This window comes from Panthera pardus, unplaced genomic scaffold, assembly GCF_024362965.1.
Source record: "Panthera pardus isolate Hobbes unplaced genomic scaffold, ASM2436296v1 HiC_scaffold_13, whole genome shotgun sequence".
Taxonomy (NCBI): Eukaryota; Metazoa; Chordata; class Mammalia; order Carnivora; family Felidae; genus Panthera; species Panthera pardus.
This window is the reverse complement of record NW_026526688.1, coordinates 71,729,882-71,838,321: the sequence shown is the minus strand read 5'-3', so window position 1 is coordinate 71,838,321 and position 108,440 is coordinate 71,729,882. Positions and strand designations below refer to the sequence as shown.

Here is a 108,440-nt window from a genome sequence, read left to right as displayed (position 1 = left end):
ACCACATTTTAAGGGTTCAGTAGCCACATGTGGCTAATGGCTCCTGCACTGGTGGTGTGGGTCTGGGTGATCACTGCGGAGTGACTGGCCAAGAGACAGTGGAGTTCAAGGTCCTCAGGGGAGGAGGAGAGTTCAGGGAACTAAATGGTGAAGCTGTTGGCAGGATCATCTATACATATATTGAAAATTTCAAAAAGCTAACAAAGGGGAACTTTTGAGGAGAATGACAGACAATAACCAGGTAGGAAAAGTCAATGAGAAACAAGGAGGATGGTGCAAGAGTCAGCAGGTAGTAGCAACAGTGAAGAGTAATGGAGTTTTTAGGGAAAGAATAGTCTGAAAACAAGTAAGTAGGATTTCTGTCCCTTCCCATGGTACAAGGGCTGGAGGGAGAAGAAATAGCATATGGCAAATGGATTGTATTTAGAGCCATGGGAATGAGATCTTTGGGAGTCAGTATCTTTATAGGAGGTTTTCAGGGGAGTGAAAATAATAGGTTAAGCAAGAAACAACTGGTTTGCTTACAGCTCTTAGGATATGAATGTGTCTTTGCTGGCTTTGAGGAATTGTGTAATGGGCATTTTTGTATACATACTTACATTTTTCAGCAGAGGTAAGAAACCTTTGCCTAAATTTATAATATTAAAAACAATGATTTTTTCTGGACAGGGGAGAATTCAGGGAGTATAAAACTCAAGTTAATGATTGGTTATTTCTGGGAGGTGGACCTCTAGGAACTTTCATTTTTGACTTGGTCCCTTTTTATATTAACATGTTGTTACAACATGTATATTTTTGTTTGAATCAAAATAATCAAAGACCTATTCTCTCCGTGAGGTCCTTTAATTTGATGTAACCTCTTTCCTGAAAAAAAAAAAAAGGTTTTGAAAAGAATAGCTAAGTGAATATGATTGGGGTGTGGATGTGTGTGTATGTTAAATACCTCGTTAGATAAAAATACAAAGAACAACCAAGTGATCAAGAGTCAATAATGAAGGAAACCAGAATATGTCACCCCAAAATATACTTCTTTGACTTGAAAGTGATTTTAAGCTGAAGACAATTAAGAGGCAGTACATGCAGAAAAGACTCCCCCCCCCTTTCTGCTTAAAGGCAGGAAATGAATTCTCGTTTTACTGGAAATGGACTTTTATCAGCCCAGAGTAATTTGCAAACAAACCTTATTAACCTAACCTTTATCTTTCTAGTTACTTCTTCACCATACCCTTTTGTCCAAACCCCTTGGTCCTGTTATATATTTATTTATTTACTTATTGTCCAAAAGGTATAAAAGCTTCCTGTTCTGATCACTTTGGGTCTTCATTCTCTTATGAATGTACATGTACTTGAACAAATTCAATAAGATGTGTATCTTTTGTTCTCGTTAATCTGCCTTTGTCAGTTTAATTTTCAGACACAGCCAGGGACCCTAAGAGGGTTGAGGAAAACTTTGTCCTCCCTTACTATGACAATTCATGTGTCCTCTGTATACGAAGCAAATCCCAACCTTCAGCAGGACACACATGTTTCTCAGAAAAGACACCAAGTCAGACAGCTAAAAGAAAGCTGGAATGACATCTATTGACATAAGTGTATTTGCAGAACTGCTGAGAAATTGCCATTGATGTGTGAAATGGATTGAACAATCAATGACGGAGCACTGGTTCTTTATCTTCTGTTAAATAACATCTGTCCCTTGGTTGGTGGCAGCAGCTATGGTTTTCAGAGCCCGTGGCTTCTTTACAATTGTCTTTTTAGACTGGGGTGACCAAAAAGTTTTGCTGAAAATAAGCCACAATCCACTCAAGTCAGAATGATGACTTTAAAAAAAAAAAAAAAAAGTTTAAAAGTTACCATTATTTTTGTTTTTATAGAATTCCTTCCTCTTACATGTTGTGATTATCCTATTTGCTATTTTTTTGGTTCATCAGGTTGTTTATACTTTGTCAACCAGTTTGGACAAATATCAAGATAATAAACTCATTTAGGTGACAGAATTACTTGATTTTCGGAAGGCAGCATAAAAATAGAAAGAGCAGTGGACTGACTGTGTCTCCCCCCAAATCATATGTTGAAATCCTAACCCTCAAAGTGATGCTGGTAGGAATTGGGCCTTTGGGAGGCGATGAGGTTAGAGGAGCCTTCCAGCATGGGTAGAATGGGATTAGTGCTTTATTAAGGAGATCCGACAAAGCTCCCTAGTCCTTTCAGTCGTGTAAGGACCAGTGAGGAAACAAGCTCTCTCCAGACACTGGATCTGCCAACTCAATGACCCTAGAATTCTTAGCCTTCAGAATTATGAGAAATAAATATTTATTACTTACAAGCTACCCAGTTTATGATATTTTTGTTACAGAAGCCCAAGTGGACTAAGATAGTATTTGACATAGGATTTGAGATTTGTAATGTGAACTCTATTTGTTGTCTGTGCAGCCATGAGAGGTCACTCGAATTCTCCAAGGTAACTTTTCTGCATCTGTATAATCAGTATAGTATCATCTCACAAAGTTGTCACAAGAATTACATGAGATAACATGTCTGCTACAGGGTAAACTCAACACATGTTAGCAGTCATTGTTCTGGATTAGCCCATATTGTCAGTTAGGAATGACTTGGACAAGTTTTTTTGGTTGAAAGATTGACAATAATTTTAATTTCAAGGATACATTCCTAATTTTTACATAGAAAAAATATCACACTTATTTCAGTCCTCAAAGGCATTTGCAGTCTATAGTCTTTTATTTGTCTTGTAGTATCATTAAAAAAAACCTTCTGTATAATCAAATCAATCATGTAATATCATTAAATCAAACTCATATAACTTTGTAGTGTCTACCATGAGTAAGAAAAGTTATTGTGTTCTCTGGAGGATATAAAGCCTATTCTTTCTTTCTTTATTTTTAAGTTCATTTATTTATTTTGAGAGAGAGAGAGAGCACACATGTGCGCACATGAGCTGGGGAGTGTCAGAGAGGGAGAGAGAGAGGATCTCAAGCAGGCTGTCAGCACAGAGCCAGACTTGGGTTCAAACTCACGAACGGTGAGATCATGACCTGAGCTGAAAGTAAGAGTCAGGTGCTTAATCGACTGAGCTACACAGGCGCCCTTAAACCTGTTCTTTAAAGGCAGAGACAAAGCAAACATGTGTCAGATGTGTTTTCATAAACAATAGACTTTCTGAAATCAGAGGAATTCGATCTCACTGTGGGTAGATGGTGTTCTGAGATAGTCTGATAAAGGAAGGATTTCAAACAAATCTTCCAAGAATTAAGGAAAGCATTGGGAGATTATTCATTTAATTTTACACCCCATGAAAACATTTTGTAAGGTTGTGTTTATTACATACTGCAGAGGGGAGACTGCACACAAAGAACTTGGTTTCCCTCTTCCACTAACATGAGAGACTCTTACTTCTCCAGGGAAAACTCCAGCTCCACTTCTCACCCCGGCCTCTGGATGAAAATTAGCACACTCGGTCACCAATCACTGGTTATATAATCACAGTGCTTCTCCTTGTCTTTCATTTATTTTTACCACGTTGGACACAAAACAACGTCAAATCACCAGCTGAAATGTCAAGATTTTGATGAGAGGGACACTATATTTAGGATTTTCAGTACAGGATTTTCCAGATTTTATTCTATATAATACTAGTTCTTTGATAAATTTCTGTGGATTTTAAAAGAAGAATCACCTAAATTTGTGATTTACCATGCACTTTGGGAATTTTATTTTATTTATTTATTTTTTCCTTTTTTTATTATATGAAATTTATTGTGGGAATTTTAAAGGTTTTAAGAGGATTTGCAGGGCCTACTCCTGCTTGTGTACAGGTAGCATTTGATGATAGAAATCTTTATTTCCATTATTCCTATGAAATCAATGAGAAGTTTTGTTCCAGGCCATCCCCCACCAAAGTGATGAGTTACAACTGAAGTGTGCAAATAAACAAACCTTCATTTGCAATTTAGGCACATCATAATCCTCAATAGAATATTTATTGATTGAGATTAGTGCCATCCACCATCACCTTCATCCATATTCTAGGTAATCTCCTTATAATAGAATAAAGGAAACTTGTCTTTGTCTCATTATCAGAACTGTTTGTAGATTTCCTCAATTACTGATTTATCTTTATTTTAATAAGACTGTGACTCAAGTACTTATGTAATCTCCTTCTTCATATTGGCTACTGGAACAGCCAAATTTTGGCCCATCTTTAAAAACTGCCTGGATTCTTCCAGCTTGCATTATAATAATCTCATTTCTGGCTGAATCCTATTTTCTTACATTCATTTTCCTCTAGACCATTTCTCTTTATGTGCCTAGTTGTAGGTGCATTTTTTTCATGTTCATTGAATATATATCGTAAATTTCCTTAGTCTTTTTTTTCCTTTTGGAACAAGGGGAGTATAAACAAATATATAACTATATTTTACAAACTACTTGCATATGTTTTGTTTCATCAACTCAGTCTCCTTTTAGAGAAGCAATGTAATATAGGAGAATGATCATTGCATCCTTGGAGCCAGGACAGATGGCTTTGTCTCAATTCTGTCTTTACTAGTTGTTGCAGTTAGTTAATATTTTGAAATTCTCTGGGCTTTCCTTTTCTCAGTTGGTTAGAAATAGATAGCCTAGGTTAAAGACTTCAAGCCAATTGCTTTGGGCTGGAAGGCACAATAGAACTCCTGTTCCTGCTGTAGAATAGAAAAAGGTAGAATGACATGGGGTTAACTTCTGTCAGATGTGGGTTGGAAACAGGGCTGGTCTAAGATATGTGGGTAGCTAGAGTAGGCTAATTTTTTTTGCCATTTAAATAAATATGTCTTATGGATCTGTTCTCATTTGTTGTTTTTGTTTGTTTGTAAAGAACACACTTTGATTTAACCAGAATTACTTTTAAAAACAGATTCACACAATAATTCTCCTCCAATATCTGTACTGGAACAGATAATTTGAAAAAACGTCAACAAATGGCATCGTCATTATCTTTTATCTTTTAAATTCGAAAATAGCATACCAAAATGCTGAGCAACTATATATTGAAAATAAGTTATTCATTTCCACTAAACAGAATATTTTTGCATTATTTAGTTTCAGAATTTTAGCTCACATTTTGTCACACTCGTGGCAAGAATGTTCAACTACAAAAGGTCAGGGCTAATGAGAAGTCTGTGTTGCCTCTCTTAGCCTTGAGGATGCTTTCTATGTAGTCAAGAGAAAACTCTGGTTATATTTCACCCACAAGAAAAGAAGCTATGCATTCATGTTTGCATTCAAGTCATCACCCATTACCCAGTACATTTGTAACTCTCTCAGGCAAATGAGAGTAGAATACAGGCGAGCTTAAAAGATAGATGACATTTAATACTAAGCAAAACCCGGATATGATCGCCGTGTTCTGTTGGAACAGATGTGTCACAATTGTATGAATAGACAAAAGTGCTGGCAGAATTGAGCGTCACATGTCCCTGTCATTAGAGGCAAGCAAAACTCAGAAAGACCTGCATTGAAACAAGTGCAGTCACACTCTGGCTGGTCACACAGTAGTAACAGAACATTAAGTTGGATTTATGAATTTGAATTTATTGGATATACAGTTTTATTTGTATGCTTTTATAAATTTTCCCTGACGTTTAAATTCTATGCAAGATGTAAACATCCTTATAGCTGATATTATGTTTACCTAGATCTGAGTCTGGCCTACTCTTTTTTGCCATTTGGACCTAGTTAGTGTCACCCTTTCATAGGGGCCTTTCCTTATCAATCAGACCTTCCCACTCCATTATTCTCTGTCTCATGACTCTATTTTATTTTATGCATAGCCCTTATCGTGATCTAAAATTATCATTCTATTTCTTACTTTGTCTTAATTTTTATTGTCATTTTCCTCTCATTATAGGTATTAGCTTCATGAAAGAATGGATATTTTTCGTCCTGTTCATCATTTTAATCCTAAGGCTTAGAACACTGCCTATCATAGTCATCAGACTCAATATTCTGACTGAATGATACTTTTAGTACAAACTTAAATAACCTTATAATAAATGTAATTTAAATCATCACTCAAGATTGTTTGTATTTTGGTACACTATTTCAAAGGAATCTCTGTTATTGGACAGATGATGAGAATAGGTAACTTTTAACTTCTAAACCTTAGGTTATATTTATCATACCTAGGACATTATGAAATAGAATGTAAAAAATACTAAGCACTTGTTTCTACATCAGAGATATGAGTCTTTGGGTATCCTATTGATAGTTTATCTTATTAACTTTGGATATATTTCTTTCAATTTGGCCATTTAAATAGACCCAAGCCTTGAGGCAAATTTGGAACTAGACTTATTCTTTCACCAATGCCTTACTTCCTGGAGCAACTAGTAAATCTGTCATAAAGATCAGATTCTGGATGTTGTCATTTTATCACATCATTAAATAAAAGTTTAAATCAAAGTCAAATAAATAAATCATTACTGTGAAAAAAATGACTTCTTTATTGCATAAGATAATTAAAGGTATTCTTAGATTTACAGTAATGCAGAACATGGAACTTAATCTTTGATTAAGAAGAGAATCAGTAAAAGTATATAGAAAGGAAAAACTCAGATTACTTTTGGTCACCAAGTGCATGGGGGTTTTCCCCCTTCAAGCAATCTCTCTCTCTCTCTCTCTCTCTCTCTCTCTCTGCCCCTAGTTATTGCAACCACTGAAGACTTTAAAATCCCACCTGGACATCAGGTGAGAACAGGACAAAGGGTGGACAGAAAATTACACCACAGATCAAACAGATTGGAGGCTAGTGAGCAGACTGTGGTTACTCATGTTTTCACCAGGCATTGGCTACAGAAAAGATAAGTGGCCCTCACAGGCAGGGTCTCTGCCCTAGAGTAACAGGGTGCAGAGGCCACCATGAGCTCCCAGCTAAAAAACATGGGAGGGACAAGAAGAAAAGGCACTTCCAAGGAAGGAAAAAGAAAGCTGGACACCAGCTGGGTCTCCTAAAGGTTGACTCAATTCAACACTATCTACCTGGAGATAGTGTCAGATCCAACAGGTTAGGGGCTCAGTCTCACAAGACTGCCTTCACTCCACTTCAGATGTCAATCACAAGTAGGAGGTCCCCAGGTTCCCCACAACTTTTGTCCAATTTGGCTACAAATAGGAGGTCCCCGTGACCCTCTCCTTGCCTTCAGTTAATTTACTATACAGTGGCTCAAAGAAGTCAGGGAAACGTTTACTAAGGTTGGCCTTTTATTAAAGAACATGATAAAGGTATAGATGAGAAGCCAGATGAAAAGGTACATGGGGTAAGATATTTGGGGAAGGGTGCCGAGCTTCTGTGCCCTCTCTGAGTGTGCTACTCTCCCCACATTTCCACCAGTTCCCCAACTCGGAACCTCTCTTAACCTCATACTACTAGGATTTTTATGGAGACTCTCACATAGACATGATCAATCATTAACTCCATTTTCAGACTTTCTCCCTTCTCAGAAGAATGGGGGGCAGGACTGAAAATTCCAAGCTTCTAATCATAACTTGCTCTTTCTGGTGACCATCGCTCATCCGGGAACCATCCAAAACCTTACCCAGAGTGGCCTCAATAGAACGAAAGACTTCCTTCTCACACAGGAAATTACAAAGTTTTTAAGAGTGGTATCAGGAACCAGGGTCAAAGACCAAATATAAGAACCAGAAATGTTCCTAGTTCTCTTATCACTTAGGAAATCACAAGGGTTTCAAAACTCTGTGCCGGGGACCAGGGGCAAGGGCCAATATGTATTTTCTCTTATTGTCACAATGTGTTATTAAAGTCTAACAGTTGGGAGTTACAAGGCAGCTTCTGTGGGAGAAAGAGAAAAGACTTCAGAGAGAGCGACCTCCATTTGTATTCTGGCTCTGTCAGTTACCAGCATCTGTGGTCACAGTTCTTAGATGACTAAATCCATGAACCTATAGAACAACTCTAGCATAAGGCCTGGCATATAGAGGTTACAAAAACATAGTTCTTTTCTCTTATCCTTTATTGAATTTTCTCCATCCATTTGTGCAAAGAATTTCACAAAATTGGCCAATTATTGGGGAATGATCGATCTAATCTCGACCTCATGAGAATTCAAAAGGTACAGAAGATAGTTAGCTGCACCTGAACAACTTTTACTGAGAAGGTGCTTAGCAAACTGTTGACTTACTGACCTGCCTGTATGCAAAGATTAAGTAGAAATACGCAACACACAGTACCTACAGTTTCACAATTTTATTTTATTATTTTTAAAAAAAAATTTTAAAGATTTTTTTAAAGTTTATTTATTTTTGAGAGAGAGAATGAGAGAGAGAGAAAGAGAATGTGGGAAAGGCAGAGAGAGAAAGGGAGAGAGAGAGAGAATCCCAAGCAGGCTCCCCACAGTCAGTGCAGAGCCCAACGTGGGGCTTGAACCCGTGAATCGTGAGATCATCACCTAAGTTGAAACCAAGTGTCAGACACTTAACCGACTGAGCCACCCAGGCACCCTGAAGCTTCAGAATTTTAAAACAAAGCTCATTGACTGCCTTCATCGGTTATCCAGGTTTTTTCCTTCTCATGTTTCTCAATATTGTCAATAAGCCACTCTTCTGTTTGATACCTGAACTTTTAAATTCATCTTTGACTCTGCTGAAAGAAGGGTGATGAAAAGATGACATTCACTTTCGTCAAGAAGTTGTTGTGTCTCTGCTTACCCGGCTTCATACAAAAGATTCAAGGGGGAGAAACACACAGTACTCCTTGTCTAGAGGCAATAAAGCCTAGTGAGCAAGTCAGGGAGAAAACCCAGGGATAATAATTACATGTGATAAATGCTAAGAATTTAAATATAAAAATTTGTTGTTGAACCACTGGAAAGGAAGTAATTACTGTTACCTAGGGTATCATAGAGGGAAGTGCTATTTGAAATGTGTTTTTTTATTTTATTTTATTCAAAAAATTTTTTTTAACATTTATCTATTTTTGAGACAGAGAGAGACAGAGAATGAATGGGGGAGGGTCAGAGTGAGAGGGAGACACAGAATCCAAGGCAGGCTCCAGGCTCTGAGCTGTCAGCACACAGCCTGATGTGGGGCTCGAACTTGCGGACTGTGAGATCATGACCTGAGCTGAAGTCAGATGCTTAACCGACTGGGCCACCCAGACACCCCTGAAATGTGTTTTAAAGAATGAGTAAGAGTTCAGTAGGTGGAGGGACAGGGAGATTATTCTAAGCAATGAGAAGTTAGAAGATTCTCAGAACTTAGTGTCTATGCTTTGGATTTATTATAAGATGTTTGGGTGGAAAGTGAGAAGGAATGAAATCTGAAAATTACATAATCTAAGAGTGTGAAGTCTTCGGTTCTCTCTTAATAAATTAGGGCATTATGTCAATTCTGTTGAATGTTTAAAGATATAAGTTTATTCCAGGGGCTCCTGGGTGGTTCAGTTGGATAAGCGACCAACTTCAGTTTAGGTCATGATCTCACGGTTCATGAGTTCAAGCCCTTTGCGTGTCAGGCTCTGTGCTGACAGCCCAAAGCCTGGAGCCTGTTTTGGATTCTGTGTCTCCTTCTCTCTCTGCCCCTCCCCTGCATACACTCTGTCTCACTCTGTCTCTCAAAAATAAATAAATGTAGAAAAAAATGTCTTTAATATATGTTTATTCTAGTAGCATCAGAATTTTCTTCCCTCTTCCTTTTCAAAGAACAGACTTGTCTATTTGAGCATTTTGCAAATTTTCCTGACTCAAAACCCCCTTTAATAGTATTTTTAAAGATGGTTTTAAGTATTACTTTAGTAATAATAAGATGAACCATATGAAATTGCTGGTTTTTAGCCGTTTGGACTTACCAAAATAAAAATTTCAGATGATCCAAACTGTATATTGGGCTATATGAAGATTTTTCATCATTTCATTGATTTTATTTGGTTAGTTATAAAATGTGTTCTTTTTTTAAAAAAAATCTTTAACTTTTATTTTTGAGACAGAGAGAGACAGAGCATGAACGGGGGAGGGTCAGAGAGAGAGGGAGACACAGAATCTGAAACAGGCTCCAGGCTCTGAGCTGTCAGCACAGAGCCCGATGTGGGGCTCTAACTCACAGACCGCCAGATCATGACCTGAGCCTAAGTTGGATGCTGAACCAACTGAGCCACCCAGGCGCCCCTAACATGTGTTCTTAATACTTTCAAAACTTATTTATGGAGATTATAGCATAGTGCTTCTGTACAATTCATCCTATTCAGATAATTTTAAAATGAATTCTCATTTATAAATAGTACACTAATCTAAAAATATTCTATAAAATTTTATAATAAAAAGCATGACTTTTTGGCAAATTTCAAACGGCAATATATCAAATTTGACCTGGGGGACGAAATAAATGTTAAAATGTCAATTGGAGTTTTACCACAAATTATATCATCAATAGTGGACAAAAGCAGTTTTTAAAACCTTGTGTTTGAAAATACTACATCTTACATTTGAAATATCAATGGAATTATTTTTCTAATATTCATGGTTTTCAAAAAATAAGGAAAATATGAAAGTACAATATGAGTTTGTCTGTAAGCATTTCTCCACAAAGATCACATTCCATAGACCAGGAAAACAAAAATGTCACCTGGTGCCTGGCTCCTTTCTGATCCTTTTTTGCTGTGTGAGACTCAACAGTTTTCTTACCTACAAAATGGCTTAGAGTCACCTTACATAAATATATCTCCCAATATATATTTTTTTCTCCTTTTAAACTAGTCATCCTAAATCCACACAGGGGAAGACATAATCTCTTAATTGATCCTTAATTAACATCACAAGTACCCCTTCCCTTGAAATAGGTGTCCTAGTAGTTTCTTGTCTGCCTTTCCTTGGGTCTGTCATAATAAGCAAATATTAGTTATGGATGGCTGTTCCTGAGTTTTATGAGATTGACTTTGAAAAGCTTCTATTGTATAACTAAGTTTAAATGCTGGCTAAGGAGTTTTAATTTTCCTCAGACTGCCAACTATGAGAATCAATCAAAGCATTAACAACAACAACAAAGCAACATCAACAACAATTGACTACATGATACAATAAAAGGGAATTCATTCTGTCTGACCAAATGAAAGACTTCTTGAATGGCTGCTATGTTCACAGAACCTTCTTTGCTTAGCAAGGAAAAATATTTTGAAAAACCAAAAAGTAACTGTTCAGTTCTTAAATGTATTAGATCTCATGATGAGTTAGGGGATCTATATATATTAATTAGGCTTTCTCCAAAGCAGAGCCTGAGACAGGGACTTGAGCAGAAGGAACTTATTTGGGAGACATTCCCATGAATAATAATGACAGAGCAGGAGTGTGAGACAGGAAGGGAAAGAAGAAAAGCCAAAGGATTCATTTGTGAGGTCAATGCCCTAAGTTACTGGGATTCCTCCAGGATAGTTGGAGAAGGGTGCAGAGTGCCTTCAGAATTATCTTCTGCAAAATGAGATGCTGGAGCATTTATCCATAAGAACTCGCTTCTTGGTTTAGTGTTTCTATGTCTACCACAATCTTTAACTGTTGACAAAGAAAAATGTGAACAGTTGGGTACAGGGCAGGGCTAGTTCTAAGCTATGAGGATTATGGGAAAGAATAAAATAGAACATTCTATAATGGGTTAACAGGTTCATATAGCCTTTTATTTGGAAACCAATACGGTGATGACTGAAGAAATAAGAAAATTCCTATTCACTTTCTAAATTTTGCCCAACACCAGATCCTGCTAATTCTTGCCTCTGTTTCATCTCACAAGCTCACTTCTCTATATCCTATCCTTTAAAATCACAAGGGAAGAACGAGAGATGTGGGTTTTGGTTTTAGTAGTCTTAATTGTTTTTAATATTTTTTATGACATATGTAAGGAAAAAAGTCATCTTATCTCTCAAGTTTTAGGTATTTTTACTCCTAAAACAGGTTAGATGGTTTCTAGAGTCTGTTTTAGGCCCAGAATTGGTCATGACTCATGTCTTCTAAGCATGCTTATCAGTCAATATTACCTTTAACGTATCCCTTCTGTAATTAATGTGTACAACAGAATTATATGCATATGGGTGTATAATGAGATTAGAAGTTATTACAAATCCTTGCCTTGTACCAGTAGGTTCTGTAGTTACCTGCTATAGTGCCTGAGGATGTCATCGCCAAATTTGATTCTTTGAGTTGAAGTGTATTTCTGGGAGATCTGTGTAAAATATCTGTACATAAAATATCTTGGGGCAGCAAAGACTATATTGGTCATAGAGGTTTTACATCTGATCATGAAGAAAGATTTCTCAATCTGAGGTAAACATCACATTGAGAAATTGGTTTCCAAGTGGCAACATTTTATATCTATCTATCTATCCATCTATCTATCTATCTATCTATCTATATATCTATGTATACAACCAGTCATATATTTTATAACAGTTTTGATTGCAAAAATTAAAGGGAATATATGTATTTGAGGCATTGTCGGTTACTTTCCTGGCTGAAGGAAACAAGCTTTTCTTAGATTAATTTATAATTTCCCTGATGCACTAAATTCAAATCCTTGAGTAATTGGTGCCTGGGTTGCTAAGGTTAACCACTGAATTGACACTACTTAGAAAACCCAAGTGGAATCCTATTTAAAAAAGAAAAAAGAAAAAAGAAAACAGTGTTGCTTCAAAAACATCTACTTTTTTCTAATTTGTAGTGAAAAGAACATCTCCTTATTTCTTTCACTAGTATGTTCACCTTTAAGGGAAGAACGCTTCTCAATCCAAAAGACTTACAGAGAGTAGAATAAATAATTTACCTATATTCTTTGTAAACACATACCAAGTTGTACAACCATGTGTTGAAAGGGAAGTTATTAAATATTTTCTGCTTCCAAACACCATGGGCAGGGCACTAAGAAAGGGCGCTCTGCCTCTTTCGCAGACAACCCCTCCCCACTGTGTGAGCAATGCCAGAGTCACCTGTAAAAACCCAAAGGGAATAGGAGGTTTTTAGGGTATGGTTTCACCGATTTCCCAGTTCTCTTTATGGCGTGGCATGTTCATGCTGTTTCTCTTTCTGTAAGGCTGCATTAAACATTATAATTTATTATAGTCATAAAAATCAAGATTTCAGGGTGGATTGGGACCTTCAGAATTCTGATGAGTATTGAACCACTTCCATTTGGTAGCTGATCATGTATGGAAGTTAAATCACTTTTTCCCATGGCACACAATTCATCAGTGGCAGAGCCAAGACTAAAAATGACATATCTGACGTCTAATTATTTTGGTGAATTTGACATCAGATGACCATTCTGAGGGTTAAATACATGGGAAATGCTGGCTGTATATGTAGTTCTTAACATGTAGCAGTGGTGTAGCAAGAACAGGGTGATGGAGTTTCTACCCTGGCTCAATAGTTTTTAAAGCCATAGTTTAGAACTTGGACAAATAAATAATGTTTTCTGGGAAAAACATTTTATCACCGACATTGTCTCAAATTGTGGGCACTTTATTACTGTTTTTACATGGTCTATAAAGTACCCTAGTGTGGATGACTCCCAGTGTCCTACAAATGCTATGCTACAGGTAAGCAGTAAATTAACAATGTCCGTTTAAGTTCCAATACAATACAACAAACGACCCAACTGCTGGTAACTTTCAGATGAGATTCAGGCCAGAAGCCCAGGGAACACGAGACAGAAATGAGGTTTGAGCATGTACCCTGCCTTTGTCATATAATGAATTTCGTCTCCCAGAGACACCCAAGTTCAGCTTTTGGCTTAGCACTTGTAAGAATATAGAAATATGAGACTGGGAGAATAAATAACTTGTTTTTTACAAGCTCATTATATTATATATCCTAAAATGTAATGCCAAATGTTTTATTGGAATAGAGTAATTAAATGTCTTTTAAAAAAATAGCCTCCATTGCTTTATTTAATGTTTGTTATTTTGGATATAAAAGCAGAACTTAGCTAGTCAAATGACCTGGTTTGGCAGAATATTCACTTTTTTTAGCAAACAAACTGGCCCCCACACAGACCCACACTAAAGTTTACAGAGTTCAGCTTCTGTACCAGTTGAAACTAGAGCCTACCTAAGAGCACAGAGAGAAAACTGATTGGCTGATGCAGGGCGAGGAGGATATATAAAAGGCCTCTGTGGAACATCTGGGAAGGTCAGTGATATCACCTGTTCAGAGTCAAACCTTGGAGCTTCTCAGACGGTACATTTTCACCATGAGTGGGTGCCCATTTTTAGGAAACAACTTTGGGTGAGTATTTACCTCTATTTTAAGTATGGTTAGGCACTTAGAAATGCCAAGTAAGAACGCTTCAATTTCTGAATTTCAAATGCATTGAAAATTGTCGCCCATATTCTCTTGTTAGAAAATCAACTTTAAAAACAGTAGGAGAATTTTGACTACTCATATTGTTAGTTATTACGCTATCTCAAGATCTCCTGTTTTCTCCTCACTTATTTAATCTGTAGATGTGCTTTTAAAAAATTGTCCATAGAAGGCAGTGAAGACGACAAATCACAAACCGGTGTGAATAGAGCCAGCAAAGGAGGACTTATCTACGGAAGCTACCTGCATGTAAGTGGGAGAGCCCTTACAGTGTTCAGCCTCCATTGTTGGGTGCTAAATTCCACAAAGTGACATTTTCATGTTTTGGGATTTTTTGTGTTTTTCTTCTCTCAGTCACCAAAAAGTTTTCTGGACCTAATGATATCCCTTTTCATGGAATGTACGCCTTTTCAGCTTTTTAAAGAGTAATTCAAGAGACTCATATGTGAAAATTCACCTCTCTGGCAGAGATACAATAGAAGCAGAGGACATTATCTTGAGCAGAAGAGTGTAAATGATAAGATAAAGTGTAGATAACTGGCAGGCATTTCACAACTTGTGTAAATAAGACATAGTCACTAAATCCCAGCCTAGGTAATTGCGAATGTATCCAGAAAAATTTATTTATTAAATCCTTTATCATAAAGTAGAAATGTTGAAGGTACATGTTTTCTTGAAATCGTTAGTAAATGAAAGAGGGATATTACAAATGAGGTCTTTGGCAATAAGTCTGGGGTCAATTTACAGCGTGTTTGTCTTATATATATATATATATTTTTAATAGACTTTATTGACAGATTGGTTTCCATACAATACCCAGTGCTCATCCCAACAAGTGCCCTCCTCAATGCCCATCACCCACTTTTCCCTCCATATTTTTTAAGAAGTGAAATATTTAGACCCTGTGATGCTTTCATTGATGGGTTGCTGAGGATGAGCTGATAAAGAATGTTAAGATCTTCTTAGAATAGGCTCTTTAGGGAACAAAAGAGTGGAAGACGAACAGTGAGCTCAGCAAGTGACCAAATTTTTATCATACTCATTTCAAGAGGCAGAGGGATATGATTTCTCAGTGAGTGTAATGGTATTTTTTATGATAGAATCCTACCAAATATAGTTTCTTCTGTAGAGAATAAAAATCATAAATTTAACTCATTCTTTATAAGACTCATGCACTGTTGAAAAAATAGATTGCTTCCTGAGAATTTGGGAACTGGGGAATTTTTTTTCAGTATCGTATTCTACTTTTTTTTAAAAAAATTTTTTTAACGTTTATTTATTTTTGAGACAGAGAGAGAGAGAGCATGAACAGAGGAGGGTCAGAGAAAGAGGGAGACACAGAATCTGAAACAGGCTCCAGGCTCTGAGCTGTCAGCACAGAGCCCGACGCGGGGCTTGAACTCCCGGACCGCGAGATCATGACCTGAGCCGAAGTCGGACGCTTAACTGACTGAGCCACCCAGGCGCCCCTACTTTTTTTTTTAATGTTTACTTAATTTTGAATGAGAGAGAGTGAAAGAGAAAGAGAGAACGCAAGTGGGGGAGGGGCAGAAGGAAGGGGACAGAGGATTTGAAGGACTCACCCTGACAGTAGTTTCAGTGCAGCAAGCACAATGTGGGGCTTGAACTCATGAACCCACGAGATCATGACCTGAGCCAAAGTTGGATGCTCAACTGACTGAGCCACCCAGGAGCCCCTTGTATTCTACTTATTAAAATTAATAAAAAAAAACAAGTTTTACAATTTCAAAATTAATCCTTCTTTTTTAAAATCTTTTTTAGCCTTATTGAAATATAACTGATGTATAACATTGTGTAAATTTGAATTATATAACATGTTAATTTGACACACATATATTGCAAAATGATTACCATCATAGCACTAGCTAACATCTGCATGGCGTCACATAATTACCATTTCTCTTTGTGGTGAGGACATTTAGGACCTACTCTCTTAGCAACAGTTTATTAACTATAATCCCCATGCTATATATTAGATCCCCATGATTTATCCATCTTATGGAAGTTTATACAAAATTGGTCTTTCTATTTTTTGTTTAAAGTTGGAAAAGGTTTTGAACGCACAAGAACTTCAAAGTGAAATAAAAGGAAATAAAATCCATGATGAACATCTTTTTATCATAACTCATCAAGGTAAGTTGAACAAAAGGTTGGACAGTAACTATTCCACAGGCATTTCCCAACAACAATGAGGAAACCTACAATTCTTTTAACTATAAGATGGCTAAAGACTAAAAAATCACTTCTGTTAGAAATCCTTGAGAATATTTTACTGCCAGGTAAATTCTCATAAGGCATCCTTCTAGGGTTTATAACCGTCTTCTTTATGTTTTTTTTTTACTGTTATTTGGATCAGGGAGGACTTTCTCTTTTTCCTAAATCCAAGGAAACTTTCTGTCTCTTGTAATTCACAAAAAAATTGCAAGCTAACAAGTTACTATTTTTCAACTTGGAACTTTAAAAAAACTATTTTCAAGAAATAGATCACTGAAATGTATTGTGACTTTACATAATCGTATATAAATCTGGTACTAAATGTAAATGTTAAATATGCCTAAAATGTATGTTTATTCTCTCCAGACTTCTTACCTCTGGGCAGTGGCTTTTAACATAGGAATCCATGACTTTGGGAGTTTAGAAAGTCCCTGAACTCTTAAAATTGTGTTCAAAATTTCATGAATATGTATCTTAAAGAGGTCCATGACCCCAGAATATTAAAATTTACTCTAAGATTGTTGGTGTCATAATATTGTCGAATGTCGTCTGACCATGACCAACGACTCATGGTAGCCGGTGCCCCATTTCTAACCATGCTTCTTTTTCCTACCAGTTCTTTGTATCTTTTCCTCAAATGGTTGTTTAACTGGCTGGTTAAAATGAGCAAGTCCTCAGAATGAAAAAATAAAGATGGAAAATAAGTGGCTTGATATGTTGTTACTTCTCCTGTTTTCACGTTTACATTTTTATTGGTGACTTAGGCCAAGACAAAATCAGTAGAAGAGGAATTGTGGCAGGGTAGCACAAATTTGGGGACAGAAAATTGTTTAGAATCCCACCTCTACCATTATAAATTGTGTGACTTTGGTCAGGTGTCTTGACCAATGATTCTACTTCTCTGTCTATAAAATGGAGAGAATGACTTTGTCTTCTTGTTCATAGAGTTCTTGTGAAGACGAAATGAGTTAATGTGCCTTGAGCCCTTAGCCCAAGGTATGGCACATAATAAGCATCCAAAAAATGGAAGTATCATTATTTGATAGGGAGACTTTCCTTCCATCCTTCAGCTACAACATGTGGTCAGTGGGTCACAGAACAAGCCACACAAAATAAAACTTGAAAAAAAGATACAGAAACCGATTAATAAACATTTGATTTGTTCTTTGTCCAAATATGAAAATTAAATCCCTGAAGGTCACCTTAAATATAATTTAAAATTATAATTTGATTCCTGTAATTAGTACAGAAACGTACCCTTTACCCAAACAATAGCACCGAATAGAATGCACTAGGAATCTCTAGGATTATTGATATTCTATACTCATGTAACAACTACACTGGCTATTTAATTCATTTATTATGAAAATAATTAGCCATGGTTTATCTTATGCCAAACCCTGTCCTAGGTACTGAGGGGAGCAGAGGAGTATAATGAAGTTTTAGACCATTCATGAGCTTGTGCTCCCATAATATTCTAAGCCTCTATAAACCAAAATTTTGTCATATTCATTAGGTTAGTGGCCATTAATGTCTCAGTTTATAGATGGAGCTGAGTATCACTGCTTTTCCACACACCTTCAGCATCTGAACAGGAAGTTAGAATTAGATTGTGTGTTATATATTAAAAGACCTAGACAACATATTTGTTGAGAGAAATCAAAATAATAATAATGAATATGAAGCTTGCAGATAAAGTGACTGGCATATTAAAACATCGAAAAAAGAAGGCTATGATAACATTATGACTGATACGCATTTTTAGCATAAAATAAGTCTGTATTGGCATTTATTATTTTTAAATGACATTTAATTTTATTTTTTTTTAATTTTTTTTTTTTAACGTTTATTTATTTTTGAGACAGAGAGAGACAGAGCATGAACGGGGAAGGGTCAGAGAGAGGGAGACACAGAATCTGAAACAGGCTCCAGGCTCTGAGCTGTCAGCACAGAGCCCGACGCCAGGCTTGAACTCACGGACCGCGAGATCATGACCTGAGCCGAAGTCGGCCGCTTAACCGACTGAGCCACCCAGGCGCCCCAACATTTTATTTCTTTTTCAATGTGTTAGCCATATCTTTCATGCGATTCTGGTCAAGAAGTGTCCCATAACTTTTCAATTGACAATGATTTTTCTCGTTGCAGCTTATGAACTCTGGTTTAAGCAAATCCTCTGGGAATTAGATTCTGTCCGAGAGATCTTTCAGAACGGCCATGTGAGTTATTATATCACAATATTAGATTTATATATATATATTTTTGGAGAATGTAGAAAACTACTGTTAATTAGAAAAACTGAATACTAACGAGGGAATTATTACTTAGCAGAAACATTTAAAAAACTTTTCTGAGTGGACACGAATGTAGTGATACTTTCCCCATGCCATTGCTGCCTTCCAGCTACACATGGCTCTAAGGGTCCTTTCAAATTTCAGTTTCAGGCCCCTTGTTTAGAACTTGATTTTTTTTCCCCCTTGAAGAAAGTTGTTATGTATGATGGCAGATTGCCAATATAGCTAATATAGATCCTTTAGTTAAAAGGTATCAGGATTGTATTTCTTTTCTTTTCTTTTTTTAATGTTTATATTTGAGAGAGAGAGAGAGACAGAGGGAGAGAGAGAGAGAAAGCATGAGCAAGGGAAGGAGGGCAGAGAGAGAGGGAGACACAGAATCCAAAGTAGGCTCTAGGCTCTCTGAGCTGTCAGCACAGACAGCGATGTGGGGCCTGAACTCACAAACTGTGAGATCATGACCTGAGCCAAAGTCAGACGCTTAACCGACTGAGCCACCCAGGTGCCCCTCAGGATTGTATTTGTAATGAATATTTGCTGTAGGAAGATAGGAACAATGATGAGGAAGTGAAACAGTAAGAAAGGAAGAGGCACGAAGAGAGTAGTAGAAGAAAGAAAAAGAGAAAAGAGAAGAGGAAGAAGGGAATACAGAGGGAAAGCCTGGAGAGGCTCAAGAGTGGGAGGAGAGCAGAGCAGAGCTGAAGGGCACTTCTCCACCTCCAAGCCTGCCTCTTGCTCCCACACACCTTCCCCAAGCAGCACACAGCCTGAGGTCCTTGCCTTTGAGCCCCCGCTCCTAGAGAACTCTGCACAGACAGTACTCTTCTTACACATATGTATACAATTCCCATTTATGTTAATGACAACTTCTGGGCCCTCAGTAAAGAGCAGATTTGTCAAGGTGTTGCTTAACCCTAACACAGAAGTGTCCATGTTTCTTTGACCTGTATTTCTAGAAACAAACTAAGAGAGAAATTTACCTTGAAATCATTGGACATTGGGTTCCAAAATTGACTTCTCACTTGCTTCCGTATAATTTTCTATTTTATTTTAAAAAAAATTTTTTTTTAACGTTTATTTATTTTTCAGACAGAGAGACACAGCATGAACGGGGGAGGGGCAGAGAGAGAGGGAAACACAGAATCGGAAGCAGGCTCCAGGCTCTGAGCCATCAGCCCAGAGCCCGACGCGAGGCTCGAACCCGCGGACCGCGAGATCGTGACCTGAGCCGCAGTCGGACGCTTAACCGACTGAGCCACCCAGGCGCCCCTAATTTTCTATTTTAAAGAAAGACTAATGGGAGTGCCTGGGTGGCTCAGTCGGTTGAGCGTCTGACTTCGGCTCAGGTCACAATCTCATGGTTTGTGGGTTCAAGCCCCACGTTGGGCTCTGTGCTGACAGCTCAGAGCCTGGAGTCTGCTTAGGAATCTTTGTCTCCATCTCTCTTTTCATCTCCCCCACTCACAGTCTATCTCTCTCTGTGTCTCAAAAATAAATAAACGTTGAAAAAAAAAAGACTACTGATTCCAATTTTGCACACAATCTTTGCACACAACTTATAGTTGCTATTCATATTCAATATATATGGATGGCAAATGTTAATTCCAGTGTTCCTCTTTAAAATAGAGAGAAAGTTAATAGGAATGCACTGTGGTTTGTAGTCTATCTTGTATCTTCTAGAAATCAGAACCGATTACTCGATGTTTCATTTCTTAACTCTCAGGTTAGGGATGAAAGGAACATGCTTAAGGTTGTTACTCGAATGCACCGAGTGGCAGTGATCCTTAAGCTACTGGTGCAGCAATTTTCTGTTCTGGAAACGATGACAGCCTTGGACTTCAATGATTTCAGGTGTGTACATGTGGCTTTGTAATAATGCAGCGCGGTTTACCTTTCCATTCCAGTGGGGTAAGAAGAGAACATGTGTGCCATGTGCTGTGTGAGTAAGGAGCCCGTCCTCCTGACCCTGCGTCACTATAAACATGCGGGGATCTTAATCTCAAAGCATTTGAGAAGTTATTAAAAATAATTCATCACTCACTTTTACATATGGGCACAATATTATGATCGCTTAATTTCAATTCATTTTTTGTGCCCTGTTTTTATCTCAAAAGAACGTTACACTTGATCTTAGCCAAAAGGCCAAGAAGCCACTGCAATGAATTTTAGACAACTTATCAAAATAGCTAACGTGGCTGATACAATACATACAACTAAATTAAAAAGAAATTAAAAACTAAAAATAAAAGAGAAACAAGAGTTGATGGGATGCCTGTCAGCAAAACTGTCAGTTTAAGTTATGAATTGAACTATAAATGTTAGCTCTGCATTTCCAGGCGGCCAAAGCCATATTTATACTTTTTAAAAGGCTTTTTTCATGCCAAAATTTGAGAAGAGATTTTCTTTAAGAGTACCAGGTGAATTTAATGATGTAATAGGCTGTCTCCAACATGTGTGACAGTCAGGGGTTTAAAAATCCCTTGTGGTGGATTTAAAAATTTGAAGTCTTACAACCAATTAGATGAAGGAAGCTTAGAAGGATGGAAGAGTTTGGGTGGTTGTGGGGTGGGAGTAAAAACATTTTTTGATTGCCTGTTTTGTGTGAGGCAATATCTCATTTGTTTTACTGGTAGGATCTTGTTGGCATACTTAATACTAGGTAGTGAGATCAATAATAACATCCAAGAATATAAATTTTAAGAGGGATTATATTTATAAAGAATCTTTCAGCGCTATAGAATAAAAATATTGTTCAATGTACACCTGTCTTTACCTTAGGAAACAAATTGGTACACAAACACATAAACATATATGTATCTATACGTGTGTGTGTTTTATATATATATATATATATATATGTTTATATACATATAAAACACACACACATATATGCCATTTCCCAAACGATATAAACATGCCATCTTTAAATTGATTAACTGACAGCAACAGTGATGTTTAGGTAGCTCAGTTTTCTTTCTTTGGGAAGATCAAACCCCAGGTCCAACTCTAGGCAGTTATGTGTTCTCGGTGATGTCCAAGAGAGTAAAACTAATGATCTCTCACAACAGAAGAAAGCATTACAGTGATTTATAATGTCAACTCCTGTCATCTTTCTTTTCTCTTCCCTTCCTCCTTTTATTCTCAAAGAGAGTACTTATCTCCAGCCTCAGGCTTCCAGAGTTTGCAATTCCGACTGTTAGAAAACAAGATAGGTGTTCTTCAGAGTTTGAGGGTCCCTTACAACAGAAGACATTATCGTGATAACTTCAGAGGAGAAGATAATGAACTGCTACTTAAATCCGAGCAGGAAAAAACACTACTTCAACTAGTGGAGGTACATGCTCAAATACTGTCTCTAAAGTCTCACTCCCCACATCTTGTTAATTGCGCTTCTGCTACATCGAAGTTTTAAAACTCAAAGGTTTTGTCACATTCATGGTAAATAAGAACAGAAAGACTTTAAAGGAATGCTTCAACTCAAGTAATTGAAATATTTAAACTATTAAGAACTCCCTTGAGAATTTCAGAAATATTTATATAACAACTCTATGTTAATATTTAATCACCTTCTTATCTTATAAAACAATTCCTTTAAACAACCCTGCTAAACAACATTTAACTAGCTGATTTTAACACCGAGTGTAGTTAATTATTCAGTGAGCTTTATTCTCTAAAATATTCCATTATTGAAAAGTTCCACAAGTTGTGTGTTTTTCTCAATTAAACTAAATTACTAAGAGTATAATCTTCAGAATTTGTTCCTTTCATATCTTAATTCCCCATGGGTCTATAAAAGGTCTTGAGGGATTACTGTTTTTTCACAAGTAAATTATTAAATAAAGATTATATGGTCTTGATTTCCTTCACAAGGGTTTTTCCTTTGCAAATTAAAAATTTCTTTTAGTGACTTATATTTTGCACACTGATCCCCTGGGTATTGTAAATGTGGACTTAGGTTAATATAGTATATATAACTCCAAATAACAGCTCATAAAGATACGGAGGGAAAGAGTCACAAAGTTAATTTCAAAACCAAAAATAGGTCAGATGAGAATCCATAGGTGCACAAATTTTGTTTCATTTCTACATTAAAAAGTCTTGTATATGTAAAAAAAAAAAAAAAAAGGCTTGTGGACTCTTAAAATAACTGAGTGTTTAGTTGATTTCAGATTTCAAAGTTGCCTAGATACCATGCTCCTACATTTAGAAGAGATCATATGATATGCATGTCATAATTCCTTCATATCCTAAGACATAAGGTATTTTGAGAATAAACCAGAAGACTTCATTAAAACAACATTTAGATATGTTCATAGACTTATAGAACAAAATTGGAATTTCTGTAATAACACATTTCTTAATAAATACAGAGTAAATATTATTAATATAATTGCTTTAAAGATTAAGAAATGAAATGTAATAAATTGCTATTCATTAAATGAATAAATTTAAGGGAAAGAGAAATATTTATATACAAAAAAACTTATGACATATTTCCTATTTCAAGTTCATAATTGTTAAGTACAATGTATTTTATATATTTGAAATTTTATAATATATTTACTTAAAAAAAAATAATACTTCAGGCGTGGCTGGAAAGAACACCAGGTTTAGAGCCACATGGATTTAACTTCTGGGGAAAGCTTGAAAACAACATTCTCAAGGGCCTGGAAGAAGAATTCACAAGAATTCAGGTATTTATGATGCCATAAGTAAATATATTTACTACAGATGAAGTATTGAAAATTTTATTTAACAAATCCCTAATTTTCTTTTAAACGTTCATTTTTCTTATATTCTTTTTCTTTCACAAATGCATCTACACAAAATATACTACATGGTTGATTTTATTTTATTTATGTACAATAGAAATTAAAGTAATAAGTTCATTCTGGGAAAGATTTTGTGTTTGATAAATATATAAGATTAATAGACCTTTTTTATTTCTATCAAAAATTTCATATCATGACCAATTCTAGACAGAAGTAGGCTCACAAAAGACTGGTCAACCAAAGATATCTTGGGTCCTTCTTAACTGCTGTCAGTTACAAATTTCTTTCACTTGAGAAAGATACTGTTGATTCCTCATTTCCCTCAAGCTACAGCCCCTCTGCCACCGTCCTCTCTTCATTACTAAATTTCTTGAAAGAATTATTTCAATTCTATGTCTGGAGAGGCTGTATCTGGAGAAGCTATATCAGGTAGCGCTTACAGCAGGGACGCTGAAATCTCATTGTATGGGTTCAAGTCCCACCTTCACCTCTTAATAACTGTAACATTGAACTTCTTCTGTTACTTAACCTCCCTTTGCATCACTTTCACTAATGGTAAAACAGAAAATAAGAGTATCTACCTAGTAAAACAGAAAATAAGAGTATCTACTTTGTAGAGTTATTATGAGCATTTATTAGATTAATATTGGTAAGGTATTTAGAACAGTAGTTAGCATAATTATTTCTTTTTCTTTCGTCTAATCCTCAACCCAGACCAGTCTATCTTCTTGTCCCATCATTCACAGATGGCCTCTAGGTATGTAAATTCAATGGCCATTTTTAATTTACTTGATCTCCTAGTGGCATTCAATAATAATGACTACTTATTCTTACTTGAATATTTTTTCCCCCTTGGATTTGGTACATAACATTCAGTCTTCCTTTAATTCTATGGCCCTATTGTCTTGATTTGTTTCCTTTATTGGCTCATTTTTCTTTCTCAGACCTGTGGGTGGTGGGATTTCACAATGCATTGGCTTAGACCCCTGTATTCCCTCTACTCTTTCCCTAGATGAACTCATTTATACCCACTGTTTCAATAGTTACTACTATGCCAATAACTCCCAAACATTTATCTCCAGCATTGATATCTCCTTTCATTTCAAATTACATATTTGACACCTTACTTTATAATTTCCTCCTAGTCCTCTCAAAAACATAATGATAAAACCAAACTTAAAAACAATTTTCTCTTCCTTCCTCTCTCATGTCAACTTAGTCTTCTACAAGTTGAAGAAGTTGTTCTCTTATAAACCATCTTGTTTGTCCAGTCTGAAATGTACAATTGATCTTTGGTACCTCCCTCTTGCTCAATCACTTCTTCAAGTTATCACCAAATCCTACCAATTTTACCTTCTAAATAGCTCTCAGATATCTCCATTGAATGTACCACCACCAATCAAGTGCAAACTGCTATTAATTTTCACCTGGTCTTACAATATTCTCTCAACTATTCTACACTTCTCCCCAGTATGACTCCATCCCAATCTATTCTCCATACTGCAGTTGAAACAATCTTCTCAAAGGGCAGAACTGATCACATTTTGCTTTTGCATGAAACCTATGTCTCCCTATTGTTTTTAAAATGAAGATAAACGTCTTTAACATAGTCTTCAAGGTGTTTTCTGATCTCATGTTGTCCAACCATACTGAATTTCCTTAAGTTGAATTTAGTTCTTTGAATTTACCACCATTTCACAGTCTTTTTATATGTTTTTCTCTGGGCTTGGAATATTCGTCCGCAGGTGACTCCTTCCCATTCTGCAGGTTGTGGCTCAAGGAAAACTCCTTCAGAAAGATCTCCCCTGACCTCCTCATTACTATAATTAATCATGGCCTTATGCTTCTCCTGTATGCTACTATCAATGTTTGCAATGTAATGCCCAGGTGACTATTTGTGTGTCTTATTCCCATCAGATAATATGCGCATGAGATCAGGGAACTCAATTTTTTAAGTGTATTTATTTATTTTGAGAGAGAGAGAGAGAGAAGAGAGAGAAGGTGAGGGGCAAAGAGAGAGAGGGAGAGAAAGACAATCCCAAGCAGACTCCTCACTGTCAGCACAGAGCCCAATGCAGGGCTCAAATGCACTATTGTAATATCACGACCTGAACTAAAACCAAGAGTCAGACACTTAACCAACTGAGCCACCCAAGCGCCCAAGGAACTCAATTTTTACTCACCTTATCTCTATCACCTTAGCATGACATTTACTAAATAAATGAATAATTAACTGACAATCATGTGCCTACAAGTTCTTACCACATGAGCCATCATTCAGACAAATGGAAAATAATTGAGTTAACTAATTTTTGTGTCCGCTCAATTAATTGAGTTGTAAGTAAAGCATTTGTTGGAGGCAGAAGAGTAAGAATTTCCTGAAATGAATCAATAGATATCAAATGAACAAATATCTGAGGGTGAAAAGTATCTAAGAAATTATATTTATAAAATACTGAGTATAGAATATTAATAGAGCTAATAGTTTTTCTGACTGGAAATTCTTAACTTTTCTTTTATTTCCTTTCCTGTGATAAAAAACTGTTGTCTAAAATTAGATCATTACCGACTACTCGTAGTTACTTCCGGTTTTGCCCAATCTGAGTCCATTTCTCATGATATTGATGAAAATCTCTCATGAGGTTAACAAATCACGTAAACTTAAATAAAAGGATAGAACCAGTGAGTGTCAAGAAGACCCATGTCATAATTTGTTGTGATATTAGATGTTAGGATAAGTTTTCCAAGTATACCCTTTCTGCTCCTGGTGAGTCTATTTCTCACAAAAGATGTTTTCCAAAATAAGAATCTATGATCTCTCTTGGGAATATTAATGCAATATTTCTCCTAAAGGCTAAGGAAGAATCGGAGGAAAAGGAGGAACAAATGGCTGAATTTCAGAAACAAAAAGAGGTGTTACTCTCCTTATTTGATGAGAAACGTCATGAACATCTCCTCAGTAAAGGTATTTTATTCTAAGGATCCTTTTCCCGGAATGTATGACTGTGAGCTCAAAATATCAAACCTCATGTGGGGGAAATAAAATGAAAATTTTTATTGCACTTACAGAAACAAGAACTGGGTTCATTTTATCTGTTACAACCTTATGAATAAGTTCACATGCTCAGTTCATCTTAAAGACTTTAGTCAGAAGCTTTCGTAATATGCATCAGCCGCCGCTGGATACCAAGAGAAATTGCATATGAGTTTGCAATTAGTTCACAGCCTAATAGGGATGGAAATGAAGACAATCGGTGTAATTGTAAACAGTACAGTAGCAGCAGGAGACCAAAAGAATAACTATTGTGAGGGCTGGGGTGGCTTGCCAGAGGAAAGAAGTTTCCCAAGCAGACCAGGGAAAGCACATATTTAGCCCCTCTGGCATAATTAACATTGGGCTATTATTTTCTGAAACCAATTGACCAGTATAATCAATACTTTCATTATATAACTCTTTTATATGTTTAGAATTTTTGTGTTCATTTGTATTTGGACCTTTTATTATAAAGTACTTATAAGCCTTACAAGTTATAAACTTATATAAGTGAAGTGTTATATATATATATACCTATATATATATATATATATATATGTATATATATATATATAGGCAGAATAGAAGTAAATATTAATTTTTATAACATTAGTATAAGGCATACGAGTATATGAAATTAGTATGAAATTCTGCAAACTTCAATGTTGTTAGGCCCAGTTTTCTATAAAACCTCTGTAAAGAATAGCAAAATTTTGTTTTTCTGCCGATAGAGCAAAGCCTTTTATTAGAGCACACATATAAGATTTTGTTTTATGTTTTACTTTACTTTTGAGAGAGAGAGAGAGAGAGAGAGAAAGACAGAGTGGGAACGAGGGAGGGGCAGAGAGAGAGAGAGGGAGGCACAGAATCCGAAGCAGGCTTCAGGCTCTGAGCTGTCAGCGCAGAGCCAGATGTGGGACTGAAACTCACCAGCAGCGAGATCATGACTGAGCTGAAGTCAGATGCTTAACCAACTGAGCCACCCAGGCACCCCTATGAGATTTTATATAATGGTTGTACTCCTTGAAGCTGAGTGATTTTAAGTAATCTAAGTGATTTTAAGTGAATCAGAAAATTACTTTCAAATGAACCTCAGAATGAATCTTATTTAACTTTTTTAAAAGTAAGTCATTTTACGATTTGACTTGAAAAATAGATTTATTTTATCATGGAAGTTAAGTGTTTTCTGTATCAAGTTTTCCTAATATGATATTTAAAGGTTTTGAAAATTTAAAGTGCATATATATTACATATATATTTAAAGTGTATATATGTATAATATGTATAACATATGTATTTAAAGTATGTATATATATATGTTTGCTTTTTAAAATCTAAGGAATAAAAAATTTAAATAAAACTTTACATTTAAAACTTAATTATTTAAGGTGATGACCAAAATTAATATGACTGACCTAAATTTCTCATTAAATTAAAACTTGCTATGTATCTTACAGGTGAAAGAAGACTGTCATACAGAGCACTTCAGGGGGCCTTGATGATATATTTTTACAGGTAAAAGCAAATTAGAAGAGTAGAAGCAGAAATTGAGGAGTGGATACAGATAACACAAAAAGTATAAAGCTTATTTTTTCAGCAGTCAATTCAATATGTAGCTATGCCATTTATTTCTATTTTCTTCACATGTTCTGTATGTTTTTTATTGTAAATGTTGTTAATAAATATTTAGAGCATAAAAAAAAAAAGTATAAAGCTTAGGTGCCTGGGTGGCTCAGTTGGTTAAGCATCTGACTTCGGCTCAGGTCATGATCTTGTGGTTTGTAAGTTCAAGTCTTAAGCCTGCTTCAGATTCTGTGTCTCCCTCTCTCTGTCCCTCTCCCACTCACACTCTGTCTCTTTCCCTCTCTCAAAAATAAATAAACATTAAAGCATAGAGCTTATAAATTGCAATCATAGTTTTAAAAAGTCATTTAGTTTGGGGTAAAACTTAGAAAATAATTGTGAAACTTCACTAGTTTTTTCTTTTAGATAGTATGAGTATAATTTTATCCCTATAGTGGGCAGAAATATACATATATACACACACTAGTTAATTAAACATCTTTGTAATTAAATTCCACAATACATCATATGACGTTAAGTGTCCTAAAAAGCCAAAGTGTAATCTACCTCAGAAACTCGGTCATAAAATGTGTCCCATCATTACACAAGGTTGTGGAGTTATTCCTATCTTATGAAATTAAAAAAACAAGTGGGTAAAGTGAAAACACCTTTATAAATTGTTCTCTTTATCCTGCAATTTCAAGTAAAATTGTCTTCACTGTCTGAAGTGTTTGAGGTTTCCCTTAAATGTCCACCTACTCCCATAACATGTGTATAAAGGCCTCATCTTCATGTGTCATAACTTAAATGTGTCAGAACAATGGAGAACACACTAGCAAACATTAAAAACAGCAACAAAAGTAAAATCTCTGTTTACTGGGCCTCTTACTTGTATTTATTTGATTTTTTTAATCTTCTTAAATTCATTTCTTCAGAAATATCAATAAAATCCTTGACTCTTTTCCTAAATTCCTACTAAATCTGTGCCACTCAAGTTCACGCCTTGGAAGCAGAAAATGTACTGAGATTTGTTGAATGATTAGAAGAAAGGACAAAACATATAGATTAGAGGAAATAAAGGGCAGTTTTTGTTTTTGTGTTTTGATATCTTTGCCCAGAAGAAGTTTTTGAGTGGTATTAGCTGGTGAATCTGAGATAGTGTATATTTACCGTTTAATAAGAATCAATGTTAGCTGTGACTCTGACTGGTTACTTCATGTACATTATATGGAATATTCTAGACTCTTTACACAAATGCTGTAAGATGAGCAGTAGTATCTTCATTTTTGAGATGAAGAAACTAAGACTGAGACAGTAATCCAGAGCTGCTACAGCTCTTAAGAGGCAAAGTTCACATTTGTTTCTGGGGCCAACAGATTAGAAAACTCCTGCCCCTCTGAACACCCTGGATTTGCTTCAATAGACTTATTATTTCTCCTTTAGGGAAGAGCCTAGATTCCAGGTCCCTTTTCAGTTGCTGACTTCTCTCATGGACATAGACGCACTCATGACCAAATGGAGATGTAAGTCTGCCCACACCTCCCAACACTATCACCCAGCCTCGATAATCCTTTTCCCCATCCTGTTTCTTTACTCCTTTTCTCTGTCTGCTCCTGTTCCCACTATCTTTTCTTTCCTCCTTTGTGTGGGAATGAGGTTTGTTGTTTTTTTTTTTAATCAGCCCGAGTTCTTTCTTTCTTTCTTTCTTTCTTTCTTTCTTTCTTTCTTTCTTTCTTTCATCAGCCCAATTACTCTCTTCCAGGGCCATTTACCTGGTACACAGAGCAGGCACAACACCTAGGGCCCAGAGTACCTTTAGGGGCCCATGAAAATGTATTATTTAATAATCAGAAGAAAAAGTTAACTATAGGTTAAAAGAAGTGTCTTAATATATAACCACAACTTATTCAGCTTTAAGCCAACACAATTTTAAAATATAATTTTATACACATGCACATATATACATATGTATATGTTCATATATATAGGCATATGTGCATGTGTGTATATATACGTATATATGTACATATGTACGTATATATACACACATATATACATATATGCATATACATATATACATATATACATATATATGTACACATACATATATACATATATGTATACATACATACATACATATATGTATACATATACATATATACATATATATACACATATATACATATATACACACATATACATATATATGTATACATATATATACATATATATATATATATATATATACACACACATATATATGTGTGTGTATGTGTGTGTGTGCGTGTGTGTGTATTTCATGGAAGAAGGGACCCATGCGTGAAGACAAAAGTGGCAAGAGCTCCTGAAAGTCATAATGCGGCCCTAAGCTTCCCTATTGTGTTCGCAGGCTAAACATAATGATGGATGGAGTCATATGCATGTAACCTGAACCAAGTGGGGTGCCAGGCAACCTACAGGTTTCATCTGGCTCTCACACGTAAACCTTCCATATGGCTAAGTGATGATAAGGTGTGAACCTTTTCTCAGAAGCAGTAATCATTACCAGCCCCTTGTTTTTAGACCATTGTGGAACTAAAGGCAGAAAAATATCCATGGAGTTAATTTGTGTGTTTGCCTAGATAACCACGTGTGCATGGTGCACAGAATGCTGGGCAGCAAAGCTGGCACTGGTGGGTCCTCTGGTTATCAGTATCTGCGCTCAACAGTCAGGTAAGATGGGGAAATTCACCTGCTTTTCTTGGTGGAAGTCACTGATTTTTTGTTTCTTCGCATACATGTGCATTACCTAGGAAATGTGATTTATACTTGCTCCCATCTGAACCGCTGACAACACATTCATGCTGGCTAGATTAAGGTATTCCTATTAGAGAGGTCGTTGTAAAAATCCTTAGTCCTGGAAGTTCATCCTGAGATGAGATGGGGCAAGGTACCAGTGGCTGCATGACCTGTGAAGATATGAGGGAGTTCATCCACATAGGAATATTTTCAACTCATTCTGGCCCAAGTTTGGACTAGACTCAAACACTTATCATTCATTCCACTAATGTCCTCGTGCCCAGGTGAATGACACAGTGAAAAAATAGTTTGTTCCCTGGTATGACTATTTTCTAAAAACTATTTCCATCTACTCCAGAGAGTGCCCAGAGAGTATTTACAAGAAAAGGGGTCAATATTTATTTAGCACTTAAAACATGCTAGAGAGATTTCTAGGACATCTGTGTTCTTAACTCACTTAATGTTCACAATATTATAGATGGATATAGAGATAGACATATATGAAAACAGGGAAACTTGCAAAGCTCTTTGGGAAAGGAGAATCAGCTCCAGAATAAATAGATATTCACATTTAGTCCCCAAAATTCTTTATATTGTACATGGCTTTCATCCCTATTCATCCCTATCCCAATTTCAGATTGACAAGTTATAAAACATGCATGTTCAATTTTTCATCATTTTTATAAATTTTCACTTTCCCTAGGAATAAACTCTAGACTAAAAGATTTATAAGATTCATAGGTTTGAATTTTCACAGTCCTTACAATACCTTCTCTTTCCCTGGGGATACATTCTCTAAGCATGAAACAGAACATGATTGCCTGTAGGACATGAACCCCCACATCAGTGGGTGGTGGGAATAATTAACACAACTAGCATTTCTAGCGTGTCATGATCTCATTATGTCTTTACAAAAGCCCAGTCAGAGGAAGGGATTGTAGTTTTTATTTTACAGAGTTAGGGACCAAGACGCTGAGGTTTAGACAACTTGTCCAAGATCACACGAGTTGCAAGTGACAGAGCAGAACTTGAACTCTAGTTTGACCTCAAAGGCAAATGCTCTTCTGCTATAAAACTGCAACAGTTAGGGGCGCCTGAGTGGCTCAGTCGGTTGAGTGTCCGACTTTAGCTCAGGTCACGATCTCGCGCTCCGTGAGTTCAAGCCCCGGGTCGGGCTCTGGGCTGATGGCTCAGAGCCTGGAGCCTGCTTCCGATTCTGTGTCTCCCTCTCTCTCTGCCCCTCCCCCGTTCATGCTCTGTCTCTCTCTGTCTCAAAAATAAATAAACGTTAAAAAAAACAAAAATTAAAAAAAAAATTAAAAAAAAAGTCAGTATTAAAAAAAAAAAAGCTGCAACAGTTAAAACGTTTGACACACACAAGAGCTATTATAAATGTTAAAACCACATTTATAGACATTTATTATGAATCTAAGATGGTACTTCAATTTATTAATCCATTCATGTCAGTTACTTGACAGCTATTTGGCAGGTGGAAAATATTTTCTGATGAACAACTAAGAATTTTGTATGTTTTCATTTTTTAAAATTTTGCATACCCTCCTTTAAAAGTCAGACACAAGAACACACCCTTATCTTTATGAAGGTAGCATGACAATCATAAGACTAGGTTTTAATCTGAACCAACTTGGTCAGGATCAACGAAACATGTAATACTGTTTTATGGCATGAACTTTGGATATGGAATGAAAATAAGGCCATCTTAATGATTATACTCCTTAATTATATATATGTATATGTTTATATAATACATAAAATGTAATTTATAATATATAAACATAATATTAAATACTAATTATGGCAAAAATCATGAAATTTTTTTGTTGAAAAACTTTAAACATGTCAATGAATCTACATCTGTATATTTGTGTTTTTCCAGTGACAGGTACAAGGTATTTGTAGATTTATTTAATCTTTCAACATATCTGGTTCCCCGACACTGGATACCGAAGATGAACCCAATTATTCATAAATTCCTTTACACGGCTGAATATTGTGACAGCTCTTACTTCAGCAGTGATGAATCAGATTAAACTCATCTCCAAATCTATGAAGACATCGATTTCTCAGTCTGTGTTTTTTAAAGTTTTCTATGAGTTGTCATGATACATCAAGACTCCTAATGTAATATATGTATATATATATAGGTAAGCATTGTGGTGCTCTGATTCAATTCTGTAAATAATTTTATTAACTCATTTTTGTAATAATGAATTAAAGAAATTAATTCAGCTGAATTGTAACATTGTACGTAGAAGGTTTTCCTATTAAAACCTCAATGTCCCCTAATAATTACACCTTAAGGTAAACCATTTAACATAATAATCATTATCTCATTTCGTACTTTAATAAGCTTGAAACTTCAGCAATTTCAAATACTTTGTGCAATAAAATGTGTCATTCTACACAAAGAGTTGTACAATCAAAAAGTTTAAGAGATATTTTGCCATATATTGTTTTGGAAACATTGCTCTTATTTATTAGGACTCTCAATGACCAATGACAGAAATCTGAAGCTTGCCCAGAGGGGACTTGGCAATTACTCCACTAGCTCAAAGGATTGAGAAGAGCCTGGGGATGCATCCAGTTCCTGGAGTACCATATTCCTGGAACTTCTGAGGATCCTGTGTGTCTCATCTCTTCTTTTCTGTAGGTGTTGGCTTTATTCTTCCCTGTTGTAGGCCAGCTCCTTCCTTGGGCAAGGTTCCTGCTTCCAGCACCTCTAGACCAGAAAGGCAAAGGTGCTTTCCCCAGTTCCAGTGCTCGTGGTCTGGGAGGTATAGTCAACACAGGATTGAAGTGGACATGAGTGATAGTTCCCTGAACTTTCCAGAAGAAGGGAGGAGAAAATAGACTAAACAGTGATTCAGTTCATTTCTAGTAAGTATTAGACCAAGAGTTTAGATCAGACAGGAGCTTTATTCTTTTTCTATATTGGCCTGGATATTGGCAATACTTAAATTTCTTTTATGAAGGGAGTGCAAAATATTATCAAAGGAATTTAAATGCCTATCAGCCTTGACCTAGGGTGGTTATCTATAAGCAAGCCGCAAATTCTTGATGAAATTGAACTATTCTTTGGTCTCAGTTACAAGTTTTTTCTTATAAGGATCACATCTAGTTTGTCTCTGGACAATTACATAGAATGGCTTTTACTTACAAGGCCCTAGCATGTTTATGTGTGTGCGTGTATGTGTGTATGTGTGTGTGTGTACATGGGCACATGTACATAGTACCTGATTGTGGCTAAGCTGAAAATTATAGAGACAAGTAAAATGGTGGCTAAAAGCAATGGCTTGGGAGCTTGGGAGCAAATTCCGGCACTGCCATTTATTAACTATCTGCTCTGGCACAAATTCCAGTTTAAGCTCCAGTTGACTATCCATATGACAGGGATAGAAATACTTACCTCAACTTTTGCTTTTCTCATGCAGTAATGAAAAAAAAAATACATTAACAGACGCTCTGTCACCAAGATGCCTTGGAATCTTAGAATGAGTGCTATTTGTAAAGGTTTATTCTTTTAACAGACTAAATGATTTGACTTAGCTCTTTTTATTTTTACTTCTTGGTGGGATTAAACTATAGAGTTGTAAGAGTTTTTTTTTTTTTTTTTTTTTTTTTTTTTCCCAAAGGATATATTAGTAATTCTTAATGTAAAGTCAAAACAATTTATAATGCCAGTTTCTACCTGGGATCCCATTCAAACTTGTTTCTAGTGTTAATGATAAGGATCCACTTCAAATTAAAATTTTTAAAGGGGATGCAGAGTTTGTATAAAGTTGTGTAATTTGGTATTCACTTTGAGATCTTTAGTATTTCCCTTTGTGAAATCACACCCAGGAACATATTGATGATTTTCATTGTGACTCCCAATTATTATGTGAAAATTTCATTGCTTTTCTTTTAGTCTCACTGGGTGAACTTCAAGTAGCTAGTTAGGGCTGGAGCATGGCACAGGCCCATGTAGAACAGCAGAGACTGAGGTGAAGAAGGTAGAAAAGAAAGGCTTCTTTGTGAAAAGTATTTAAAAGAGTTGGCATGTTATCTTTTTTTTTTTTTTTTTTAACGTTTATTTTGAGATAGAGAGAGACAGAACATGAACGGGGGAGGGTCAGAGAGAGAGGGAGACACAGAATCCAAAACAGGCTCCAAGCTCTGAGCTGTCAGCACAGAACCTGACGCGGGGCTCGAACTCACGGACCTCAAGATCATGACCTGAGCCAAAGTCGGATGCTTAACTGACTGAGCCACCCAGGTGCCCCAAGAGTTGGCATGTTATCTTTTAGGCATTACAGAGCTCCCCAACTGTTTAAAGCAGGGGAATAACATGATAATAATGTCTCACAGAAATGCAAATCCAGGGAACATACGGTAAATCGATGATAATAACATCTGTCAGAATCACCTGGAGCACTAATTAAAACAAAGTGTTTCGTAAGTCCTCAAGTGGCTTCTGGTCTAGGGACTATACTTTGAGAACCCGTGTATTAAGGGACATGGGGTCTGGTAAGTAGACTACTGACTAGTGGAGATAAGACATTTCTAAAGAACATGCATCTAGGAAAGGATGGTAGAAATGGAGAGGAGGTAGGTGGTTAAGTGATGGGTTACTAAAGTGTAGCTTACCTGATTAAATATCTAAAATTTCCCTCACTGTGTTTGATTGGGTGATTACATAATGTTGATGATGTTAACCAAATAGAGACTCTAGGAGGTGCAGACATTATTTTTGTTTCATTTCGTTGTGTTTTGTTTTGTTTGTTCTTTGAAGGAGGGAAAGGGGAATAATTTTGGACACATTGAGGTTAAGGTATCTATGGAGAAAAACAAAAAATTGAATATACAGGTTTGGAGCCGAGAAAACATGTGAATGTAAAGCACATCAACACTGTGTTCACAAAAGGTAGGCCTTACGCTTATCAAAAGAGTCTTTTTCACCCAAAGTCAAATATAGGTTGTTTTATTATAAATGCCATCAAAATCCAGAACAGCTGAGAGGTATTATTCATTTTATAATTAAAAACCATTTAGTATTTGAAAAAGATGATCAGAAGAGCACTTATACAGAAGTCAGTAAATAAATACAAGCTAGACAAACTAGGACATGGTTCCTTTCTGACCTACTTGGCTAATGAAAATGTTAATCAGAATATCAATATTTTTCCTCCTGGAATGTTTCTATACCTGGGTCAACACATATTATTTTGAGATTGCTTTGGTTTGGTGTAAAACAAAGAAATACAGTGTTTTGTTTTGCTTTTTTCTTTTTCTAAGAAAGGGGATGGATAAATAAAGATCAAAAGTAAGAGGAAAATGAGGCGTCCTCATTTTTTTTTAATGCTTATTTATTTTGAGAGAGAGAGAGAGAGCACGTGTGAGCAGGGCAGGCACAGAGACAGAGGGGAAGAGAGGAAGGACCCCAAGCAGGCTCCTCATAGTCAGCACAGGCCCAGATGTGGGGCTCAAACTCACGAACGGCAAGATCGCGATCTTAGCTGAAATCAATCGGATGCTTAACCGACTGAGCCACCCAGGCACCCCCTCAATTTTTTTAGAGGTTGCTGTTACGTCTAAAATTCTGTTTTTGTTAAGATATTCCACCTTAGAAAGCAACCGTAAATTTCAGAAAAGAAAAGTTTGCATATGCAATATTGGATATGATTTTCTTATATTAATCCATTTAATACTATGTATTGTGCTTCTGTTCAAAGAGTAGATCAGCTCTTATGCCCTGAGGCTCTTACACTCCCACACACCCACACATAATGACTTTTGTAAGAGAGAACACCAGCATCAAGAACCAGGAACCAGGAGGAAGGCAGAGATGCACAAAAATGTGGTTCTAATGGGAATCTGGAAAAAATACGCAGAAGAGTGGGAAACCAGAGAGCCTGGGAAATTCAGTTTGGCTGATACCTCATACTGATGGGATTAGGCTTTGAAAGGGGTGGTGCCTAGGAATGGTGGGAGGAACCGAAAGGTGAGATCCTGGTTTGATAAAGGCTTAGAAACAAATGGAGCCAAATAAATGGTTATAAAATAGTAAAAATAGGAGGCTTCTTTAGTCAGGGAAGTCAAGCCACTAGGAAAATTTAGGAGTGGCACAGTAAAGAGTGAGAGAAAGAGAGTGGGAAAATGCATTGCTCCTCAACACAGGGAGAACAAACTAAGAAAAAAGACCCATTGGAATCCTATTGACAAAGTTTCCTAACAATAGTCTCTCAATGCTACTTGAGTTTTTCCTACCATATAGCTGCCATATCGGTCCTTCAATTTCAATCTATTTCTCTTAAAAAGTGCCTTTCTCCTTTTGCTTCTTTCTACATGACCTTTCTACAGTTCAAGGGGTATGCCTCTTTTGTGGAGGTAAAGCAATTGGCATTTCAAAATCCTTAAGAAATTCCATCTCGGTGGGCTGTGAATTGTGAGAAGCACACCCCATTTTAGGCTGGCTTTCTTCTATATAAGTGTAAGCTAAGGCTAGTGATTATATTCTACAAAGGAAAAGCAATTCCTATCCCTTCTTTAATCTTACTAGAAGTATATCATTAAAACAAGCAAACAAAAACAATAATCAAACCAGGTAAGTGTCTTCAAATTGAAGAAATTCTTAACTTGACCTTCATCCTAAAGTAGGCAACCTTCCACAGATTACTTCCAGGCCACTGAGCTGATGGCCTACAGGCAAATAACACTGAGAATGAACTCTATGCTCCATTCCATTATGAACCTTCATTTTCATAGTTGTCCCTTGATCTGCCCAACAAATCACACAAATACAGCAGAAACAGAATCTGCAATACCTAGAAAAAAAGAAATCATCAGTGCTAGTCTATTTCCTCCAAAAAATAATGGAATGATTATAGCTGTTAGGATAAATATGGCAACTTCAAAAGAAGATATTAGAAGGCATGACTAATATTTTTGTTTCAAGAAACTACAAAAAAACCCCAAAAGACTTATTACCTGAATAGATGAATATATCTGAAATCTTTATTGCACTCATATATATTGCTTAGAGGCAATACAATTATTTATAGGACTGTTTTAAACACAATTTGAAAATTCAAACTTGGAACTTGCAAAAAATTTAAATAAATCACAAATGTGCTGTGCTTTCTTGGCACACAAGACCATACATCTCAATATCATGGCAAAAGCAATAAACAGTCCATTTGAAGACTGGATTTCAGTGTAATTAGCTATGTATTTAAAATCTCTTGGGGCCATGGGATGCTGTCTGTGTTATAACATCATTCATAAGAGAAATGTGATCATCACCAGGTATGGAACTTTCAGGAAATACTCATTTTCAGGAAGGATTTGGATCCCTACATAATTACTAACCAGGCAAGCTTTGGAAAATCAAATTGGAAAACAGGTAGACAGGAGAAATTATTTCAACTCACCCTCAGTAGATGGGGGATGAAGAAGAGGTGTGTGTGGGGGGAGGGATACAGAGTCATAATGAGGCAATTATGAGCCAATGTTGAATCATGTTCTTGCAACTCTCCTGCCAGAGCTCTGAAGCAGCCTAGATGCAAGCACCACCACTTTGACAGAGATCATTTATGTTTAGCAGCAGAAGTTCAACGAATGGCAGCAGTAATTTACCTGCAAGTTCCAAAAATGTGAAAGCCCCCGATGATGCTAAAAAGTGGAGGCCTGATTGGGTTGCTAGTGCTCTGGCTGGAAGATTTCTGTGAGGATCACTCTCCTTCATAAATAACTGAAGATAAATATTTTATTGGGGTGATAGAACAAATCATTGATTAACTCTCATGGATCCCACTTTATGCAACTATTGGCCAGTAGTCACTAGATTGAATCAAAATATAAACTGTCAAACTTTTCTGTACTCTCTTTTCTCAGTCTATCTGGAGGGTTCTACAACTTTTAAAAACCTGTATGCATGCTAGGAATCATTGTAATGAGAAATTAAATGATCACTTTCATATGTAATATAGTTTGGCTCAAACTTAATTCATAACTATGCTGGTTTTCTAGATCAAAAACCTTAGAATATAGGTTTAAATATAGGTTTTTAGAATACAGCATAAAATACTAAACTAGCTGTTTTAATTTTGCTTGTAGTTAATTACCAAAAAAAAAAATTGTTATTCAGTAAGATAAGTATATTTGGTATTTGGTTTAGCCTCTCAATCCCAGTTCTTGTTTTGCTTGAATCTATAGGTGTGACAAGGGACATATTAAATCAGAGACCATCCTAATGCTCATATTTTCATACATTTTGATACAAAGAAAAAGTGATTCTTGATAATCCTTGAGCGAATATGATAATGCACAAGTTGAGAAAAATTCATACAGTTATATAAAATAAATTAGAACTAGGTGATGTTTTTGGAGAATTTTGGACTCAAGTTGATTATTTATATGGTGTTTGAAGTTAACTTCAGTATATTATTACACCATTTTATCATATTTTGCTCATTATATTTGTTTTCAGGGAAGTCTCTCCTCCTTTTCAAAATATGAACATATGCAATAGTGTCTCTTTTAAGAACACTATTTAATTAGGTTAATTGATTAATTTATTTTTGAGAGAGAGCAAGCACATGGGTGTGCATACGCATGAACAGGGGAGCGGCATAAGGAGGGGCAGAGGGAGGGAGGGAGAGAGAGAGAGAGAGAGAATCTTAAGCAAGCTCCAGGCCCAGCAAGGAGCCCCACATGGGGCTCGATCTCATGACCACGAGATCATGACCTGAGCTGAAATTGAGTCAGATGCTTAACTGACTGAGCCACCCAGGTGCCCCAATACTATTTTATTTGTAACAGTTGGCTAAAGAATGAAAATTATTACTGCAAAAGTATAGTATAGACTGGACAGATATATAATTTTAATATAGTCAAAGTATCTTCCTGTGCATTTAGCCTGAAGTTTTAAACATCAATTCATGACTCACCACAAATATTGCCTCCCATTTTAACATGGGCATAGCCATCTACTCCCCATGAACTTCCCCATGAGTTCCGCACAATCCAATATGGAGGATTTCCTACAAGATATAAAATGGCAACAAGTTCTGAAAAACTCGGATTTTTTTGTGAATGCATGTTTATTTAAAGGCTAGTTCTGGATAAGTATAGTAGCTCTGAGCAAAAGATTAAAAATGTAATGTTATGCTAATATATACTAGCCAAGTAAATCGGAGCTGTAGTTAGTGTCACACTCTAATAATGGAAAAATACACGTTTGAATTTGGATAGCATGAAATGAAAACATACACGCAATTCCAGGGAATTAGGAAAAGGGGGGCGGGGGGGGGAGAAGAACTGTTAGATATGTATGATAAAATAATAAGCAGGTCTTTTTTCCCAACAAGTATTGTAAACATTCCAGGTGGAGAATGCACATTATTTAAATCAAGAATTATCATCGTTTTAACAAGGTATTAATTGATCGGGGGGGGGGGGGCATGACAAGGCATTTGCACCTGGAAGTCTACTGAAAAGCTGTAAAGGTCTTAGGAGGACTTAGAAATAGAACGACCAAATTTCAGCTTGATTGACTGAATGATTGATTTTTAAATGTTTTTATTTATTTTTGAGAGAGAGAGAGAGATAGGGGTGGGCAGAGAGAGAGGGAGACACAGAATCCAAAGCAGGTTCCAGGCTCCGAGCTGTCAGCACAGAGCCCGATGCGGGGCTCAAACCCACAAACCATGAGATCATGACTTGAGCTGAAGTCGGATGCTTGACCGACTGAGCCATCCAGGCGCCCCGAAATTTCAGCATTTTAAAAATAATGGCGATCATTTGTTAATCAGAGTTCAGGCTGGAAAGTAACCAATCAAGTCTGTTCAGCACTTACCTATTTTATCAAACCCGGTTATGAGAACTGCATGATTTGCTTCTCCACTAGAGCAATGGTGCTGTATTATGCCTCCTAAATAGTCTTGCCAGCTCACTGCATCTACTACCACGACCAATGGGCCAAAGGTGACAAGTGCTTTTGCCATTTCATCTTCTTGGTCACTACCAAAAGAGGAAATATACAGTCAAGGAGGTGAGAGAGAGAACACAAGCAGGGGAGGAGCAGAAAGAGAGGGAGACTGAGAATCTCAAGCAGGCTCCATACCATCAGCCCAGAGCCCCATGCGGGGTTTGAATCCACAAACCGTGAGATCATGACCTGAGCCAAAATCAAGAGTCGGACACTTAACCGACTGAGCCACCCAGGCGCCCTAAGGAGGTTAGTTTTTGAGGTAAAAATATTTTATAATCTATTTAATCTGTACATGGTCAGGAGTAGATTTGGTTGCAATTACAGAAGATGTAAAGAACGGAAACTAGAAGAAGTCTGGGGGATCGACAGCCCAGGACTGCTACGAGGCTCCAAGATATTGGAAGTCAGCATCTTTCTAGATTCTCGTTCTGCCATGCGAGGTTCCCATTGCCAAGGTCAATTCGTGGTCCAAGGTGGCTGCTGGAGCTCTAGCCATTTAACATATCTTTTAAACAGCAAAAAGGAGAAAGAAGTGCTACATTCCTGTCAAGAAGACTTCTGAAAAGTAACGTGCACATTGTGCATATGCCTGTATGTATACGTATTGGCTAGTACTCAGTTACGGGTTAACCAAGTTTAGCTTCAGGGAAGATGGGAAGTGGAGTTTTGTAGCTAGCTAGAGCATCCAGTTCTAAGGGGATTCTTCTAATAAGGAAAGTGAGAAGACTGAATGCGCGGAGACATATCTCTGCCACACCATGTGACAATCAAGAAACTGACCAACTTCTGTTAACGGAATGCCAAATGCAGAAATCATAGGGGAGGGTTATCTCAAAGTGGCGACTGTCATTATGCAACAGAAGAGATGCCAAGGTGTCAGGAGAACTAGTACTAGATTGCAAAGACTGCAAAAGACATAGTTATTGCTCTCACACATGGACGTGTACTGATAAAGCCTAATGTTACACAACACTCAGCCGTCATCAATCTTGGAAGCATGTGATTAAACCATTATTTACACTTTTAAAGGTCAGCTTTGTGTGTGGACACTGAAACCAAGTCACTCGTATTTCAAGCCATTTAGATAGCATTTGGGAGTGTATTGCTACAGCAAGCTATGGTTGGATTTGTAGCTTGAAAGAGTAAATAATCCATCGTCATATCCAGCCGGAGATCAGTTTCTATCAAGGGGATATTTTGTCCACAGGTGGGGAAAAAATTGAGTGCATAAGAGCATTTATTGAGACAGAAACTACACATTCACTCTAAACATTTATCCATATTACCTGTTAACACGAAGATCTTTTTCTTGGAGATCTATAAGCAGTCAATCCTAATTTTTGCTACCGTAATAATAACTTGTATTCATTAATATTACCTTGGGACAGGTAGGGTATAGTCCGTGAAGTTCCACATAGCTAGGTTCAAATTCCAGCTACAGACTGGAGTCATTTCAGTCACACTGGAGTCCAGTGACTCCAGCAGGTGACTGAAGTCATCTATGTCGCAAATCAGTATAAGGATAAAATTGTAGGTATAAATTTTCTAGCATGCCTACACATAAATTATACTCTACATTTAAAATAAATCTTGCTTCCTTTTCTTATTTCTAAGTTATCTAATAAACCGATTTTGCTCAGCATAGATTGTAGTGTATAATGTGTATTCTATTGTACTCAAATTTTTGAATATTTTATAGTAAAAATTTTGACTATTTTGCTATCCAAATATGACAAATAGGATTATCTCTGTAAAACAGGGATACAGCTGTCTCTACCTTTTGAAGAAAACAAAAGCTATACCGTAAATATATGACATCAAAGATCCAGTGTCAAGGACAGCATGATGGAAAGAGAAACATCAAGAAGAATAAATAGTTTTTAGAATGCAAAGGGTAATTAACATTGTATGATCAAAAACCAACTGAGTAATAGTCTCTGCTTGGAGGCAGCACTAAAGAAAAGATATCAAAGATGTTGGAAAATATGAAATAGGAAGACATGCCAGTCAAGACCAGCAGGCAAAAGTTCCATTTAGCCCCAGAACCGACTAGCATTGTTACCATCTGTGTTTCAGAAAGACATTGGCTTTTATCAAGTCAAAATATACTCCAAACAGCATCTTTTTTCCATTATTAGCCCAATATAGAATTACAATTGACCGTGAACCCAGGGATAGGGGTGCCGAACCTCCACATAGTTGAAAGTCCACATATAGCTTTTGACTCCCCAAAGCCTTAATAGTCTACTCTTGACTGGAAGACTTGCTGATAACATAAGCAGTGGATTAACCCATTTTTTGTACATTTTATGTACTCAATTACTGTATTCCTGCAATAAAGTTAGGGAAAAAAGTTTTCGTAAAATCATAAGGAAAAGAAAATACAGTACCATAATGTATTTACTGGAAAAAAACCCACGTATTAGTGGAACATGCAGTTCAAGCCTGTGTTGTTTGAGGGTCAAGTGTACTATCAAAATATGCGCTGCTGATAATGGACACGTTATCAAATCTTTTCCCATATGCTTACTATTCACTTTATGGATCAGTAAGATACAAATCCTACAATCTGTAAAAGAATTCTCAAGTTTACTGTCATCAAGATTTAGTGACTAAGGTAGGTCTTTTCTGTTCTAGACTCTACATGAGTATGTAGATTTCCATTTTCTCATTCCTAGAATTCAGTGTGTTAATACTGTGCCCTAGTTTTTCAGTCCATTGTTAATACGGGGTTCCTTCTCTTTTTCTTGACATAGTCACTCTCATATTTATTTTGAGTTCTGAAAGGTCTTTCCTGGGGCCTGATAAACAAAAATGCATGAAGAAGCCTGGATATAAATGGTAATTTGCCTTTGCGACTAGACTATGTTCTTAGGATTCAGTGAGGTTTTGCTTGTTTGGTTGGTTGCTGGTTGGCTTAGTTTTAGATCTTTTCAGGCTCTGCATGAGATTTTTTGGAGTTTTTGGCCGATAGCTGTGTGTGGGCTCACACTGTCTGAAACTACTGAAAAATTAAAGAGCTCATGACCTGAGAAATAGAGGGAGGGAAAAAGTATGAGTTTCAGAGCTCGACAAATATGAATTCTAATGTGGCCCTATAGTTAGTTCACGAGCTCTGTGACCCTCCCTGAGTCTCAGAAACCTCAATGGAAGTGACGGTATTTAAGTGTTAGGGGCCTAGTCGAGTGCCTGGTTACAGCGTTGCTGTGGAAAATCTTCCCAAGTCCTTTGGCCCTTGCCACCGCGGTGGTGGTGCTGGTGTTGGAGGCGGTAACAGGGGCACAATCAGCCAGGCTTCAAACATGGGGTCCGCTGTAGTTTTTTGCCTGAGGCTCTTCTCTTAAAGAGCCAGGAAATCCAGCTCACCCCCCACCTCTACCCTGGCAGCACCCTCAACTGACACGGAATGCAGATCATCAATTTGGATGGGATAACATTGAAATGCATAGTTTACCTTGGCCCCAATAGCTCCCCGGTAGGACCTGTACCCTCAGTTCTATTTTGCTTAATACGAAAACCCTCCCTCCCCTGTTCTGTCTCATTTCTCCATTTCCCTTCCAGAGTTTCTCGGGATTACTGCTGGGACATGATGTTGCTTGCTGAATCCGTTCCTGTCTTAGACTTTCATATCTCCAGTGACAGTTAATTCCATCCTTTCAGCTGTTCAGGCCAAAAAGCCTGTTCTCCTCCTTGACTCTCTCCTCTCTCATTCTTTACATAAAATCCCTCAATATTCTCTGGGGGGCTTTACTTTCTATGAGGGGTATTAACCTATTATGTCTCATATCTAAGACCATTCTTCTAACACTGCTCCGAGATTATGACCAGGTAACCTTTTTTCTTTCTTTCTTTCTTTCTTTCTTTCTTTCTTTCTTTCTTTCTTTCTCTTTCTTTCTTTCTTTCTTTCTTTCTTTCTTTCTTTCTTTTCTTTCTTTCTTTCTTCCTCCCTCCCTCCCTCTTTCTTTCTTTCTTTCTTTCTTTCTTTCTCTCTCTTTTTCTTTCTTTCTTTCTTTCTTTCTTTCTTTCTTTCTTTCTTTCTTTCCTTCCTTATCTCCTAGTAGTCTTGTCCATCTTCTCTCCATTACAGTCCCAGTGGGCATCATTGTTCTTTAAATATGCCAAACAGGGGCGCCTGGGTGGCGCAGTCGGTTAAGCGTCCGACTTCAGCCAGGTCACGATCTCGCGGTCCGTGAGTTCGAGCCCCGCGTCAGGCTCTGGGCTGATGGCTCAAAGCCTGGAGCTTGTTTCCGATTCTGTGTCTCCCTCTCTCTCTGCCCCTCCCCCGTTCATGCTCTGTCTCTCTCTGTCCCAAAAATAAATAAACGTTGAAAAAAAAATTAAAAAAAAAAAAAATAAAATAAATAAATATGCCAAACATGTTTCTGTCTCAGGGCCTTCGCCCTTACAGCTCCTGCTGGGAACAGTATTTACCTAGATGTCTACATGGCTATATTCCCATGCTTCTCCAGGTCTTTGCTCAAATGACATCTTTTCAAAAAGCTCCGTCCTGGCCCGTATACTCCCCTTCCTTCAACCTGATGTTTCCTCTTCCTCCCACCATTTTACTTAGTTCTTTTTAGAAATGATTACACCTAACATGCTGTACATATTTTTGTTTTCCTTATTGCCTGTCTCTATCACTAAAATATAATCAGTTTTTTTGTCTGTTTTTGTTCACTGCTGAGCCCCCAGAACCTGAAACAAAGTTCAGTAAGTATTTGAGAAGGAATGAGTAAATCAAAGAGAGATCTTCTTGGGGGAGTCTAACACAATTAGCTTAGCGCTGTATTATCAGAATGTTTATATTCAGTGTAAACATAGAGATTTTTTTTTTAGTGGGACCTCTGTTCTTCTTAGCCAAAGAATTACATGGATCATACTTCAGGTCCAATGCCAGTGACTTACATTCTCTCTCTCTCACTCTCTAATTCAAGCTAATGCCTATTCTTCTCTGGTTTCTTCCTAATTTTTTTTTTTTTTTTCACTTTGCTACTCATGATGGGGCATTCCCTGAAATTCTTAAGTGACATTTTGAAAATCGAGTTCTTTCTCGTGCACACGCCTTCCTTTTACTCCCAAGGAACTGGTAGCTGATAGAAGCACACTTTCTCATTTCTGAAAGTGCATTTCCTTCAAAAAGATGTGGAATGATGCACTCAATGACTCTGCACATTTAGTGATTGATTCTGAGGAGCCTCCGTCTGTGGGATCGCAGTTCTCTGGTGTTTGGTTCCTACGGTCACCCCGAGAGTCCTTGCTGTGGACAGGAGCTGTGCTGGCAATGTGCCAGCCACTCGTGCTTATTCAGAGGGGTTCCATTTTCTTCAATGATCTAATTTCACCCTTGATTTCCTTCAGATCTCATGGGTTGGCACCATCTGGATCAAGAGACTCTTTTATATTCAGTATCAGTATGTTTTAGGGTAGTCTGTCACCTCAGCTGAATATAATTTACTTTCTGCTTTCTCTGTTTCAAAAGACTGTGTGAAGTTTCCTCTACATTTTTTTAAACGCAAAAAGGAGTTGTTTGTGTCTTCCTTTGTCCTATTATCCCTGAACACCTATCTTGCACTGTATCGAATGGTCACAATAGTTTTCTAGCTGGCTTTCAGGTTTTCATGCATTTTTAAAGCCCTTTTTAACGACTGTTTCCCCCTGAATCTACCCAAAGTCATCTTGCCCTTCAACTTCCAACACTTCCAAGGCCCTTCCTCGGCCTATCTTTATCCACCCCTGTGCTTCCCTCGTGCCTATAGTGTGTGCCGCATAATCTACTTCCAGTAATATACTCTTACTTGCTTCTAAGTTTCAGTTTATGCTTTTCTTAAAGTTAACGCTTTAAAAAATCCAAGGGCGTTCAAAAAATGCTTCTCGGTTATGTAGATTGCTCGATATTAGCTGGAGAGTAACACAAAGCAATTTTGGATTGATTCAACAGTAAGGTTGAAATATACTAATGGCAATTATGACAACTCAATTTGTTAAGAGGAAGGTGGTCAGAATAAATTACACCTTAAGCTGGATTTAAATGTGTTAATTCTATTCTAATGACAAATGGAAAAATAAGCTGATCATGCATAAGAAACAACATCCATTGGTTGTTGTAACAACCATAGCACTCCATTGGTCTCTCTAGTAAAAAGCAGCTCTTAAAATAAGTAGGCATTTATGCCTTCAATCAAGTTATTAATTCTGAATAGCCAATGGATCAGAAATTAAGAAATAGAGGGAAAGACACAATAGGATAAGACAATTACCTGAAGTCATATGCAGAATAATCTTTGATTGAAAATCCAAAATGTGAATCAGAAAAGTAACGGCACAGGCCATTTTGCGCTTTGAATGGGTACTCTGAATCTCTCACCAGTTTTACATGCGTCTAAGAGAAAATAAACATCCAGAATGTTCTTAATTTAAAATGCAGTTGTTTTAGAAATCAAATAGAACTTACTGCGATATGTCAAAATAAGATTCAACTTGGCCACACCCTCATCACGCGGATATTCCTTACGTTATTAAGACCTTAGATTAAATCTTTAGGTGTTTGGTAGGGACATACTAAGTAATTAAACTCAATTATCTTTCTCTCTTACTATTGTTTCCCTATATCTTCCTTCCTTAGAACCTTCTTCCACTGGATAATAAAGTCTTATCCTTTTTCTCCTGAGGTTAAAATAAGGCGAGCCATTTTCCTTCCAAAGCCATACGTTCTGTCAGCAAGTCTCTGAGACTCACTCAGCACAGTGTTTAATGCACAGGCAATGGTCAGGTCAAGCATTCTTTCTATCCACATCTTTGTGCCATTCGACTAGCACATGTCATTTATTTTTTAGTTGTCGAGACGCAATCTTACTTTCCCGATTCTGCGTTACAGAAGCCAGGGACCACACCATTCTTGCTTGCCCCTGATGTGTACCGAGCAGCTTCTGGTATGCAGTGACTCAAAATACAGAAAATGAACAAGGAAAGGATATTCAAATTTGGGAATTTCCAGCTTGACCGCTTTTACAAAACATAGCAACAGCCTCACCGTCTGGCTTCATGCAGTTCATACTGGATATAGGACAATGTCAGAGAGTGTCCTAAGAACACCGAGAGACACTGTGGTATATGGGACAAAGCCCTTCAGTGGGAACAAAAGACTTAAGACACAGTCCTGGCTCAGCTGCTAATTTGGCAACGTGATCTCACCTCTCAGGGATCATTTCTTCATCCACGTAAAGAGTTACTACATTTGCTGATTTCTAACATCCCTTATAATCTCAGTATTCAAAAATTCTATGGAAATCAATAATCGCATGTTCTCATCCTTCTGGGACATGATGCGAATGTATCTATGTAAAAGAGCACTGACCCATTAAGAAGTGCTAAGAAATAAACATACATGTTTTTCTGAAAACAGATCTCAGGTAAGATTTTTCACGCTTTGATTTCTCAACAGCCGACTTGCCTGAAAGCAATTCGTTTTGAAATCTTCCGATTAATTCAAGCTTTGGTCGTTTAAATTTCTGAACTTAAAAACATTCTTTGGTATATGAGAGTAAACTGTTTCAATTCTAAATGCATGTTAAGGGGGCGCCTGGGTGGCGCAGTCGGTTAAGCGTCCGACTTCAGCCAGGTCACGATCTCGCGGTCCGTGAGTTCGAGCCCCGCGTCAGGCTCTGGGCTGATGGCTCGGAGCCTGGAGCCTGTTTCCGATTCTGTGTCTCCCTCTCTCTCTCTGCCCCTCCCCCGTTCATGCTCTGTCTCTCTCTGTCCCAAAAATAAATAAAAAAAAAAATAAATAAATAAATAAATAAATAAATGCATGTTAAGTAAACAAAAGCGGAAACGAAGAGTTCGAAAGGCCGAGAAATCACCTTATTCAGCCAGTTCAAAGCATTGAGAGTAGACCCTCCATTGCAGCCGTAATTATTATATGAACAATCAATGACCTGCTGAACACTTAGGTCTTCCAAAGGCTTCCCTTTTATCGCATATGCAGATTCCACGGCACCCACCACACTGAAGGCCCAGCAACCTCCACACTGTTTAAAAAGAGAGATAGCATAGTGTTTATCCTCAAATGATGTCCAAACCAAGTTTGCCAACATCTCTACATATCACAAGTTATCAAGTCAATTAACATGAGCAGACTCTGCGGGGGGGGGGGGGGGGCTGCAAAATACTGTCCATCCTGTAGATTTTCCAACTGCCAAAAGAAAGGAAAACCAAAATTCTCTTTCAAGCATCAAAATGTAATCATAAGAAAAGATAAATTGGTAGTATTGCCATTGCACAGTAGACAATGCAAGAAAAAAGCGAATTTTAGAGACTGAGAAAACACTTGGACGAACTGATGGTCTTTTAAAAGACTAACCAGTGCACTGAACGGGACTTCTGCTTTTAGGAAGCGTACCAACTTCCTTCTTGTTTCTCCCCGGACACTGTGCTGCTATGACATCCACCATCTCCATGAGGTGACATGGGGTGAGGATATATGTCATATACGTTGTACTCATGACTTGATGGACACGGGAACTGAATGATTTACTTTTTTAGGCTGTCAAGGAGCCAGCATGGGCATATGACGTATGCCCATAAAATGTCATAATGATAAAAACCCATACTGGTCATTCCTTACTCAAATATTGCCTGACACTCTTCCTGATTCTGGATCTATTAACTGGATCTTATTGAACAAACTGGAACAAAAGAATAAAAGTGTTGGTCCTGAAAAAAAGGGAAAAGATGGAGGAAGTGAAATCAAGGATCATGCACAAGGAAGAAGGACCCATAGAAAAGGCACAGGTAAGAGTAAGATTTGCAATTGGGCACTGCTGACTTAATCATAGGACATGGGCTGCCCGGTTGGGCAAAGAAAGGAAGAAGAACAATTGGTCGTCTTTGTCGAGTAACTTTATTGCTTTAGGTGTCTTACTATATCTGTATCTCCAGCGCCTATGGCATAGGAAAATATGCAGTAACAAACTCTACTTGTGGGTTTCCACACCTTGAGAAAAGCAAATACAGATTGCAGGGCACCATACCAATAGCTAGCTTTAGTTTACCTTTCCATAGCTGCCCCAGGAGGGCAGTTTCTGTTCAAAAATATCTCTCCAGTATATTTCTTTGTTTTTTTTTTAAATTAGAAAAAAATATTTTAATGTTTATTTTTGAGAGAGAGGGAGAGAGAGAGGGAGAAAGGGAGAGAGAGAGAGGGAGAGAGACAAAGCACGAGTGGGGAGGGTCAGAGAGAATGGGAGATACAGAATCCAAAGCAGACTCCAGACTCTGAGCTGTCAACACAGAGCCTGACGTGGGGCTCAAACCCACAAACCATGAGATCATGACCTGAGCTGGATGCTTAATCGACGGAGCCACTCAGACACCCGTACAGTATATTACTTTGATTAAATATTACTAATTCTGGGGTGCCTGGGTGGCTCAGTCGGGTGGGCGGCCAGCTTTGTCCCAGGTTATGATCCCACACTTTGTGGGTTCAAGCCCCACATCGGGCTCTGTGCTGACAGCTCAGAGCCTGGAGCCTGCTTTGAATACTGTGCCTTCCTCTCTGCACCTCCCCCATTCTTCTCTCTCTCTCAAAAATAAGTAAACATTAAAAAAAAAGAAAGAAAGCACTCCCCTCGTCTGTTTAAGTTTACAAAAAAGAGATTAATTCAATTGTATTCCTTTAATACAATACAGACACTTCCTGGAAGGATTCAGTTTCTGACTAATTAATACTTCACTCTGGATTCAATAACAAAGCAAATAAATGATCTGGTGGTAGAATTTATATCAACGGATGTATAACCTGAGAAATAAAAAAGGATCATCCTAACTAGATAGTGACTACTCTGTCTAAGACACTACACACCAGGAAGCTAAAAGACCTGGTGAGGTTTCCACTGCAGATAAACTGAGACTGTATCCCTGTGGTTAGGGGATTGACTTTCCCTGGTGAGCTGACATTGCCTATGCCAATGGTGGGGGTTCAGAGGGACAGGCTTATCTTCAAAATAACAGTCAGGCTTTGGCATCTGTCTCTCATTTCACCAGAGATTCTCCCTTAGTTGTCATTTCTGGATGATTGGAGATCATCTCTGTGATTTTACCCAGAGAAATGATGGCTTCTATCACAAGTTTGACTGAACTGGACCTCAAAGGTGACTTCCCACACTAAAAGTATTTAAAAAGAGAAAAGCAGCAGCAGCAACAACAACAACAACAACAACTCCTGAAACTCACGGTCTGCTGGTTTCTCACTTGTGTTACAACACGCTTGTCCCGCCAGTCGAATCTTAATGGTAAAGACACATTGGGTATGGATGTTTGGACTTCTGCTCGGTATCTGGGCAATCTGGAAGGTTTGCTTCTTAAGTAAATAGCTGAATTGAAACACGGAAGGAAAAGGCAGCTAACATTATATTATAGGGAGGCCCCCTGGGATTCTTTTTGCAGGAACTTTTCAAACAGAAACAGTAGCTTTCTGGTAGAACCTGCCATTTGAGATGTTCCTTTATGCTTTCTCATAACACGAAATGCACTCACTGAAAGCTACCAAGATAGGAATTCCTACAATAGTACTAGGAGTTGCCACATAAAATGACTTGTCTTTTAGACCTTGGTCAATAATAAAAATGAGTCTTCTTGACATCACTGGTTTTATCCTAACCCATGGAACTGTGGATGTCTTGAATAGAAATAGCACTAAAAAACTGCACAAAGGATGGAACATTGGCCCTTACAGCCACATGGAAACGTCTACAATTATAACATTTAGATCTTAAGCAATAATTACAAGAAAAGGACCATGAATTAATTTTTCTGTCAGCACCTGGCACATGCTTGACGTTCAGTATGTAATAAATGTTAACTATGACTCATGTTACCAGATTCACAATTACACAATTCATCAAAAATTACGGGAACAAATAAAAATCCAGAAACCAAACAACCAATGGCACAATCACACCATACCTTTAAACTCTTCAGGAAACAAATGAGAAAATTGATTTATTCCATAGACGGCACTGGAGTTTTCACCAGGGAATACAGAATTCAAGTATCGATGTCTATGAAGACTTTCCTAAAAGAAGAGAAAAGTTAATTTACATGACCTATGTTAACTTTGCAGAGCAATTTATGTGTAACTAAATTGGGCATATTTTTCAGGTATTAAAAGTCAAAGCTTGATTTCTTTCCTGAAGATCACAATGAAAGACTGCCTAAGAGTCCCAGATCAGATTTATAGACATTTGTATGAAAACTACCGTCTGATTTCAGGTACATTTTTGAGGCCGGGAAAGCTATCTCTTATCCATTTATAATTCCTCTTCCCTAAGCATGTTAAAAGCACTAAATATGTTTGTTTAACACACTGGAAAAAATAAAATGAATTGCAAATAAACACTAGATGCTAGTGAAAATTATCACCAACTAAAACTCATTAGATTAAAAAATTTTGAATTTGGAAAGTGTGTCTTTATCTTTGTATTTCCCAGCACTAAGTAACAAAGCATGACAAAAGAGATAAGTAAATAATAAATAAATCTGATTCTTTTTGAGCTGTATAGAGATCTCTATCTCATTGAGGGTAACAAGTCTTTATGAAAAAGAGGCAATCCTGGAAATGTCCCAGGAAGATACATTGGCTTGTCGATCTGGAGGGAAAATGTAGCCATTATTTACAGATTCCTGGGCTCTGAATGTTGTAACTTATCTTAACCTATGAGAAAATGCTTCCATTTCCTAACGCTAACCAACCATGCAGGAGCAATAAAACTTCAGGGGACTACCATTTGATAAGTTTCCAACTCTAGCTCTTATGTATTTGTTTACAGATTTATGTGTTTATTGTGTGCCTGTGTCTTAAATCTATAAGCAAAATGAGGGCAAGAATTGCCTGTCTTACTCATCACCGCATTTCCTGCACTGAGCACTTGGCTGGCACACAATAGATGTTTAATTACTATTTGTTGTTGAATAAATACACAAAAGACATTTTGCATTCATGCTCTTAATAGCTTTAGGCTGTTTATTTTTAAGCAAATTATTACTGAAACTAATCGTAATCTTATTTTTTCCTTGCTGAGCTGTCCTGGAAGGATTATTAATGAAATAATTAATGCCCAGCATGGAGCCCCATGCATCAGGATCTTGAGATCATGACCTGAGCTGAAATGGAGAGTAGGACGCCCAATGGACTGAACCTCCCAGGTGCCCCTGAGAAGAGTTGCATTTTGTAGACAATCATCTCCTGCGTATGGCCTCTTGACAGGACCAACATGAATAACTATATAAGTAAATACATATCCTTATAAATTATATAAGTTAAAAAATATATTTATTACTCTGGCCTCCTTGTGCCTACAATCCTCCAAAATGATTTTCTTGAGGAGTAAGGCAGTGCGTTTATTTATTCAGCCAAGGAATGCCATTATCAGTATAGATGAGATGAACTACATTCTCCCTAAAGGGTGTGGGTCACCACAGTACACAACCAAGTTCAGGACAGGGGTAGAATATAGGACAGGAAGTTTGTTCTCAAACAATGTGTGCTTCTGGTTTTAAAAGCTAGAATGTAACTCAAGAGCAATAAAACACATCTTCGTTTGGGCAAAACACAAGAATGGACAGAATCCGGCAAGGTTAGGACTTCCTAAACAATGGAATTTTCTAGGGGAGAGAGGAGGAGCAGAAAAGAGTACAGCTATAGAATTCCAGGAGAAATCCCAACAGTATATCAGCAAAAAAAAAACAAACAAAACAAAACAAAACAAAACAAAACAAAAAAACAAATATAATTCCAAAAAGCAGTATTACTAAATTCGTACTTACTTTTATTTAGAACAAATCAATTTTCTTTTACAATGAAATGACATCTTTCATGATTAAAAAAATTGTTAAATGGTATAAGATATAGAGAACACACTGAGGCAAGTTCTAAATCGGTATCTCTTGATCTCCGCAAAAACCTATTTATATTCAGCTAATTTGGTCCATTCTAGAGTTTTAATGCTGGGGTAAAAATCTAAGCATTATTATGAAGACTTCTGGAAATAATGTGAAAAGGAAATTAAATGCTTCCTCCTTTCCAAAATCTATTTCCACCAAGTGAAGAAGAATTTTTAAGGTCGCTACACCAATTGAAGGAGGCCCCGTTCACGCAAATCATAAATGGGAAGGATTCTGTGACCTCTCTAAATGCACGTTCTTTGTTTAGAACATTGTGTTACAGGAGGTCACCAGCGCCCCCCTGCGGAAGGAAAACTGACGGGTTTCTTCCGCCTTTATCTGGTTCTTTTCACTGTAAAGGAACGGCTCTGGAAGGCAGTGAGAGCAGCCCAGGGGACTGCTAAAAGGGGTGCTTCTTCCAATCGAGAATACTTTGAACACATCCATTGATTACTTTGGGCGTATCATATAAATCTACCGCGACGAATCTTCCCCGGAAACTCAAATCTTTTGGTCAGCCCAGGCAAGGGGGAGCTGGCACATGGGGAACGGAGGGAGAGGTTGACTTGCGAACTTGTCAGAAACCCCAAACCCATCACTGAGCTGCGGGCCGGGTGACCACCAGGAGTGGCGGCTCTCACTGGTCCCCTGCCCCAGCCCCGACCCGGGACCTGAAGGGGCGACCGGGAAACAGACACAGGGCGGCGCGCGCTCGGTACCCGGAAGGCGGCTGCCTGTCGCTCGCGGCTCCGCGGCTCCGTCGCCGTGAAGGTGGCGCGGGGGTCCGCAGCGCGGCCGCAGCAGCAGAAGCAGCAGCAAAGCAGCCAGAGCGCTCGCAGCTCCATCCCCGCGCCCCGCTCCCGGAGGCCGGCGGCCGCCAGCTCCCGCCGCCTGCTTTCTCTTTCGATTCCTCGGCTCCTCCCCCTCCCGGGTTTGCAGGGCGGGAGCGGGGGAGCGGGGCGCCGGGGGCTGGAGACGCCGACGCCGCTTTCGTCCCCATTGCTCTGTAGGTGGGAATCCGGTTAGCCGGAAACCGTTGCGGTGCTCGCTGCGTTTTTTTGCGGAAGCGTTAGGCACTTGGCCACGTGCTTTCTGGTGTCGTCTCCCAGCTGTGACAGCAAAGCCTGAGTGTCCATGTGCCGTATGCGACAATGTGGACGGCTGTGTCACCTTCGCTTCCGGAGTGAAGTTCTTTATTTTTCTTCCTTTTATCTCAGACTGATTCAGGCAGTATTTGAAGTTAACTTGGTTTGATTCCTGTGATTCCTTCTACGACGGTCTCTAACGTTCAGGACCTAATTCTAAAATGTTAGCGAATCTACACAAAGGCACTCATTCGTGTAGCAGATGTTTGTGAATACGTTAACAAAAATTTACAGTTGTGAAAATGCACAATTTCTTTATCTGGAGATTGTGGCCATTTCAAAACTCTCAAGCCTGTTTCTCCATTTGCAAAGAAAGGTAGAGGTAGTACGCCTTTCTGCAGTTTGTGGTGAAATTTAAATATAGTAATCCCCCTAAAACATTTTGTAAGATGCCTTGCGTATTTTAATTGTTTGGTCTTAACTATTTATTCTATGGTAAGGTAGCTTCCCCCACCCCCACTTCTATTATTGTAATTGTTTTCCACCTTCTCAGCTTAGTTCCCAAAAGCCCATTCTTCATGCTTTCTTCTTATTTTTTTCAAGCCACATTGATGAGGTTTTGGGGTGATCGTGGGGTGGTCCAGAGCCCACAGCCAAGAAAGAATTCTTGAAGATGTGTATGGTGCAAAAAGGTGATTATATTAAAGCACGGGACAGGACCTGAGGGCAGAAAGAGCTGCGCTGGGGTTGTGAAAAGTGACTGGTTTTACACAATGAAGTTGGGGAGATAAAGTCAAAAGGGATACCTCCAGAGGGACTTTGATATGCTGAAGAGGACTCCTAAGATACCTGAGGCCTTGCTATTGTCAAGCTAAGGTTGTTTTCCCTCCAGTAAGGCATTACCACTAGGACGGTGGGGGGTTCCTAGAGAAATGTCATCCACACTCTGTATTTGCCTCAAGTGTTTGTCAATGGGCTGCAGGTTACGAGGAAATTTAATTTTACCTGCCTTTTCCTTTTTGCCTTTGTTCCCCATATCATTATTGAGGGGTGATGTTTGGGGCTCCAGGAAATGGAGTCTATAGGTTTTTGGAGATTCAGCTATTGATAAGAGTGCCTTTATCTTTTAATTTACCAAGACCATTGTAAACTGATGGAGACTCCTGTCCTGTATGACTGTGATCTCTATCAGCCATTTGTTTGCTATCCTCTTCTTTGTCCTTGGGCAGCCAGGAGTGCCTGAAGAGTATCACACATATCCCATGTTGGGGGCAAGGTGGGGGGGGGGAGGGTGTTAGTATGCTAGTTTGTATTTTGCCCTCAGCCTGCCCCATGCTCCCTCGTCAACATCATTTCATATTAACCCAATCCTGGAGAATGGACTTCAGAAGGAACACAAGTAATGTACAAATCAGTTAGCATCCCAATCTGGCAGCATCTCAGGAAAGGAATTTTTTGGTAGAAGGCGAAAAGGATTTTTCTGGTGTAAGGACCCTTGCAGAATCCCCTTGAAGGATCCTTCCTTCCTTCCTTCCTTCCTTCCTTCCTTCCTTCCTTCCTCTTCCTCTTTCTTTCTCTCTCTCTCTCTTTCTCTTTCTTTCTTTCTTTCTTTCTTTCTTTCTTTCTTTCTTTCTTTCTTTCTCTTTTTCTTTCTTTCAGTTTATTTACTTATTATGAGAGAGAGAGCCAAGTGGTGAAGGGGCAGAGAGAGAGGGAGAGAAAGAGAAGGAGAGCGGGAGAATGCCAAGCAAGCTCCACACTGCCAGTGTCGTGCCCAGTCTCACAAGCCTGTGAGACCTGAGCCCAAACCAAGAGTCAGCCCCTTAACCCACTGAGCCACCCAGGCGCCCCAAAGGATCCCTTTCAAACGTCCGTTGTCGCAGGTGTCCTGGATTACTCTTGGAACAGCCCAGCTCTGTTTCTCAAGTTTAAAGTGCACAAGAAATATAAATTCTGGGCCAGTAGGTTTGGAGTGCTTTTCTAACAAGCTCCTAGGGCCTGCCGCTGCTGGTGGTGCTGATGGCACAGGCCGCACTAGCAAGCACTAAACCGCTACTGTTATTTCTCCAGTTCTCACGGCGGGGGGTGGGGGGGGTGGGGTGCGGAGGTTGGGGGTGTCTCGCTCAGAACTTTATGCTCTTCTTGTCATTCCACCTGTTTACGTCTGCGGGCAATGAGTGATAACTGAGTAATACTGTCTTCTCTGGGCCTCAGGACCAGCCATATGCAATTTGCAGTGTCCAGGGAAAAACGAAAATGAAAGGCCCTTATTCATAAATTATTAAGCATTCCAAGACAGCATCAGCAGAGCACTAAGCCGAGTAATGGGCCCTTCTAAGTATGAGGTCCTGTGTGACTGCACAGGCCACACATCCATAAAAGCAGCTCTGATGGGCCTTTATATGAGACTCTTTTCTAGGCAAGGCTTCCAGAAGTCTTCAGAATTGATGTCATAGCCCTCTTAGACTTTTTAGAACCACCATCTGATTTATGTATTTAGTTTTTGTCTAGGTAAAGTGAATAATACTATTCTTTGCTGCAAAATTGGTAATAAAAAATAACGTACATCTGTTTCGAGTGTGAAGAGGAAAGACATGAACTCATTTTATAGGCACATATGATGACACGTATTTCCCTTAGAATGTGTAATGCTAAGGATTTAATTTAGGTAGTAAGTCCACAGATCAATGCCCATCTCGGCCACTGGTTCTTCTGTCCTTTCTTGTGAGTCACTCAAGCTAACAATTTTTATTTTTAAATGGAGGTTTGCTTTTAGATCATTGCTACTGTTTATTAACAACCTACTGAGTCAGGAAATTTATAGCAGTGATTCTTAACACAGGCCAGTCGGTACAATAAAAGAGCTGTTTGAACGAAATTAGCTTCCAAAGCTCACATTCGCATTTATTGAGCACCTTTTAAGTGCCAGGCATTGTTCTAGGAAATGAGGATACGTCAGAACCGTACATGACTAAAAAGACAAAAATCCCTGCCCCGTAGAGCTGGCGCCCGGTGGGGAGAGATACACAGTAACATTAGTAGAAGAATTAAGGAAAAGTAATGTGGGATAAGGAAAGTCAGGAATGGGATGAAGTGGGGTTGTAATTTTAAGTAAGGTGTTTGGGACCGGCCTCACTGAGGAGGAGACGTTGACCAAAGATAGAAAACGGTGAACTGAGACATTCAGAGATTTGGAAGATATCTACAGAAGACTGTACAGGTGATTGTAGGCTAGTTAAAAGGGGAATCAAAATGACCTATCACATAATAAAAAAAAAAAAAAAGTGGGGGGGGGCTTATCTTTTATCTTAAAAGTGAAGGTCCCAAGTATCTGCTAATGTTTGTTCTAAACACTATAAATTGCATCTGTAAGAGAGGCGTCAACCTTTTTATTAAATTTGCAAAATGGCACGGGGGGGGGGGGGGGGGGGGAGGGGAGCTTCCTTGACCCGTGTTTAGTTCTCTATTGCTGCATAACAAGAGCCCCCAAACCTAACACGAATATTTATTATCCCCCATGGTATCTGTGGGGCTGGAATCTGGAAACAACTTGGATATATCTTCTGGCTCAGAAGGATATGGACAAGCAGTCAGAACGGCCGTAGTCGTCTGAAGGAGGATTTGATTGCAAGCTTGCATGGCTGTTGGCAGGAGTTCTTAGTTCTTCTCAGGCTTTTGGGCAAAGTCCTCAGATCCTTACCACCTGGGCTCTTCAGAGCGCTGCTTGTAGCATGACGACTGTCTTCCTCCAGCTGAGTGGTTAGAGAGCTAGAGAACTGGCAAGGGAATGACTACGATGGAAGCAGCAGGGTGTTCTATAACAATCTTGGGAGGGGCATGCCTTCCCTCTGTTCCTGGTTACACAGACAAACCCTGCTGCATTGTGGGAGTGGGGGGTTACACCGGGTGTGGATACCGGGAGGTGGGGCTCATCGGTGATGAGGTTTTTGTGGTGATAGTGGGGTCCGTGGGGTCCAGAGCCAACGACCAAGAAAGAATTCTTGAAGACATCTTTGGTGCAAAAGGGTGATTTTATCAAAGCACGGGGACAGGACCCTTGGGCAGGAAGAGCTGCCCCAGGAACATGAGAGACTGGTTTTATACAATGGAGTTGGGAGGAGGTAAAGTCCAGGGGAAGTTTCCAGTGAGATTTTCACATGCTAAAGAAGACTCAAGGAGACTGGAGGCCTAGCTGTTGTCAAGTTAAGGTTGTTTTCCTTCTAGGAAACCATGAGCATTAAGACAGTACGGAATTCTGGAGAAATGTTTTACTCTGCCAGCCTCAAGTATTTGTCAATGGGCTGCAGATTATAAGGAAAGTTAGTTCTCTCTGCCATTTCCTTCTGCCTTTGTTTCCCACATCACTATGGAGGGGTGATGGAGACTTAGGTCCTGCAGGACTAGGATCTCTATCAGTTAACCTTTTGTTTTTCCCCTTTTCTTTGTTCTTGGGCAGCCAGCAGTGCCCGAAGAATATCACACATATCCCACCTGGGGGTGGGGAGAGTTGGGCGTGTATGTGGCCTGTCAGCTTGCCTTATGCTCCCTCCTCAGTTGGTGCTCTCTTGAAGACCAGCTACCATGACCTCATCTTTCATTTTAGCAGCCCAGTGTCAAACATGGTCATCTTTGTCTGTGAAAACAATCTGGGAGTCTATCCATTTTTACAAATGCTTCTCAACTTCTATGCTGTTCAAACCATGATTTATTGTTGCTTCTAACCTGTCAAGAACCTTCTGGGTTTTCTCCAGTTTTTAATCATTCCACTTCATTTTTACATGGCTTTGTTTGGGAGTTATTTTGTTGGCTTTTATTTTGACTGAATAAACACTTAGGGGTTTATTATGATTTACCAAGCATGTGCTAAGCACTTTACCTTTATTTGTTCCTCATGACATATATCTGCAGTAGATAGTATTATCATTTCTATTTTATAGATGGGGAAACCGAGGCACAGAAAGGTTAAGGTACTTGCTCAAGGTTATGCATCTAGTAACTGCATCTAGCAATTGAGTCTGTCATCAGGCACTAGTCTATGCTATGCAGCCTCTCCTGTTCATCATCATATTTATGTACTTCCCGACATCCTGCACCTTATCAGATACGCATTATTAATTTGTTATCACTATAATCGCGTGAAATATTATAACTTCAAACGATCAGCTAAAGATTATCAAATAATTTGAAACATAAGCTGAGAAAGATACTAGTATTACTTTGGGGAACATATTTGAATGGATATTAGTTTTGTAACAGATTAGCTCTTTAGTGGATGTTTTCGCGATATGAGGAATTTTGCATCCCTGCAGACCTCATAGCTGCAGGGTTTCGGGTAATGAATACACTGATAAGGAAGTTTGTCCTTACCTCTAATACTTACATTAGCCGTGCAAGGTAGGAATTCATATCCTCACTTCACAAATGAGGAAACTGACTTGTAGAGCAATTAAACAATGTAGTCAAGATCCTAAGTGGTGAGTGGCCACAGTAAGATGTAAATTGAGCTGTCAGATTTCAGAGCTCCTGCAGTGGATTTTGGCTACACCAGGCTGCTCCGAGTTACTCCAAGGCGTATTTTATGGTTGTTTCTTCTTCTTCTTTTTATTTTGTGTTGGCTTTTCTTTATTAATTATACCTTTTGTAGTGCCCTCTGAGCACTTTCTTATGTTCTAATATAAATTATAAAAAAAATGACATCCCATAATGCAGTTGAGTTATTGGACTGCTTCTGAATTGAATGGTTGTTTTTTTTTTTTTCTTTTTAACTTTTCTCCCTATGCTATGGAAAGGGATATCATTCCTCCAGGCAGCTAATTAGCCAGTATTGGATTGAAATATTTGCTTGTCTTCAGTCTTGGATTTTACAGCGAAAATTTTACTCATGCCACGAAATCTCACGTACACACACCTGCCTCTTTTATTGTTGTAGCTGTTGATTGGGTTCATACAGTCATCTATGTAACTCCTGAGTAAGAAAATGTGTTGCATAAATTTCCAGATACGAGACTTTCACATTTCCTCTCTGGCCAAAAAAGAAGAAATGCTGTCTGAACAGCCACCGCTAATGGGCAGGATTTGTCAGGCTTTAGAAGTAGCTCATTCTAGTTTCTCAGCTGGAGGGGAAAGGCTGCCACAGGGGCTGCCAAAAATGTGGTAAAACAAAGGAGAATGTGGGAACGCCATTAATGAGAAGCCATAATGCATACCTTCTTTCTCCAAACAGTTAATAGAACAAAATGCCCTGAGAAACACCTGAAACCACAAGCAGTTTCTATAGAAACCTCAATTCATTTCTATTCTGCTGACATTTGAATAAATGTGAACAGAGGAATGCTTGCCTCTGCTGCGATACAGGCACTGTGGAGACAGAGCTAATGGGTGGAGACAGAGCTAATGGGTTATCTTAGAACCGTGATTCACCACCCACAGCAAAATAGGGTCACCTCCCTCTGCATAGGCTGACTGTTCCATAGCCGTTAAGTATTTCGGAAAAATCTGGAATTCACAAGTAAAAAAAATACATTTTGCATGATAATATTTTGCAGGAGCCTAAAACTCCCTTTCGTTCTCATGTAATAATGTTAAGTAGCGGAAATTTGTCATTATCAAGAGCTACGAAAGTAATTCTGGTATCCTTTATTCTGAGGACGTCACTAATACTAATGTACATTCTGTTTATTAGCTCTCAATTTCCCTTAAGCAAGATGGATCCTATGAGAAATACATACCTTTTGGCTTCTCTTGCCTATGCAAAAATCCAAAGATGAGATGTAAGGAAAAACAAAGACTCACAGGAAGGAGACAAGCATAAAGAAAACCAGTCTTTAGGTGAAAATTGTGTAAATGAGGGTGACTCATCCTGACTGTAAATCTAGCCTTATGGTAAATAATTATAGAAAACTCTGTCATTCAGGCCACATATGAAAAAGACAGCTACTTGTATCCAAACTCCAGACACTGTTAGTTGCAGAATGATTTAGTTTTGTTGCTTCAAAGGATTGTATGGCTTCAATCATTTTTAATTGACCGCTATTTTTTATTTTTATTTATTTATTTATTTAAAAAAATTTTTTTTCAACGTTTATTTATTATTAAGAGACACAGAGACACAGAGTGTGAACAGGGGCGGGGTAAATAGAGAGGGAGGCACAGAATCTGAAGCAGGCTCCAGGCTCTGAGCTGTCAGCACAGAGCCCGACGCGGGGTTCGAACTCACGATCTGTGAGATCATGACCTGAGCCGAAGTCAGTCGCCCTAACCAACTGAGCCACCCAGGCGCCCCGGTGACCGCTATTTTTTAAATAAATTAATAAACTATGTTTTTTAGAGCAGTTTTAGGTTTGGGACAAAATTGAGCAAAAAGTACAGAGAGTTCCCATATACTTCCCGTCCCCACACAGAAGCAACATCCCCCACTATCAGCACCCCCTATCATTGCGGTACATTTATTCCAATCAATGACCTACATTGACATATCCTTATTCCCCACTGGAGTTCACTCTTGCTGTTGAATATTCTGTGGGTTTTGACAAATGTGTAATGACACATACCTGCCATGATTGAATCACACAAGATAATTCTACTGCCCTAAAAATCTTCTTTGCTCCTATTCATCCCTCCATCTCCTGACCCTTGCAACTAACAATCTTTTTACTGTCTCCATAGTTCTGCCTTTTTCAGAATGTCATATATTTGGAATCTTATAGTATATGTAGCCTTTCCAAATTGGTTAAATTTCTCTTAGTGATACGCATTTAAGTCCCTTCCATATCTTTTCAAGGTTTAATAACTCATTTTTTTTTAGGCTAAATAACATTTCATTGTTTGGACATACCACAATTTGTTTATTCACTTACCTGCTGAAGGACATTTTGGTTGCCCCCAAGTTTTGTCAATTTATAAAGCTTCTATAAACATCTGTGCGTAAGTTTTGTGTGAATGTGAGCTTTCAAGTCCACTTGGGTACATATTAAGGAGTACAATTGCTATATATATATATATATAGAGAGAGAGAGAGAGAGAGAGAGAGAGTATATTTAGTCTTAGAAGAAATTGTCAAACTGTCTTTCAAAATGGCTGCACCATTTTGCATTACTATCATTAGTGAAAGAAAGTTCATCTCGCTCCACATCCTTGGACATCATGTCACAGCACACCACATTTGATGATGTCAGTGCTTTGGATTTTAGCCATTTGAATACATGTGTAATGGTAATTCATTGTTGTTTTAATCTACAATTCATTAATGACATGTGATATTGAACATTTTCTTACATGCTTACTTGCCACCTGTATATAACTGTATACCACTTTCTTTGGTGAAGTGCCTGGTAAGGTGTTTGGCCCATTTTTTAATGGGGTTGCCCATTTTCTTATTGCTGTGTTTTAAGAGTTTGTTTGCATACGTGGAATAACAGTCCTTTGTCAGATGTGTCCTTTGCAAATATTTTCTTCTAGTTTGTGTCTTATCTTCTCATTCTCCTGGTATTGTCTTTCAGAGAGCAGAACTTTTTAATTTTAATAAAATCTACTTTATGATTTATTTCTTTAATGGATTGTGCCTTTGGCATTGTATTTATTTATCTTTTTTAAATTTTTTCATGTTTATTAATTTTTGAGAGCGAGAGAGACAGAGCTTATGTGGGGGAGGGGCAGAGAGAGAGGGACACACAGAATCCGAAGCAGGCTCCAGGCTCCGAGCTATAAGCACAGAGCCAGACACGGGGCTTGCACTCATGGACTGCAAGATCATGGCCTGAGCCAAAGTTGGACACTTAACCTACTGGGCCCCAAGGTGCCCCAGCATTGTATCTTAAAAGTCATCACCATACTCAAGGTCATCTAGGTTTTCTCCAATGTTACCTTCTAGGAGTTTTAAAGTTTTGTTTCTCATGTTTAGGACTATGATGTATCTTGAGTTAATTTTCGCGAAATGGATATCAATGTCTAGATTCACTTTCCTGTGTGTGGATGTTTAATTGTTCTAACACCATTGGTTGCACAGACCGATGGTATTATCTTTGCTTCTTTGTCAAATATCAGTGGATTATATTTATGTGGGTCTATTTCTGGGGTTTCTGTTCCATTCTGTTGAGCTATTTCACCAATATTACACTATATTGATTACTGTAGCTTTTATTGAAGCCTTCAAGGTGGTTAGTGTCAGTCTTCTTACTTTGCTATTCTGCTTTAACATCAAAGTGACTCTTCTGAGTTTTTTGCCTCTCCTTATAAACTTTAGAAACAGTTGATATCTGCAAAATTATTTGCTGGGATTTTGATTGGGATTGTACTGAATTCACAGATTAAATTATAAAGAACTAACATCTTGACAATGTTAAGTCTTCCCATCCATGAACATGGAATATCTTTTCTTTTATTTAGTTCTTTGATATCTTTCATCAGAGTTTGGTAGCTTTCCTCATATAGATTATATATATATATATTGTTAGATTTATTACCAAGTGTTTTATTTTTGGGATGTGCTAATATAAATGATATTGTGTTTTTAATTTCAAATTCCACTTGGTCATTGCTGGTATATAGGAAAGAGATTGACTTTAGTACATTAACATTATATTTTGCAACCTTGCTGTGATCACTTATTAGTTTCAGGGTTTTTTTTGGTTGATTCTTTAGATTTTCTACATTGACAAATCTGTCATCTCTGAACAAAGACAGTTTATTTTTCCCTCCCAATCTGTATAGTTTTATTTCTTTTTCTTGTCTTATTGTATTAGCTAGGACTTCAAGTATGATGTTGAAAAGCAGTGCTGAGAAGGAACATCTTTGCCTCGTTCCTGATCATCACCATTTTTAATGCCGTATTTGCACATCACAAAGTATTCAGGGTAATCCTTGGGTGAAGAAGGCCCTAGGTAATGCCAAGGTGGGTGTAACATAATATAGTGGATAAAACACAGTCTTGGATTTGGACAAACATGGGTTCTTATATTTGTTTGTGTATTGCCTGTGTGACCTTAAGAAATTATTTATCCTTCTTGAGGCTTGATTATGTTATATATACATGGAAAATAATTTCTAGTTCTGGTCTTGTTATGAGGATGAGAGGTAGTAGATAGAGAGCACTTGGGTCAGAGAAGTTGATTCACAGTAGCTGTAATTATTTGGCTGTAATATCGTCCTTTTGGAAATTTAGAACTGAATTGTAGATTTGTAGACTTGATTCTCTTCATTGTTAAGGACTTAAACAAAAATAATTTCATCTATGAAGATTGTAGCCTTTTCTTGTCTTTTCTGCATCTTACTGATCTTCTTTACTGATGTCAACACTATATCCGTAGTCATATAGTATAAGATCGAGCTATTATTATCAGAGAAATAAGGTAATTCTTAATGGTTGTAACTTGTTTAAGTTTTATGAAGACAGCCGTAATCTCCTCTTAGATGTTCTCCTTGACTCAGCAAATTTGGAGGATTTTTCTATGTCTTTATTTAGAGCTATTTAAAGAAATAGGGTTCTAGAAAATAGAGGTAACATGATAGCAGAGCATGATTTCTGCATGGAATTTGGGGAGAGAGAATGTCACATGAAACCGAATCACTAGCATCTCTGGGTGATGCATTGAAAGGAGCTGATGGCATGCACTAGAAGTCATGAGAGGCACAGATAAGACCACTAACCTCAAGTCTCAAGGAAGTGCTTGAGAAGTAGCTGAATAAGTTAAATAAAGCCAAACCAAACACACACTTTTCCTACTGGGCTTCCGGAAACCTAGCCCAGAAAGCTGAGAAGTGATTGTGACATTGTTAAACAAAGTAGGCTATGGATGAAGGTGACCTAAGACTTTTTTTTTTTTTTTTTTATTTATTTTTGGGACAGAGAGAGACAGAGCATGAACGGGGGAGGGGCAGAGAGAGAGGGAGACACAGAATCAGAAACAGGCTCCAGGCTCCGAGCCATCAGCCCAGAGCCTGACGCGGGGCTCGAACTCACGAACCGCGAGATCGTGACCTGGCTGAAGTCGGACGCTTAACCGACTGCGCCACCCAGGCGCCCCGACCTAAGACTTTTTAGAATCACTAAGACAATGGAATTTAGAAGCTAGCAGAGCATATGCAAATCCTAGAGCCTAGTCCCTTTAATTTGCAGATAAGACCATGTTTAATGAGAAGAAGAACCACCGGTAGCCTGCAGAGCCACGGGTGAGCCAGGTACCCTGGGTCCTACTATCACACTGCTAAGGACTTATGCCAATCCTTTGAGTTAACACCATCTGCTTTTAAAACCAAAAGTGGTTCCTTTTTCTTTTCTGCGACGTGAAACACAGCCACTGCTGATCTGCCTTATGAAGTCAGTCAATACAGCTATAAACCTGAAACCAAATCCCCTTTCATTGCAAAAATTTTAACAAATCTTTTTGCACTTACCCTGATAACATTTGAACTGTTGAGAAAATGAGTCCTCAACGGTTGGTGTAAGATCATCTCTTTACTGATTCACGTCACACTTGATAGTGAGTATTAATTATTAAGAAAAGAAACAATACATTATTAGCAACAGGATGCAGAATTCAAATAAGTTCATATTCTTGGAGCTCTTATTTTCCTATCAGGCATTGGTTTTCATATACATTATCTCATCACATTTTCAAGGACTTTTTGTCCAATTCCTTAGGAATGTCTCCTGAAACAAAGGAATGTTAAAAATGAACTCTCATAAAAATAAAATGGTTGGATGAGAATATAGGAGTGAAAAAGTCTTGGCTATAGCATCAGACAACTTGGATTGATACTGGTCTTCCTATTTATTTATTGTGTTGTCCTGATACTTGATCCAATTATGTTTTACTTCCCGCATCTGGAAAACAACACATTAAAAAAAGAGCCTTTGAAGAATCAAATGGAATAAGACCTGTAAAATATGTATAGCGCCTAAAATTGAGATAGTGGTCATCAATGTTAACTAATGTTAGTATTTGTGTTATTTTCCCCCTATCTACATGAAAACGTTGCACCACTGTAAATGGGTAAAACCTTAACACTTTTAGTGGATAGGTGATTGATTCAAACTGATCACCTATGGATAGGTGGACCCACTTTTAGTGGATAGGTGATTGTTACTGACCATTTATGAATTTTAACTTCAAGTATCGGATTTCCCTTGCCATTGATTAGAACAGAGCAAAACAAAACAAAACGTTTCAGTGACTGTGTATTATTTCACTTCTGACCACATGAGGGCAGCATGGTACCTTTTAAGACAGGATGTAGCCCGTACAGAGTGGGGGAAAAAATGGAGCTTTAGAAATCATAGATCCAAAATGAAAACTAGAAGACTCTAATGATTCTCTAACCCAAACTTTCATTTTACCATTGAAGGAATTGAGCTCCAAAGAGGCCAGTTAGTCAATCTCCTGTCACACAATCGCTGTCTATTGACAGTGGAGCAGGGAACTGGTCTACGGCATTATTAGTAGCAACAATAACTGCGTTATCAGTGTACTTACTACTCTAAGAGACTCCTTATTATGTCCTAATATCTTGGGTGATGATATTTTAAAGGAAATCAAATAGTTCTGATAATGAATTGACCACAGGAATGTTCCGTTTTGGTGAGAGGGAAAAATAAAAAGATAGAATTCTATTTCTGGGAGACTTAAGTGTGAACTTGAAGGCAGAGGATTGAACTGTATGACTTCTCAAGGTTGTCATTAATATTTTGCTCACAACCGTGTGTTTGTGAGTTACCTTGAAACTGCAGCACTGTCTCTAAGAAGCAGGAGCTGGCAAAGGAGGAGGGCATACCAGTTTTGCCTTGTCAGTTTCCCCATTTTTTTAACCTATTTTTTCTCTGTACCCCAACCCCCAGCCACATAGTCATGCAAATACTACACATTTACAGCCAGAAAAAAAAAACAAAAACAAACAAACAAACAAACAAAAATCTCAGCGGTGGCAGTACCACGGTGGGGGTACTTGGTGGGGGAAGGGTGCTTTAACTTTGCATCCTCAGTCATCGTACCTACTGCTTTTCCAAACTTCACGAAGAAGCATCGGATAATCCGAGTGAATAGAATATGCTTGCTGTACACCCCACTCTTCCTCTTTCCCTCCACCTTCCTAATATCTTAAATTTTGCAATTCTTTCCTTTTCTACCTCATCGTTATCACTCATATTCATTTTTCCATCAACCTCAAGAATTGGACACTGTGGTGATTAATTTATGTGTCAACTTGACTGGGACACAAAATTCTAAGATATTGGATCAAACATTGCTCTGGGTCTTTCCGTGAGGGTGTTTTCGGATGAGATTGACATTTAAATCAGTAGACTGCGTAAAGTAGGCTCTATTCCACAATGTGGGTGGGCCTCATCCAATCAGTTGAAGGTGAACAAAAAGGAATATAATAAAATAGCTAATCCTCTGGAGTAATGGAGAATTCCTCCTGCGTGATTGCCTTCAAGCTAGGCTTTAGACTGGAACTGAAACATCAGCCCTTCCTGGGTCTTGAGCCTGCCAGCCTTCAAACAGGAACTTCAGCATCAAGCTTTTCTACTTCTTGGGCCTTCAGACTTTGGACTATGTACTATCCCGGTTTCCAGCTTGCTGACTCACCCTGCAGATCTTGGGACTTGCTAATCTCCTTAATCACATGAGTAAATTCCTTATAATAAATCTTTTTATAAATAAATAAGCAAATGTATTTGGGTGTCTTCGATCTACTTTCAATTAAAGTAAGAGTATCATTGCACATTCATTTACTAATTTGAACAAATAACTAATTTAATAAATAGTCTAATTAATATGAAATCCCTACTTTACATGGGGCACTGACTTCAAGTTCTCAATGATCCTCAAGGTGCTTGGCATTTCGTGGGCGATTTAACAAACATGTGTTGACTGAATGAATACATAAATTCTATTGGTTATCTTCTGAAAGAACTTTTGTTTCTATCAGAGCTCTAGCATTTTCCCTTCCATTTGTGTGTGAGCGAAATTAAAGTAATTAGCTTAGCACAAAGAAAGTGCTTATTTTTTGGTTGCTAGGATACTACCTCGCCCATCCACAAAACTATGCATATTAGGGTTTTAGGCTGAAGGACAAACAGATTCCAAGTATGATTAACATAAAGTAAAGAGGCTTAATATAACAGTGTTAGTTGACAGTCAATGTTAGATCATTAGATTTTTGTTTGATTTAATTTATGAATGTCTATAGTGGCACCTTGACATTAGAGATTCCCCTATTTTTCAGATAAGAAAAATGAGATCCATATGAGTGGTTCGATCCTTCGGTCAAGTTTGCATAGTTAGTGAATGAGAGCGATTACTATCAATAAGGTCCCCAAACACCAGGTCTTTGCTGTTTCTTCAGAAGCAAAGTGTTTCTCTTTGTTGGCTTGCATATGCTATTCCTTGGGAACTACTACCATCTATGTCAAAGCTTCCTCAGTGACATGACCCTGCCCACCATACGGAGCCCACCAGGGGCCATGTTCTCCCTTGCTCACTGGACACCAGCGTCCTGCTTTTTCTTTCCCCTGTCTCTTGGACACCACAGGCTCTGTTTGCACACGAGAGGCTTTCTCTTATTTTCCTCCAAGCCCAGACATCTCTCCTCCCAGATGTCCACATGACTGGAGATTCACATTGCTTATTTCTTTGTTCCTTTAGATTTCAGCCCCACAATTCAAGTGGCACGCATCCTGGGAGTCATTTTCTGTTTCATTTCTCTGCTTATTTGCTTCATAAAACATTGAAACATCCAAATATATATATATATATATTTTTTTTTTTTAAGTTGTTTTCCTCTTCTTTTCTGTCTTCCTGGCAGGTCGTGTCTAAAATCTCCTTGATGACAGAAGCCTGTCTATACTGTTGATTCTTATATTTTGGTAGAGTGTACAATGCTCAATATATGCTAGATGATCCATAAATATTCTCTGGAATAACCGACTCTACATCAGTGAAAAAAAAAAAACACAGTATGAAAATGTAGTTCATGAGAATAAGACTTTTATATCAGATGCTTTTTGGAAAATATAATTCAATAAATGGTAAAGTAAAACTTCAAATGTTAAGTGCTCTCTAAATCACAAGTTGTATGGGGCACCTGGGTGGCTCAGTTGGTTAAGTGTCTGACTTCAGATCAGGTCATGATCTTACGGTTCATGAGTTTGAGTCCTGCCGCTCCGGCTGTTTCCTGTCAGCACAGAGCCCGCTTTGGCTCTTCCATCTCCCCCTTCTCTCTGCCCCTCCCCAACTTGTGCTCTCTGTCTATCTCTCTCAAAATCAATAAACATTAAAAAAAAAAGGAAGTTGCATCATTTAAAGGTACTTGTTGAGATTATATGGAATCTCTAAACTTTGAAATTGGAGGGACTGTATGTGTGCGACACTGGGATTAGTTTTGGATAAAAGATGCACGTGTCTTTAATTGACAAAGATAATATTATGCCTTGTCGCAAACATTTAGTACAACTGAGTCAGATTATATGAAAGTTTTTTTTTTTAATTTTTTTTAACGTTTATTTATTTTTGAGACAGAGAGAGACAGAGCATGAACTGGGGAGGGGCAGAGAGAGAGGGAGACACGGAATCGGAAGCAGGCTCCAGGCTCTGAGCCATCAGCCCAGAGCCCCATGCGGGGCTTGAACTCATGGACCGCGAGATCGTGACCTGAGCTGAAGTCGGAGGCTTAACCGACTGAGCCACCCAGGCGCCCCATATGAAAGCTTTAAGACTCATGCTGTCATTATTTGAATGAGGTTACTAAGCTCAAAAACAGGGCGATGCATCATGTAAAAGGGAACTATACGTGTTAATGACAGAGGCAAGGATAAAAGCAAAAACTGTTTTATTCTACCACATTTCCCGGCTTCTTTGGTACTTAGGAAGCCCCACAGCTTATATCTGAACTTTGTGTTAAATAAAATTGAATATATAAGTATGAATACATGAATATGTAAATACAAATGCATGAATGTCTAAAATGTAATCACAATTTTTCTTTAAGCGGTATTGATTAAGTAGTCTAACGTCTTACTGTCTTTCCACCGATCTATAACTTTCATATTTTGAGCATAAACATTCTCAACATGAAGTCGGATAGTTGCAAGGCAGAGACCCTGTCAGGAGTCCCGGTTGCCAGGTTCTAAGTGCCAAATGCTTCTGGTGAGAGGTTGGGTGGTGGGAACACCTGACCCAGACTGAGGGAGTAAAAATGAAGGATTCGATAAGAGTGAATATCTGAGGCAGAGGCCAGAGCTAAACCCAGAAGAAAAGCTGTTGCTTGGGAAATCATGGCCGAAATATTAACTCAAACAAAGGGGAAGAGAGGGTGCTATAAAACTCAGCCAGGGAAGCTTCCACATCAGTGCCTGAAAGAGATGACTGAATAAGTATTTGCACTGCTTCGAGGCTGGGGATGCACTTGAGTCATCATTACTAAGCAGTTTAAATCACGGCACCCTGACTTCTTTGGCAATTGTGATTTTCTTGGAGTGGTGTTTGCAAGTTAACACTAGATACCAGGTTTCCTTACTTACCTCTTTCCTTACATTACAGGGGTGGGTTGTGTGGGTCCATACTTCTTCCTCTCTCCCCTGCTGTGCCATCACTCACCTGTGGGTGGAGTATATTTCCTTACCCCACTGACTTCAGGCTTGGCCAAGGGACACCTGCTTCAGCTTCGCTAATGAAATATTGGGCAGAGATAATCATTGGCAAGAATCCGCCAATACTCTTGGAACAGCTGTCCGTTGCCGTAACAGGAACATATCTCAGAGAACTATTTCTTCTTCAGTCTGGATTTTGAAAGGAAGACTCAAATCGATCCGAAGCCTGTGATCCAGCAGAGCTCAGGGAAGACGAAGCAAGACTCGCTGAGATCAGCCAAATTGCGGATCACCCACCGACAGGTGGATGTGGAAAAAATGATTGTTTAAACCACGGAAATTTGGTAGATGTTTGTTATACAGCATGCTTACAGCAAAAGCCGAATTCATCCACTGATTAAATATAGCTAACCAAAATAACGAATTTGTGGGAGAGAAGATAAAATAATTAATTGAAAATGCTTATAGACATTGAAAAGTCATATCCAGTATAATTGACAAAAACAATAGAATCACTATTTTAAATAGACTGCTAGATCTCTTTAGGATGACTCCAATAGTTTATCTATTGTGATATCTAAAAGCAACTCAGTTTCAATAGGACAACTCTGGCCTCTGAGTCGTTGTACCTCTTTCTTCATGCCAGAAAGGAATCCTGGGTTAAGATTCTATTTTAGGGAAGGAAAACGGCAAACTTGCATCAGGACCTTGGTATCTATGCATTATGAGTTTTTGAACTGGAGTTTCCCAGTGAGCTGTTCGGTGGAACACAGTATTACCAGTTTGACTGAACCGTGTATCCCATGTACCCAATAATGTATGGAAGTGATGATTCCTCCAATGTGGAAAGCGTATGGTTATTTCTTCTGTATTGTAACAGAATGGTCTTACATCATCTTGCACCCTACTTTTCTTTCTTAAACTGTGTCCATTGCAAATAAGTAAAGAATCACAGCAATATTCTCATCTCTGAACGTGTGTGTCTGTGCTACAAACACAAGCTATGTCTGCTGTATTTGTTTGTCTATAAATTAGCATATTTATTTATGTGTATAGATCCTTCCTTCCTTCCTTCCTTCCTTCCTTCCTTCCTTCCTTTCTTTCTTTTTATATTTTCCAGTCTAAATTTAAACACTGTGAAGCTAGAGACTGTTGCTTTCTTTAAGGTGACCCATAGGACATACTAGAAAGTTCTGTGGAAAGTGAGGACTCAGGAGTTGTTGCTAATCTGCTTCTGTTCTCCACTTCACTTGGTGACAACCGACCTGGCCAAAATCCCTTTGTCAGAATAAATCTCACCTTTGGTCCAGCTGATAATCATCCTTTTGGAAGAAGTGAACATTGCTAGTTAAAACAAGTAGTTATGCATCACACATTGAAGGAAAGCTCTCGGTAGTACAGGAATTAAAAAAAAATCATGATCCAAATTAAAGATGATTTCATTTTAATGCTTTGAAAATTCAAAAAATCCAGTTTCTGAAACATTTTCAGTGATTGGTTTAACATACTATCATTCACACATCAGTAATTCATGGTTTTATTATTTTTTTTTAAAGCAGCAAAACTAACCAAACCTGGAAATTTTTATTAACTTTAAAAAGAAGCCATTTAAATTAAGCATATTTTCAAAGATAGTTTGGGACATCAATATTTTTTAATGTTACTCCATTAAAGTTACGACAGCTGTAACTTTGAAATACTGGTTTGAGGCTTTTCAGAGTTGTAAACTATGGGGTTTAGAAGGCAGTATCAGTTAAAGAGGTGGGAGAAAGTTGGCACTAATTTTTTTTAAAAAATAGTTTTTATGATATATTTTGGAATCTCTTGAAGAAAAAAATAACCTTCAGTTCAAGTATGTCATTTTCTAGATGTTAACTATAGTTTTTTTGACTATCAGATTACAGACCATGCATTTGAAAAATTTAAAGGATGTTAATGTATCTTTCCCCAAAAGAAGAAAACTTCTGTAAGTTATGGAGAAATGTTTATTTTTTGGTAGTAATTGGGATTATGCTTAAATGCTATTTTTATTTTCTGTATCAGATTTCTATAATATTTACCTATTACCTATAGATCCCTTACAAGACAATGGTCACACAATTACCATTTATAATTTTGTAGTTATTATAAATTTTTTTCATTATTTCTCTATCTTTAATGAGGGAAATACAATCATATTTCACTACTGCAGTAAGATTTTTTTTTTATATTAAGGTGAAGCAATGAATAATGTAACAAAATGCTTACTAGAAATTACCAAGTAAATAATGATGGCTTTTTTCTTCTGTAAACTACATCGGAAGTGATGACCACCCTGTAAAATCTCAGTGAACTAAGTATTTGGTAGTTCAGTCTCTTACTCCAATGGATATTGAAAATTTCCAAGAGAAACTTAACAATTACACAGATTCAATGAGAAAAACGCACAATAGTTTTAAAAAAATCACCCCACAGAGGACAGAGGAGCCAGTATCCTCATTAAAAAGATGGAAAGAAATGGCCAGATATGAAAGTTCTCACAGGCATTTCCAATCCTACCTGGTTCCCACATGTGATAGATACTGAGTCCAAGGTCAATGGGTCTGTCACGGCACCGCCACAAGGTGACATGAGCCTGCCTTGAAAGCCGTAAGGGCTGGGGGAGCTGGTTGAGGACGTAGGGAATCTAGTTCTGCACAAAGTAAAAGCTGAGCCCACAGAGAGAGGTAACTGACCACAGCTGAGCTAGGCACTGACAGCTCTCCAGTCAGCTGCTGATTCAGCCACAGATGGTAATTAGAACACCCAGAGATAAAACCAGGTGTTAGGTGCACCCCAAGAAAGATGGGGCTGGCCACTGTAGAGCAAAGATTGGCATGGACCTTGGGGATACTGTATATATCTAAGAATCCATTCCCCATGCTTCCCCCAGGCCCCCAAGTGTCCTTGCACTCACACATCAAACACGATCTTAGAGAGGAACGTGAAGGAGAGCTGGAGAACAGAACCGATAGGCTGAATTTTACCTACTATCTTGTGGGGGAGTGTGTGAAGAAGACTAGACCAGTTATAAAGTTAAGTTGGAGTGAGTTTGTGACAACACTATAGACAGAAAAAAAAATGTATATATACCAAATATTTGTGTTTCTGGCCATGTATTCAACTCCATTATTTCTCAGACTTTTCTTTGTCATTCTTTTTATTTGAGATGACATTGCAATCCAACATTATTAACTTTTTACCCTCAAATTGGTGGCCTGTATCTGTGGCTGAAAACCAACAAGAGCATATTCCCTACATTTTAAAGAGAACTACTAACATTGCAACCAGAAATCTGCAGAATCGGTCCCATGAAAGTGAGAACCCCTGGCCTTCCAAGACTGTGAGGTAATGCCTGAGGAAGGGAGGAAAAAGACATTAGCATTCTAGGAAGTGTAGTGTTAGTGATGAGCACTGAGCCCCTCTGTTCCCAGCTAAGGAAGAAGCACACCAGTCCCAATTCTCATGTTTGCTGATAGCGGAGAGAGTTAATGAGGAAGGTATAAAAGATAGAGGGCTTCCCTGCAAAAGTGGAAAACAAGGGAAAGTTGGCATTCTGATCTGCATTTGGATGCCTGCTTAGGCAGCACATCTGTCTCTCTACCTGATGCCCACCTGGGCAAGGGAAAAGGTGATCTGGGAGAGAAAGGGTAGGCCAGAGAGAGGGAAAAGAAATGGAGCAGGCTGAGCCCACCATTTTGATACGTGTGTTTTTCATGGGTCCAGTGGAAATTTCCAGAAGGGGTTGAGCTGAGCTCTTTCTAATATGTTTATTCCATAGTAGGAGTGGGTTCAGGGTGGACTATTAGGGGCTGGAGCTGGAGGAGGAACTGGAGACCAGAGACTGAACTCAGACCAGTTTCTCATTTCAGGAAACTGTGGACAAGGGGGCTCTGGAGAACCTTCCAAAGATCTCACACATGTGCTCAAGCAGTGAGCCAACACTGGGATGTCTGCCTCACAGAATAACGAATCAGCATCAGCTAGAGAAGCAACAACAATCTGCCATGGAAGGACTGCAGCTGATCCCTGTTAACATGACATCTGCCCTGTTCCCCCAATCCATTCTACTGGTCACGATGATCCAGGACTTCGAGTTTACAAGGGCATGGGATAGTAAAATCTTTGATCATTTCTCTTTCCTTAGACCATTTCTCCAGCATAGCCAGAGATGGAAATTGGGAAAGCATTGAATTAGATGTAAGACTGGAATTTCAACTTGAATGGCTTTAATTCTGATGAAGAAAAATACTCAAAAAATTATAAGATCTGCCTGAGATGCCATCCAAGTTTGGGAAAGGAGATTCAAAAGGACATGATCAAAACTAGTGACCAGAAAAAAATAAAGCTATTTTATGTTTATAGGCTAAATAAACTGCTTTTACAATGAATGAGCAATTATGAATTTGGACCAAATTAATGGAGACTATTTTATAAGAGAAGCAGAAAGAGAACGAACATTTATTGAGCACACATTAACAGGTAGGTAGTTTGCAAAGAGTCCATATCTATTAACGTTGCTTATTCTTACAAGGAATTACTGGACCATTTCCTCCTTTACATAGTGAAACCAAAGCTGAGAGATGTTAAGTAACTCACCCAGGGACATACAGCTAATGAATGGCAGATCTAGGATTAAATTTAGGTAAATATGATGTTAATGCCGGTATTTATTCTGCTGTTCTCCACTGCCACCAACTGAGGTGGACTGTTAGGCATACTCCATATTAAAAGTTCCTTAGCGTCTCCTTTCTTGTTCATGTCTAATCTAGTATAAAAGTCATTCTTTGAGGTATGGTAGACTTTAACTGGCTTTGTCAAATGTGTATGATGATTCTTTGTCAACTCGAATACGAATTCTCTATTAAAAATGTGTAGAGTCTTGCTTTTATTGTGAGTTTCCTTTGTTTGGGTGGTGTACTTCGGTGCCATGGAGATGATATTCACAGACAGATGTTAACACGTCATTATAAACACTGCCTGCTCTTGCTCTCTGCCGAAAATGAAGAGCTCTGTTAGCATTTCATGGCACACCGCCATCTGGATTTGACTCAACCCTTCTCTCTTGACACATTTTCACTTTGAATGATGAGGGTTTTTGGTTGTTGTTTGCTCCTCTTCAGATTTCCGAGGTCATGTTGCAATTTCCATTTTGAACAGTGAATGGTGGGGAAGGAACAGGCAAGATGAAGGGTTGGGCAGAGAAGAGGGCCCTTTAAAAATTTTTCGATGCTGGAGATTTTACTAGAACAACTCTGGAGGCAAGCATTGACTGAGTGATTCACTCAGATTTTCCCATCTTAAGAATTCCAAGATCCTAAAATCACAGATGAATGTTTCTGATACTCATCTGTTCCTTTGGCTTCCCTTCATTAGATAATTGCCTAATTTGTCCCTGTGCTCCGTATTTGATTAAATCTGACTAGCACATTCATGTTTGGCCCAAGTCTACTTAAAATTGTTAGTTTTATCATTAAAGCTGGGACTGAATGACACCAAGTGCCTCTTTTTAATTTTTATTGTTTATTATTTATTTTTTTGTAGTGTTTATATTTATTCATTGCTGTTTATATTAATATTTAATATTTTAGTATCTGCCTCCTTGGAACCATTCAGAGACGTTGTAGGTATTACATTGTAGGCATTCACTAATTTCATACCTTAAGACCTCATATGCTCTTAGTCTTCATATCGATATCCAGTTGGAGCTTATTTTTTCCAATCGCATCTCTGTAGTGATTTAAATAACCTGGTATTCATTCCAGCTAATAAACAGTCAGTCTCATGGCAATGGGGAAAGCGTTAGTCTCTCATCAACACACAGAGGGCTCTCTGAGTTGACGGAGGAAAAATTAATAAAAGAAAAGAAAATACTATACAGACTACTAATAATATATCATAATTGAGAGGTTTAATTAATGCAAATGTCTCCACAAGAGACAAGAAAAAGAAAAAAAGTAAATAAAACCTCTGATTACATCTAGAAGTTTCAAGGTAGAACTTTGAAGATGTATTTCCAGTGTTGTGTATGTCCTATATTTTGAGTTCTACTTTCACAATTGTACTCATGGTTGGCTAATGTAAGGATCGGATGAGTGGGCTCATTGAGGCAGATGGCCAACATAATCCCATCCATCCTTGTTAAGTTTTTGAGACTCTTCTTATGACAAGCATCTGCACTTTTTTGTTTTCTACTTTATTTTTATACAGGAAAAGAGGAGATCTCACAAACCAACCCTGCTTTATTGACAAAGGTGGAGATGTTCTGAAATTATGCTGTTGGTCAGAGGACCATCCAAAATGGGATAGCTGAAAACATTTAACTGCCAGATGCTGTATCAATGTTTACACTGAGTAAATGCAAGGTGACTTCGTGTTATCAATGAACAATATATGCAAAGCATAGTTTGTGTAAATGTTAAACTTAAGAACGTTTTAGTCTAAGTTTTACATGCGCATTTCACCACACACAATGTGTTTAGGTCTTGCTGTGTATCCAGAGGAAAAAAATTACAAACATCCCACCTAGACTATCTTGAATGACCCTGCTATCAACTCTAAGGGCCTGCTATCAACTCCTGACCTGATGTCTGTAGAAGGTGAAGTTGAGAAGGTCACAGGCTGTAGCCAACATTGGCCAGTATGGATTAAGAGGGAATGGAAAGCATCAATTGGTTGATGCAGAGTGAGTTAGATGAATGCTGCCTAAGAGTATCTATAATAAATTCACCTCACCAGTTGAGTGGCCATGTGAATTGGGTGATTACATTATCTTTAGCACCTATTTACTCTTTTGAGGTTATCTATTCGCTCTTTGGAGAAGCAATCACCTGGATTCACTTTATAAAAATGATGATAGATATCAAGTTCTCTTCGTATTCCTATGAGTCCTCTTTTCTAAGCACGATGTCCATCCTACTGAGTGGTTATTTGAAAAGCTCAGTGGGTAAAAGCTCTTTGAACTGTATTTTTCTTTTTAGCTGAATGAGAACATCTGAGAGTCCATCTCCCATTTTCTTTCATTGACACTAACTCAGTTTGACAGTCGGTACCCAAGAGAACTATATATCACAATGTGAACTAGAGTTGGCCAGACATTTAAATGCTCTTCCAGCCCTGAACTGACAAGGCCATTTTTAACTTTTATTTTGTTTGTAGACTGCTGTTCAAGGTAAGTTCCCATGTAAAGTGCCTGCCTTTGCTCCATATGGAGTTCACTTCTATTTGTTAGACAGACAACCTAATTTCTTCTTCTTTATTGCATTGCAAAATACTTTAGGAGCACCGGAAAGTATCTTTGTCTACTTTTCTCTTCAGTAGTCATCTATTTGTAATCTCATGATAAACCAGGTGTCCATCACTTGAAAATCAAGTGATATTTAACAAATACATATAAATTGTGTGCATAAAAGTAGGTAGGATTTTATCTGTGACGTATAATGCACACTTAGGCCTTCAGACAGTCCTGTTTTAAATCAGTCTAAATTGAGGGATCTTTTCTACGATTTTTCTTGATACTTTGAAATTGCTCCAAAATAGAATTCATCGCTCTTGGGTACCATGATAATATGAAACCTAAAACTTTATGTGCTTTATGTGTGTGTTACTTCACTTAACTTGCTGGAAGACATTACACTTAGAACTTGTAGTTTGCATTCTGACTTTGCCCTTCTGTCCCTAATTGCATCATGACATTCTATGTGTTCCCAATTTCAACATATAGCTATAACCTGATGAAACCATATTTGATCTCTGTTTTTTAGTGCCTAACATTTGGATGCTTGTTAAATGAGCTGATTTGTTAAAGCAATGGGGGCTTTGTTATAACCTCAGCTTTTAGTCTAAGCAGTTGTTTCTAAGCAAAGCCCTTAAGTTCATTCTTTAAAAAAAACTTCTTTGTATCTGAAGGTATAAGAAATTGTTTTAGGAGACATGGTTTGTGCTGCTGAAGAATTTGCCTTCTAGTAGGGAATAAAAGACATGCAGAACACAACATAATCTGTGAAATTCTATGTTATCAGGAGGTAAAGAAAAGCGCTGGAGGGCCCAAGAGGAAGGAGAGCTTGTCGTAGAAGTCTTCTAATCTAAGAGAATGTGACGTCCTTAAAAGACCGTTGAGAATCCGATATGCAGAAATAAGACTGAGGGAGGAAGTGGGCAGGGCACGACAAACATTCCAATAACTTAGCTTTTCTCTTAGAATAAAATTCAAGTTTCTTTCTTTAACATACAAAACTCACATCAGTTCATTTCCCTCTCTGGCTGACCTTCAGCATCTAATACCTGAGCTTCATTCTTGGAGATTCTGATTTACTTCATCCAAAGGTAATCTCCATGTGGATCCAGAATTAGGAGTTACTGATGGGAGCAGTCTGGTCCCTGGCTCCCTGTAAGACCTCATTTCCTACCATGATCTCCCATGTTCACTTAGCTCCCCATCCCCACTCTTTCCACCTTGTTTTCTACTCCCCATTAGCATCACTCCTACTGAGGGTAACCTGCTGTTACTTGTACCTGGGCTAATATTTCTGAGATGATAACAACAGCTAACATTTGCTGAGCACTCACAATGCCCCAGGCACTCTCTAGCATGGGCGCTGTGAAATGTATTAACTAATTTAAGCCTCCCAACAAACCTATGGCTTATTCCAGTTTCACAGTTGAGGAACTGGAAGCACAAAACTGTGGGGAATGTGCATGGGCGTGGCAGTGCTAAGATCTGAAGTGAAATAGGCAGACCTCGGAACCCTGATGCTAGGGGAGCTTGGGTGGCTCAGCTGGTTAAGCGTCCGACTCTTGATATTGGCTCAGGTCATGATCCCATGGTCGGTGAGATTGAACCCTGTGTTGGGCTCTGCTGACGGCGTGGAGCCTGCTTGGGATTCTCTCTCCCTCCCTCTCTCTCTCTCTCTGCCCTTCCTCTGCTGTCTCTCTCTCTCTCAAAATAAATAAATATACATTGGAATTTTTTTTTTTTTTTTTTAAAGAACCTTGGGTGCCTGGGTGGCTCATTGGTTAAGCATCTGTCTTTGGCTCAGGTCATGATCTCATGGCTCACGAGTTTGAGCCCTGCATAGGGCTCTGTGCTGACATCTTAGAGCCTGGAGCCTGCTTCAGATTCTCTGTCTCTGTCTCTGTCTCTCTCTATCTCTCTCTCTCTCTCGCACTCGCTCTCTCTCTCTGTCCCTCCTCTGTTCAAGCTCTGTCTCTCTCTCCCTCAAAAATAAGTAGACATTAAAAAAAAAAAAAAAAAAAAGAACCCGGATGCTAAATACTGTCAAGACTCTTCATTTCTTTCCTTATCGTTATTTAAGACTATCCAAATGTCACCTTTCTCTGAGAAGCTTTGCTTGACCGTCCTATCTAAAATATCTCCCGCCTCACTCTGATTACTCTCTAGTTTCTAACCTTGCAACTACAATGTTTATTGACATACTACATGTCTTTCCTCTACTACAATGCAAAATTCACAAAGCTGAATATATCTGTTTGATTACCACTGTGTTTCTAGCGCCAGAAAAACAGCACAAAGAAAGTTTTCAACAGCCATTTGTCAGAGGCAAGGATAAATTTCTGGTGTAAGAGGTATTCAAGGGGGATGAATTTTCTCCAGGCATTTTTCTTTTCTGGTGTATCTCTGGCATAATGACTTTATGAGTTGAAATTCCAAAGACAGGGCTAAGACTAAGGACGGTGGGTTTTGATATACTCAACCCATATTTCAACATTCCTGGTACCTAACCTTAAGGTGGGCACTGCAGCAGAAAGGTTGTTGAGTCCACATCCATTGTCCCCTGTGTCCTTGAGGCTGAGCACTCATGTTCTGGTTTTCCTTCTCCAGGAGGCTTCTTTCAGGTGAGCCTGGTTGCACGCCACCCCCATGGGGCCACTCATGGGGACTGAGCCCATGACAGTGTGAGCCCATCATGGGGATCTGGTTCCAGTTGCTGATGATAGATAGCAATTGGATGATGATTGATGATGATAGAGTGGCAATTCTGGAGAGATATCTGAGTGAAAGACTGCCGGGAGGTGGGGGGCTCTGGCAAAGTGGGGGGGGGGTCTTAAAAGTAAAACAAACTCTTTCTCTGCCCTTAGACATAATCATGCATGAAGAGAATTCCTGCAGCTTCTGTTCTTGAGATATCAAGGATATCCTTGTTATCTTGAGATATCAAGGATATCCTTATTATCTTGAGATATCAAGGATATCCTTGTTATCTTGAGATAACAAGGATAGATGGCCAAATGGTTAAGAATAGGGACTTTGGAGTCTGAATGCTGCCTTCAATTTCCAAATTTGCCACTGGCTAGCCGTGTAGACTTGTGCTAGTCGGTTGGCTTCGTTTCCCTTCTCTGTAAAATGGGTAATGGCAATGCTTATTTCATGGGACGTTTTGAGGATGTATGAGTTAATATGAATCTAAAACCCTCTCATTTGAAAAAAAAAATTGCATGATAAAAGATCTACCTCATAGGACTGTTGTGAGGAGCACATGAATAAAAACATGTCTAAGGCACTTAAACCAAGTCTGGCACACAGGTAGTGTTAACAAGGGTTAGCCAGAAACAAAATAAGGGAGCAGGAATGCAGAGCCAAGGTGGCTTCATGGGAACAGAACTGAAGCCCTGATTGTACTGAGCTTGGATCTACCTTAGCATTGAAGTGCTTTTATATCAAATTTTACAACATAATGTCATCATTTGAACCATTATAATCGGGGCTTCTTTATCTCTCAGTGAAAATCATCTTATCGGACAAATTGTCCCTAAGTGTAGAAGTAGTGGACTTGAGATCCCTGGAACCATGGGCTTCTTTTTCTACTCTACTTTAGCGTGCACCTTGCTCAGGAAGAAAGAAGAAATTCTTACTCATACCGACCTTCTGTTTTCACAAAAGTGACTATTAATATTTTAATTCAATCCAAATCATTGAAATGCTCTCTCTCCACTTTCATGACCCGTATAGCTGATAACAACTCTAGGGCACAGTTCTGGATGCAGACACTGGCAGATGTCCTAGAATCATGCGGGAGTTTAAAAATCTTCAGCTTAGGCTAAAGCAACAGAGAAATCTTTCCAGTTTTACTTTCTTCCAGATCTAGCTCCCATGGCTAAAATTCTGAAGTCCAGAACATGCACTGTTTAATTATCTAACAACCACTGAGTCTCATTTGAGCAAAACAGTTTGATCGATGGGTCCAGCTGTGACCATTGTGTAGCATGAGCTTTCAAATGTTGGCTATGCAGCTGTCATCTGGAACTTTAGAATGCACAAGCATTAAAATGCCAAAGCTATTTTACAGGCTTGTCTGTATCAATGAGAGAGATAGCATTCTTCAGGGGGACTTCAGTATACAATTTGTTACATATTCTAGGGATGCTGTAATCAGTGTTAATGTTTTCGTTTCTCTTAAATTCCTGGATTTATGTAATTGAGCAGTTTAGAAAGGGGTTATCTTGGGATAGTGTTTGCCCAGTAAAGGACTATTTGCTGAAATCCTATTTTTCTTCTGCCTACACAATCCTGTTTATGATGACTAAGACTGTGGAATGTGATTTCTGTTTCTTCCCATTCCCACACCTTTTCCAATTTATTAGGGAGACCATAGGAGGAAAGGTTACTCCACCATCTTTCTCAACAAGACTGTCCGAGTGGGCAGGGGAGACAGAGGAAGGGCCACAGGCTTCTCCTTGAATCAGGGAGGTATGGGGATGATGAAGTCTCAGGCTTGAGGACTGTTTTTGTGTCATCTGTACTCAGAGCATATGAGTTGGGGTTATTCTTATCTCCCACTGAAACCAGCTCTCAGGGCACTCCTCGACACACAGAGGTAGAATGAAGATATAATTTCTATGGCAACTTTAGTGAGAAGCAGAATTTGCAGCTTTCACCTGGCTAAGTAATGAATGACAGTATTTTCATGCAACATCATTTTAAATGATGCTTACTTAGATCCTTTCTTTGTTGTGAGGCAAGGGCATGTCTATTTCCCGAGTCTAGGAAAAAAAAATACAACAACTAAATGTTAGTAGAGTATCCTGATATCTAAATCTGAATAAATGCATCCTTTATGTGCTTTCAAGGTCAGCTTTTCCCCTGTCAAACCAAAGAAGAGAAAAATGATCGTTTATAGCTGGAAAGGTCGTTTTTGATATTATAGGAAGGTGAAAAATTTATTTCAGGCTACTTCTCTCTGGAGTCTAGAAACATTAATTACATGGTCCATTATATAGAAGCATAGCCTTCTCTCTTTTTTTTCCTTAGGGGTATTTCTGCTCTAAACCCAGTTAGGTGTGTTTAGCATAGGAACAATTTGCAATCTTGACCTCCACAGCTTGCCACAAATGTTTGCTGTAGTTTTTGGTAACATGAAGGATAAGATGAATGAGTTGTAGATATGTGAAAAGCTCGGTAACATATTTATTATAGTGAGCATTCAGACAGTTTTGCTTGGAGACCGTTTCACATGAAGTGAACACCTTTTACAGTTCTCAGCGTTTTTTATCCACATACAATACCTTGACCTTTGTCGTCGCTGAGCTGAACTGAATTTTCCACGTGTGCCCCCCCTCCCCCTTCGATCATGTCTCCATCTCTTGCACATAGCGTTAGCCACTAACGATTTCAGTTCTTTTGGCTCAGAGAACAATGTTCTTGTTTTTGCTAGTTTTCGGAACTAAAGGTCAAAGGTTTACACTTGTTCATATTTTTCTATTGGTTGGTGGGAAAGCAATCCTCCTGCAGGATAGCTGGGACTGATCTAAGGAGAAGTTTTGGTCAAAAGGAAGAAGGAGTGGAGCAGCGAAGCTATAAAGGAAAGGACCAGAGGAGGATGCAGATAATTTTGGCCGGTGCCTCCAAGTTTGGAAGGATGGTGATTGTTGCAGGAATTATCACAGGGATGAACCAAATGGACTTTCCAAAACCGTTTTTGTTATAGCTTCCTTCTTCATTGTGGGCGCATAATGAGAGAACTGTAAGAAGTCATAAAACTAGGTGGAAAATCACCAAGCTTAGTTATAGTCTTAGGTCATTTCTTTTATAAACCTCTGTGTTTTGCTTCACCATTACAGTGTAAGAATGTTTCTTAACTAACTAAAGAAGAAACACATGGAATACATTTTTTTTGGTTGTTTTTTAAAAATTTTTAAATGTTTTTATTTATTTGTCAAGAGAGTGACAGAGCTCAAGCAGGTGAGGGGCAGAGAGAGAGGGAGACACAGAATCTGAAGCAGCTCCAGACTCTGAACCGACAGCACAGAGCCTGACGCGGGGCTTGAACCCACAAACCATGAAGTCATGACCTGAGCCGAAGTCAGACGCTTAACCAACTGAGCCACCCAGGCACCCCATACATTTTTGGTTTGTTTGTTTTAACAGAAGAACATTCATCTGCTGCAGTCTCAAAGTGATTTGCAGGTAATATTTGGGAATGTTTGCTTTTACATTTTTATTTGAAAAAAATTTTTGTTTTTGCCCTTCATCATTGAAAAGATTTTTTCATAGTTTATATGATACAGAAAACTTCTCCTAGTTTCTACATATTTAAGCAGGCACCTGTTTATAGCTTCTTTTAAAATGCCCTGTGTGCTCCTTAAGAATCTATCTTCCCTTCTAGTTGGTTGAGTATGGAAAAAACAAAACCAGAAAACCAAAACCGATTGAAAATACAAAGAAGTTGAGCTGTCAAAGGTAGACTAAGACAAAGGGAATATTTATCTAAAGGGAGTTCTAAAGAAGAGACAAATGAAAAGAAAGAAGCAAAATAGATGATTTTTTTCAGTCTGGTAAATAATCCTTCGGATTGTAGAAACAACTTCAGTCCTGATCAATAAGAAGACACTGAGACATATTATGCAAAAACTGAAGAACACAAAGATGAAGATAAAAATATTAAAATGAGCAGTGATAAATCACAAATTATAGACAATAAATCACAGGGGTTATGATTTGACAGCAAACATCACATTAGCCAAACTTGAGTGCAGGAAAAAATTATGATCATGATACTCTGAGAGAAAATAGCTATCAACCTAAAGTATCCTTTAATAGTGAGGATAAAGTAAAGATTTTTGATACGAGGGTGACTTGCTACTCATAGAACATTGCTGAAAGAACCATTAAAGAATGGAATTTGTTAAGAAAGAAACTAGACCCAGAAAACAGCTATAATTAAAAAAAAGTTGGTAATATATAAAATATAATAACAGTTTAATGACTATAAAAACAAATTTCAGGCTTTAAATACAAAAGGGAACTCATATACCAAGCAAAACTTACAATGGAGGATAGATTAAAGCATTCTAAATTCTTTGTTATTTAGGAAGAAAACAGAAATATTGATTAATGTGCATCTTTATTAAGTCAAATACACGCATTAAAAATTTAAGAGTAGTCAGTAAGAGAGTAGAAGCCTAAACTCAGCTGGAAAAGAGACGAATGAACTATAAGATGCATTTAATGGTATTATTTGCAATGCAGTACAAAGAGTAAACATATATAAAGAAAAAAGAGTTTGTTACGAAGAGATTTCAGAAAGTCTAACATCCCATTAAGTAGAGTTCCAGAATCAGAGAAGAATGGTAGAAAGAGAAAACATTTGAAGATACACTGAGAGTATGTTAGAGGTGAAAGAAGATTATAATCTGCAGATCCAAGAAATCAAATAATAAAAGTTTATCTACATTGTATGAGACTGTATTATTATTCCCAAATGTTTTCTGCTCCTTGCTAGGGAGGAAAACCATTTCTCTATCCAATTTCTATTGAGTTTGGCAATATAACCTGCTGTAGTTAATGAAATGGAAATAGAAGTGACATTAAGTCTCTTTGAAGTTGAAGCCTTAAGCAAGGGAATTAAAAGCAAAAATGAACTGTTGGGACCTCATCAAGATAAAAAGTTTCTGCACTGCAAAGGAAACAATCAACAAAACTAAAAGGCAACCGACGGAATGGGAAAAGACATTTGCAAATGACATATTGGATAAAGGGCTAGTATCCAAAATCTATAAAGAACTCACCAAACTCCACACCCGAAAAACAAACAATCCAGTGAAGAAATGGACAGAAGACATGAATAGACACTTCCCTAAAGAAGACATCCAGATGGCCAACAGGCACACGAAATGATGCTCAACGTCGCTCCTCATCAGGGAAATACAAATCAAAACCACACTGAGATATCACCTCACGCCGGTCAGAAGGGCTAAAATGAACAAATAAGGAGACTTTAGATGCTGGAGAGGATGTGGAGAAATGGGAACCCTCGTGCACTGCTGGTGGGAATGCAAACTGGTGCAGCTGCTCTGGAAAACAGTGTGGAGGTTCCTCAAAAAATCAAAAAATAGATCTACCCTATGACCCAGCAATAGCACTGCTAGGAATTTACCCAAGGGATACAGGAGTGCTGTTGCATAGGGGCACTTGTACCCCAAATGTTTATAGCAGCACTTTCAACAATAGCCAAATTATGGAAAGAGCCTAAATGTCCACGAACTGAAAAATGGATAAAGAAGATGTGGTTTATATATACAATGGAATACTACTTGGCAATGAGAAAGAATGAAATCTGGCCATTTGTAGCAACGTGGATGGAACTGGAGAGTGTTATGCTAAGTGAAATAAGTCAGGCAGAGAAAGACAAATAGCATATGTTTTCACTCTTATGTGGATCCTGAGAAACTCAACAGAAGACCATGGGGGAGGAGAAGGGGGAAAAAAAAATGTTACAGAAAGGGAAGGAGGCAAACCATAAGAGACTCTTAAATACTGAGAACAATCTGAGGGTTTGATAGGGGTAGGGGGAGGGGAAGTGGGTGATGGGCATTGAGGAGGGCACCTGTTGGGATGAGCACTGGGTGTTGTATGGAAACCAATTTGACAATAAATTTCATATAAAAAAGTAATAAAGTTGAAGCCTTAAGAGATAGCATGTTTTGTCACGTATTCCTTCTCTTCTGCCATGATTATTGAAAATGCCCTAATAAAGGCTTGTCTCAGCTTGGATCCCAGACAAAGGAAGACATGGAGAAAAGCCATAGTCAACCCACAATGGACCTGGACCCTCACTGAGATATAAACATTTGTTGCTATAATCTACTGATATATTTCCAAGTTTTTTGTTTCTTTTGTTTTGTTTTGTTTTGTTTTTATGCAATTTCAACTAGCTGAGCATTTCTCTTTGGGGAACAATTTTGTTCCTCTGGGGATATTTGCCAATATCTGGCTACATTTTTGATATGCACAATTTGGGGAGGGAGATGGTGATGTTGCTACGGGCATCTATTGGGTGGAGGCCAGGGATTTCTACTAAGCACCCTACAAGATAAAAGATGCCCTCCACAGCCAGGAATTATCCAGCCCCAAATGTCACTAGATTGAGTAGGTTGAGGACCTGTGGCCCAGCCTATCCTAATAGCTACATGCACAAAGATATATTCTAGTTAAAGTGCAGATCGCCAAAGACACAGAATTCTTAAAAGGAATTGACTGATTACAATCAAGGGAATATCAATTGGACTGTCAGCTAATTTTCAACAGAAACCAGAAGACAGTGGAATAATACTTCAAAACTCTGACACAATAATAACGATGAACACAATACAGAATTGTATACCAACAATCTTTAGACATAAGAGCAAACTAACAATGACGTATGCACATCAACAAAAACTAGGACATTTGCTGCAAATAGTCTTTAAGGAAAAAGTATATTCCAGCTTCTTTCTATCCCCAAATTAATCCTAGTTGAGAGGTCTAATGTGCAAGAAGCAATAATGAGCAAGCAAAGTAGTAAATAGGAGGACATATTTAAATAAATATTGAGTACTTAAAACAGTGACTTGTAGAGTCAAAAAGAAATGAAAGCAAAGTTAAAATACATGATAACTAAATCAGAGTTAAATTGCTCAAGCTCCTTGTATTATTTGAAGTCTAATAGAGTTTAGTATAGAAATTAAAACTTCTACGGTCTCTGAGTCTTAAAATACATGAAACCACACTTGGCAGAGATACAAGAGAAATTGACCAATCTACGGATCACGGTGGATTTTCACTCCCACACATAACTCATTACACTCGTCACACCCAGAGAACTTGCTAAAATGAAATTGTAAGGCCAGTCTTGGAAATACTAAAAAGAACAATAGGCTTCTTTTCAGTTTCATCGTATACATTGTGTCAACCCAAGGACAAAAATTGGACTAACCCCTAGATGGAAAACTGTCAGTTAATAGAACATACATTTATGAATACATAATGAAGACCCGTGTCCACATTATTTCTGAGTCAGACTCTAGCTACTATGTGGATTGATGTTGACATGATTGCATCTAAAATTAATGGTTTTCTTGCATTCATTAGTAATGTGCAGTCATAAGACAAATAAAAAGCATTTTAACTTATTTTTTTTTTATTATGTGACACAATTAATGTAACAGTCATCATTTAAAATCACTGGGAACATTGTCAGATATACCAGTTATATATAAAACCAACGGAAATTTAAAAAATACATTTTCTATTCATCTACTCTACGTCACTCTATACTTTAGCAAAGGTAAGCAACAGTCAGATAGAGTTAAAGATTAGGCTTATAATGATGATGTATAGTTTCTAATTTTAATATCAAGGTCCGTGGAGAGAAGATAGAGAACAAATTAAAATTATAAAAAGAATATTAAACATGCAGTTCTGGCAGGATACAAATTGATTTCACAGAGCATTTCAGTATAGAGGTTAATGAGAACTTGTTAGACTAGTTTCATCTGTGAAATTAATAGCCTTCATATATTTCTTTTACTCTTCATTTATTTGCCCAAAAGCATTGCCCATTTGATAAGTTGACACGTTAGATAAGTAGCTGTTTTTCTCAGACACATAGTCTAAATGTCCTTTGGGATCAAACATAGCTGGACATACCAGTCTTTATTTTCATGTTTTAGTGCAGTGTAAGACATGAAATTAACAAATGAAAAAATCTATTTTTCTTTCATAGCTTGAAGAAATGAAAGAAAATAATTTCAGTTTTTCTCTGTGCGAAACTAGCAATCGTTTTTTGAAATATTACCCCATGTTTTTCTAAGTTTTATTTGGGATGGTGATGTGCTAATAACAAATTCACTCAGTACCATAAATTACTATTTCATATTTTATTTTCACACTTAATTTGTCTTTGGGAAAAACAGCTAACGCTAGACTTTGCCAAGTCTTCAAAGTGACTTCTAGATTGCTTCTACAGCTCCCTTTGCAAATCTGTGCACTACCCACACTTTATTCTGAGAACAGAACTGTGAAAGCTCTTACATGCAGTTGTCAAAGAAATAAATGAATTAAAACTGGCAGGAAAAGAAAACATAATTACAATAGTAAAAAAAAAAAAAACCACAACACAAAACATTTTCAAGAGTTTATCAGGAACTATACAAGTAAGTGGCATGGGGGGCGCCTGGGTGGTCAGTCGGTTGGGCGTCCGACTTCGGCTCAGGTCATGATCTCATGGTCCGTGGGTTCGAGCCCGCGTCAGGCTCTGTGCTGATATCTCGGAGCCCGGGAGCCTGCTTCAGATTCTATGTCTCCCTGTCTCTCTGCCCCTCCCCTGCTCATGCTCTGTCTCTCTCTGTCTCAAAAATAAATAAAACATTTAAAAAAATAAAACAAAAAACAAGGAAGTGGCATGGGATTTTCATCTAATCCTTTAAAAAAACGCCAAAATAGGTACTATTATTAAACTCATGTTATAAGACCGCGTGTGCGGCTCAGTCGGTTAAGCGTCTGACTTTGGCTCGGGGCATGATCTTGCAGTCTGTGAGTTCAAGCCCCGCATTGGACTCTGTGCTGACAGCTCAGAGCCTGGAGCCTGGTTCGAATTCTGTGTGTGTGTCTCTCTCTGCCCCTCCCCGCCCCTCAGAAATAAATACACATTAAAGAAATTTAAAAAAAGAAACTCATTTTATAAATTGGGAAATGTGTGCTAAAAAGTTTGCCTTCAGCGCAAAGATAAGTGGGCCCTTAGTCCCCAGTTACTGAGAAGTAACCTCTAAAGTCTTGGAACTTCCTGAGTGGTTGGCATGTTTTTGTGATTTACCGTGAGACCTCTAGAACCACACCTGATAGTTTATGCTAATAAGATGATTCAGGATGGGAGCATGCCATTCAAGATGGACTAACCATATGATCAGAGGGTTGGGGCTTTGGGTCAAGTGACATCAGTTCAACTTTCTGGGAGACAGGAGCTGGAGATTGAATTCAACCACATGGTCAATGATCTAATCAGCCATGATTACATAATGAAACCCCAATAAAAACTGAACAGTGAGCTCTGGTGAGCTTCCGGGGTTGACAATACTCTGTGCATGTCTCTGAGGACAAGAAAGCTTCCCATTTGGAATCTTCCCAGATTCCACTCTTTGTCTCTTATTTTGGCTGATTCTGGTTTGCGTCCTTTGGCTCTAATAAAATCGTAATAGTAAGTATATGTAAAAGTAAGCATGTACATAATAAGTATATATAACTTTCCTGAATTCTGTGAGTTCTGACAGATTATCAGTCCTGAAGGTAGTTGTGAGGACTCCCCCCCACCCCAAATTTATAGCCTGGTGCTCTGAAATGAGAGTGGTCCTGGGGACCCTCAGCCTCACAGCTGATGTATGAAATAGGGACAGTTTTGTGGGGACTGTTCACCCGGACTTTGCAGTTTGTCAAGTGATTATTACAAAATTTGTAATTACAAAATAACCATGAAATACATCTTGGTTGTGAAAATATTTGAAACAGGTTTTCACAACTTGTGTGAAACACTAGGATGCCTCAAGTTCCGAGGATCTCATCTGGGAGTGTGTTTCTAGGGACTTTTTGCAGAAATGGGTCCATGCTTTCGTTCTTGCTTCGATGACCGAGAAGCTCAAGTGGCACTTATGTAGCCATGGCCAGGAATACGAACCAGGCTGAAAAATGTGGAACAGACTCATGGGGACACATGAACCTGTCACAAGTGTGACTACCTACACCATGGAAAGAGGTAGACAACTGTCAGTTTATAAATGCAAATATAAAACACACAACAAATTGGTTAAGTCACTTCTGTTCCCTAATCCTAAGTACTAATTGCCTATGCTGCTGACCAAATGTGTTGGTTATTTATTTAGTTTTAAGGAGTCTTTAACACTTAATTTCAGTACTCTTTAAATTTTGTAAGAATTGAGTGAAATATATTTAATTTTGTTGCTTTAGTAAGCAATAGAGACATTAGCTTTGAGTGTTTCTAGAATAATGTTATTGATATGATTGAAAATAGACATTTACAAAACTTTATTAGCCCATCTTCAGCAAATTAATTTTCATTCATGTTTGTAATGCTTACTTTTTATGTATTTAGAAAATTCATTTTATTTATACTGGAATTTATATTTTCCTTAGGTCCCTGGAAATTAAAAGATTTATGGATTTACTGTAGGACATCATTTTGCTATTCTATGAGACCACATAGAGACCCAGAATAGCCGATAAAAATGTAAGTATGACCAAACCACTAAGGAAATATAGGTTCTCTGGTACTGAACCAGATATTAAGAACCATAAACTAATATCGTTTCATCTGTGCTACCTAAAAGCTGGAAAAGTAGGGAAACTAATGCTTTGAGGCCACGATCTGTATAGAAAAGAAAGTTAATTGCATCACATCATTCTATTCCATTGCTTAGAAATAGAGATCCACGTGGAGAAAAATGCACTTTGCTTTTATTAGAGAAAAGATGGCTTTATCTCCCATTTCACTTCAGTCAACTCCTAAGGGTTGGGAAACATTATAAGTGCAGTGAGTTTAAGCGTGCTCATAATTAGACTTCCAAAGCTAATGGTGAGAATAAGCCACTGAATTGGTTCACTAGGCAATATTTTTTAATTCACCAACTGATCGTAACTTTATTATGTACAGTGGAGGCTTTGCCATATAGCATCACATCAAAGTAAGCAAATTATCTATGTTTTGTTTGATCCAAGCCGACCAAGAAATCACTACTTCCCCTTGCAGCATAGTTGGGTTACAGTATCAGTGGCTTGCCAGGTTTTCGTTTGGACTCTGAAGTCTTACTGGATGGCTTCGTGGGGAATTCTATCAAACATTTAAAGAAGAATTAATTCTATTTCTTTTCAAATTCTTCTACAAAACTGAAAAAGAGAGAGAACTTCCTGACCCAATTCTGTGTGGCCAGCATTATCATTGCCAGCAAAAGACACTGTAAGAAAAGAAAAGTGCGGGCCAATATCCCTTATGAATATTGATGTAAAAATCTTCAACAAAATGCCGGAAAACAAATTAAGCAGCGTATGAGAAAGATTATTTACCATGACTCAGAAACATTTTTCTGGAATTTAGAGATGGTTCAGCAGGTGAAAATCAATCAGTGTAATAAGCCACATTACTAACACGGAGGAAAACCACATGACCATCTCAATTGATGCAGAAAGAGCATTTGACAAAATGCATGATAAGAACACTCAACGAACTAGGAATATAAGAAAACTACACCAGCATAATAAAGTCCACATATGAAAAACCCACAACCAATATCATGTTCAATGGTGAGAGATGGGGGGAAAGCTTTTCCTTGAAGATCAGGGACAAGACAAAGATGCTCACTCTCCCCACTTCTATTCAACATAGAACTGGGCATCCTACCCAGGGCAAATAGGCAAGGTAAAGGGATAAAAAACATCCAAATTGAAGAAGAAGAAATAAAATGATCTCTCTTCGCAGGTGACATGGTCTTAGAAAACCCTAAACATCACACACACACACAGAAAATATTAGAGCTAATAAATGAACTCAGCAAAGTTGCAGGATACAAAGTCAACACACAAAAAAGTTGCATTTCTGTACACTAACAATAAATAATTCAAAAAGAATGCTATGAAAACCAATTCTATTTACAATACCATCAGAAAGAATAAAATACTTAGGAAAAACTTAATCAAAGAAGCTTAAGACTTAATCACTGAAAACTCCAAAACATTGCTGAGAGAAACTAGAGAAAACATATGTAAGTGGAAAGACAGTCCATATATATGAACTAGAAGTCTTCATGGTTTTAAATTGATAATACTACCTACATTGATCTAAAATAGAAAAATCCATCTTAAAATTCATATAGAATCTCCCAGGACTTTGAATAACCAAAATAATCTTGATAAAGTAGAACAAATTTGGAAGTCATGCATTTCCTGATTTCAAAACTTAGAACAAAATTATAGTAATTAAAACAGTATAATACTGGCATAGAGATAGACTAATAGAACTGAAGAGAAAGCTCAGAAATAAATCTTTGCATATATGCTCAAATGATTCAAGACCATTCAGTGGGGAAATGAGTCTTTTCAACACACACTACTGGAAAAACTGGAGATCTAAATGCAAAAAAATGAAGTTGGACCCTTATGCCACACACAAAAATGAACTCAAAATGGATCAAAGACCAAAGCATAAGAGCTAAAGTATAAAACTCTTAGTAGAAAAGATAGGGGAAAATCTTCATGCCATTGGATTTGGTAATGATTTCTTACATATGACACCAGAAGCACAGGCAAAAAAAGAGAAAAACAAGATAAATTGAACTTCATTAAAATCGAAAGCTTTTGTGCGTGAAAAGGTATAATTAACAGAGTGAAAAGGCAACCCACAGAATGGGAGAATATATTTGTAAATCATATGTCTGACAAGGTTAATATCCAGAATACATAACACCCTCCTACAAATAGACAACAACAACACAACCCAGTGAAAAAATGGGCAAAATGATTGAACGGATGTTTCTCCAAAGAGGATAAACAAATAGGCAATAAACACGTTAAAAGATGAACAGCAACACTAGTCATTAGGGAAATGCAAATGAAACCACAATGAGTTACCACTTTGCATCCATCAGAATAGCTATTAAAAATAATCAAACAGACAGGGGTGCCTGGATCGCTCAGTCAGTAGAGCAGGAGACCCTTGATCTCAGGGGTCATGAGTTCGAGCCCCATGTTGGGGGTTGAGTTCACTTAATAAAAACATTAAAACAAAATAAAGAAAAGAAGTGTTGATGTGGATACGGAGAAATTGTAACCCTGTGCATTGCTGGTGAGAGTGTAAAATGGTACAGTCATTGAAAAAAAAAGTATGATATTTCCTCAAAAATTAAACATAAAATTATCATATGATCCAATAATCCCACTTCTAGGTACCTACTCAGAATAATGGAAAACAGAGACTGGAGCAGATATTTGTATACCCATGTTCATAGCAACATTATTCATAATGGTCAAAAGTGGAGATAACCCAAACCTTCCTTCGATGGATGAATAGAAAAACAAAATGTGTATAAACATACAAGGGAATATTATTCAGTCTTAACAAGGAATGAAGTTCTGGTACACACTATAGCATGGGTGAAACTGAAAAGCATACTAAGTGAAATAGCCAGACACAAAAGGACAAATATTGTATGCTTACACTTACATAGGTACCTGGACTAGTTAAATTTATAGAGATCAGAAATAGAATCGTGCTTACCAGGTGTTGAGGGGAGGGGAGTATAGGGAGTTATTGTTTAATGCGTACAGAGTTTTAAGCCGGGATCATGAAAAACTTCTGGAGATGAGGAGTGATGATGGTTGCATAACAGTGTAGATGTGTTCCACCACATTGTGCATTTAAAATTGGTTAATATGATAAATTTTCTGTTATGTATATTTTATGACACAAGAAAGTCTTCCTATTTATAACTCAGGTCATGCCCACGTCCACTTCAGATGCATACGTTTTGCCAAAAGTTAACATACTGTTTTAACCAATTTCCAATTTAAAAATGTTATATAGATATTATAAATTGTGTACTTAAATGTTTGCTCTTCAAATGCAGGGGGTCATTCATTCAACATTTATTTGTATACTTCCTCTTCCGGAAACAACAAGATACCATACACAAGGCGTGAGGTGTTCCTTCAAGTTATTCTTTCTCTAGATTGTGTGCAGAAAATTCGTAATCTATTGTCAATAAAGATACTTATAAATATGGATTAAATTCAATTGAGAGATAAAAATATTAATATTTATCCAGCACTAGATAAAGTTGAAAGAGTGGTCAGCCCACCATGAAAAACTAACCCCTGGGGAAGGAGAGAGGGAAGGAAAGTTGAGTGGAAGTTTTCTGTGTTTCTGTGCAGTATGAGAAAGAGTTAGCAAGGCAGTTGGCATCAAAGAAGGTATTTCTCTCAGGAACAGACTTGCCTGGTATCCCCGCTGTGCTCAGCCATCGGCAGGGACCTGGCTGTGGGAAGCAGGGCACAGGTGCAAACAAGTAAGGTGATACATTTCAGAGGGCAGTAGGTGAAGTTCTTGGTCAGTTATGTTCCACATAAAGGTCTGGGAGGCTCAGACTCATGGCTTAGATAAGTATTCAATCTAGAAAAATCACGCATGGCATACACAGAGGGACATGATGTTCCTTAAGAAACCATCTATAAGAGCTGATTCATGGCATTTGTTAATAATGACCTAACTTATATACTCTCTGGCATGGAAATTATGCATATTTCCCAATGCATAGTCCTATACAGTAAACTAATTAAGATATAGAGAGAGTTTGACGTCAGCCTCTCCTCTAGGGGGCCATAGTGACCCTTAACCCTTGTTTCGAAGGGATCCATCTTCTGTATGCCTCTTGTTTCACTTCAACCAGATTATTCTTTCTTTCAGGACTTTTGTAACTATATCACAGAATGTGATATGCGATAATACACTCTTACTCAATGTCAATTCTTTAATACTGAGTTGCTATTTCTTAATTACTAAGGAACAATCTGCTTTGCTCTTTTTTGCTGGTAAAATGCTGTGATTATGAGATCTGGGAGCATCTTCTCCCTGTATCCCGCACAGCCTTCCCTGTATCTGTGCTCCCTTTTGTGGATGCATTTCCGCTGCAAGATACGAGCACGCTAGCTATTGTGTGGCAGTGACAAAAGGAGCTTAAAGCATTTGGGGCCCTTTATGCCTGAGGTTCCCATAGAAAATAATTTTCTCCTTTTCAGAAGATGAAAAATGTATTGTAAACTCCCAAGGTTTTTACGTCATTTCTCTACCTAATGAAAAATGCATTACAGAAATGTTGGGAAAGATCATTTCTGCCCTGAAGATTGTTTACTTTTCACGTATTTAATCTAATAAGAGGTAATATCTTATAATTTTATATGTTTCTATAATTCTATAGTTATTTTTCTCTTCATTTTTGATTGTACGCATTTTGCTCCTCTTTGCTATTTGGTCAAAGAACCAGAGTTTTAGAGATATGTATTTATTTTATTTCTTCGCTTTGTTTTCAAACTAATTACTTACTGCTTTTTTTTAAATGTCTCGTAAAGAGATTTTTTTTTTTAGCTTTTTAAATGTTTTTATTTATTTTTGAGAGAAAGAGAGACAAAGAGTGAGTTGGGGAGGGGCAGAGAGAGAGGGAGGCACAGAATCCGAAGCAGGCTCCAGGCTCTGAGTTGTCAGCACAGAGCCCCACGTGGGCCTCCAACTCATGAGCCGCAGTATTATGACCTGAGCTGAGGTCGGATGCTTAACCGATGGAGCCATCCAGGTGGCCCAAGACATTTAAAAAAACTGTTTATTTATTTTAAGAGAGAGAGCGCACATGCCTGCACAAGCTAGGGGAGGAGCAGAGAGAAAGGGAAAGAGAGAATCACAAGCAGGCCTCACGCTGCCAGCTCCGAACCCGGCCAGGGTGGAATTTCGAGAATCGTGAGATCAAGACCTGAGATGAAAGCAAGAGCCAGAAGCTTAACTGACTGAGCCACCCAGGGAGCCCCATTTGTTCATCCTTTGATTCATTTTCTCTTCCTCCTTTTTTTTTTTCTCTTCTGTTTCTGTGGGAGAATTATGGAACTTCAAAAACTATGAAGCTGCCACCATCTTTCCTTGACTTATTTTTCAAATGATCGCTCTGACTGATTTCATAGTGAGGATGCAAGACAAGAATGGCAACTGGGATACCAGTGGCAAGGCTCTTGCCCTGGTCCAGGTGAGAGATGATGGTGGTGTGGACACTTTGAAAGTGTGGTCAGAGAAAGCCTCTGTTGAGGGTCACCCTCTGAGCTGAAACCAAAGGATGAGAACAGATATATAAAGAGCCAGGAATAGAGCCTTCTAGACAGATTCTAGTCCAGGGGGGTGGTGATGAACTGGGTATGAGCAGTGGAGACAAGAGCTTAGGGGAAGACTAGAAGAGTAGATACCACCCAAGTCATGTCTGTCCTTGTTATCTCTAATGGGTTTGAGATCCACTCAGAAGTTATTTCAGACCACAGCCTGTCATCTACACAATTAAGACAGTTATAGTAGGAGTAGAATGAAAGAATGGCCAAATAAGGATACAAGAGACTCACTGTTGTAGCAGAGAAAAAAGAACACTATAATTTGGCGTGGGCTTTGGCATAAATATTTTTTTGAAAAAAAAAAAAAATAAAAGCATTTCTATGCCTTGAAGAATGAGTTTGATTTTGGCAGAAGGAGAAGGATATGAGTATTTGCCACATTTTTTAGAATGAAAATAACTAGTTCCAATGAAAAGTTTGTTAGTCTGTTAAACTATGTTCAACCAATAAATAATCTCACATCCTAAATAAATATATACACTTCCTCCCCAAAAAGGTCAGGTTAAAGCATTTTAAAAATAGTCCTTACCAATTCTGTTGTCATGGATGGTATTTGATCATCTCAGGAAAACTCTGATGTCAACCGTCATATTTGTGTTTTGTTTTGAGAATTTAATTGTACAAACAGCATAAGGGACATTTGTTAAGTTTTCAAAGAAGTACCATCGTTGCTTTGGGCGTCCTTTACGTAGTAGTAATCACAATTAATTGGTGAAGGTATTAACCACATTTTATTGGCATACAGTCTAACAATATTTATGGTCAATTAAAATAGCATCTATAACTAATATGCACTAAATGCTTTACATACATCATCTCATGCTTCACAATAATCCTTTAAAATAGGTAATATTATTATCTCCAATTTACAGATGAGTCCACTGAGGTTCAGTGAGGTTCAGGCCACATTCAAAGACATTCATCTGTGAAATTGCTAAGCTGGAATCACACATAGCTCAAATGACCCTAGAGGCCAAGTCTTTGGTACAATATTCTACCGACAAAGTCACTGTTTTAATGTATTTTAAGAGAACCCTGCTTTTGAATTCTGTATACTGCCGGTATTTTTAGCTGGATATTTAAAGACTAACTTAACCTCTTTTTCTGGGATAAATTTTATTTTCTGGACATTCCAAATAGGGTCAAAATTTCTCCCAAATAAATAAATAAAACATATTAACACAAACAGAATTGTGTTTTCAAAGACTAATTTAATCTTTTTATGAGTGCTTTTCATTTTAGTGAAGATTATTCTGTTGTGCCAATAAGAGTCAGCTCTGTTGTGTGGTTGTTTAAAAGCTAGTTGCATGCCATTTTAATAGAAGCCTTTGTATAATGTTGTTTGTTTCATTACTTTCAGATTAACCGATCAACAACCTGCAACACAACATTCAATTTTGTTCCCTGTGAAAATGTTCAGGCTAATAGGTTTCATACGTTGTGGTTCAATTTATCTGCCTATTAGAAGAGGTCATTAAGTAGAAGAAACCAGCTTTTAGAAATAATGAGTTTTTCATTTACTGGTACAGGCATTTGCTTTAAAAAGCCATCATTAATCACGTAGTTAAACCACTAATTAAAAATGTTTTACTTTGATTTGCTTTACTTTCCTGAACTACATTAAATACCAGTCTGTCATGTGGATGGCATGCAAAGATCAAAGACCTCTGTGCTCCCATTTGTCATTAAAAAATTAGTAATAGCTTTGCTTTGCACTTCTCTTGTCACATGTGCTTGTGTGTCTGTATGTGTGTGTGCGTGTGTGAGGGAGTCTACTCAAACACGTGTGAGATATTTTCCACTAAGAGAGAAGCCACCTTTAAAAAATACGAGATGTATCAACTCTAGAAGCCAACTATCTAAACACATAAGACGTATCAACTATAAACACCATATAGTTCCTTCCTATAATTTCATTTCTGTTAGTGTATATTGTTGGTCAAAGTGAAAAAAGTTTGTTTTTAAATGTTCTGTTATACAAGGGTTGCATTGTGAGGAGAAATAATGTGTTCTAGTTCTTTTTCAGTGAATTTTTGGGCATCACTAGAAGATAAGAAGCAGGATGCTTTGGTAGAAAAAAAAAAAAAAACAGAATGGAAGCTAAGAGACTTCTGTTTTGTTTCCAATCTGCCACAAACTTGCTACGCACTACAAATCATTGAAACTCCCTGGGTCCGAACTTTCCACAACTATAAGATGATGAAGTTCATAGTTTTAGTTTTCTTTCTAGATTTAATGTGCTGTGATGTTAAGTTATTGTTTTGTTTTTTTGGTGAAGAAATGAAATCTGCGGGCATATAGATTCATAAAATATATGTTGTTTCCTCATAAATTGTGCTATTTTAATTTATATTATGCTATTTGACCTGAAGGTTCTGAACCGCTGGGTTAAAGCCCTATATTGAATGACGAAAGCAATAAAAAGAATGTCTCATCTTTTTTGTTCCCAATGCAAAGGTATGGTACTGCATCAAGTGTTTTGCATAAGCTACCTCTAAAGACACAGGCATTGCTGTTTACTCAGTATTGCACTACATGCCAAGGTTAATAAAACTGACATTTGCTAGCATGGCATATACATTCCGAAGTAGAATCTTGTTCTTATTCCCTTTATCGCGTGTGAAAATTGAAAGGAGTAAAGAAATATAACTGCAGGTATAAATAGATCGCCTTCTAAGCTCTAATTTATTTGAAAACGTTACTTGATTTTAGTTCACTAGTTGGATCAATAGCTAAGCCACCATTCGCGGGCACGCTAATAGAGGGAACCATGGCAACAAGAGACACAGGGAAGTAGAGAGGGACATTCTACACCGCAACACACCCCTTATTTACCTATTGTTTTTCCTTTGCTTTTTTTCCTTCCCCCAAATTTCAAATGTAGAAACAAGCCTGGGTTTGGGAGTGAAAGCAAGTTCGGTCTGAGCCGCTTGGTCAAGTTATTATCGCTCGGTGGATCTAATTTTCACCATTGTGAATTTGAGGACGGCGGTGTCTACTTCACAAGGATGTTTGAAGGTTAAAAGGAATGCCAACATTTATTCAACAGCATTCACTGAGTACCAGCTAGTTCCCAGGCACGGCAGTTCAGTGATGAGTAAGAACAGCCCGGCCCCTGTCCTAATGGATCTCGCATTCCTATGGGAGACAAAGAACATGCAAGTAATAAACACATGTATAATACAGTTCCTTGAAGTGACAATTACCAGACACATACCCAGGGCTATTGCAAACTATTAGATCCCTTACTCTCACGCAATACAGCTATTCATCTAGTGCTTGAACACGCCGTAGAATATATTCGCTATGTGGTTGCTTAGAGTTCTCTTGAACGCACAGTAATTGAGAATTTATCGCACAAACCAAAGGCATTTATTCTTTGGGAAGCACTGACTGTGAGTGCTTTCAGATTATGCTGATCCAACTTCATTGCCACCCACCAGGCCTCACTGTACAAGAGAAAAGTTCATATTGTGGAAGAACTAAACCTCTCTTCCCTGACATCATCTCTTCCTTGGGCCAGCATCTTGGCCCCTTTGATCGTGAGCCATAAGGCATGTTTTGGAGGCCCTCGATTTTCTTTTAATGCTCTTCAATTCTTCCATTTTTCTCTTAAACTCGAAACTCCATACAGCTTCTAACCAGGGAAGAATATCGTACGCTTAGAAATCTGAAGCTAATCTTACCTTTGTTTTGGGGTGTTATTCCCATTACTTTAGTCTAAGGTTACTTTAACTATTTTGCTGGCCAGGTAACGCTATTGTTGTATTGTTGTTATTTATTTAGGTTACTATTAAAACTCTTGAGACTTTTAAACATTTTACTTCAATTTTTATCCCGTTCTTTCTTTTTCTTTTTCTTTTTCTCTTTCTTTCTCTTTTTCTTTTTCTTTTTCTTCTTTTTCTTTTCTTTTTCTTTTTCTTTTTCTTTTTCTCTTTCTCTTTCTCTTTTTCTCTTTTTCTTTTTCTCTTTCTCTTTTTTTCTTTTTCTTTTTCTTTTTTTTCTTTTTCTTTTTCTTTTCTCTTTTCCCTTTTCCTTTTCTTTCTTTCTTTTTTTCTTTTTTTCTTTCTTTCTTTCTTTCTTTCTTTCTTTCTTGCTTGCTTGTGTGTTTAAGCTCCATTCCCACTCCTTTTCTGGGATTGTAACTGTGATACTCTGAAATCAAATGCGGCATCAGTGTTTCTTTGCACAAGGCTGATCTAGAAAATGTGGAGTTCATCATTCTGTCTCTAGAACTGTGTTGTGTGGACTCTTCTCAACTTCACACTTGAATATAACTTAGCATCCTTTGGATGTGGTTGTTTAAATAGTTACGTATTCCCTCATTTGCAGTTTAACTTATCTATCAATCTGGTCCCCCCCAAATGTCAGAAAATACATGTATCCATCTCACTGGAGTGTGAATGGCTTGTGCATGTGGTGGTGTTTCATTTTGGACTTGAGAATTCTAAATGACAAAGCGTTGATGAAAAGACATTAGTTATGTGGGAACCTGATTTGTTCCTCAAAGCTTATTGGATATATGCAATTTTATATATGATATGATATGTATAATATTAAGGAATATATACATATTCTTTCTGAGGCATGTGGAATAGGTTTTCCTTAAAAAAAGCTAACTTTTTATTAACGCAGTTTTTACCTTAATAGTGTATCCTGTAGAATAAGCAGCTGTTAATGAGTGCTATGAAGGAAGCCCTCTTTAAGGCATACTACTCAGTTTTGTTTTTTTTCATAATCTTAACTGAGATTGTTATTTGGCATCCTGTCTCCCACATGTCTTCAAACAACACCTGGACTGTGTCTTATTTTTTAACTCGGTACCTTGTGGACATTAGAAAAGATGTGTTGAGCTCTGAGAAATCTTGATTTTAGAAATGAAGTATATTCGGGGTGCCTTGCTGAGCACAGTCAGTTAAGCCTCCGACTTCAGCTCAGGTCATGATCTTGCAGTTCCAGGGTTCGAGCCCCACATTGGGCTCTGTGCTGATTGCTCAGAGCCTCGAGCCTGCTTCAGACTCTGGAACTCCTTCTCTCTCTCTCTGCCCCTCCCCAACTCACACCCTGTGCGTGTCTCTCTCTTTCAAAAACAAATAAACATTTACAAAATTAAAAAAAAAAACAGAAATAAAACATACCCTACTCAGTTTTATGAAACTATATGATTAATATATGCATAATTTGCATACAAGTGATATACTGGGAATTCTGATAGAAGCTTTTTATTTCTCTTCATTGAAAAATTGTGAGCCGGGTATGTTGGAGAGATTAGTTCTCAGTTGCTCTTCACCTCTATGAACAAGTTTTCCCCGTGCTAGTATGTGCCGGCAGATCTCTTTCTTGGATGAAGGTTCGTACAGTTCAGTCTCTGCTTGTACAGCTGCTCCAGTGACTCGGCTCAGAAGGTTGCTTCTTCGGACCATTTCTGTAATGTGTGCCCCTTCCCTCAGAACTAAATTTTCCCTATTTGTAAAGACCTGACACTTATAGTGAGTCTTTGGGGTCTAAGACCATATATCTTGGTCTCCGTTGAGCTCCATTTCACTCTCAGCTGTCAACTTACATTATGCCTTATTGGTGTCCTCTACCTTATAGTAGCAAAGAGAAATATTTTTTTTTTATATACTTTGGTTGGTGAAAGAGACTTTCGCATTGAGACTCAAGCTTGCAATGTCACCCACCGAACAGATTATTGATATAGTGGCACATCCAACATCACAGTAATAAACGTACCTTTCGGTGACAATTTCAGAAATGTTTCCATGCACGAGTGAGACATTTAGAAAACTACTATTTCACCTGAATTTGCTTCCAATGAAAGAATATTTAGCAATACTTCGTAATTAGAACAATTCTCTCTTTTGTTCTGGCCCAAGAGACATGGATCAGAAGCTCAACTAGCGTTAACAATCATTAAGCAGTGTAATAATTCTGTACACTTGTTCATCTGAAAGTTGAATTCATATGACTGAATGATGATATTCTCCATGCTCTTAATTTAAAATTATATATGACATGCATCTAATTCCCTGGGCATTGGTTTAAGATATTTTCTCTGAGTTTAATTTTTTAGTGTTTTAACCAAAATTAAAAAAAAAAAATTAACTTGCTGAATTATAGATTTATATGCAATTGTAAGAAATAACAGAGAGGTCTCATGCACCCTTTACCCAGTTTCTCCCAATGGTAGCACTTTGTAAAATGATAGTACATTATCACAACCAGGAAATTGAAATTGATGCAGTCAGGATACATCACCAGAGGCATTCCACCAGCTGCCCTTCTGTAGCCACACCCACTTCCTTCCTGCTCACCTCACCCTCATCCTTTACCCCTGAAAAATACCAATCTGTGCTCCATTTCTATAAGTTTGTCATTTCGAGAATATTGTATAAAGGTAATCATATGATACATAGTCTTGAGATTGGCTGTTTTTCACACAGCATATTTCTCTGAAGATCCATCGAGGTTGATGTGTGTTTCAATTGGTTTTTTCTTTTTCATTGCACAGTAGTATTCCATGGTATGATAGTACTACAGTTTTTGTTTCTGTTTTTGTTTTTAACCATTTGCTCATTGAATGACATATGAGTTGTATCCAGTTTTGGGGGATCATGAACACAAAGCTGCTCTGAACATTTGTTTTTCTATAAATGCATCTTCACTTTTCTGGGATAAATGCCCAAAGGTGCAATTGCTGGTTTGCATGGTGGTTGCACATAATAGTCATTTCCATTTTTATAGGCACAACCATAAGGCAACATTAAGAGAGAGTGGAAGAGGGGCAAAGAGAGAAGGAGAGAGAATCCCAAGAAGGTTCTGTATTGATGGCGCAGAATCCCACATGGGGCTCCATCTCAGGACCCTGAGATCATGACTTGAGGCAAAATCAGGAGTCAGACGACTTAACTGACTGAACCTCAGGCGCCTCAGAAATTTGTATTTTAAATAAGACCTCCCATCCACTAATCTCGGTGTGGTGAGCTGGCTCTTTTCTAGATACTATTCTGACAAAACTTGGAGGAACATGGCTTTTTATATAGTAGTGGAAAACCCCTGTCCATCAGGGTGATTCTTGAAGCCATAGGATATGGCTCCTACGTTAGCCTCGTGTTAAGTTTAGATCATCGCAACTACAAGGTCTGATGGAATGCCCACTCCGTACAAATCTTTTCTCTAATAATGCCTCCGGTCATTGCACTGTTATTATCATCAAATCTCATTTTTTCCCCCAAGGAGATTATTTACTGTTTTAATTTCTTTGCCTCTCTTACTATTTCAATTTGTTTAAGAAAAACTGGAAACAGGTGATCTCTAAACACCATGTTGCCCCTAGAGTACTCTAATTCTAGGATTCTGTCTAGTCATTTAAGAAAAGAATGACTCATAGCTGACAAAGATGAAACAGACTTGACTTAAGTAGCAGCTCAGAAATTTCCAGCCCTACCAGGATAGATGAACCACACATAAATAGGGGTATTGCTTTAGAAGCAGAGAAGTTTTCATTTTACTCTTCAGTAGTCCATTATAATTGATTTGTCATTGATGACTCATATTAGAGTTCCATTTTAATGATGAGATATGCTTATATGATTTATGTTTTTAAACTTCAAGTCTATGTGAATAGAAATAGTACAGATTTATTGGATGGAGGAATAAAGACACAGATAGCAAAATATATTCAGCAAAATACATTAACATAATTAAAATTGGAATTCAAGTTATGAGTATATACAGTCTGAAGGGACATTTTCAATTGCCCTGATGGAATATTAGATAAGATTACAGTGGTTCTCTAAGACTGTGTGGATATACGTATATATGTGTGTGATGGGGAGGAAGCTGATTGTTGTACAACGGTGTCTGGAAGGCACTATTTGCATATGGTGGGTGGAGTCAGCATGCCAATATTCTGTACTGTTCCAAATACGTTGCACATCGGAGGATTTCTCCACTCTTGGTACTACTCATGCTCCCACTGTGGAACACTGCAGGAGATTAGGAGTTCTTCCATCCACAGAACTCTCCTGCTCGGGTTCTATGTTCCTTAGAAAAAGATAGCTGAATTATGTCTTTCAAAGTTTGTTTTCTGCCGTGAAAAATATAAGGGCATGTATTATATTCTTTTTGTTAGAGCAACCTTGTATGCGCTATGCCGTTTAACCATTGCAACTCAAAGGAAATAGATATTTTGTTAAATCCACAACACGTTAGCTTATTAATCTTGGAAAGTATGAAAAGAGCCGATTCATTTTTATCTTTTGACTAGGTACGGCACTAAATTTTTGTTAATGGCGAAAATTCAGGGGCCGGGTGTGTTAGACTCATAGGGCTGATCTAAGGATTCAAGGAGTTATGGACTATTTCCCATGGACAGTAAAGCACCTCAAGTATTTAATGTGAGTTAAGTAACAAAAAGGCCCCCAATAAGGTAACCACTGATGATCACAGTCAAGAATGTGGCTAATGTTAAAATTTATGCAAATGTAAATAATTAATGAAATAAATACTATGTTCCAGGGTAATATAATGGGATGATACTATACTAGCTCTTGTAATATACTTATTGGTAATATCTAAGGGTTAATTTAATTTTATTTTTTTTTAAGTCTATTTATATATTTTTGAGAGAGAAAAAGAGAGAATGGGGGAGGGGCAGAGAGAGAGGGAGAGAGAGAATCTCAAGCAGGCTCCACACTGTCAGTGCAGAGCCCCATGTGGGGCTCAAACTCATGAACCATGAGATCATGACCTGAGCTGAAATGAAGAGCTACACATTTAACCAATTGAGCCACCCAGGTGCCCCATCTAAGAACTAATTTATAATACTCTTTATGGATTATGTTATAAGCTCTATTCATATTAGCAGGCACAAGATCATAATTTTGTGTAGAGTTTTCCTAGGACACAAAATAGGTGACTAAAGACACAAAAAATAGTAAGATTCCCCGTAGCAGTACAATTCCTACTCAAAATGTTAAATAAACAACCAAACGGATAATTTTCAGACTCCACTGATATTTTTCTTGAAGAAAGAGATGTGCAGAACCTCTTCTGATTTTCAATAAAGGAGAAGATGTGGATTTAGAAAAATAGCATTTGTTAAAAATATTCAAGAAAGACTAGTAAAAAAAACCCTAATTATTGTCAGCTTTTTGAAGTTAGCATCTATTTTAAAAATACAAAGTCATGGTATTCTATCTAAACAATTCTCTGTTTTTACTATTGATTTCCCTCTCAGCACATACAGTTGCTTCCCCCCTTTCACCCATGTATTTACTGACTGTAGTGATTCCTGTACATTGGGAACCAGCGGAAACTTTCCAAACAAAAGCGTACAAAAGCATAACATATGTAGGTTCAAACTTGTCCTGTTAGTACAAAAGCTACTTTGTTTTTGTTCACAGATATTGTGTGAAGATAAAAATGAGCAGAGAGCTCATAGAACTTAGTCAATATGCAATCACTATGGAAACAAGTTATCATTAGGAAGGGGTTCACAGGGAACACCTGACCTAATAAAAAGGTAGAATCATTTTTATACCATACCATAGATTATTCTTTTTGACTCTCAGAGTAAAATGCCAATGCTCCCTTTCTTCCTTTCCAGCTGGCAATCATTAATATGCATCTCTTAGAATAAAGGGAACTATGCCTCTTAAATCCATTCCTCTATTGCATATTTGGATTTTTCGTCCCAGTTCAAAGATCAGGATAGAGGTACTGTAGGCTGCTTCACACTGTCCTCCCTGCTTCCCTCTCCTATCTCTCCCGTTAAAAAGAAAATGGAGGAAAAAAAATATCTGGCATGAATCACTGTGGCATGGCTGTGATACATCTTTATTTTGTTTTTATGTTTTAAACATGAAATCCTCAGTAAAAGGAACGGTCCCGTTAGTGATGGGAAGTGTCAGCACTTAGCATCAGCATGACTTAACCATATCAGATCTAGCCACTCATCCTGTTTTCTGTTTATGCTGGGTGACTGGGAAAGAAGGCCGATTTCATGTGATTTTATTCCCTATGTATTTACTTGAGGGAGGATGCATTGATATATTATGGTTTCAAACCACTTTTGTATTAAGCCTGATTTTGCCATTCCTTCTCCTGAGAATATCGTTTATGTTGTAGCTATAGTTTAAGTAGAAAATAAAAAGACCATTTATTTCAAACCGAGTATGTGCCTACTACTCCATGTACGTTATTTCAGTACTGCTGTAACTTACTAGGTTGGGTACTATCTCCCTTTTACAGATGATGAAATTGAACCTCAGAAAGATAAAAAAAAAAAGTGTTCAAGGTCACCTACAAAGTAAGAGTGACAAGAGGAAACCTAGGTGCCTGATTGGAGCCCCTTGTTGAGCTGCATCTGGGTACTTCCCATTTGCCATTTGAGGTCAATATGGAGATATTCTGGAAAAGTGACCAGCTGCCCTGCTTTGCCCAGGACTGAGGAGTGTCTCACGATGTAGGACTTCCAGGGTTAATACTGGGAGACTGAGGGGAAAACCAGGGCCATCAGGCTCCCTAGACCTGGAGTGCCAAACAAAAGTATCCCTCTGGCTTCTAAAGACAAAAATTATTCAGCCAATTAAAAAAAAAGGATTAAG

The 108,440-nt window shown here is 38.0% G+C and overlaps 2 protein-coding genes across 2 annotated transcripts; one reads left to right on the top strand and one right to left on the bottom strand.

Annotated features, from left to right (window-relative positions):
• Nucleotides 1-14,143: 14,143 nt before the first annotated feature.
• On the top strand, nucleotides 14,144-33,450 carry TDO2 (tryptophan 2,3-dioxygenase). Its single transcript, XM_019441164.2, has 12 exons — nucleotides 14,144-14,273; nucleotides 14,492-14,597; nucleotides 16,412-16,502; nucleotides 18,729-18,799; nucleotides 20,598-20,725; nucleotides 22,022-22,208; nucleotides 23,461-23,568; nucleotides 26,500-26,611; nucleotides 28,138-28,195; nucleotides 29,687-29,766; nucleotides 30,865-30,955; nucleotides 32,919-33,450. Exons 1-12 carry the CDS (start codon nucleotides 14,239-14,241, stop codon nucleotides 33,070-33,072), a joined length of 1,221 nt encoding a protein of 406 aa, XP_019296709.1. The 5' UTR covers nucleotides 14,144-14,238; the 3' UTR covers nucleotides 33,073-33,450.
• A 2,536-nt stretch (nucleotides 33,451-35,986) lies between these two features.
• CTSO (cathepsin O) lies at nucleotides 35,987-54,899 on the bottom strand. Its single transcript, XM_019441163.2, has 8 exons — nucleotides 54,671-54,899; nucleotides 51,975-52,083; nucleotides 51,243-51,382; nucleotides 48,872-49,039; nucleotides 47,270-47,391; nucleotides 40,878-41,041; nucleotides 39,970-40,062; nucleotides 35,987-37,845 (listed from the first exon to the last, which is right to left on the bottom strand). The coding sequence occupies exons 1-8, from the start codon at nucleotides 54,794-54,796 to the stop codon at nucleotides 37,811-37,813; spliced, it is 957 nt and encodes a 318-aa protein (XP_019296708.2). The 5' UTR covers nucleotides 54,797-54,899; the 3' UTR covers nucleotides 35,987-37,810.
• Nucleotides 54,900-108,440: the final 53,541 nt, after the last annotated feature.

Coding starts and splice junctions, on each gene's coding strand:
- TDO2 (XM_019441164.2), top strand. CDS start 14,239: ATGAGTGGGTGCCCATTTTTAGGAAACAACTTTGG. Junction 16,503..18,728: donor TTTTATCATAACTCATCAAG/GTAAGTTGAACA, acceptor TTCTCGTTGCAG/CTTATGAACTCTGGTTTAAG. Junction 28,196..29,686: donor TTGATGATATATTTTTACAG/GTAAAAGCAAAT, acceptor TTTCTCCTTTAG/GGAAGAGCCTAGATTCCAGG.
- CTSO (XM_019441163.2), bottom strand. CDS start 54,796: ATGGAGCTGCGAGCGCTCTGGCTGCTTTGCTGCTGCTTCTGCTGCTGC. Junction 41,042..47,269: donor TATTCTGCATATGACTTCAG/GTAATTGTCTTA, acceptor CTCTTTTGGTAG/TGACCAAGAAGATGAAATGG. Junction 37,846..39,969: donor AATGGGAGGCAATATTTGTG/GTGAGTCATGAA, acceptor CTTTTTTTCTAG/GTATTGCAGATTCTGTTTCT.